Below are 107,845 nucleotides of genomic sequence, written 5' to 3'. Positions count from 1 at the left end.
TTTAAGCAAAAAGATGTAGTTTAACATTTTTTTACTTTTTAGACTGTTAGTAAGTGACGTGTTCTTAGAAAACGGTCATAAAAATAAGCAAAATCTGATGAATACTGGCAGTCATATCTTTTTAACATCAGCCAGTCACAGCCACCTATAACACCAGAATCAAACACTGAATAGTCCTCGGTATCATATCAGATTATAGTTCTGTCACAATACTTCTGCAGTATCATCATAATAATAAAGTTTATTCATATAGCACTTATCAAAACGAGCAATTACAAAGTGCAATTATGCAATTAAGAGAGGCGTATTCCAAAAATCCACCAATCATTGACAGATTTTGGATCATTTTTTTATTCATATTCAGCCAGAATGTTAGACTAATATCAGAGATGTGCAGATAATTCGTGATTTGTAGTTTTTTTACTGCAATTGTTATTTTTCTAATCCAATTTTTATCTGAATTAGAATTATACATTTTTCTTCATCTTATTTTCACGTTTTTTAATATTCAAAATAAATACCATCAAATTCCTACATTAAAAAACAAACAAACACATAAACGAGTGCCATAAACACATAATTAACCTTCAACACTTTCATCTCATCCACAGAATCATTTGACTGTTGTCCAGTTTAAAATCATCAGTAGGAAAACAATCTGATGATTAAATAATTTGTTCATGACAGATGTTTTGACTCCCTGATAAAGGAAATCTACTCAACATGTCTGTTAACTATAAATTATTTAATCTGAATGTTGTTGTACTTTATGTCCACATCTTTCTAAGGACTCAGTTGCATTTTAATCGCGTCAATTCATCCTGTTGTTATGGCAACATGAAGAAATCCGACCAAAACTTCCAACTGCAGTGAAGATGTGAAGTTTTGGAGAAACATTGAATTTTGTCCTGGAAAAAGTGAAGATCTGTGCTGTGTGTGTTGTGATGTGATATGTTTGAGTGTGACTGTGTGTGTTCCCAACTTTCCGATGAGTTCAGGTGCACGTAAATTAGACTCTATACGACTCGGTCCTTCATGACAAACCTCCGTTTACCTCCGTTAATCCTCTGCTGTTAGTAAAAAGTTCTCATTTTTGTAACATTTTGGTTTGTTGGTTGTGTGACTTTCACGTCTTTGTCACAGTTTAAAGGCTTGTTGAAGGAAAAAAAAATACTGTAGCACTGTTTAAAAAACCTGTTCTTGGTGACGTTTGTTGTTTTTCTAGATGCATTTTTTTTTCTTATTCTTGTGAATGATGATGATGATGTTACGTCACTTTGAAATATTTGCAGCAGCAAGTGTGATTTTTACAAACCGTTGAAATGCATTTACACTTTACATATTTATTACATAGAATTTCTCTTTTTAAAGTTGAGGAGTGTATTATTTTCCTGGTTAGCATGTGTGTCTTTGATGAGGTGTGAATGCAAAATATCAAGATGTGTGATAGAAACATATAAAAACTGTCCTTTTTGTATCAGCTCATGGTATCATAACCCTGTTTTCTGTCTTCTGATCACTCCAGTAAACATGTTGGCAGCATGCATCCTTCAGATGAAATCAGACACATCTTTTTTATTCCGTCAATTGTTCACTTTTTAAATTTTGTTCCTTATTAAAAGCTATGCACGTGTAAACAAGCCTGGTGTGAAGGATTTTGTCCGTACAGCCAATATTGTAATTTTTAATTGTTATATTTAAATATATAAAAAGAATTACAATCATAACATCCTGCTCTAAACCCATTAGATATGTACTATATGATAATAAAAAACTTAATGTATTCAACTGAAGCATACATAATTAGACAAAGAAGTAACTTTCCAATATACACTGTTTACAATATTAAAGCATTTTTATTGCAATTTGTTGATAAATCAGTTAACAGAAAATGTATTGGTATGTATTTTGATGATCATTTAATAGTTAAAGTTATTTTTTTTTAATCAAAAATGTAAATTTCCACAGCTTCTAGCCTCTCAAATGTGAATATTATCTGGTTGTCTTAGCTTTTTTTTAATAGTGATTTGAATATATTTGGATTTTAGAGTGTCAGTCAGATAAAACAAGCGATGTGAAGTTTTAATGGACATTTTTCACTATTTTCTGACATTTTATTAAGAATACTTCTTCCACTACAACCTAATAAACTACATGAGGTTTTTTTTTTCTCTTTTGAAAATAGTGCCAGACAGTTAAAGTGTAGTTGGTGGTCTGTCCCTTTAATAGATAAAGCTGTGTGTACTGGCCAAAAAAGGAGTGGCGGTCTGTTAGTGGGACAGTTGCATCATGTTACACAGTCAGGAAGGAATTATATTCACAGTTTGTTAACTGGTCAAATGGTCACACTTTATGGTAGTAATGGTTTAATTCAATTTGAAAATGAATGGAAAAAAAAACTAAGTGGACAAGAATGTTAACTTTTTTATCCAATAATTTATATTTTTGGCATATTCCATATACATAAAAAGAAATGGACCAATAGAAACACAAACTTTACCTTATTTCTCATTTATTTGGCTCTTTTACAATCCTCTAGTCAAGCTTCAGAATAAAAAAGCGGCAAAGACCCAAACATATAAAATTATTGACTAATGTCACTTGATTACTAATCTGTAACCCTTTATTTATTGTTTCCTCCTCCTATGGATTATTTTGTTTGGTACTGAGCACAAAAAAAACTTCTTGCACAATCCCGTTACCAAATGTTTTATTTTATTATGTCACAACTGAATTCCCTGACACTTTGTTTCCTCTTCTTGTCCTTCATACTTGTTTATATGTTACTGCTTTTTGAGTTTGACTGTTGTCAATAAAGTTGAGGGGGGAAAAAAAACAAAAACTGTTCAGAGTTTGTTGACATTTAAACAACATGGGTTTATACTGTGGCACTGAAAACATATGAGAAGTAGTCACATTACAGTTTTTGGCAGAACCTGAATAACTGGCTGGGTATTAAAATGGAAAATGTCACACTATTTGACGCATGCCATATTCTTATATATACAAAGATAATCTCTTATCTATCTCTTATAATATAATCTCTTATAATATCTGATATGGTCAATATCATCATAATTATGGGTAAATGTAACTGTAAACATCATTCTTTACTAATATTAGCTGATACATACCAACCAATACAAAACTGTCACCGTTTCTGGTGTTTTAACTGAGACTGTATGTTTATTATTTATTCATTTAATTATCTTTGCCACCACATGGATCATCTTTGTGATAAGAATAAGAATAAGAAATACTTTATTAATCCAGAGGGAACTTTAAGTGTCACAACAGCAACATCCAGCACACATCACACACAACAATAAAATAGTTAAATAGTAAAATAGAAAAAGTTATGATTATACTTTGTGCAATGATTATATACAAAGTACATAAATAAATATGATTTAAAAAATAAAGTAAGAGTAGAATTATTATCATTATATGGTGTGCAATGTGCAATAGAAACATTATTATTATACATTGTGCAAAGCGATAATTCTGTGGTACAATTCTTAACCAGAGTTATTTGATTGATTTGTTGATAGGGTCTCAATATATAGATGATTTATTGTATAATGTGTATGTTTATTCATGACCTGAAATATAATTGAAAATTATTACACTGACTGTTGGAATGTAATAATACTTTGCCTTAAGTGTATTTATTTTTTTATTATTTATATATTTTTTAAATTTATGTATGTATGTATCTATTTTTGTATATTGTCAATGTAGTTTTTATGAATTTTTGAGACAGAGAGAGAGGGAGAGAGAGAGAGAGAGAGAGAGAGAGAGAGAGAGAGAGAAATAAATAAATAAATAAATAAATAAATAAATAAATGAGAAAGAGTGATGAAGCATTTTTCCTGCATTACCTCTCGGATGTCTCGAATCATTAGTACCGGGGGTCCCTGCTGCCCTCCGGCGGCGGAGAGGCGGAGCTGCAGCCCGGGCTGCGGTACCTCCTCCCGGCCGCCGCCGCTCCGTGTTTGTGTATGTGGAATGCGGGTCAAGCGGAACTCACAGCAAAAACTGCGCTTCATATCAAACTCAAACACCGGCTTGCATCGTCCTGACGTGCTCTGTATGTACCGTCCAATTTATTTTCACCTCTACACGGGTTTTACTCATGTGCATATGTGCCAGAATGTTCTTATCGGGCTATTTGAACGACTTTATGTCTCCAGTATGGTCGCACTAGCAGTCCGCTAGGAAGACGCGACATCGGCATTTAAAATGGCGCCAAAGATTAACCTCCGCCAGTGGCTCGCTGGTGAAGCTGCCGCACGGAGCCCCGCAGCCCAGAGAGCCAAACAACATATTAACTAACTGCTTTCATTTATGTGTTGACGTTAATTTCAGGTAGCTTGACCCCTAACCTTTGACAGATAACTGGTGGTGACTGTGATTTAATAACGAGCACCGGAGACGTTAAGTTAGCAGCAGCGGCTAATGCTAGAAAAACAACTATGGTAACTAACGTAGCTGTAAGCAAACAAGCTAGCCGATGTTGCTAACCACCAACGTCACCTAAAGCCAACGTAAACGTAACGGTAAACGTAAACGTTAAGTTAGCAGCATTGGCTAACGCTAAAAAAACAACAACTATGGCAACTAACTTAACGTTAGCTGTCTTCTCTTATTCAGATACATGCTCATGTTTTTAATAGGTTGGTGTTTTAAAGGTTGACGTGCTTTGTTGTTTGTTAATGTATTGGTCAATAAAGCATGAATACAATGTAGACGTAAACGTTAAGTTATCAGCATCGGTTCAATGCTATGTTAGAAACCAACTATGGTAACTAACGTAGCCGTTAGCAAACAAGCTAGCCGATGTTGCTAACCACCAACGTCAGCCAAATCCAACGTGCACTCACGTTACCACGTTTCTAGAAAAAAACGCGCACAGCTTCCATGTGCCCTTCTAAGATTAGCCGTTTTTGCGTGCCACTTTTGCAAAAACAGCATTCATTAAGCTATCGCAGAGGAGCATTTTTGAAAAATAGCATTCTTTCCACTCGGGATGCCGGGTGTGTGCAGGCCCGCGTGTTGCGTAACGGCGGTGGGAGATTAGCAATCAGGCTAATGTTAGCCAGCTAGAATGTGCAGACTTATTAAAAGTTGCAACGCTGCATGGTCTGCTTTGATGTAAAAAAAACAATATTTGCTTGCTTGTGTGAGCACGTTGCCTTGGTAACCGTAAAGGACAGCTGTGCCAGTCTGCTAGCTAAAGTTAGCTGCTAAGTTAGTTAGCTTCTGCTGGAAAAAGGCGTCACACGAACTAGCCTGCTTATAGCCAGACAGTTAGGTTGGGGTTAACTTAGCAGTTTCCCCCTTGAGATATTTCCACTTGTCTGGAGTTTAGGGTCCTTGTTTGTTTGCGTTTCTGCACGCCACAAGCTGAGCTCGCAGCACTGCAACTTAGGCGTTGTTTCCTGTTTTGTTTTGTGTTGCATGTGGCTTGCAACTTGTTGTCATCGCTGGAACAGTGGCTGGTGTGTAAAGGCAAGTTTATTTGCATAGCACATTTCAAAGACAAGTCAATACAAAGTGCTAGACAAAATGGAAAAGAAACACAATATATTATTTATAAAAGGACATTTAAATACAATTAAAGAGTTATTCGAGAGTTAAGAGAATAGAAAATAAAAATAAGCTGAAAAGGAATAAGACAGATAAAACAGGAGAATAAAAGTTAAAAGAGTGCAGTGCATGAAACGAATCGAAAGTCTCAAATTTGAGCAGCAAACAGAAAAGTCTTCAGCCTTGATTCAAAAGAACTGAGTTGATGAAAACAGACTTTTCTCAGACGAGCTGAGAGGTCTGGACGGTTCATAACATAGCAGCAGATCAGACATGTGTACATCCCTGCGGGGTCGGTGTGCTGTCACATCAGTGAGGGTTCAGGTGGAGGTGTGACGAGTTTCTATGTTCCTGTCACACTGTTGTGCTTTGATTTACCTGTCTGCATCCAAGAGCTGATGTTGTAGTATAGTGGAGTTATTCCAAATATTGAGTGGGGTGTCAATTTCGTTGCTTGGCTAGAAACTATAACATAATTCCAGCTGTGGGATTATATTTATCCTAGTGCACATTTGCCATCTTGTGTCAGCATTTTAGCTGTGATGTGAGCCAACTTTTTCTCTTCTGATAAATATTTTATCACCTCAGCTCAGAGTATCTGCAGATACAGAGCACCTTTTCAATACCAGTGATCCTTTTTTTTTTTTACCAAATTTAAATTATTTATAGTCGTGTCTAAACTCCTGTCTCTGATTTAACATGTCTGTATCCAAGAAATGAAGTCTTTAATTCAGAGTATCTGCAGATACTGAGTACCCTGTTTTGCCCAAATTTAAATTATGTATACCTCTGTTTACCTATGAATACTGTGTTTGGGGCTCATTGCAATTATTTATATGTAAGTAAAATGGGACACTGAAAACAGACTCTATAAACTGAGTTGGTGGGCAGCCTTGATAGTAGAACCACAGAATCTTATACTGACATTGACAGAGAAAGTGTATTTAATGTGGATTGATCAAATCATGGACAATGCTCTATCTGCTTTATACCGTCGTTAACTTTGCCTGTATTGATCTGACGATTCAGATCGGTGCATCCTTAAGTGTGAGTGCATTTGTGAATGAATTCGGAACATGTCGGTGGCTGCGTTTATTTACTGTGGAAAGCAACTTCATGTTTAACAGTGTAATTGTGCAGCTTATAAGTGTCCTCTGCTGTGTTGTCATGTCGTCTAGCCTGCCGTGGTGTAGTTAAACCCACTTTCAAATCCTAACTTTGGACTACAATGTCATATTTGTGTTTGAGTCAGACTTCTAATCATCTTCCCCAAGTGTTCAGAGTTTTATTTTAATTTATTGCAGCTATATATCTCGCAGCTTCTTATAACTTCCCTCTGTAACTTAACCTCCTGTCTGGTTTGTGAAGTGTCCCAACGCCGGAGCTCCGCAGACAGACGACGATGAAGAGAAGCAGGCACCTGAGCAGCAGTGACGACTCTGACAATGGAAGTAAGAAAAATATTGTCTTTGCTGACTCATTCTTACCAGACCCAAATATAGACCCGAATGAGGTCAGTCCAACCCTTCCACCTTCCTCAATTTTACACGTGAAAGTGTAAAGCAGTATTATTATGTCATCAGACCAGAGGAAATGCCCTTCTTCCTTAAAATGCCAGAATATGTTATTACATAAAAGTCATGATTCAATGTCTTTACGTTTTAGTTGTTTTCATGTGGAAATGTTGTATATTTTTGTTAGTGAAGGACTATTAACAGCCGTTACAGTTTAGCTTTCAGTTTCTTTGTCAGAATAGTTGTATTTTTCTGAAAATCTTATCAGTAAATTTATACTTCATGTTCAGGAAGGAAACAAAGAGACAGAAAGAGAAAGAAGGGCGGCAGATGGACAGAGATTAAAGGAAAGAAAAAGGAGATCTACAGTTTGAGAAACAGGAGACAGTGTAGGGACAGGAGACGCGTTTGGACCTTCAGAGACATCATGGCAGGTCAGGCAGACAGGCTCAAAGTCTGACCTCAATAGATGATTTCAGAAACACTTTGCAGCGTTTGTTTCGTCCTTCACTAAATCTCAGATGGGTGGGTTTTACCACATTATGCGAAACACTGGGGTAAGTTGTTAAATACAGAAATCAGAAGAAGATGTGTAGATGATTCCATATAATTGTTTAGATTTTCTGATCATCTAATATGTCAGATATGTCACCTGGTGTTTAAACATTAGTGCTTACTGGAAATTGTGTTGGGGGATGTGCCAATGTCAATCCCCTCCTTCTACTGTAAGTGATTGTATAATAAGCTCAAAGTCAAATTAGTCAATAGTAATGAAATGAAATTGAAAACAGAAAATGTCAGTTGAACCGCTTTGACTATTCAAATGAGCCGTACATTCAGTATATTTGCTTTCTATAGTTTCCCCTGTGGGGAAATCCATAAGTTTTGAAGATGTGAGGATGTTCATCAGAACAGCAGCAGCAGCAGCAGCAGTTCCAGTTGCAGCAGAAACAGACAAAGAAGAAATGTGGAGTCCTTTAACACGCTGTGGTGTTTCTCCTGCAGGTAACTCTACCTGCTGGTCGCAGCATTCATCACAGCCCAGGAGAGGCAACGGGCAGAAACCCTCCGAGGTACGTCTGTCTCCACTCAACACTGAAGGACTGTTAGAATTTAAATAACATACAGAATACAGGTCATAGTTCATAAACAACCTTCTGTTCTCCTCTCAGTGTTATGTTTTTGTTTTTGTTTATTAAATTGAGCTCTTAAATGCTCACCTGCCAGAACATTTGTAAATCATCAATGTATTCTGCCACGCTGGACAGTTCGTGCTCTTATCTACTGTACAGTTTATGAACTTGGCCCCTGCAGGCCACTGTACACTCCCTGTGACCGTGAGCCAATCAAATCAAAGCAAAACAATGACTCTGGTCAAAGTAGGATCCTTATTGGCTGGTTCCTGTTTGGCTGCCTGAAAACAACATGGTGTTTTTTTTCCCCAACATGTGCAAACACTGATATGCAGTATCTTTGATTACTTTATTTTAATTGTTTATGTTGTAAAGATAACAATGAACAGATACAAGTCTTCTTCAGATGAGTCAATACTAAAATTTACACTGTTTTTCTGCATGTTTATAGTTTACATAAGCTCCAGGAAAATAATTATTATTCCAGATGAAATTCCATGGCTTCACATTTCACTTCTAAATATTTGCATAAAAGATTTAGTAAACACACGACAGCTTTTGCAGATAATTTCTCATTTTCTCCGACAGCTTTTCAGACATTTCCTCTCTTCAGCCGGAGTGACCGCAGTAATAATTCACTGTCACTTAGTGTTCACAGTCTGAAGCTTTTCTTGTTCTCATGTGGTTGTTTTGTGGCTTTAGGTTTTCAGGACGGACCTGATCACCGCCATGAAGGTGCACGACTCGTACCAGTTGAACCCCGAGGACTACTACGTCCTCGCCGACCCGTGGAGGCAGGAGTGGGAAAAGGGCGTCCAGGTCCCCGTCAGCCCCCAGTCCATCCCGCAGCCCGTCGCCAGGTAACACAACAGGAAGACGCAGGTTCAATCCTGCTTTTTCCCCTCAGTGAGAAATATAAAATCATCCTGTGCAAAACACCTCCAGGAATTAATTAAGATATTAAGTTTCAGTCGATGCAGAAGAGGCTCATAAAGCTCAGACGTTAGCGCTTTGTCTCATAACAGCTTTTCTTTTATTTGATCTGATTGGCTCCCAGTTAGACAGTTTGTTACCCAGCAAGGACAAACTTGAAGACAAGTCAAATAGCAAAACCTGTATGTGCCCAAGTCGTCCAAATAAGTTGTCTACCAGTGTTGCTGCTGGAGCTTGTGTTCTTATCCATAGAAAAGGGAAATTTTAACTGGTATTTAGACATTTCAGCTGGTATTTTTGCACTAAGGAGTAAGCTGGCAAGTCCTTAAAATCCTTAAAATGTTAAAAGTTACCTGGCACCTTGGACCTTTGTTATAGGGTTGCTACTGACACATGCTGATTTTTTTTTTTTAAATAAATGTCAGAAAATACTGAAAAACGGCTGTTATAATTTCTTGTTTTGTCAGCCGAGGACTCGAGGCAGGACTGGTTTTGTGTGACCAACAGTCCCAAACCTGAAGATGATCAATTAACTGTAATTTATGACAAAGAAAAAGCATTTAATCATCACTTTTGAGAAGCTGAAACCAGCTCATATTTGACATTTTAGTTATTTGTGACTTGTGGAGGATATAGATATAGATAAATCCTTCCTCATGTGTCGTCTCAATCTATACGGTATCATATATGATCTATATGATGATACTATATATATATATATATGGTCAGAAAATAACAAAGCATCCCAACATGTTAAAGAGACTGAAATGTTTCATATCCACTGACAGGATGTGTTTGTTTTGAGAATGAACGGATGGATAATGTGTGCAGTAAATGAACTCTCTGGGCCTCCTGTCTGTGCTCTGCAGGGTGTTGGCAGAGAAAGGGAAGGAGGTCATGTTCGTCAGGCCAAAGAAGTTGATCCGGACGTCAGGCACCGAGGCGCTGGGCTACGTGGACATCCGGACGCTGGCGGAGGGAATGTGCCGCTACGACCTAAACGAGGAAGACGTCGCCTGGCTGCAGATCATCAACGAGGAGTTCGCTGAGATGGGTGAGTCACTACACATTTTGTGAGGTATAATTTAGATTTTATGTCCTTTTAAAGATATTCATTATCAGGACAGACTGTGAAAGTGTTATTCTTTCTGTAAGCTGATTATTGTTTTATTGATCTCCACCTGGAAGTTTTACTTTTGGGAGGTCAGGGTTCGTCTCCGTAGAGATTCTGGATGTTGATCTGAATCTTCAGCAGCATGTTTATTGATTATGACTGTAAACTTGATTCTATTATTGACTAGATGACTGTTTTGCTGTTAACTAAGCCAACGTGCTTCATCAGTGTTCTGTGTAGCTCCTCATACGGGTTCAGTCTGCTGAAGGACTGCAACTAACTATTATTTTCATCATCGATTAATCTAATTTATTACTTGTTCGGTCTATAAAAGCGGATCTTAGGGGGATTTGTTGATATTGATTCTGTAGGACTGTGAGCTTGAAGCTTTGCTGAAAAAAATACAGAGAACTCAGCCAAGTTTTCCTAAACGAGCCCAGCTGATGCATCGGTGTGGGTGGTAATATTTCAGTGTATCACAGATAAACAATATCAACATATATGTTGCCCAATAAGTTACAAAAGTTTGGAGGACAAAAATGTGTGTGTTTGATGTGTTTGATGTAAATTAGAGCCATTGTTTGACAAAAAGAAGTGTCAAGTTTATTTTTTCACTGTAAAATGTGCCACACAATCCAAATTTTGGTCTAAAGATGCGACTAAAGATTATTTTTTATTATTGTTTGATCTGCTGATTATTTCCTCAAGTAACTGATTAGTTGTTTGGTCTTTAAAATGTTAGAAAATAGTGAAAAATGACTGTTATAATTTTCCAGAGTACACAGTGACATCTTTAAATATCTTTTTTTATCTGATCAACAGCCCAAAACCTCAAAAATATTCAGTTTACCGTCATATCTGACAAAGAGAAGAAAAAAAAAATACTCAAAGGATTAATTGATTATCAAAACAGTTGCTGATTAATTTTCTGTTGCTCATCGTCGCAGCTCTGAACAACATGAAGTGATCTCAGTGTTTATCTTTCCCGTCTCGGCTTCCCTGCATCTTCTCCTGCAGCTGGAATCTGTTTACATCAGGAATTTTTTGAGGTTTTCGGTTCCCAACGTTTCAGTTTAGATTAGAGACTCTTATTGTTGTTTTGTTTTTCTTTGCTTGATTTATTTCAGGCTGCGTGTTTTGCTTCGACCACGTCTTTGTTTAGATAGAAACTGTTGGGAGTAAATCTCTCTGCAGCTTTGTTTCTGGTGTCATTCTGGTCAGATGAGTCACAGTTAAACCTGTTATTCAGCGTATTGTCAGAGTCAAAATGTCAGCTGCTTAAGAACGGAGGAACGAGCACTTTGACGGGTTTCCAACAGGTGTTAAAATCCAAACATGATCCCAGTGATTTTATATTGTTTCATGACAGCGAGACGGAGAGACGGAGAGTCTGATCTTAACGTCTTGCTTGTTTAATAACGGCCACAAAGGCAACAAGGAAACATAAAATACATGTTTGTCAGAAACAGCCTGAGAGACTTTTTTCCCTCCCCGTGTCTCCAGCCATGCCGCGGCTGGACGAGATCACCATGGAGCGGGTGATGGAGGAGTTCGAACGACGCTGCCACGAGAACATGACGCACGCCACGGAGACGGAGGAAGGGCTGGGCATCGAGTACGACGAGGACGTGGTGTGCGACGTGTGCCAGTCGCCCGACGGGGAAGACAACAACGAGATGGTGTTCTGCGACAAATGCAACATCTGCGTTCACCAGGTCAGAGGACGACACACACACGGGTCTTAAATGAAAATGAGTCAAATTCAGACAAAATACGTAAATGAAGCTGTTACTGTACAGTTTGAAATCTCTGAATACAGACTAATATGTAAACCTAATATGTAATGTGACTAATATGTAAACCGCCAAACCGTCACAGTCCTACTGCGGAGGGAATAAATTCATGACGAGTCAAAACGAGCCCAAATGGTTCTATAATACATCTATCAAGCAGCCAAAAATGACTGCTGTCACTTATGATGACCAACAAGGCAAAAAGACTGAAAGTATCTGCTGGAGCCTGACAGGAGAGAGAGAGAGAGAGTAACTGTGGGACTGATTTACGCTTCACTGGTGTTATTTCACTTTTACGAGAGAAAAGGCTTCGAGGATGACGACTCTCTTCTCGGATTAATAGTATTTTAGGGAAACTTTCCCCAACAGGACGAGTGAGAAAAAAGTCTTTTTTTCCAAAAGCATCTGTCGGAAAAGCTGAGCTCGTCTCATATTCTGACCAATGGTGCTTTATATTAGAGCATCAGCAATAAACAGACATTTTAGCATGTGTGTGTACAATAAAATGTTACTTTATTATCTCTAATAAGCTCATTAAAATATTAAAAATACTACTAGAAATATCATATCATGACATAATCAAGAACATTATTGACTTCAAATAAGACTGAAACATAAATGAAGAGGCAAACCTGAGTGAAATGAATGAAATCCAATAATATACATGAGTAGATTCAGTCTTATGGTTCATTTGTGAATAATAAAAGACTTGGTGACTAAAAAGGACTTTGATACAGCTTTGTATATTCTTACCCGTTCAGTTACATGTTATATGATAAATCATAGTGTTATTTATAATAAATGATATGAGTTGCTTATGGTTTTAAGCTTATTTACTTGTGCAGCTTGTTGCAAAATAGACTGCTGTGTTTGCAGACAAACGTTGTTGCATCCTGTTTACATTTACACACAGTAAAGATGTTAAAAGTTACAGTAAAAGTGAAATATGTATGTAAAATGCTGCTCAATGAAGAGCACACTTCATTCTAGTATATTTTACCCACATATGACTTAAAGACACTCAGAGTCTAAATTATATCTGGAAAAGCGATGATCTGACGTTTTCTATCATCCTCTGCTGTAGTTTTATCAGACACTCACACACAAACACTCCCTCCCTGAAAAAAGTATAATCTTACATTTTATATCAGCCCGTGCTGTAGTTTATCAGACACTCGCACACAAACGCATCCTCCCGCCTCTCCGCGCGTCCTCGTCCGTCGCTGCCGCCGTATTGATTTCCGCTGGCTGTCTGGAAGCTGAGCCTCCCGTCTGTTTGCTTTTCCTCACCAGGCGTGTTACGGCATCCAGAAGGTCCCGAAGGGCAGCTGGCTGTGCCGGATCTGCGCCCTCGGCATCCTGCCAAAGTGCCAGCTGTGCCCAAAGAAGGGCGGAGCCATGAAGCCCACCCGGAGCGGAACCAAGTGGGTTCACGTCAGCTGTGCCTTGTGGATTCCAGAGGTGAAGATGAATTCAATCTTTTTATAATCCTTTTTTTTTTTTTTTTAAATATATACAGTACTGTGCAAAAGATACTCAGCAGGTCGGTTGTTCCAGCATCTCGGAGACGTCACCACAGTTCTTCTTCTGCTGCTTGTGTCTCTTCACGTTAATCCCAGACTGACTCCATGATGTTGAGATCAGAGCTGTGTGGAGGCTGTGTGTGTTTGGGTTCGTTGTCAGGCTGCAGAGTAAATTCGGGACGATCAGACGCCTCCCTGATGGTGTTGCATTATGGATAATAATCTAAACATCTCAACTTTTGCACAACACTGTATATTGTGTTTATTAGACGTGTCTTTACTTGTTAAGAGTTTTTTCTTGTTCTTGATAAACATTTGTTATCTGCTTTAATGTTGTTTCTGGCTGCAGTTGAATCCATTCATCATGATGGATGATATTTTGAAGTTGCTAAACAACTTGGCTGAATTACAGTTGAGCCAGTAAAAGCTGATTTCATCACAGAAAGAAAACAAGAAACAGTCTTAACATCTTATCTCAACATCTACCACTGGTCACGTGTGGATTTTTAAATCAGTCACCGCCGCCTGCCTGCGCTCACGTTTCATCTAACACGTGTCCCGTTATGTGTCTCCCGTGCAGGTGAGCATCGGGAATCCGGAGAAGATGGAGCCGATCACCAACGTGTCCCACATTCCCAGCAACAGATGGGCTCTGATCTGCTGCCTGTGTAAAGAGAAGACCGGAGCGTGTATACAGGTGAGAGTCACCGCTCGCGTTTAACGAGACGTGAAGAGCGAAGCGCGACCACACCTTGTTGGTAAACCGTAGTGTAACTCAGGCGTAACGCTGCGTCTGATCTCCACAGCCGAGGAAGTGAAACAGAAATGATTTCACAGCTGAGCAGGCCGGAGGAGAAACGACGCAGCTGATCAGTCAGGAGCTCTAATAACACTTTTATCTGTTTAAACGCTTTATTATGTTGTAATAATTTAAACTCCTGTGACTGACAACAAATATCTGATCAGTATTAACAGGTAGAATAAGTGAATTATTACAATAGTGTGGATGTATTATTGATAATAATATACTTCCAGCAAGTCTTCATGTCTTTAGTTGTTACAGTATAAGTCTGATTATATTCATTATTCTTCCTAATGTCAACAAAACCATCAATGAACTGATCTACTAAGTATTATATGTGTATGAAAGCCTGATATATCTCATTCCTCTGTGCTGTAGACCTCTGTCGTTGTCCAGAAACTATTTAAATCACATTAATAAGACACAGCGTTCCTTCATGAGCATCAACACACACACACACACACACACACACACACACACACACACACACACACACACACAGAATACTTTATTCTGACTCAGTCCCACACACACACATCGTCCTGCTGCCAGAAATACTCAAACTACTGGAGCAAACGCACTGTTTCCTCCTGTTTGAGTAATTTCTTATAACAGCAGAGAGTTTTTAACAAACATTACTCAGACTATTTTGTTTGTGACCCATTTTTAAAGGGTTTATATATCAGTAGGAACAAATAGTTTTGGGTCCGAGGGCCACAGACACAGTAGAGACGTCAGAAACTACTGAGACATGATGGTCTTTTCACCGGATTTACTGACAATAACTGTAGAATGTCGTCAGCTTTATCCTTATTTATCTGCTGTCATCTTTACCAGCTGGAATATGTTTTTCCTCTTTCAATCATTGTCAGTCACTAGAAGATGAGGAGCGAGTGAATTTAGAAGAGAAGAACAGATTTATGAAGCTGTCAGTGGAGAAATAAGAGAAACAGGATCAAATGTCTTTCTAAAGGTTTCAATAGCAGTGACAAACGTTTAGCCTTCAGTGCTCATTTATAATACACAACATGGATACAAAAATGATATTTTTCTCATAACCCGACACTGTTTAATGTTGGTATTTGATACCAACCTTCAGGTCTGAGCAGGTTTTCATACTCTGATACAGTCATTTGATATTTTGAACTTTGACACAGTTATTACTCAAAAAGCAGCGGTCCTTTTTTCAACTTAATTTAATTTAGCAGCATTAAAAGTAATAATACTGATTTAACAGTTGAGTCTTGAGTCATTTCTTCAACTTGTTGAATGAGATTATGTCATGTGATGATGTATTTTAAAAGGAATGAACAGTGAAAGTAGTTTCATGTTTGAAATTCTAACTTTGTCGTGTGTGTGCGTCCGTAGTGCTCAGCGAAAAACTGCCGGACTGCCTTCCACGTGACGTGCGGCCTCCACGCCAGCCTTGAAATGAACACCATCCTCACCGAGGACGACGAGGTCAAGTTCAAGTCCTACTGCCCCAAACACTCGGGGCTGGAGGGCGCCGAGTCCAGGGACCGAGACTCCGGGGACGAGGAGGAGGAGCGCGTCAAGGAGAGCGTCAGGGACAAGAAGGGCAAACGGAGAGGAAGGGTGAGAGGGGAGGAAGACGCCGCCTCCTCCTCCTCCTCGTCTTTCTGCGTGGCTCCCCAGCTCGCCGACAGATCCCCCGGCGAACCGCAGACGCTCAGCAGCCGCCAGCAGGAGAAACGAGTCAGCCTCCGCAAGCTGAAGCTGCAGGAGATGGAGGAGGAGTTCTACCAGTTCGTGGAGGTGGAGGAGGTGGCGGGTCACCTGAAGATGCCGCCGGAGGTGGTGGACTTCCTCTACCAGTACTGGAAACTGAAACGCAAAGCCAACTTCAACCAGCCGCTCCTCACGCCCAAGAAGGACGAGGAGGAGAGCCTGGCGCGCCGCGAGCACGAGGTGCTGCTGCGACGCCTGCAGCTCTTCACGCACCTCCGCCAGGACCTGGAGAGGGTAGGTTCCCACTTCCCCCAGAGCGAGACCCCCAGGAGAACAGAGAGGAGCAGACGCAGGAAGGTGGAGGAGAAAAAACCATCAAGAGAAGGATAATTTTCTGATGAAAAACACCAAAAAAACCGTTTAAATAAATCACGTAAATACTGAGTGCAGTGGAACAGTTTGTTTGTAGATAAGATGAGATGAGAATGATTTTATTTATCCCCAAATCAGCAGCACATAAAAACAGCTGACGAGGTGGAAACAGTTAAACTACGGTTATGTAAAACAAATCAATTAAAAACTAAAGCGATTATATAGATAAAACCTCAGAATATCTGACGGTAATGTGTGCAAATACAAAAACAACTCTGTTAAAAAAACATCAGTGAGTGTCTGAGTCATCAAGACTCACGCTGAAGTAGATAATCAATCAGTCGATTGAATCAGAAAATTAGTCAACTCGCTATTCGGTAAATGTTTGTCAAGTCAAAATGGAAAAACTTTTACTGGTTCCAGCTTCTCACATGTGAGAATCTGCAGCTGCTCTTCTGTAATATGTTCATTTACTGGATGTTCTGTGTTGGTTCGACAAAACTGACTATTTTTCACTATTATCTGGCATTTTGTTGTCCATATTTAATATGCAACTAAAAATTGATTGAACAGCTTTATTGATTACAGACTCTGCATACAGTGTCTATAAAAATGCTGCTCAACAGCTTGAGAATAAATAAAACATGTAGAAGTAAAGAAAAACAAAGTGTTGTGGTCATATTAACAAATGCTCATTACACTGTAAGACAGTGCTGAGAAAAGCAGCAAGTTTTCATATTTGACAAGCTGGAATCTGGATGTTGTAGTTCCAATATGGAGGATAATCTGATAACATGTTAATCTTATGCTTGTTTTTTTTAATACTGTGAACTTCCAATACTTTTATTAACACAAAATAGAAGCTACAATTTCATGATTGAAAAGGAGAAGAAAAGTCTGTTATTACCTGATATTACCTGCCTTCCTCATCTGTCTAAACAGCCACTTCTAGTCTGTTTCACTGGCCTGGATGTGTGCTTAAAACTTCTCAATCTTAATTTATTTCTTTCTCTGTGTGGTTTCTCAGTTTTGGCTCCTTCAGTTTAAATGTTGAACACAATCGTCTCCTCCTTTTATTGTTGTAATCTTTATCCTTGTTGTTTTAATCGTGCCAACCTGTTTCTGCTCCTCCTCCTCAGGTGCGTAACCTGACCTACATGGTGACTCGGAGGGAGAAGATGAAGCGCTCGTTGTGGAGAGTTCAGGAGCAGATCTTCCAGCACCAGGTCCGACTGCTCGACCACGAGCTGTTCACCGGTGAGTCAACGGGAGTTCCAACATGACACGACGGCCGTGTGCTGAATTATTTTCATTAAAGCTCCACAAATCAATACTTTCTATATTAACAGAGGATTAAATGATTAGTTTAATGTGAAAGGTGTCGCTCACAGGGACAAACCCACCAACTCTATGAAGCGTCTTAGCGTCTTTTAGCTCCTAGTTTTGGTTTCACGGTGCATAAAACTCACTATAAGCTTCCTGCTCTGCACCAAACAGCAGACAGAGACCAGCAGGTGCAGAAAGTGGAGCATTCAGCAGCTGAAGAGTCAGATATTTTTCTCTGGAGTTGGTGGAAGTCAAACCAGAGCTAAAAAAAAAACCCCAAACACTTCAAATGAATGATGTGTAAATAAACTGTCAGCAGTCGTGTTAGTCATGTCTGTCAGCTTGTTGTGGAGTTTTTCTTCTTCACAGCAGCCAGAATGATCAAATAATGCAGCTCAACCATGATACATATCAACCATTTATATTAGAAAATATTGATATCATAAAGTCAACAAGAAGCTGGAAAACACCCAAATTTTAAGTTGACATTAAACATTTAAACTTGCAATTATGGTCAAAATCATTATTATAATATGAATATCTTTTGATATATAGCGTTATACAACAAATGTATGTAGACTGACACATCTGATGTTTGAAGCTCAGCTGTGTTTCTCTGCAACGAGCTCAATACTCATTTTAGTTTCTAATTACAGTTTGAAACAGCAGCTCACTACATGGAGACATAAAACTTATAAAGAATCTGTAGAGTAATAACAGGATGTTATTACAGTATGATTCCCCTGAAAGTGAATAAAGGATCATTTTAAATGATTGATTAATTTGGTTTGTGTGTGTTGCAGGCGATCCATCTGCCAAGGATCTAGAGAAGCTCTTCTCTCTGGGCTGGTTATCCTCTCAGGGCTCCCAGTCTCGCTCCTCCTGGAGCCATTCTGGACTCAAGACCAAACAAGGGTCTTTAAAGCAGGAAAAAAGGAAAAGCAGCAGCGACAGAAAAGGCCTTTCTGACTCACCGCACACTTACAAGAAGGACAATCTCAGCAAACCACTGGAGACGAAGGATAGTAAAGGCTCCCGCATCAAGGACTCCGAGCCCTCCGAGGCCACGAGCGACGCCAAAATCCAAAACTCTGAGAACCACGAGGAGGTTCAGTACCCAAAGCTTCTGAAGCAAGAAGGCGTTCAGGAAACGGTCGCCGTCAAGCTGCACAAACTCGAGAGCAGGAAAGGTCTGAGGAGGGAGGCCCCGGGGCCCGAGCACGAGGCGCTGGCCAGACGGAAAAGGGAGAACGACCAGGAGCAAGAAGAGCGGAGGAGGAAGAGGAGGAGCGAGGGGACGGAGAGCTTCCCCAGCCAAGTGAAAAACAGGTTCGGGTTGAAACACCTGGAGAAAACGGTGTCCATCAGGCTGGTGGACATCAGAAACTCAGACACCGACGACTACTTCCTAGATGAAGGAATGACCAAAAGACGCCCCGCCTCTCTGGATGCAACGACTAACACTAAACTCAACAGAGCTAACAGGGTCGCAGACGCCGCCGCTGCCGCCAAAGCCAACGGTTGGCTGAGGAAAGCCCACGCCGCCCAGGCGAACGGGTCCGTTGGCGGACACCTTAAAGACTGGGGGAAGTTCAGGATCCCGAAGAGGAGCGAGAAGCCTCCGACGATGAAGGCGCCGGAGCAACGCAAGCCGCTGCTCCGACCGCTGACCAACACGCCGGAGCCGTCGTACCCGAGAACCCGGCTCCGCACGGGGACGGAGAACGACGGGTTCGACTCCAAACCGGGCGACGGCGAGGTGGAGCCCTGCTTGAAGCGGTGCCATTCCCACCAGCTGAGGGGCGACTCGTCCCTCAGCCGGCGATACGGGTCTGACATCATCCGCCGAGGCGTGCTGGCCTCCTGATGGCGCTCCGGTGTCGAGCCGGAGCAACACTTTGAATAAGCTGCACTGTGTTAGTCGGGGAAAGAACGACGGTCGCTCTTTGTACCTTTATTTTTCTTGATAAATCATAAAATGCCTAGATTAAAACAGAGCTGATATTTATTTTTTATTTGTAACATATGTAAAACTGGGAAATATTTTACTTTGTACTTTATTTTGAGCTAGTTTTAATTTTTTTTTTTTTTTTTCCTCAAAAGTAGAACGATGTCAAGTTGCCACTTAAATGCTCGCTCAGATATTTACAAGCAAAAGCATCAAGTAGGGAGACGTGATTGTTGCTCGGGACCATAAGCTTGCAATGTAATTTGTTTTTTTTTTTTTTTTGACTTAGTATTAAAACTCGGCCAGGAGTCAGTTGCACTTAGTCGTAAAAAAAATGCTGAAACACAGAAATCGTCATCCTGAAAATAGGAACTTTTTAATCAAGCTTTTCATCTGACGTCAACAGATAAAAACAGGAAGTTAAACTGCCCCTTTTTATCTCTCGCCAGCTGTCATCATCTTCATCGGTCTGTCTGTCATCAGGCTGCGATTGTTAAACATTTACAACCTGGGAATCCACACAAAAAAAAAAAATTATTAAAAAAAAAAAGGAATTCTGAATGATGTTTTACTTGTCATCAGCACTTAAGTGTAATTGAACTGCGATATTGTATCCATCATGTGCCTAACTTTTATTTGAAGCGTTTGCACTACGAGAGGACGGCACAGGTGTGAGGTATGACTAGAGTTATTTTTACACTGAAAAAAAAAAAAAAGCGTTTTTGTACCCTCGGCCGCTGCTGTACTACTGTTATGCAAAATGAATCTTGTTTTTTTTTTTTGTCTTTTTGTCTGAAAGAGGAATAAAAACTCTGCAGGACTGAAGTCTGTGATCTGTGTCTGATGTTTTGCTTCTTACTGGGAAGGTTGCTGGTTCCAATCTGCAGTAGAGTTTTTAATGATTAAAATGAATGTTTATCTTTTTAGGCACAGAATTAGCAACAGTTTAATGTTGGTAAAATATGTAAGTAGCTGATAGATTTGCTTCACTCACCAGTCAAAAAAACAACAGTAATCTATTGAGTAGCTGGTAAAATTTGAACATTTACTAGACATTTGGCTGGTGGATAAAAAAGTTAATTTTGCACCATTTTTAGGTGTAGAAAAATGTAAAAACTTTTTCAATGTCTTGCTTTGAGAAAGATAGAAAAACATGTTTGTTTTCTTATTTAAGAAAAGAAACCAAAGTCTAAATACAAGCAGAACAAGAACAACAATAACTGTAATAATAAATAATGTCATAAATTAAATCAGGAACAACCAAAACAAACAGTATTGATCTCTAGTATGAATCTGGTCACTACAACGAATCATGGTCAGTTTTAGGTTCGTCTTTGCAAACTTTCCAAGTCACTTTTAAAACTTAAACAATGTTTAAATTTGAGTTCAAGATCCAAATGTTTTTCCAAAAGAACATTTTGAAAAAAATTTGGGGGAAATTTCTAAGTAAATGATGAAAAGTACATACAGGCTGTTAAATATTGTACATGTACCCATTAAAAACGTATAAGTGTAGGTTTAATGTTAAATGTTGGATCCAGCAGATATATAATATATTCCGTATAAAGGTTTTTCTACATTTAAATACATTTAAGGAAAATGTAAAAGTTAATAGAGATAAAATGGTTCCTTTTAATTGAGGAGGAAAGCGTCAAAACAAAAACAAAGCTAAATGCAATTTCGCAATTTTGATGTGAATTCAAATTTCTAATTTATAACAATTTATCTTTAAAAAGGTTTATATTAGTGCTGAACCACATGGACAAAATTAATACAAAAATAATAATCACAGTATTATCTGCATTAATATGTTGTTATGTTTTTACCACAAGTAGTAAAAAGTTTAACTTTTTTTTTTTTTTCAAGAAAAAAACATTTTTAGTAAATGAAACCATTTTAAATTTAATTCAGGTAGAAAAAAGTTAAATTATCTGCACTTTAAGAGTGAGACTGTCTGGAAAAACATCTTCAACAGTCACCAAAATTTAAAAAAAAAAAAGACATACTTAACCCTTAGTAGTAGACAACTATCCAGCTGGTTTAAATACTGAGATTACGATAAGGTTGAAATAGGAATTTTGTTTTTTATTAACAAACCATTAACAGTTAACTTACTTTCCAGAAACAATGTCTCTTACTTTAGATTTCACAGGAGTCATTTCTACAGTAGAAAGTGTTTCCAGTAAATTATCCAGAGTAACAACGTTTTGAGCACCATGAATATTAAATTTACCTCTGCAGTTTTGGGATGAAAGCAGAATCTAAGAGGTTGATGTCACACAACTTTGGCATTTAAAACCCAAAAACTAAGCACAATGAAAAACCAGTTAGACTACGGGGAAAAAATATTGAAGTGAACTGATCCTTTAATGTTTGTGAGTTTCCTTAAATAGAAACAGAAGGAGTCAATTTAACTTGGCAGGAGTCTGTAATGTCGTCTGAGCATAACTCCAGGTCCTGAGTGAATTTTAAAAACTTCCAAGTCTAAAGGGTCAGTTCACCCAAAACGACACAAGAATCTCCCTTACCTCCAGACTAGCGGTATCTAACCATGCAGATGTTTCGGTTTTACGTGTCCAGGTTTTCAGATATCCGTCTCTGAGCACCACAAACCGTTAACTTCCATTCTACTGGGATGGTGGCGAACTTCAGAGGTGAATAAGTCAAAACCTGAGCAAATAAAACAAAGGTTAGATACCACAAGCAGCAACTGAGAACATGTTTGTGACTTGAACTGACCAGTTAATTTAAATGTCAGTTGGATTTCACGGATAAGGCTGCAATTTTCTTATTGCCGACAAATCTGTGCAGAGCCAAACCAACAACGAACTGATCTACTTACAAGTATTTTGTGTATCCAAAGCCTAATATATCTTATTTCTCTGTGTGGTAGACCTCCGTTGTTGTTCAAAAACTATTAAAAACACATCAGTGAGTCACACCGCTGCACTGGGTTACATGTTCCATCATCATGAATAGTATGATGACAGTAATTTGTTTAGAAACGGCTCCAAAGACTAATAGCAGCAATCACATTTTCAATCTCCAGAGAGTTGTTCTGTTTACAGCTTCACTAGCTTGTTGTGCTACATATTAAAACCTCTTGATTTCCTACTGAAGTTCTTTGATAAATTTACATCATGTATGACAAAGAAAAGCATTAATCATGATGGTTGAGAGCCTGAAACCATTACCACTAATAATTGCAGCTTTATACTACATCATAAATTACTCAAAGAACTTCAGTACAAAGTCAAGAGGTTTTACACAAGAAATTACTCTCCGCAGGACTGAAAACTTGATCCGTTATTCGTCTTTGGAGCCATTTCTAAACAAACGAACATGTCCAAACTCTTCATAATGAAGGAACATGTCACCCAGTGCAGCTGTGAGGCTCATTAATGTGTTTTTAATAGATTTTGGACAATAACGGAGGTCTACGGCACAGAGGAATAAGATATATCAGGCTTTGGATACTAACACAATACTTGTTGGTAGATCAGTTTGTTGTAGGTTTGGCTCTGCATGTGAGATTTGTTGGCAATAAGAAATGTAGAAAATCGCAGCCTTATCTTTTATCAATTAAAAACTGGATTTGCAAGCAAGTATAACAGGATCCAAACGTCCCAACACGATTCAGACCCGAGAAACCAGTTAAAAATAAGAAAAGCTTCGCAGAATAGTTGAAATCCTAGAATGTAGAGAAAATGAAATTTTTAAGAACTATTTAACGCTTCAAGGTGTTCTGGATGTGTGTGAAGTAAAATTAAAGATCAGTAATCAATATAAAAATCAATGTTGGACAATAACAAAACTCCAGGAGCGCGCAGGCAGTAGATGCATGTTCGACCACTTTTTATTGCACGATTCAACAGACATGAGATCCTGCACAAAAGTGTTTCAGCACTGCATCGAGAAGGAAAAAAATTTTAAACAAAAACATACAATGTCAGGAAAAAATTGTAAGATATTTACAATAGATGCATCACTATTACCACTTATACATTATGTACATATTAGTCTCTGGTTTACTATGACAGTAGTTACAGAATGAAAAAACCCCTACGCACACGTTACACTTCAGCTCTACAGGGAATTACAGTGCTTACAAAAATAACTGGCTGGACTACATTCGCTCAACACAAATCAAGGTTAGGATGAAAAATCGTTAACGTAGAAAGTCGAAAATACTTGTACGACACTCGCTGCAACACAGGACCGGACGTGTCCCATTCACGGGCCCTGGGAAAAACAAAAACACACACGAAAAGAAAAAAAAAGAAAGAAAAGAAAACAGAATGTGCAGTTGTAAAAAATAAAATTAAAAAAAAAAAAAAAAAAAACAGGCTCCGGTTTTGTCTGTACAACTCAAATCTGGTTTTTGGAATTATTTTACAGAGGAAGAGGAAAGATAGCAGATAGTGGCTTTAAGATAAAAATGGCCTGTTTGGACAGATTCAAGATGAAAAACAGTCCAACTTTTCTTTTCTTTTTTTTTTTAAACAAATATCAAATTTGAAATAAAAAAAAAAAACATAAGTAATATCTGCAGCTTCAATTTTGCTGGGACAAAATCCTAATACACCAAGAGAGAGTCGTGATATTAAAGGAATAGTTTAACTTTTGGGAAATACACTTTCTTACTAAGTTTCAGTTAGCTTAGCTTAGCTTAGCACAAAGACTAGCCCGGCTCTGTCCAAAGTAATAAAATCCGCCTAACAGCAGCTCTTAAATTCACTAATTAAAATGCTTTATCTCGTTTGTTTAATCTGCACAAAAACAAGTATAATGTATAATGACAAGTTGTGGTTTTACGGGATTGTCTGTGTCGAATTATCTCTTGGCGCTGCTGGTTGTAGCTTCACATGTACCGTACAAACATGACAGTTTCGATCTTCTCAAACTAACTCTTGGCAAGAAAGCAAGTTAAGTGCATTTCCCAAAAAAAAAAAAAAAAAAATCATCAACTTATCCTTTCACTCTTCAAAACTGGATTTGATGCAGGACAGCAGCAAAAAAAGAAGAGAGATTTAAATACAACGGATCCATTCAAACGCCGAATCTGAGAAGCGAGCAGATGATCACAGACGGAGCAAAATTGTGGCGTCTCCAAATTTACAAACTTGACGATGAGCTTTTTTTTTTTTTTCCTTCTTCTGTAATCTGTCATTTCACTGAGCCAATGGGAATTTAAGATGGTTTAAAAAGCTCCAAGTACGGTGGCCGTTTTAGGACATTTTAGCTGCAACAGCTCCGCTTTAACGGACTTTCAGGCTCACCGCTTTCAAACATTACGCACCGATTTCAAGTATATTAAAGTTATTTAACTGTATGATTATGATTCAAATATTACCATCAGGGAAAAATGATTAAAGAAAAATAAAATTCTGACGCACAAAATAATTGATTTTCTTCATTTTTTTTAGCACCAAGTTGGTTAAATCAGAGCACCTAATTTTGTCTGTGATGTTGACAGAACGCAGCATTACCATGAAGAAGCTCTTTCTCGTCAACTGATGATGATGATGATGATGAATATTCAAGTCTGACAGCGCACAGCTGAGTCTGACGAGCTGAGAATAAAATGTTCTAAGACGGCTGCCGTACTGGGGGGGGGGGGGGGGGGGGGGGTTTCTCAGCCCTCCTTATAACGCCTCATGTCAAAGTGAGAATATGAAAATAATCTGACAAGCTGTGAGCTGTTAGCCAGTGTTAGCCGTTAGCTTGCGTTAAAGCATTAATTAACAAGCAGGATTCAGTTTTGAGACTAAAAACCTCCTGAGGATTTAAAAAAAAAAAGTTGAGGTCTGTTTTCTTTTAAACCTCAGCTACAGATGAACTACTCAGTGAATTTGTTATTTAAAAAAAAAAAAAAAAAAAAAAAGGAAGGAAAAACCCGGCCGGTGACACTGAAAGGCCTCCCAGATTCCAAACAGCATGATGTGTATATTATACATAAATGTTTGTATCTCAGATGTTCAGATACTTCAGTGGAGAAATATAAACAGCACCGTAAGGTTAGGACTCAAAAAAAAAAAAAATGTTCAAGAGAAATCGCTCATGTTCCTTCATTTATCTGGTTCAGCAGAGCAGAGAGCACCGAACACCTTTAAAACCTCCCAGTAGTGTTTTTATGTCAGACGGCAGTTTAAAAAGCGCTCTCTTTCTTTTAATACTTTCTTTCTGTACTCCCTCGTTCTCTGGACAGGCAGGTAGATAAACGGTTTGTGGCGCCATCATTCAGCATGCTGGTATTTAAAAAAAAAAAAAAAAAAAAAAAAAAAATTGTTCAAATCTAGGAAGCTAAACTGAGCTAAAACAAAATAACAGGTTGTAAAATAGCAAACACATGTACATGTCTACAGTTAAATGTAACCTATGGCTACGAAAAAGAAGTAAAGAGGTCATCTGAGGCCTATCCATAGTGTCTTGGTGTTCAATATTACATCTCGCATATATATACTATATATAAAAATAAAAACAATCCATTTGGCAACCTGTTTGATGTCTTACACTATTCCAGTAATCATAATTTTGGTCTTTGATATACACATATATAGAAATAGCTATAAAACTCTGCTGTTCAAGATCATCTGTGTTGAGTGAGGGGCGGTGACTGAGCCGAGATTCAAGTTAGCGGACGGTGACGTGCCGCCGTCAGCCACGCGCTGCTCAGTTATACTGCCGTCTGGTTCAGTTTCTTTTCTGCAGAAACCAACTGGTTTCTTTTGTTATTCTAAAAAACAAAAAAAAAAACAAAACAAAACAAAAAAACAAAAGACAACAACAGAAATAAAAAAAGGCAGTTTGGTTGGTGGAAGAATGAGAATTGGAATCCGCTAGCCGAAGTTTCCTGACCTGCGCTCGCTCAGCTGCTTTGTGCTTTACCACAGATGGTTTCGCCTCAGTGCAGAAATAAAAAAACAAAAACCTGAAAAATGTTACAAAAGTAAAATATGAAAAGTTTGAGCGGCGAGCTAGAGGCCGTCGCTGAGCACGCGAGAGATCAGCAGCTTTCCCTGATGACTAAGATGTACAGTGCCTTGGTTTTTGTGATCTTGAAGACATTACACGGGGTTTATATTTGTTCATGAACGGGGGGGAAGCAGGTGTCAGAGTCTTTGTTTGGTCTTTTGGCTCTCTGAGGGGGGGGGGGGGGGGGGGGTCAAAGGTCACTGTTAGGCCTCTGCTGCTTTCCTCTTTGAGCCCTTGGTTTTGGCCTCGGCTCCTTCTGCCTTCCTGGAGCCTTTAGGAGGACGGCCGCCGACGGCAGTAGCCGCTGTCACTTTTGTTTCGGAGGTGTCGTCTTGATCCTGGTTGTCTGTTCCCTCCAGCTCGTCGTGCTCCTGGCAGCACGGCTGTCCCGTCGGGGGCCAGGGACGCAGCGCCCCGTCCTGGTGAGCCTTGCAGAAGGAGTTCGGGCAGAGCTGGCAGAAAGCCTCCGAGTTTTTCCCACAGACGTCACAGTGGTGCCAGGGGCAGTCCCAGCGGCCTGCGGGGAGCGACGACGGATGATACAGACACACAATTATTACAAAAATAAACACAAACGAACAAAAAATGCTAATCTGAGGTCAACTCACTATATAACAAGAGAGACAGAAACTGAAGATGTGATGCACCATGCAATAAAATAATATTAAAACATCAAAATTATTATATTTTCAATAAAAAAATAATTTAAAATCTACTATCGCTGTGTGCTGATACTCTGCAGCGTCGTGCTCCCGCCGTCTCTTACCGAAGGGTCTCTTGGTGAGGTTCAGGCAGGACAGGTGATAAGCTTTGGTGCAGGTCTTCTTGTCACAGAGCACCAGCTGCCCTCCGTCCCCGCAGCGGAAACACTCGTCCTCGGACTTCTTCTTTCCCTCAGCTCGCCTCTTTTTATACTTTCTCTTCAACCTTTTCCCTTTTGGGTCGGCTGTTTGGCCGTTTGAGTTCTGTGGAGAGAGAGAGAGACGCCAGGACGGTAACAGTCAGGACATTTCTTAATACTTTATTGTCAAACAACTACTCCACAAGGGGAACTAAAATGTAGAAATTTAGGGGGAAGAGATGCTTTAAAAGTAAACAGTCCCCCTGAATCCACTTGTATCACTATTTCTTTAATATAAAACACATTCATTATCATGTGATATGACTGTAATTAACTTTTTCACTCTCCATGAATATGTCTCACCACTTCTTTACCAGAAAGTCTTACACACTGCTGGAAACACCAACTCAGTCCCATAAAACCACAGAGGTATTAGGTATTAGTTGGTTTAATGTACATTTTTATATAAATTCTGATAAAAAAAGATGCTCACCTTCGGTCGATCACCAAGAAAACCGCTGCAGTTTGGGGCGCCGCAGCGACAGACGGTCTTCTCATTGCCGAGGCAGTCCAGGTTGTAGTTAAACGTCAGCTCAGTCCCTGTAATACACACAATGAACGATGAATGATATATGAATATATGAATGAAATACACAAATCTGCAAACAGAGCAGAACAAAAAGACCCGACGTGAATAAGAAACCTTGAAGCCTTGTTGTCTCACCTGCCGGGATGTCGCAGACGGCGAACAGACCGACCCGCGTGTCGCCGTTCACCGTCCACTTCTGCGTCTCACAGTTGGGCTGACAGCTGTGGTTCATGAAGCGAGAGTAGTTTCCCTTCGGACCAGCGTCGATGATTCGATCCTGAAAAATACAAGAAGGAAAACTAGCATTAACAGCTGATCTCCACGTCTGCGCTGAGCCGCACGTAGCCGCAGTCGTGTTTGTAGTATTGACTACTGTAACGTTACAGCCGTCTGTCGTGTAACATTCCCAATGCAATACTGCTTCATTGATCTAGCTCCCAGTAGAAATGGTACTGCTGCAGAGAAACAGCACCCCGACACACTGCGGAGCGAAAAACAACTCACTCCAGATGTGCACTAACCTTGTCAATCGTGAGCATGTAGAAGTCGGTGATGTTGTTCTCCTGGGCGTACTTGATCCTCGCCCTGCATTCCTCCTCGTCGATCAGCTCTCCGATGTACTCGTTCACAAACTCGCCCTGTTTGAGACACGACATCAGACCAGAGACTTGATATTAGGACCAGAACGATCCCCTCCAGCAGCCGATCCCCAGGGTTTTTCTAACAATCCAGACGCTTTTTAAATGGATCAGTATAAACTGCTTGCAGTAAAACATTACAACAGCTGCCAAAGTGCCTTTTTATAAGAGTTTAAAACATCAGCAGCGTTTCCTAATGTGCAGAATTTAAAGTGACAAACCACAGATGTGCAAAAAAACAAATAAAGAATCCAGAAATAACTGGTGAGACTGTAAAATCCAGTTCTGTTCATCCATAAAACACAACAGAGATGATTTGATCTTCATCTTTCTCTACGCTGATGACAGTAAAAACACCAACAGAGCCATTTTGACCTTTAAACGACGTGAATCTTGTATTTTTTTTCCCCCCTAAAAGCTTCTCTCCTCACCTTCTTGATGTCTCTCAGGGAGACGAGGCCCCAGCCTTTGCCGGCCGTCTTGATGATTTTGGTCTCCGGGTAGAGACGTTTGGTGAAGTCCTGGTTACAGCAGCGCTCGCCGCTGGGACACACCTGAGGGTGACACTCGTACTGCAGCATGCGGTTCAAACACTCGGACTCGAACCCGCACGGCCTCTCGTCCGTCGGCTTGCAGTTACACTTGGGGATCTCGAAAATGTCTGCGGTGTAGACCTGAACCCTCCCGTAAGGTTTGTTGACCTGAAAGAGGAGAAAACTGGGAATTAATGGATAGTGAAGCATTTTAAAGATCGTGCTCGACATCTGTGGAAAGGATAAAAATAACTGAAAGGTTCATCATGTAGTGAAAACTCTTCACAGTTAAGAAGAGTTAAATTCCCACCTTGATAAATTTATATGGAGGTGGTTTTCGGTTGTTCTCCTGCGCTTCCTTGGCCTCTCGTTTCAGTTTTATCTCCTTGAATCGAACTTCAGCCTCTAACAGAGCTGAGGAGAGGAACATGAAGTCTTATTAGATCCGTGAAAACATTCATTCACACGTTAAAGTTCAACGTCCAATGATTACGGGAATGATGAGCATTCCCAGGATGTAGTCCAGATCTTTACCATTCTTAAAGACTTTGCCGATGCCGGTCCTCTGGTGCTTGCTGCCCCGGTCTCCCTCCATGTAGGGAAACACTCGGCCCTGGTGAGTCCAGAAGTAGTCCTTGGAGCCGAAGAAGAAGACCGGAAACTCTCCGATCTCGTGGCGAAGGTGCTGGATGTTGGTGGGGATGTTTCTGGGGTGGTGAATCTCTGCGGGCCACCATCTGATGGGGGGAAACAAGACGAGGTCAAAACCTAGAATATGGCGCTAGAGGAAGTGCACCAGGCTTTGACTGAAGCCAATATGACACAGGGCCTTTCTCAAATTATACCAAGTTCAGATGTGGCAAGTTCGACTCAGGATGTAAAAACCTCTGAGGATGGGAGGACGCCGTGCCATCATTCTCAGGAGCTCAGCTTCAACACAACTACCTGAATTTACTGCGACAAAATCATCTCATTATTCAGTCTGTAATGTAGCTGTAATAAAATCCAAACTGTTGTGTAGCTTAATAAAATACAATGAAATTTAATATAGACTGATCTGTTCATTTTAATACATTTGTTGTGGTGATATGTGTACATATTGAGCATCAGAGGCAGCGCAAACATGAAGCTTCACTTTACATCCAGACAAACTAATGTGGCAGCTACAACTGAGACCAACATTTATCTTCTTAAGAGGAATTATATCATTATCAAAATGCTGCAGAGACATTAAAGCCAGCAGTAAATCACCAAAGAGCTTCACAGATCAGCTCATCAGATCATGACGACAGTCAGTCAGGAGGCTGGTCTCACCCGGCCAGCAGCTCCTCACATGTCCCAAAACATGCAGCAAATTTCCAAACAGGCGTCATTTGGATAAAATATTGACCACATATTGGGAATCTAAAAGGTTTCTCGCTTTTTAATAACAGCTTTTAGCTTGGATCAAAATCTCTGCCATCACTGCCAGTTAGTGCCAAATGCATTCTGGGATTCTTGGCTGCTCCGAGCTTCATCGGCCTTCAGCCAAGCAGTGGTGTAATTTCATCACTCAGTCAGTCACTCAGTTATGGACGTTGGCGTTTATAGGGCTGACCTCGCTGTTGCGGTGCAGCCAAACAGAAGCAGGAGCAGCAAGTAAAGACGCATCTTTCTCTCACCTGTATGTTCCCAGTTTGACCCAGATGATGTCTCTGTATTTGGGTTTCTTCCCAGCTCGGCAGTCGTTGCAGAACCAGCTCCCATCAGGCATAGCGATGTTCAAGCAGTCGGGGTGAAAAGCTGCCGGACAAGACTCACAGCAGAGCAGCTGCCCTCCTGCAACGTAAACGAAAAACCACTTTAGACAAGCATGTAAAACTTAAAGTTACAAGTAAGCAGCATTAAAGCTGACAAGTGAGCTGTAATTTACAGTTGTGCAAGAGCGATAAAAAAAAAAAAAAAAAAACAGCGTAAAAACACAAATGTTTAGTCTGATGAGCAGCCAATAAAGCTGCCGTGTACACACACTCGTTAATCAACTGAAACACTGCTGCTCTGTGTTTCATCAGTCCTGGGGGGGGGGAACCGACGCTGTGTCTCAGAGGCATTTCTGCTGAATTTTTGCATTAATGGCAAAATAAACAAAATCATCCAGCCAGCCAAGACTAAATCGCCGTCTTTCTGGGATTTAGTCATCTCGCACAAAGTCAGAACATTTACTCCCACGTGACAGTACAGCTGTTTCCACAAAACCGGCTGAGATTTTAACTGAAAAAATTGACACTCAGGAACTTCTGTAGTTCAGCGTTTCCTCTGTGATTTTCAGCAGCAGCAGCGGTGTGTGATTAATAGCTCAACACTCACCACCCTGCAGCTCTAGTGCAGGTGGTCGTGCCAAAATGATTTCCTCATTGCATGTTACAGAGATTAAAGAGATATTAATAATGTTTATGCTACACTTTGGTGTTCAAGAGGAACATTTGTAAAAACCTTTTAACATCATGTAATTCTCTTTCTGTGGAACTTCCACATCATATTAAAGCATCATATCATAGTGTTTGATAGAGTTGGACCACTCTGCCTGGAATAAAGACCAATTTCACTAACATAATAAAAAAATAAAACATTAATATCTAGGTGGGGAAAAAAGCTAGTGTGCATTTGAAAACAGCACACTGTCATAATTTTGAGTGTGACTTGTTTATGCTGTTCCTGAGGGTCAGGTATTATTGCCCTCAGTGTTCCTGACTGTCCAAAGCCAGAGAGTAAAGACATCTGGCGTGGATTGGGATCTGACATTCCTTATTGGGAAGCAACTCGGAGTCAACGTGTGCACAAGCAAAGAGACAAAAACAGGAATAAAAGGAAGCGATGTAGATGAAAATTTGAGCAAACCCCATCAACCTTTAAAACTACAGGTGAAGTCTGATTTAACAGCACAAAAGATCAACATTATTACCTGGCTTATTAATTAAGTAGACAAAAAAAAAAATCATCAGTTAAGGAATACTGGTGACTGCCCTCACTGTTGCTAAGAGAGGCGAAGTGTCAAACCTTTGGAGCAGACGAAGCACCAGCTGACGTTGACGTGGCTGTGGTGGCTGTAGCCCTTCTTGGCGTGGAAGTGGTTGGTGCAGATGATGGCGGTGTTGGTGATCATCTCGCTGCCCGCGGCAACGCACTGGTCGCCGACGTGATACGCGACGGGGCAGCGTAGGCAACGCATCAACCTCCCTGCGGCGCGGAGCCAAAGAGACGCCGGGTTAGACAGGTTTATATCAACCGGAGACCCAAGTGACTGAAGATATTTGTCAAACAGGAATGCCCTTGATTTATGTTATTGATTGGTTTGTTCAAAGGTCTAGTCATAGATTATGGATGTTTTTCCTTTCCTATCTGTCTCAAACTAGTAATAGTAACTAGTAACTAGTAAAGATGGTTGAGTACTTCAGTGGTCTCTTGTTTTCATAGTTTGACAGTCAGAAGTTGTCATTAGTCGTTTAAATTGGCTGCCAACCGTCAAAAAGGCAGGTCTTACCCAATATGAAGGGAAACACCAAAAAGGAAGAGAGAGAGAGAGGAGAGAAAGAAGAGAAAGGGAAGTGGTGTTCCTCTGATAGTGAGGGACTCTTCTGTTGAGACCATGATGGGTAATAAATGATCATCTTCATCCCTGAAATACTGTGTGTATTAACTCAAACCAACACTGAGCTCAGTGAGTTGACGAAACAAGAAGAAGAGGACCAGAGTCAGTCAGCCAGACCTTCCACCAAAACAGGGCTTAGCGGTAATTAATTTAATCTCCAAGACCTGATAACTTATTTAACCAGCAGAACCTGTGCCGTTAAAATGCTAACTGCATGAAATCTTGTAATATCATGATGTCACAAGCATCTCAGTCAGAGAAAACAAGAAGATAGTGTCTTTGTAGAGTCCAAAAGTTTCAGAACATAGTTTGTTTTCTCGCTGCAGCCTGAAATCAACATTCATTCATGTAGTTTTTCTTACATTTCATGCTTTTAACTGAGGTTTAAATTATGTTTCATGACCAAAAAAAAACAACAGTACTACTACAGTACTATTCACAGCTTTTCTTGAAAACGATACTACCGCAACATCCTTTTCTCTTTTTCCACTTAAGTATCTGAAACTCCATTCTGAAACTCTTAACATATATCATGATGCCGCTGACTGATAAGGCTGGTGCATTTCCTTGACAGTTATTAAAATGGACAGTTGACAGTTGAAACATGTCTCTCCCACACAGCTTTAAAAACAGCAGTAAAATTCCCTCATCTGGTCTCCAGAAATGAACAATTTAAGTGCAACATCCTGTATATAAATGACGTAAATATGAAAATTCTCAAGACTTCACTGAACTCAAGTATCAGGACAGGTGTGATCCTTTACGACTCACCCTTGGAGGACTTGTGCTTGGTGCGGCAGCCGTAGTGGCAGCTCAGGCAGGTGTGGAGCGGGCAGCGGAAGCCCTTGTTGTCGAACACGGTGAGGGGGCTGAGGCGGACGCACGCTTCGTGGTAAAATTTGCCGCAGTGCGGGACGTGACAGCGACGCACCTCGCCCTCCGACTGCTTACAGGTGAAACACGAGTGAACTCCTGAAAGAAAGACAGTAATTAATTAAGAAAACCTCAGTTACTACGATCATCCCTCCCTGTTCCACTCCAACCACTGACTATCCACAGTAATATATGTTTATTAATAAAGTTATAAATAAAGTTTACTATATGCACATGTGGCTATAAGGGTGCAGAACAGTCGTATCTTTTCCACAATAACATCAGGAGTCACAAGTAATAAACAACATTATCTAGTTTCAGCCACTAAAATAAAAATATTTCTGTAGGGCTGCAACTAACGAGTACTTTCATCATCTATTAATCTGCAGTTTTTTTCTCCTCAATGAATTAATTAATTGTTTTTGCCATACAATGTCAGAAAACAGCGACCAACCAACAACCCAAATATGTTTAAATTACTGTCAGAGGGCTAAAGAAACCAGAAAATATTCACATTTAAGAAGCTGGAATCAGAGAATTTGGGGATTTTCTTTATAAAAAAAATGACTCAAAACAAAGAATCAATTATGAAAATAGTTGGCTTCTGATTGTTTAATTGACTAATCGTTGCAGCTCTAATTTGCTCCAATTCATAAAATCTGAATTTGAATAAACACCTTTGTGATTTTAACTGTTGGCCAGAGAAAAAAGACAATTTTCAGACTTTCAAACAAGATTTTTTTTTTATAGAATTATTCATCAATTAGAGTTTTAAATATCAGTCATTAAAAGTAAGTATTATCCTCACCTGTGCTGCACTCCTGACACAGCAGCTTATCTTCAGGTTTGAGGGACGGACCCAAACAGTTGAGATGAAACATCCCACAACACTGGCCTTCACAGGGCACCAAGTCCTCACCGGCCTGCTCACACACCTGTAGGAAACACACACACACACACACACACACACAGATCGACACACGCAGAGATTTAGACGTTTCAGTGCGTGTGACGAGAATAAAAGATCAGAGGATAACATGGAAATCAGGAGAGTCGTTATGAAAGTGGGAGTGAGCTGTAAATATAACTATATTCCCCAGTTGATTACATAAAGACGGAGAACTGTGTCATCCAGCGTGTTTGTTTATACAAAGAACTTCATCCTGCTCAACAGTATTTTTATTTAGAAGAATGTGAAGCAGCGTTTCTCCAGGAAATGTCCTACTTTTTTTTTCTTTTTTTTTTTTTAAAGGGGAATTTATAGTTTCATTTCAAAATAAGAGCGGACAGACCCACCTGGCAGACAAACTCTTTCTTTCGTTCACCCTTCTTTATCCCGTCCAAACTGTCACTTGGAGAATCAGGACGTCCTTCGCTCCCAGAACCCTGCAGAAAACAATCCTTAACACTTCTGTACACAATTCACACTTCGAAGAACGTAATTACCAAGTCCACTTATTAATTAATCTGCTAATTAACAACTGATATACGTGACTTTATTCCTTGAGGAGTTCAGCTCGCCAAGTACAAAACAGACGAGATTGATTATTACTGCTTAAAGCTTCTCAGTTATTATTTCATACTTGCACATAATTCTTGGGGGAAAAAATTCAAAGGATCCTTTATTTTTTTAATTTTATATGTTTGTTAAATAAAGAATAATTAATTAAACAAAGAATATTTGATATGTATAGTTATCAGCTTTTTAAGCCTTAAATACCAATACAGGCCTCAAAAATCCAGTTTCATTCAGGCTGTAGTGTAATTACAGTTAACACCATCTAACTTGTACTTACTGGCTATTAATACCAGGAAAATAATGATTTAACCTGTTTATCACTGTGTATTATCATTAAATGCACACCAACGCATACTTAAATTGTTTAGGGAAAAAAACAAACTCTACAAAACAAATCTCGGGTGAATCTAAGGTTACTCTCTGTCTAACCTCAGGCTCAGGACACGGGGAGGACCGCCTCTTCTTTGCCTTGGAGGGCGTAACCTGGTTCTCTCCATCCTGTTTCCTTTTCCACCTACGCTTTGGTTTCTCTGCGTCTTGGTCATCTGTTTAAAAACAAAAAAAAAAAAAAAGAAGAGCGATGAGTCAAAGATCAAAGCTGTAGATAATAATCAAGAGGTTTCAAGTGTGACCAGAAATGGTGATCAAATACAGAGTGTGATATGATGGTTTACCAGTAAGGGGAGCTTTTGACTTTTTCAGTCGCTTCTTGGTTTCTTTTACGTCTTTGTCGGTTTTCTTCCTTCTTCTCTGCTTTTTATCTGTTCCCTCTGAAGTTGAGGCCTGAGAGAGTTTGAACAAGAAAATCAAGGTTTTATTCCGAGTGTTTCGTGGACATTTCGGGGGGAATCTTATTGAATCAACCATCTCTTTTTGTAAGGAATTTATTTCTTCAATGTCATTACTTTTACTATGTAATAATAGGTGCAGTTATACTTCTTAAATGACATCACAGCGGAGAGAAAACTCACCTGTTTTTCAGCATTTTTATTTGTTTTACGTCTCTTTTTGGGCTGCTGCTCTTTGTCTGCTGAAGCGTCCGTCAGCGGCCTTTTGGACGTCTTCTTCCGCTCCCTCTTGACTACAAGACAAAAAGTGTTAAAATGGTCTATCGTCTGAGTTAATTATCTGCTGGTTAGAAAAAGGAAATGTTTAAGCTGCTTTTAGAGTAGTTTGAGGATTCAGTGAAAAAACGTCTGTGCTAACTGAGCTAAAGAAAAATATTAAAAAGACCAAAAATAAACTCAGCGTAAGGAATGACGCCATCTCTTTTGTCTGTGTTTTGGAAGGTATTACTTTAAAATTTACTGCGACTGACTCACCTGAGGAATCAGTCCGCTCAGTCTTTCCTCTACATTTTCTTCAGTTTGTCAACAATGACAACAAAAGACTCTTTTCAAGTTACATTAATTTAACAAAGCTGTTTGTATGTTTCTGCAGATTAACTATAAAAAAAGGGTCAAATTATGAGCACTAGTTACAAGTATCAGCATGCAATTGCCATTAAATTGTGTTTTCTAAGTGATTATCTGTCTAAATGGGATTTTAGTGTCATGTGACAACATAAAAAAAAGCAATGCACAACTTTTTCAGAGCATTTTGGATAAGTTCTCTGCTTTCTAAGCGTCACTGCTATCAACACAGACTCTCTCTGCACAGACGACTACAATAAGACAGGAAATTCTAAAATACACTGGCAACATTAACTGATAATTCCACAATAACCCGACCACTTCGCTATTTTACTAGCCACATATGGTCATTTGAAGCAGCATATTCCACAGCTCTGGTAAAAACACAGCAGTCACTGCCAGATTTAAAGTAGCGCTTGGCCAGTGTTGACCTCGCTGCCTGAGGTTCAACTTTCAACCAACCTGGAACTGAAACTGGAAGTGAGACTGGCTCCAAGATATTGTCATTCAAAGAATCGATCTTTGTTTTCCTTTTATTCGCAGGGTCGGAGGCGTTGTCCGTTGGAGGTTTTTTCCTTCTCCTCACGGTCTTTGTGGGTGACTGAGCCTGTTTCGGTCGTCTCTTTTTCTTCGGAGGAACGACTGATTCGGCTGGTATATCTGGTGCAGAAGTGGCGGGATCCTACAAAGAAAACAACACAATGCATTTAAAATGAAGCTATCTAAAGTCATAGGGATTTTTAAGGTTACAAATATGACCAATGTATTTGTTTTGGGACCCTGATAAGATATCTCCATTCCAAAATCCTCTTATTTTCACATCTCAATTTCTTCATTTAATTTACAAATTGTAGTTGACACTCAAAAGTTGACATGTACATTTAGTGACGGGTCAATAACCTGTAATCATGGAAACTACTCAGTGGTGTTTTTGTTGTATTTCAGAGCTTTTCAAGACTTACAATTAATTAGAAATACAATTAACATTCTTAAGTTTCCCGTAGGGTTCCTACACTGGTTTGTAAAGGATGAAAACAAACAAACAGACAAAAAAACTACATATTATTCATGTCACAACCCTTACTAATACATTTCTGTGTGTTTTACCTGTGAGGCTGACTGCAGTTGAAACATTTCTTTGGAAGAAACTGTGTCGTTTATGTCCTTTTTCGATAAGGAATTGTTTAGATGGCTCTTGCCCTCTTTCTGCCATTCTCCCATTTTGAGTTTTGTTCTGGGTACTTGTGTCTTTTTTCCTGCTGAAGTGCTGTCTTGGGACTGAGGGGCTGCCGTGGGCTCACCGGCAGGGCCCGACAGCGTCAAGGGGAGCTCCGGGCTGAGCCGTGACTCCGTCTCCTGATCCGTCTCGCTGCCCGGTTCGGGCACCAACTTTTCCAGGATGTGGGGGTTCAGATGAGGCCCGTCGTCATCGTACAGATATGTGAAGTTTGTCATGCGCTCATCCAGCGACATGCTGAGGGCCTCCTTAGCCTGAATGATGCCCATGTTCCACTGAGCCTGGAGTTTACGGGGCACGGAGGGAGCGGTCTGCGTGACACAACGAGAGAGCAGCTAGTTTATATGAAGAGTCAGAAAAGACACGATACAGTAGTGATGTTTTCAACCAAAGAATGTCTGTTGCTACAAAGAAACAGACATGAATAAAACACTTATTTTCACACTGTGGGCAATACAAAAGATTGTGCACTTGATTAGCTGCATGTGTGCGTGTGCATGAGCAGACTTGGTGGTAAATGCAGCCAGATTGTTACTCGGTTTAGAAAAAGGCGTAAAGATAAGACTAAACTGGCTGATATTATAGTTGGACTTGAAAACAAAACCAATAGAATGCATTTGCAGAAGTGCTGCAACAATTAGTTGCCAACTATTTTGATGATTGATTTACCATTTTGAGTCTTTTTTTTTTTAAGGAGGAAAAAAAAAAAGTTAAAATTCTCTGATTCCAGCTTCTCAAATATGAATATCTTCTGCTTTCTTTAATCCTCTGTGGCAGCAAACTGATATATTTTTGGGTTGTGGACAAAACAAGACATTTGAAGACGTCATCTTGGGATCTAAGTCGACATTTTTCACCATTTTCTGACATTTTATGGACCAAACAACTACTTGATTAATCAAGAATATAATCTACAGATTAATTGATAATGAAAATAATCATTAGTTGCAGCCTTAATTTGCAATCTATATCCTGGCATTTACTTGCAAAACATTGACGGATTTTCTGTTTGGAATAAACTTGATAACATTTCACCATCTAATTGACTAGAGGGAACCTTGTATAAAACATTTTAAGGAAGTTTATGTTTTAATGTTGCAAGGACTTTTGAGCAAAGTCTTTCTGAGCAACAGCACACCACATCCTCTACGCAGGGGCATCACATCGGAGAAGAAACTGATTTACCTTTTTGTGGATGACACGGGAGGCTGGTTGTTTGTTGGCCTGGCTAAGCTCCTGGTATTGATCCTCCCCAGTAAAGGACACAATGTTCTTCTCAAAGATGTAGCCTCTCTCAGGGGCATCTCCAAAATACTGCACATGGTAAAAGAGGCCCGACCTGCTGTTTGCTGCTAAAACAAAGGTCAATAACAATGGTTATAACTAAAGTAGTTAAGAGACCATATTTCTCCACCTATTAACTTAGTGTTTACAACACACTGTTTGAGTCCAAGTCACTCAACCAAGGATGCAGGTGGTAGACAGTGTAAGGGCTAGAAAAGAACCAGTTCATGCAACATATCGTTCGTCCACGTTAGAAAGAAGAAGCATTTATGGCTGAGGTTTCCAAAACTGTTTAACCATTCGACAAGCAGTTCTGATGGAATATAATGGCGCCTTAACTCACCTTTCTGCTTCTGTTTGATGTGATTGTTGAGTTCTGGGTCCATGGTCACAATGCAAGGCCACCAGGGGTATCCTGACACCTTGGTCCAAACCACATCACCGACGGAGAAACGGATCAGCAGCGGAGACACTTCCGTGATCTCCTTTGTCAACTCTGGGATGAGATCAAGCTAGAAAAGAGAAATCAGTTAATCAATAGACAAAAATAGACACTGATTAGGGCTCTGAACACTTGTACCTTCCTAAAACCAATGTCTTTACATACACATATGAATCGCTACAAGTGGTTTACACCTTTAACTATTAGTTAATCATATACATACAATACTTTGTATGGGCAAAGTCTTTACCTTGGGGTTTAAAGACTATTGACTTTGCATGCTTTCAAAGCCTACGTGGAAATCTTGTTTTACATTTAGCATTATATTCCCCCAGGTGTATGACCAAAAATTTGAATGTCAACAGAACAAACATATCTGTCATTATAACAAAGTCAACATTCACTATGTATTCAACTGTCCACAGGAAGCCTTCTACTGTTTGCTCACATTTGTATGTATGGTCCTTTTGTCTTAACACCATCTGTCAGCATAACTGTAACTGTTATTGTGTTGATGTTTGTCTTTAAAGCAACATTGGCACAACATATTGCAGTAAAAGTAGAGATAAAAGAAAAACCTCGTCTGCTGCTGCTCCAGCTCCCTCTACAGTAAATGTGTGGTCAAGTGACTCCACAGGGGTGGCCGAGGGACTGAGGCTTGATTGAGGTTTTGGTTTGTTAGGTCTCCCCCTCCTTTTCTTCACATCCTGTCTCTCAGGTCCAGATATTATACCTTCAGTGGCCGTGGACAGACTGGTCCCGCTGGCACAGCATGGCTCAAACAGTGGCTGCTTGACCACCTGGGGTATCATCACCTTCAGCTCAGGTTCAGGTTCAGTATGCGGAGTGCAATTGTGCTGATGGGTGCCATTCGTAGCGGGGGCTTCAGCGCCCTTAAGCATAGGTGGCTCCGGAGCACAAAGCTTGGGCAGCGCGTCTTGGTCCCCGTTCAGCACACGGGAGGTGAGGTCTTTGAGCCTCTCGTGGTTGTTATGACTGTGGCCAGCCATCTTCTGCAGGACACCGTCTTGTAGTGTGGCGGCCAGCTGGGCAGCAGCTTTGTCCATTAGCAGAGCGGGATCACTGCCCATGTCCCCTCGACCTTTCCGTACACTAAGGGACTCTGGCGGCTGCTTCATGCTTATGGGGTTGGCTGGTTCAGGCATCGAAGGCAGGGAGCTACCTTTGCTGTCCATCCCATCTAACCCCCTCCAGGCTCACTGAGCTACAGGACAGGGAACACACAGAAACTCATTTCACAGGTTCAATCAGAAAACACTGGCTACATCATGCATTCAGTTTTTGGTGCTCATCCCTCTGGCAAATTGTAAAATGGCATTCTGGGATATGAATCCTATGAGCATATCGTTACACATTTCACAAAATGGCACTCATTTGCTCCAGCGGAGCATGAACAGAAAGCTTGGAGGCGACAGAGAAAACTGCACCTGTCACGGAATGTTCTAGCAGCGTAGTTTTGAGTGTTTTTTGGTAAGAAAGTCGACTAGATTGACCATAAGTCTGAAGCAACGATATCTCTGTGCATAGCAACTGAATACTAAAGCCTCAATGAAATCCACCCCAGTACGATGATCTACAACTCATGTGAACGAGGTCAAGCCAAACCCATTCTTTATTACATCCATGCATGCGAACAAAAACCAATGGGCGGGCGGAAAACCTCTTACCGCGACAATTTCCAAGTTGGCTCTCTCCTGGAAAAAAAAGACTAGCTAGCTGCTAGCTGCAGTCTATGGCAAAGCGGTCTGGAGAAGGCAGGAGGCAGAAGGCAGGAGGCCGGCTGCAGGCTCCACCGCATGCAGCGAATGCCCAATGAGTGGGTGGCTCGCTGTGCCGCGTAACCACCGCATCACCGGCTAGAAATGCCGCGGAAATGGAAGCAGCTGACAAGTTGGTGCAACGCTAATGGAGTGCGAATAAATGCTGGAATTAAATGTATCCCTGCTCAGTTAAAAGCTAACGTTACATTATGGGTTAAATTACAAGGTTACGATAGTCATGTTAGTCGTAATATGACGACAAATCGGCAGATATTGTTACAGTAACGCAAGTGTTTTAACAATCGCTCCGAAGTATTAACCTAACATTAAGGTGTCCTGCTGGCCATCGTAATATACCGACTCTAGCTAGCGTTTGCCACATCACATCATGCATGAAACGGGCTCCGACTATAATCTGAAGCGGAAGCCACGATGCGGGAATCTAATGGATCCCAGCCATGGACAGGCGGCCAAACATTATCCCGTACCGAACAACCGCATCTCTGTCAGCGCTACACACAGCCAGCCATTAACCGCATTCCAGCAAATAGACAAAGCCGCCACCCGAAAGCTAAATGCCGTTAACTGACTTGCTACTCAACTGAGATTCACGTTAAATACGCCGATAAATAAATGAGGACACAATTGGACGATTGCGGTTGTTTATTTGAAGTGTTCTGCTATTGTTTCATTGATATACTGAATTTGTAGGCGCCATGACAGCTCGGTTTCAAAAATGCTAGCCGCGCTAGCCGAAGCTAACCAGCGCACCATTGAAACCAATGCAAACTGCTCATACAAGCAGCTAGCATACTAGCAGGTCCCCTCTCACTAAAATGGATGGTCGGCCCGAACAAATGCCGGCTAATATCCCCAGTGCTGACAATAACATGAAAGACAGGTTCTTTCTAGTTACCTGTTGGATCTCCTCTCGGTCGTTAAAGGGAAAAAATGCCCGAAAACATCCCGCAAAGCGAAGGATTTCATTCAAGTCGAGTCGACAGCTTATGGGCAACTCAAACTCTGAGGCCAACCAGCGCGAAAAATACTCACTTCCGATTGGTCGGGAGCCGAGAGGGGATCCAACCGGTCCTTTCAAAAAACCAACCGTAGGAAGTAGCTGACCCCGGTGTGTCCCGTCTGTTTTCACATCACTCAACAGCGTTTAGATTTAGACAGTGGTGGAATAAGTTATCAGAGCCTTTACCTGAGTAAAAGTACCAATACAGCAATGTAAAAATACCCCATTACAAGCAAAAGCCCTGTATGAACAGAAGTACATAAGTATTATGATGTAGTTGGTGTAGCTAAAGTATTGCAGTAAAAGTAGTGGTTTGGTCTCTCTGACTGATATATTATTGTATATGACATAATTAGATTATTCATACTGAAGCATCAGTGTATAAGCAGCATGTTACTGTTGTAGCTGCTGGAGGTGGAGCTAGTTTCAACTACTTTATATAGAGTTAGCTAGTTCAGTCCAGTGGTTCCCATACTAGGGGTCGGGCCCCTCTGAAGGGTTACCAGATAAATCTGAGGGGTCATGAGATGATTGATGGGAGAGGAAGTTCTGATACACACATCTGTTTTCAGTTTTTTGGACTTTTGCTCTAATTTTTGATTTTTGGCGAAATATTGGATCATTTGAACATTTATTGAAATGAAACCATTTGAGAAGTTTAGAGGGAAAAATCACTATTTGGTGGAGCTGTTAACAACTCATAGACATCTGAAATGTGACCCCAACTACGCACTGCTTTTTGTAAGAGGTCAAAAGCATAAAGCGGAAATACTCAAGCAAAGTACAAGTGCCTCAATTTTGCAAAGTACTGTTGGGTTGATTTGCCAAGTTTCCTTTCAAAGATTGGCCTTCTGACCTTTTATCCAGTTATTCAGTGGAAATGCGAATTGATGTTGAGAAAAGGCAGGCTGTATTTTGGCAGAATGTTTATTTTTACTTTCCATATTTTACTGTTTCAACTGTGATTATGATGTTATAAGGGGAAATAGATTCTTACAGGGAAACAAAATGTGCATTTAAATGTAACTTAATAGTTAGATGGTGTATTACTTACAGTCCATTTACATTATTGTTGTGAGAAACAAATACATTTAGTGACTGTAAGCACTAACAATAAAAAGGGATCTCCAAATCCAGTGGTGGAAAGCAACTAAGTACATTTACTCAGGTACTGTACTTAAGTACGATTTTGAGGTACTTGTACCTTACTTGAGTATTTCCATGTGATGCTACTTTATACTTCCACTCCATTGTATTTCAGAGGGAAATATTGTACTTTCTACTCCACTACATTTATTCAACAGCTTTAGTTACTTTTCAGATGAAGATTTGACACAATGGATAATATAACAAGCTTTTAAGATACAACACATTGTTAAAGATGAAACCAGTGGTTTCCAACCTTTTTGGCTTTTGATGTCTTGCAAAAAGCAGTGTGTAGTCGGGGTCACATTTCAGATGTCTATGAGTTGTTAACAGCTCCACCAAATAGTGATTTTTCCCTCTAAACTCCTCACATGGTTGCATTTCAATTAATGTTCAAGTGATCCAATATTTCAGCAAAAATCAAAGATTAAAAAAAAAATCCAAAAACTGAAAACAGATTTGTGATTTGTCAGTATTAATAATCTAATGATGTCATATACAATAAAATATCAGTCAGAAAGACCAAACCACTACTTTTACTGCAATACTTTAACTACATTTTTACTGCTAATACTTATGTACTTTTACTTATGTAGCATGCAGGACTTTTACTTGCTATGGAGTATTTCTACATTGCTATACAGTAATACGTCTTCCACCTCTGCAGGCCGGTCAGAAAGAATAGCCTCTCTTAAACTAGAAGTCAGTCCAGACAGTTTCATATTAGACAACAGTGTATTTACCTGGCCTAATGTAAACGAACTGTCAATACAAATCTTGATTTTGGTTTGGCTACCTGTGATGTACATTTGTGCTGTTTAACTTTCAGGATTTGTTTGCAATGTTCTGGAGGATATGGTGGCCCCTGATCCTCAAGGCCTAATGTTATTGGGCACTAGGCTTATTGTTAAATTTGAATTTTTATGATAGGCTGATAATCTCAGTATCAGCTGTGATCCATAGTAAAGTCATTGCATATTGAAAACACCAGAAAACACAAGTGTTCAGTGAAAATTTTGACCAAACAGAATGATGGCTCTCCCTGCAGGCCCTGATACTTCCTTGTTCCTCATAACTATTGTAATTCAAGCATACGCCTGTATTACCTACAGAGGAATGTAGGGGGCGTAAAATATCCTGAAACTTCCCGGTAAAGATTTGCTGTTGCATTTCAAAATAAAAAGCCTTCCTTGAGAGAATGATATGATGATAGGTCCTGTGTTAAGAAATGTTCCCACTTTGTTTCCCATGATGCTGGCTTCGATTAGGTTCATTGCAGAGATAATGGTTGGGTTTAGGGCAAAGGTTGGGTTCAGGTTAATGTAAGAAATGTACAAATAAACACAACACAGGCATGCTGTAGATCAGAAATTCAAATAATTGTTTTAAAACTAGAACACGCATTTATAAAGAATAGCAACATCCAGAATGTGCAGTTATTAATAATTGTTGTTTAACTGTTGATGTGGGCGGCATTAGAAAACAATTTTTTTATTTAAAATGTTTATTTATCCATGGAAGCTTTCCACCAGTAATGCTGTCTTGCACACCCACACAAATTCACAACTTGAAGTTGCCCTGTACAACCACAGTCCCATTTGATAATAAAAGTACATTGTCTTTATATAGCACTTATCAAAACCAAGGAGGATAAAGTGACTCATTTAAAAAAAAAAGAAAAGTATAGGGGCTCTAAACGTCATCAAATATTTTCAGTTCCTCAGAAGCTCTGAGGCGAAACTTTTCTTTTCCTCAGTCTCAAAGCACTGGGATTATTGTCCACAAGGTCTCTGTTAAAATAGAAAACAGGTTTTTCTTGTTTTGTTTTTTATTCCATTCTGATTCAGATGCATGGAAAGTACTGTTATTGTTTTTGTTGTCACATAATTTCTGTTCAACCGCCACCTATTTGTGAAAAATATACCTATTATGGCCGAATAGGCTAAAGTTGTGGAATTAAAACAGTATTAGAATTCACACATTAAAATTTCATTTCTGGTAGGTTTATTAGACATAATCTCAGCACCATGCACTGTTCAAATAGCATGGTGCAACCACAGTTTTAATGACTCTTCTCCTATGTATAGTATACATACGCCTTTACATATGCCTTGTGTTTATTTTGTTACCTACAGAACATTTGTGAAAAATTATGTAAAACTTTGGATGTACATCACTAAAGTCAAAACCAGCTTTTGACAGGGGGGCAAATATATTTTCTGGAGGGCCAGATTTGGCCTATGGACCACCATTTGCCTACCACTGCTCTATGGACTTAATGAAAATCATCATGGACCCCAACCACCCCAGCTACAGACTCTTTTCACTGCTACCATCAGGCATGCAGTATAGCAGCATCAGAGCCAGATCCAGCGGGTTCAGAGACAGCTTCTATCTGCAAGCCATCAGACTGTTGAACTATGAGACTTTGTGAACACACATACATAACAACTCACACACTTACACAGTCTATCTCTCTCGCTCTTTCTCTCTCTTCCTCTCCTACACTCTTATTCATCCCCCACCAAACACACACACACTCTCTTCCATACTAGACTATATTTATATTTTTATCAGAAGTATTTATCACCCATCATTTATACATTATATGCAATACCGCACCAGTGCACCAATGTGCAATGTAATGTATATTTGTGCATATTTAAATTTATCTCTCTCTTATCTTTTCCTTCTCTCTCTCCTTTTTAATTTTTTTTTTAAATATATAATTGTAAATATTTTATTTTTCTACTCTAAACTCTAACTCTAACTTTCTACTACTAGTTTCCTGAAATGTTGTGTTTTGCACCTCAGGGCCACCATACTAAATTGGAACTAGAGCTCGAAGAAGCCAAACTCCACCACGTTCAATGTTGCCATCGTTGACCCTCTATAAATAAACAAAGTTATATTCAGTCAATGATTGCCATCTGCTGTGTTTCTGTGCACGTGACAATAAAAGCTCTTGAAATTTGAACTCCAACTGACACATACGTGCTTTTATTTTTATTTTATTTTCACAACACGCCGGAAGCTGCGCCGTCTTCCTGGGAGCTTGACGTCACTGGCTGCTTAACAAACACACAACAGTAGATTGACGTCACTCGGGAGCCTGGCCCGGCTAACTGTCATCCGTGAAGAAGGGAAGGACATGACATGGAGCTAAATCTTCCGATGTACAGTTATATATGCGTCTTAGCGTGTAAAAAAGCGTAGAGCCATTTTTGGTATTTATGTTCCCTGTTAGCTGTTCTATCGTTTTTACAGCTTGAACAAACAGTGGCTAGCTAAGCAGCTAGCTAGCTTATAGTTAACTTACTGTAACTGTTAAAGGCAGAAAGCCTCCGCATGGCGTTAATCCTGTTTACGAGGTCTCGGGCACCTTTAATGAAAACGTCCCGGTCGTTAAAGAATGATTTCCAGAAAGGTAAAGGTAAGAATTCATTGTTTTATATTCTGTCTAACTTATTGTTCATTATATTCACGGAGACAAAATAAAGCTAACAATTAGCATCTAGAGGAGTCTTTGCATACGCAGGTGGTCCAGTTTGCAGTGAGCTAGTGGAGGAAGGTGACAGGGTATCAACTTCAAATAATCTGTCATTCTGTATTTTAAGGTACTAATCAGTAACTACTTGTTATCAAAGCTGTGTTGTACGGGAGGTTTAGGGTTACAAACTCTGGAGACGCCGCGTCTTGCCGCTAGTCAGAAATAAACAAGGAGCAGCCCATGATTTTTTGGATTCAGGTTATCTGAGGACAGCTTGGTTTCTGCTGTGACTGGCGAGCGCCCCCTCTTTCCACTGCAGCCTGAGAGGATGCTCGTTGCCATGGCAGACAGGCTCCTCTTTTGTTTTTTTTTTTCAGGAACCCACAAGATATCCATTTCATTTATTTGTTCAGCTCATGGTAATGAACAGCTCCTGGAAGAAATGCGATTCACGAACAAAACACAGCTCAATTTCCTCGCACAGATTCCCATGACCAAAAAATCTTATATTGCCTGACCCTTACTTAAAACATAAACAATAGAAACAGATGGTCTGTCAATTCTACTTATTTAACAACCATTACTTACAGTAACATAAGAAAAAAAGATCAAAGCCATACATAATAATTCGCCATCAGCTGAGACAAGCCATTACCTGTCAGCTTCATACAGTCTCATTAGTCTTTCTCTATTTTTTTGAACTGAAAAATATTTGAATAACCCTTTAAATCTTTCTCTAGACAATTCCACATTTTGACGCCACATACTGAATTACTGATTAAAGTTATATTTCGTTCTCTTGTCCTCTTCCTCAGAGCTAAAAACAAACAGCTTTTGTAAATTCTCTGGCAATATTCTCAGTTTTTTGCCCTGTACATAACTAATAATGTCTGCAAGGCAACCAATTCGTATCTACTTCTCAGCATGATGTGTCGTGGGAAAAATGTGAGATACGACATGAATGAAGCTATATTTTGTCTCTGTTGTGTGCTGTTTCCAGCCTTGTTTTATCTCAATGGTCTGTTTATTGTTGCTGTCGTTTGGATAAGGTGGTGAAACGTTGAGCCACTGAAACAGAATATGCAATGGTGATGTTGCAGTTGCAGAGCACTGTGGAAATTTGTGTTTTTCCAATCGAGGGCTGCTAGTAACATTTGATATTCATTTTAGGTTGATATAGAGTATATATTATATCTCACCTTTTATACCAAACTGAATGTTATACAAAGAGAAGAGATGCTTTGTACCAGATTTAGCTACTAGCTAGTTTCCATCAGTAATCCCTGGGCAGGTAGACACAAACCACAAAGTAGGGCAGCCAGTAACCATTATTTTCATTATCGATTAATCTGTTGATCATTTTCTCGAGTCGTTTGGTCCATAAAATGTCAGAAATGGTGGAAAATGCAATAACTGTTTCCCAGAGGCCATGGTGATGTTGTTAAATGTCTTGTTTTGTCCAAACAATCCAAACATATTGATTTTATTATCACTGACGACTAAAGAAACAAAAGAATAATAACATTTAAGAAGCTGGAACCAGAGAATTTGAGAATTTTCTTCCTAAAAGATGACTCAAAACAATTAATTGATTATCAAAATAGTTGTTGATTAATTTAAAAGTTGGCAACAAAGCAACTAATCGTTGCAGCTTTACCACAAAGGTAACTTTATGTGCACTAGTGCTGCAACTAACGATTATTCTCATCATCGATTAATCTGCTGATTATTTTCTCGATTCAGCGATGAATCATTTTGTCTATAAAATGCCAGAAAACAATGAAAAATGCCTGTTATAATATCCCAGAGTCAAAGTTGATGTCCTCAGATGTCTTGTTTTACCTCATCAACAGTCTGAAACCCAAAAATATTCAGTTTACTACCATGTATGACAGAGAAAAGCTTTAAGTCACCACAATTAAGAAGCTGAAACCAGCAAATTTTAGCACTTTTTCTCAAAAAAAAGATAATTAATTGATTATCAAAATAGTTGCTGATTAACTGACTAATCATTGCAGCTCTAATGTGCACATCACAAGTTGTCAGAGCCTAAAGTATTACAGCCACTTGCACGTTTAGTCTGACCAGCAGCAGGGGAAAAAAACACAGCTATTAATTTTACAACCAGCACTTAAAACCAGCAAATGTTTGGTTGTTAGAAATCAGTATTGACAAGGTTTTTTGGCCCCTCACTAATTAAGGGAGGGAGATTTGATGGTATATAATATATAATAATAACAATAGAAATTTGTCATACGTCAGTCATACTATGTTAGCTGCACTTTTTAATATCTCTGAGTGTATAAAACCATTGTGTTACAAATCATTGAGTACGGCTGTTTGATGGCAATATGATGATGTACCTTGATTTGTTAGGTATTTAATACATTGGAATAGCTAAAAACAGACATATATGGATATTTTACAACAGTTTCCTAATTGATTTATAGGCTGCATCACTATATATAGCCATATTGTGATACACAGTAGAATTACATCTAACAAAAAGAAGACTCGTGCTCTTTTTAGAGGAATGCTCTCATGCTTTTTTGAAATGAATCTCCTCACTGACTGGTCTTGAACCGTCCGTCAGTCAAACCGAGTGTGGTGAAATCATTCAGTCACACATTTGTGATAAGCATGAACTGCAGGAAAGCAGTTATATAACTATGAACATTAAGATGAGATGTTTCTACACCTTTTGTTGTTTAGTTTATAGACGTTATCGCGGGTGTTAACAGGTAGCAATGAAGACATTGAAGAGAGATAAATTATGTCTGTGGTGTAGTTGGTACATTGAGGCTTATAAATAGACGACAGGGTCAGAAAGGGGATTTGTCCGTCTGCGGTGCATGACTGAGATTGTATTCCTGGCTTTAGGCCCAGATTATCAGACAAATTGCGGGGCTTCCACGAGGAAAGGTCAGTGCCTCTTATAACTCCACCTGAGACCGGCTGAGCCTAATTTTCCCTCCCTGTATTCACGTTGGACACGTTGGCTGATATTCTGGTTGAGATTTTACACATAATAAGTGCAATCATATCTTGATTTGTGAATATCCCTTTGCACAGTTATAATAAGCAGTCCTTTCTTACCTTTACTCTAAATTTGACTGTTTTCATGCTTTTAACATGCATCCTTTATTTTACTCTGAATTGTGTGCATAGTAAAAGTACCTTAAATGCCTTCAGTTGTCTCATTGTGTTTGTAGTGTGTTGTGTTAGCATATTTATTCAAGATAAAAAGAGGTAATTTCCTCTCTGATTTCACTGAGAATTAATGAGCCAGCTGTAACAATCAACCTACTATGAAAAAATATGGATAACAAAAGAAAATCCATAGTAAATTCCACAGTAATAGTGATCTCAAAGCTGCACAATGACCCTTCAGTGCCGCTGCAACTGCTGAACATTGACCGGTGTGCAGTTTTTTCAAAGGAGCTTTCGTCAAACAAGGGTCGTAAGGTCAGAAGTAGTAACGATAAGAGCGTTATCTAACACAACATCAATAAACTATAGGAGAATAGTTTCAGCGGTGAGAACATCACGCTACACGTGCAGGGTCGGTGTCAGTGCAGCATTAGTGGCCTGTGAGGTGGCATCTGCAACAAGCCTGGTGGGAGCCGTTTATTTATTTATTTAGAGTGCTTACTCATGCGGTTTGTCGAGCTGAAACCGGTGTCATTCAAACTCCCACACACCGAGACGCCTGAAAACGTGAGATTCGGTCGTCTTCCAAGTAGACGGATAGTTTAATCCGACAGGAATTGACCTAAAAACATCATATTTTATTGGTGCTGTGAAAGGAGATGCTTGACATTTGACAGCCACATACTCAGAAAGCCAAGCGTAACAACATACAGTCTGGACTTCATACATTCTGTCCGATAGACAAGCTTGTTTTGAGGTCATGTCACTTCTGTTTCTAAGGTTGGATTTGTTTACAAGAGGCCGATGTGGACGTAAACAAGGCAGGGAAGTAAACATTCCTACAATGCTCCTAGATTTATGGTTGAGCTCTGCATCTAATGCAAAGAAACATCTGTGGTGGGAGTTGATAAACTAATCATATAGCCTTACCAACAGTTATTATTATAAAACAAAGGATACTTAACATGAGATCCAGTATATTGTAGGATGTTCAGGTAATAACAGAACAAATAAAATGTATGGATCGATGTCTGTATCTGTATTAAAACGCCTGAGACAAAACATAACAACTCCCGTGTCCTCATTCAACCTCATTATACGGGCACTTGAGAGAAATGTCCCCAGGCCCCGGTCTGGTGATATACTGCTCACACACTGCACAAGGAAGTGTTATTGAACTGCTGTTTTAGCACTTTACACTCAAGACAGCTGCAGGGTATGGGTCACACATGAGCAAGCTGTTGCAGGTGGAAGTAGGACACGGCTTTATGAAGGAGACTTCTAAAGATAGATTCTAGTTTAAGAAGGGAAGATCAAGACTAAGTCTAGGCCATGACTAGAGTAAACACTGTGCATTACTTTACAAATGCAACAGGAATACAGATGTTTTTATAGGTTGCCTGGATTGTGGAAGTCAACATCTAAGCCGAGTAAAAGTTTGACTAATCATTTCATAGTTGTTGAACCAGAGGCGGGTTCAGTAGACGCGCTTCATAAAATACAAGATACGGTTTCTTGCTTTAACTAATGCCAATCATTGACTAGTTATTCTTGGGTGGAACATCATCCGAAGATCAGGAACACTGATAATAGAGCTAGACTGATAAATCATATAGGGAGATATATTAGATATCATCTTATTTAGAGCTTTAACGATTAGTTGATTGAAAGAAAATTAACTATTTTGATAATCAAATAATTGTTTGATGGCAAAATTGTGAGAAATTTGCTTGCTCCAGATTCTTAAATACACTTATTTTCTGGTTTCTTTAGTCTTCTATGATGGTAATCTGAATATATTTGGGTTGTGGGCTGTTAGTCGGGACAAAACAAGACATTTGATGACGTCACCTTGAGCTTTTGGAAACAGCCAGACAAACAGACATTTTATAGACCAAACAACTAATTGATTAATTGAGAAAATAATCCTCAGATTAATAAATAATGAAAATGATTGTTAGTTACAGCCCTAATCTTATTGCAGATACAGTATATCAGTGTAAAGTATATGTGGGAGAGAACAGAGAGAGTTGATTTTTCAACAGTAAAATTTTCCTCTCAGTGAGTCTCAGTCACAATTACAGAAAAAAAGTGTATCAATAATCACAGGGATCCATATCCAGTTTTCTGTCCTCACTCTGCCATAATGTAAGAGGTTTATTATTACTGGGGTTTAGTTGGCTTTTGTTTGGTCTCTTTTTAAAGGTTTCATATTACAACGGTTTGTACCAGAAAACCTTTTTGTTTACCAGAATAATTTTGAGGTTTTACTTTTGGTTTTATGCACTTTTGGTTTTATGCACGGGCTCCAAGTTTGTCTCAGTTGCGCTCTGCTGTGCTGCTGCTCTACAGAGAAAGAAAGTGAAAATGAAAGTAATGTTCTCAGAATTTTAATCTCTTAAAAGAAATGTTCAGAATCGCAAGGTTAAGTATTAATGCCACCATGTTACATTATGGTTTTCAAGACTATGTTACCACTATTGTGAGTGTGAGTAAAAGAAACATTGTAGAAAATTCATACTGTATAGCTTTTATATATTAGCTTAGTGCCATAAATTACAGATTAGGGGTAAAAAAAATTCTTGTTTTTACCAAATATCTCTGTTGTGGTTTATGATATACTGTTATTTCATATAGTCATGTGTTTTTTGTGAAGGAAAGCCTGTTCACAAACATCATTTATTCCAATGGGGGAATAAATGCACTAAATACATTATAAGTGTACTGTGATTATAGATGATAGCTGTTGGAAAATGTTTTACTCAACATATCTTTGACTGGAAGAAGCACAAATGTGAAACCAAAACTGTGAAAACCTCAGAGGGGATAAAAACCACAGAGGAAACGCTGTAGCGATGAAGCTGCTTGTTCAGCCCAGTCGAACGCTGTAGGGTTAGGTAATCTACTGTATTTCCAGGCTTTTCTTTCTGTGCCGTTTGTAACCAGCTACATTAGCTGGGCCGCTCAGCCCACAAAGGTGACACTGTTCCAGTAAACTCGTGGCCTCAGTCCTCCTGGCCTGCAGCCACAGCATGTCATGTTCAACCAGGCCTTGCTGGATTCGATCCAGCCGGCCATGTGAGAGCTGGAGGAAAGGGCGTGGCTAGGACATCTGCGCCAAGATGATTGGTTGAAAGTGTCTCACCACTCCGCCTTCTCTGTGCATGCACAATCGCTGACAGCTGCCTCGGTGGTTTGGGAGCCCCTCTGTAGGCCTCACAGAGGGTGTGAATATCCTGCCCTCCAAGACAGAGCAGTGTGAAGATAATACTAGAAGAAGAATACACTTAAATTTGTCTGGTAGATGTCAATTTAAAGAATAAAAATGTTTCTAATAAAAGTAGTAACAGTACCTGAAGTGCGTTAAATAATAAGGAAAAAGCAGATGTAACCACAAGACATACAGACTGACTTTAAAATGATTTTGTTCATTCTGGTTAACTGAATTTCGGCTATCTTGATGAAGTCTCACGCCTTATAAGATCTACATGTTATCATCAGTAAGCACATGTACATCTGTTTTTTGCAGCTTCTGGGTAACAACGCAAAAGTACAAAAAGCATGCTATCATGTTACTAGTCCTTATTTAATTCTGCACGGACATAATGACATTTCCACCGCTAATAGTCTTCCTCCGGTGGCCTCATCTGAGCACTATGCTGCTAGATTTCCATGCTATGTGATGAATGGGTAGAAAGCTAACGTCTAAGATGTCAGCAGAGTTTTGTTAGTATTCTCAGATAAACCATAGAGGAAGCCAACGGGAGTGACTTCACTGTATATTGTGTTATTACATAACCCGTTTAAAGCACAGTCTTTTTTTTTTTTTTTGTCGGGGTCGTAGCTGGGTCAGTAAATCCAGGGATAAAGTTGCCTTAACAGCTGATGTGTAAAAAAATCTGTTCATTTGCTCAACAGCAGTAGTTCATAAAAGTGTGTTGTGTTTGTGTGTGTTTTTGCCCCTGTCTGTTGAATGGCTTATTATCAGTTCACAGCCACTCATGTTTCTTTTTTTTTTTCATTCTTCCTTTCAGGGAAACTAAAAGATGGTTCCTGTTTCAAGTGCACAGCGCTCAGACTCTCCAGTCAAAAGTAAGCTAATCAAATGTGTTTGTGAAGCAGCAGAAAACCACTTACACACCATAATATAAAAACTGAAAGCCTTACATTTCTACTATGTAGTAGTAGTTAATGAATCTTGAAGAAATACCCTCTAGTTTTGAGGTTTTCTTTATTTTTCTTGGCACATATTTCAGTATTTGAGGGGCTGTTGTACATTTTACAACCATTTACCATTTTGCAAAAGGTATTTACCATAATTTTGTTGCGTCCTTGCTATTATAGTGGTTTCATTTTGTAAACTAAGGACTTAAAACCCTATGCACCCAGTGCCAGTAAGGTGTTTCTAGTTATCAGGTTTTATTAATTTCTCATTTTATACTTTTTATATTTTATATTTTAAACCTGAACTTCTTTTATTTTATCCCCATGACAAAGCCTGCACTTTCTGTCCTGAACTTCTTCATCTTGTTGTCTCTTTAGACTTGATGGGCTCCGACTGGGCAACTTGGCTCAGATCTCTTCATTGGGCTCTTCCCTCCACGGGTCAGACGGATATGTGGGCCCCTGCCAGAACCTGGACTCACAGCGGCTCTACTGCGCTTTTGTGTTGGGGGCCTCCCCTTCCCCGTACCCTGCGATCACAGCGGGGCCCCAGTGGACGAGAGCACATCATCAGGACATCCCCGGTGTCAGGTGGATACACACCTCGAGGAGACGATGGGATGATTCAAAGGTGGAGAAGTCACTGCGTTCGTTAAAGGACAAGAAGAAGAAGCTGGAGGAAGGGGGGCCGGTGTACAGCCCGACGCTGGACGCCGAGCCCGTAAGACGGACTCTCCGACAGCGGGTCATAGACGAAATCAAGCACTACTATCATGGCTTCAGGCTGCTGTGGATTGACACCACCATTACTGGGAGAATGCTGTGGAGGGTGCTGAACGGTCACCCTCTGTCCCGCCGTGAGAGGAGACAGGTGAGGCCTGCAGGGAGGCTACAGATTTTTTAAAGTTTTGTTAGGAGACTAGTGTTTTCAGCTTAGGACATTTTTAGTATTTAGAAAAAAAACAACATGGTGGAAACCCGGTAAAATGACTTTTTAGGGGTGAATTTGTATGTGGCGCTCATTCTCATGTTACCAAAGACTGATTCACTACACCTGACAAGTTGATAAACATCCGTCGGATCTGGTTAGCTAACATGACACAGAATATCCAGAGAGAAAAGGAAATAACATTAACCTAGACAACATAAAGTTAGCTCTTGCAGTTTTTGAGAAATTACCTGTATCTGTTTTCCAGACCATTGACGAGCAGCACGGGTTGAAAAGCACAGAGGCTTCCCTCACCCCAGTAAAGTTAGCATGTATAAAACTAGATACTGTATATGTACAATGTCATAATCATAATAGTAGATGCCTGTGCTCACAAGAAGCTGCCAGTACCATTTTATAAATGTTATGTTACCTTTATCAGCTGTCACTAAGTCAGAAACACACACTGAAACCCTAAATGCATGTCACAGTAATGAATATTGATCACAGAGCCTGACAAATGTTTGCACAATTCATTTGACAGCCATAAATGCACAGATCTGTCTAAAATAGTATCCCCCCCACCCTTTTGTTGTGCAAATCTATTCACCATTTTATTAGAATCTCTGGCCAGATTGCAAAACTCAAACGGCTAATGAGGTGAAAAAGAGGTTTCCTTTTGGGAATATTGAACTTTTTCCATGGATTACTAGTTTATGGCACGAAAACAACTCCTCATGTCGATTTTGTCATAAAATCTCTCTTCTGGTTTGTTTTCTACCTCTGTGTGTGATGATGATGTCACTCAAAAACCTGTCTATTAAATGTGAGGTTATATGGCTAATAGTTAAGGTAGTTCTTAAAGGTCAGGAACAGCTCACACATGCATTATTACATTGAGAATCAATTAGCATAAAACAAATAAGTGGTCTTTCCACCATTTTTTTCCTCTCCACATGATGCTGCACTAAATGACTACAAGATTTGAAATTAACACCAGATACTAGTAAATTTTGATTGTCTGGCAAGTATATGTGAACTGCCAGCTTGCTTAAGAGAAACCATGTCAGCAGCTAATAAACTACAGGAAATTTGATCAGTACAATATGGTACAAGTAATGTTAGGTAATAATAGATAAACGTTCAAATCAAATCAGAAATTCCAACCAGTATTTCCAGTGACAGAAAGCCATTTTTCCATTCTGGCTCAGAGTGTACAGCAGGGATCACCAGCATGAGTTAAGAGATCAGGGATGACTGAGCAAGAATTCAAGTCTGACTGCCCAGACATCTTGTTCTATGCTGTTTAATCCACAGCTTCTCAAACCTAATGGGATCGATTATAGAAATTGGCTGAACGCTGAGTGTTTACTCACTAGGCGCTCAGCAGATTGTGATGCTTGATTAAAGCTCTTTAGGAAGTCAAGTCAAGTCAATTTTATTTATATAGCACCAGATCACAACAAAAGTTATCTCAGGGCACTTTTCACATAGAGCAGGTCTAGATTATACTCTATTTTACAGAGACCCAACAATGAGAAAGCACTTGGCGACGGCGGCAAGGAAAAACTCCTTTTAACTGGAAGAAACCTCAAGCAGAACCGGGCTCTGGGTGGGCGGCCATCTGTCTTGACTGGTTGGGTTTAGAGAGAAAGAGGGAGGGGGAAAGGGAAGAGGGAGACACAGAGAAGCATGGCAACCACAATAGTAACAATAATAACATTAATAATAATAGAAATATGAATAATAACGATAGTGGTTGCAGTGGATACCAAGCTGGACTAAGGCCACAGGCACAGGAAGCAGGCAGTCCACAACCGAAGGTCACCTGCAAGACAAGAAAGCACAAAACTCCAGGGAAGATGCCAAGCTAGTAACATGCATTAATGGTACATGAATGTGTACAGATGGAGAGGGAAAGGAGGAGAGAGGAGCTCAGTGCATCATGGGAAGTCCCCCGGCAGTCTAGGCCTATAGCAGCATAACTAAGGGCTGCTCCAAAGTGAGCCTGGTCGGCCCTAACTATAAGCTTTATCAAAAAGGAAAGTTTTTTGCCTTCTATTAAACGTAGAAAGGGTGTCTGCCTCATGAACTGAATCTGGAAGATGGTTCCACAGAAGAGGAGCTCTGCCTCCCATTCTACTTTGGAGATTCTACGTACCACCAGTAAGCCTGTATTCTGGGAGTGCAGTGTTCTAGTGGGGTAATAGGGTACTATGAGGTCTTTAAGATATGACAGTGCCTGACCATTAAGGGCTTTGCAGGTGAGGGGAAGGGTTTTAAATTCTATTCTGGATTTTACAGGAAGCCAATGCAGTGAAGCTAAAATGGGAGAAATATAATCTCCTCTTAGTTCTTGTTAGTACACGTGCAGCTGGATTCTGGACCAGCTGGAGAGTCTTTAGAGACTTGTTAGGGTAGCCTGATAATAAGGAATTGCAATAATCCAGCCTAGAAGTAACAAATGTGTAGACTAGTTTTTCTGCATCTTTTTGAGACTGGATGTGCCTGATTTTTTACAATATTACATAGTTGAAAGAAGGCAGTCCTTGAAATTTGTTTTATGTGGGAGATAAAGGACATATCCTGATAACTCCCAGATTCCTTATGGTGGTACTGGAGGCCAGGGCAATGCCATCCAGAGTAGCTATATCATTAGATAATGTGTTTATAAGGTGTTTAGGGTCTAGCATGATAACTTCAGTTCTGTCTGAGTTAAGTAGCAGAAAATTGCAGGTCATGGAGTTCTTTATATCCTTATGCTGGGAGTTCAGTTAACTGATTGGTTTCATCTGGCTTCATTGATAAATATAATTGGTTGTCATCTGCATAACAATGAAAATGTATATAGTGTTTCCCAATAATATTGCCTAGAGGAAGCATATATAAGGTGAATAGTATTCGTCCAAGCACAGGACCTTGTGGAACTCGGTGTCTGACTTTTGCGTGCATGGAGGATTCATTGTTAACGTGTACAAACTGAAATCGATCTGATAAATAGGACTTAAACCAGCTTAATGCAGTTCCTTTAATTCCAATTAAATGTTCCAGTCTCTGTAATAGGATGTGATGGTCAATGGTGTCAAATACAGGACTAAGATCTAACAAGAGAAGTAAAGAGAAGAATCCTTTGTCCAGTGCAATTAGGTCATTTATAACTTCAACCAGTGCTGTCTCTGTGCTATGATGTGCTCTAAATCCTGACTGAAAATCCTCAAATAAACTATTGTTATGTAGAAACACACAACTGATTGGTGACTGCTTTCTCAAGGATCTTGGAGAGAAAGGGAAGGTTAAATATAGGTCTACAGTTGGCTAAAACACCTGGATTAAGACTAGACTTTTTAAGAAGAGGTTTAATTACAGCTACTTCAAAGGACTGTGGTACATAGCCTGTCAATAAAGACAGATTGATCATATCTAGTAAAGAAGTGCTAACTAAGGGTAAAACTTCTTTAAGCAGCCTAGTTGGGATGGGGTCAAAGATACAGGTTGATGGTTAAGATGAAGAAATCATTGAAGTTAGTTCAGGAAGGTCAGAAGCATTACGTGTTGCCTCTTTCTTTAGCTTTAGCACTTAAAAGTTTCTCATCAATTACTATTCAATTATTAAGTAGAATGTGGGTATAATTGACTTTTAACTGAGTGACCTAATCATATTATAATTAATAATTCACACCAGATGCAGAATAAACACTGTTTAGTTTTAATTTTTAAGTATTTACAGTGAACAACTGTGGAAGCAGAAGTTAAAATTCATTATTTTGCCTCTTGAAGTCATAAAATATATTTGAAAGATGAGTCTTTGATATTCTTTGAAACGATTTACTCCTTGTTCTGAATCTGCCGGTCGTCTGACATTCAGAGAAGCTGTCTGGAATGAGGTCCAGTACCCACTGCAGTAATCTGATGCTGGTTCTCGGCACACAGGTGTCATGTAAGGAAAGGTTTGTGGGTCAGCTCAGATCACACCGTTACCACGTCCCTTGATAGCACAGGATGGTACAGACTTAGTGGATTGGCAAGTTGTGAATGCTCCTCTCTGGCGTGAAGGATTGAGCTGCTGTTGTGGTTGACTCGGCCTCTGCTGCCCTTGTCGGGGAATCTGTCCATGTGCTTTGGCTGAGATACTTGGCCGAATCCAAAATTCACCAACTGCTTTAGCTATTTAACTAACTAGTCAGGTAAGGAAAAAAAACGTAATCAAACTACATCCAAAATTCGCAGCATTTAAGTGGAAACTCACATTAACACCACATTAAAATAAAGAGGTTGATTTCTTCAATTCTGCATCTGATATTGACAAGAAAAATTATCCAAGGATAGCCCCAATCTTATTTTTTTATTTGACTAAACTAAAATAAAGCCTCAATAGAAATATTGAAGTATTTGACTTTAGAATTTGATAAATCTGGACAATGAATAAGTATCCATTAGGGCTGCAATTAAAATTATTTTCATTATCGATTAATCTGTTGATTATATTCTTGATTAATCGATTAGTTGTTTGGTCTAAAATGTTAGAAAATGTTGAAAAGCGTTGATTAGTCTTTCTAAAGACCCAAGTTCATGTCCTCTAATGTCTTCTTTTGTCCCAGCCAACAGTCCATAACCCAATGATATTTAGTTTACTATCATAAAAGACTAAATAAACTATAAAATACTAACATTTGAGAAGCTGGAATCAGAGACTTTGGACATTTTTTCTAGTGCAGGTGTTAGTCTTTCAGACATCAGTACGCAGGCATGTTACAATGTATTTCACAATCCATACTGACACACCCAAAGACAATGGAGACCTTTCATGCTTTGCAAAGGGATGGTGCAATGTGTCTTACAAAACTAGTGAAATGAAGAGCTGAAACGTGCCAGTTTCCTTTTTCAGTTGCTCTTGCTGTAAGGGTACATTTTCCATTCATTGCTTCCACTGACATTTGAGGAGATTCTTAAGTTTATGTTCTCTGTTTGTCATGTGCACAGCAATTATAATGAAGCAGTCATTGCCAATGAAAAAAATTTTAATAAACTGAAGTAGATTTTTTTTTTCATCAATGTGCTCCCAGGTGCATTTACTATATGGTAGACATGTTAAAATTAAATTGTTGTCTTAAAATGTTGTGATTTTTAATTGAACCACCCAAATACAAGATAAGGTTAAAAATGTGATAGCTAATTATCAGTTTCCCAGTGACATTATTGTTTTTACAGTACATAGTGTATAGTGTCACTTGAGAATAATATAAATCTTGTTATTTGGCAAATACATTAAATAAAAAAAATCATACACTGCACTCAAAAACAACAACAACAACAGGGAAATAAAGTCTCACTGCGGTGCTAATAGCTGCTGCTCAGTGCTGATGATGATCACAGTCCCCCCCCCGCCCCATTAAACCCACACCAGCACCCCATCTGCACCTTTTCAAATGCAGCTGACTCCCTTGGAGCGCATGTCCTGAACCCATCTACACCCCATTCATCTAACCTGGACTGGCTTTGCCTCCTTAATCTCCTCCTTTCATATTCACTTACAATACTCAGGCCTCCGTTTAAGGCTCCTTCTATTTTAATCTGTTACCCCCTCCTCCCTTCTTTGATGTGGAACTCTGGGAGATGATATACATGTCAATGGGCCTACGGACAAAGGCCTTTTCACTCGCGCTGGCCTAAATCCTTCACCCTACTGGTCCACTGACATGCAGGTGGAAAGGGCAGAGAAAAGACTCATGTTTTGGCCTTCTCCTCCCAGAGCCATCTCTGTAGATGGCCGGTTGGGGATTGTGTCCCGGGATAGTCAGAAAGCCAACAGTTGGACAGCTGTACAATGAAGTAGACCAGTGTTGGCCTGGTACTTCTATACTCTGAGGATTGTTCAGGGCTGTGCTAAACAAATGTGCTTCCTGTTGGCTCAAGTGGACAGTTTCTGAGCCTTGTGAGGCAGGCAGAATGTTCACTTTGGTCTATAGCACCATGAAAATAATACACCAATGAGTTAGGAGGTTTCTGTTGCTCTGGGGATGTATGGGCATTGGGGTTAAAAGTGCTGACTGTTGAAACTGTTATTAGTGGGATTGAGCAGGGCGATTGTACCAAGAGACAAAGGAAGATGAGGTAAACATTTTCACACGTTTCCCTGCTGGCTTTTCCACCCGCTGCTGCTCTCTCCTGGAGACATTCACAAACTGCAGCCTGGTGTTATTGTACTTACATGAACATGGTTGCATAATAGGTTCTGAAAAACCATCTTCATTGTTTAAAATCCAAACAGAAGCAGACACTGGCTTAGTCAAAATAAATCTCCACAGTTGCAAAGATTTCTTCACAAGGGTTGCAGTTCTTCAAGGACATGGCTGGCAATTTTGTATATTTTTCATATTGTCAACAAATCTCATGTGCAGAGCCAAACCAATAATGAACTGATCTACTTACAAGTACTGTGTGTGTATTCAAAGCCTGATATATCTTATTTCTCTGTGCCTTAGACCTCCATTGTTGTGCTACATATCATAACCTTATAACTTTGTATTGAAGTTCTCTGAGAAATTTACAGTGTAGTACAAATGCATGTGCAGTGGCATCTGCCTTACACAGAACTACTCTCCAGAGACTGAAAATGTGATCGATGTTATTAGTCTTTGAAACCGTTTCTAAACAAACTAACGTTCCCAAACTCTTTGTGATGAAGGAACATGTCACCCAGTGCAGCGGTGTGACACATTGATGTGTTTTTAATAGTTTTTGGACAACAATGGAGGTCTACGGCAGTAAAGGAGTCAATTCTAACAGTTTCCAAAATGTCCTCCCCAGTTTCTCAGAACGTGTGCGGACGTCTTCAGACTTCTTCCCTTCCTGGTGTTCATCATCGTCCCCTTTATGGAGTTCCTGCTTCCTGTAGCCTTGAAACTCTTCCCCAACATGCTGCCGTCCACCTTCGAGACTCAGTCAAAGAAGGTAATCAGAGTTGGGCAAAACTAAAGCTGCATGATATAGACAAGATGCATCAGATCAATTTTTTGGGTAATATTTTGTTAGATGTTGCAGTGGCGAATCAAATTTGTAGTGTAGTTTAAAGTCTACACTTAGTGTCAGTGTGGATTGAGACACAGTGACTCAACACCAGTAAATTGTATCCGTTTATCCTTCGATTGATTTCCCTAAATAATAATTATCTTTGAAAATCAATTTTGCAGTCTCTTATTGCAGTATTAGTGAGAACATATTCAGCAAAACGTGATCTTCATTCATAGCATGAACTTTCACCTTGACCTGCTGTCTCTTGACAAGGTTAATCCTATTTGAGTCTAATCTTTACTATAACAGGATCCTCGACCTCTTGTTCTGCACTGTTAATGCCTGCATAATAATGATAATAATCATTGCTAATGTAATTTTCCAATTATGTTTCCAGTAAATTGGTTTTCCTCAGACTGCATTGATTTTTTTACAATTTACACTGACATATACAGAACTCATGTAAGGTGTAAAACAACGCTGTAGTTACTGTGAACTATTGACTGTAGATTCTAAATATATTTCTTTAATTTCATCACATACTTTATCACATTCTTGAAAATCAGTTTACAGAATGCTCAACAAAATCTTGTTTTTTAATGAAAAAAAGAGGGAAATATTTTTTACACCACAGTGAATTTGTAACCTGTTGTAACAGGAGGAGAGATTGAAAAAGGAACTGAGGGTCAAACTGGAGATGGCCAAGTTCTTGCAGGACACCATCGAGGAGATTGCTCTGCGGAACAAGGCTGCCCAAGGCAATGTGACGGAGGAGTTCTCCACCTTTTTCCAGAAGGTTGGTGTCGGTGTCATTGAGACTGTTCAGTATGAGATGAGGGAACACAGGCTCAGTGCTGCCCTCTGGTGGTTGAATCAATAAATGTCTCAGTTGGTTGGTCTTTAGTAGGATGTACTGTATATTAGTAAAAGAAGCTGAAATGAGGTCATATATGTAAAATATTAAGGTTCATTTTTCATCTATATGTTATGATTTTACACATTTACACACCAATTGGAATCAATTAAGTGAGCACTCCTCACTTTGTTTCCACTATCTGTTCATTTAAAAGCAAAAATGAACTGAAATCACATTTTAAAAAAACAAGGACAGTCTGTTTTACTTACATGATAAAAACAGGACAAGGGGAAGTCCAGCTTCTCTAGATAGATCATTTGTACTGTTACATTTTTGTTAATTACTTTTTCTGGATGGTAGTGACTACAATATCACCAAAATTATGTCAAACAGGGGAGATTTGGGTCTTAATTAGAGGAATATGCTGCAGTGTCACATCCTAATTTAGGTTTTTAAAAAAGATTAGAAAAAAAGTGTCATAACTTGTTCATCTTTGTAGATCCGGGACTCTGGGGAGCGTCCCAGTAATGAGCAGATCATCCGCTTCTCCAAACTGTTTGAGGATGAGCTGACTCTGGACAACCTGACCCGACCTCAACTGGTGGCACTCTGCCGCCTTCTGGAGCTCCAGTCCATCGGGACCAACAACTTCCTCCGTTTCCAGCTCATCATGAAGTTGAGGGCCATCCGTGCCGATGATAAGGTATGAAGCTCTGTGGTAATATTTTTTTTTTTTTTTTTACAGTTCCTGCTGTTGTCTTTTTAAAGGCATACTGTGTAGGATTCTGTGCTGCTGTTGAAAACATTTAAGGGAAACACTGAAGCACATAAAAAAACCAGCGATGTAACCCAGTCGCTAAGTTTTTACAGAGCCCTGACCTCACACCCTGCGTGCTGTTATTGTCTGGGGGCTGCACACCCACTACCCAAAGGTTAACGCCCAGAAACGTCCTGAACACAGCAAGATAATAAGATAATAAGAGAATACAGGCAGAGAGCAGAGTCTCTGTAGATACATACACCGCCACACACTTCCAGTGGGTCATACGTGATGATTGAGTGCATCCATTGTTTTTTAGGAAAATCCTACACAGTATGCCTTTAAAGTATGACATTTAATTTAAATGTAAGTAACTGAATGTGAACTCTGTGCTCTGTTTATGCAGCTGATAGCAGAAGAGGGGGTGGAGAGTCTGAATGTGAACGAGGTGCAGGCTGCCTGTCGTGTCAGAGGGATGAGATCTCTCGGAGTCACAGAAGAGCGACTGAGAGAGCAACTTGTGCAGGTAACAACAACAACAGGAAACGAATGGAAGATATTTTCAAGAAATTACCGGCAGACGTATATACATTTTTCCTCAGTTACAGAAGTTGAACTACTTATTGTCCCATTTTTGTGCATTTTTCTGGGATGTTACACTTACACACTTATAATTCTTTACTGTAATATGACATTGGCTGGGTTTGACCTACTAAATTTGATAGATCCTTTAGTTTCAGCTCATTATTTAACTGTCCAGCTGCAACTTTACTGATTTGGTTCACTCTCAGTGCATCGTTTTCAGAGAAAAAGCTCTAAAAACCCACTGTACACTACCTGCTCAGCACCAAACGGCAAACAGACACAGACTAGCTGGTGAACATAGTGGAGCATTTAGCAGCTGAAAAGCCAGATATTTCCCTCAGGAGTTGGTAGAGAGCAAAAAAAGAGCTAAAAGAGAGTGAATGTTGGACTTACATTCACCAGGTGGACAGAAACATGACTCCAAATGAATGATAAGGTTGCTCCATAACTTCTGGATGTGGAAATAAGCAACTATTTCCTAACATATCAGCTTAAAAGGTGATGATATGTCAGTGTTGTGTTCACTACTTGTTTCTGCTGAAAACTAGTGGCCAAAAAATCAGGTAATGCAGGTTTAAAGTTAAAATGTACATGCAAAACGACGATTTCAACATCTAAAAAGTGATATAATGTTGTATTCTGTGATTCATTTTCACATTTACAGATATTACAGAGACTCAAACTCAAAGTTTAAGGAGAGTTTAAATGGTCTTGATGTTGTCTTGTTATGTCACATATGTATCAGTCATAATCTGTGTCATGTTTCTGTCCTTTGCAGTGGCTGGAGCTGCATCTGAACCAGCAGATTCCCACCTCTCTGCTGCTGCTGTCTCGAGCTATGTACCTGCCCGACACCCTGTCTCCCGCCGACCAGCTGAAGACCACACTGCAGACGCTTCCTGAGATGGTGGTATGTTGGCAGACCGGATCTAGGACAAAAAAAGAATTCAGTCAATTCAGTTCAGTCTTCATTCGGATAGTTCACTGCTCTACTCTGCTCCACTCTCTCTTATACAGACAAAGGAGGCCCAGTTAAAGGTGGCAGAGATGGAGCTCTCTAAAGTGGACAATAAGACCAAACTGGAGACTACACTGCAGGAGGAGGCGGCCATACGCCAGGACAACAAAGACAGAGAGATGGAGAGATTGGCTGATGCTGCAGAAAAGGCTGCAAGGGTAAGTTCCTTTCACATAAATTTGGAGGATTGGTAACTGTAGGTTTAGGGGTTTGAAGCTTTTTGATACAGTGGATTGATTTTTGCCAGAGGGAAGTACAAGTCCATTGTGCTTGATTTGGAACGAAACTGAAATGAAATGAAACCATAATGAAGTTTGGGAACACAAAACGCCACAACACCAAAAACACAAAGGTAAAACCACAAAAATGAACCAGTTAAAGTCATGATATCAAGACTCCAGCAGAATAATTGTAAAATCAAACATTTTCAACAATGAATAACAATGATCGAAAGCAACTAAGTACATTCACTCAAGTACAATCTTGAGATACTCGTACTTTACTTGAGTATTTCCATGTGATGCTACTTTATACTTCTACTCCACTACATTTATTTGACAGCTTTAGTTACTTTTCGGATGCAGATTTGACACAATGGATAATATAACAAGCTTTTAAAATACAACACAATGTTAAAGATGAAACCAGTGGTTTCCAACCTTTTTGGCTTTTGACGTCTTACAAAAAGCAGTGTGTAGTCGGGGTCACATTTCACATGTCTGTGAGTTGTTAACAGCTCCACCAAATAGTGATTTTTCCCTCCAAACTTCTCACATGGTTTCATTTCAATAAATGTTCAAATGATCCAATATTTCACCAAAAATCAGTGATTAGAGAAAAAGTCCAAAAACTGAAAACAGATTTGTGTATCAGAACTTTGTTTTTTCTTCTTTCCTCTCCCATTAATCATCTCACGACCCCTCAGATTTATCTGCTGACCCTTTGGAAGGGCCCGACCCCTAGGTTGGGAACCACTGGACTAAACTAGCTAACTGTATATAAAGTAGTTGAAACTAGCTCCACCTCCAGCAGCTACAACAGTAACATGCTGCTCTAACACTGATGCTTCACTATTAATAATCTAATGATGTCATATATAATAATATATCAGTCAGAGAGACCAAACCACTACTTTTACTGCAATACTTTAACTACATCAAGCTCATAACACTTATATTTTTCATGCAAGACTTTTACCTGTAATGGAGTATTTTTAGGATCTGAATACTTCTTCCACCACTGATGAATACAATGAAGAACTCTTAACAACAGTGTCTCTGTTTGGCCATCACACCTTTATATGCTCAAGTTTAAGGACTTGGTTACACAATGAAGGTGTCATTTCTCCCATTAATACAGAAATGCTGTTCATGCCCAGTTTCTGTACTGAAATATCATCATGTGATGCGCCCTTACTGGATCCTTTGATGCAGTGGAAATTCATTAAGTGGACCTTTAAGACTGGTATTTGATCTGACCTTGATTCCGCCCAGTTGCTCTTTGAGTGCTTGATCAGTTGTCTCATCGCCGTCTTCTACAGGAAGGGGAGTTGGAGCTGGAAGCGGAGAGAGTCAAGCACAGCCAAGCGGATGCAGAGCAGGCGCTGTCTAAGGCTGACAAGGCCGCTCACTCAGAGAAACTGAGGGATACGGCCCCCGTCATCGAGGGAATCAAGGTAATACCTCTATATGGATGTTTTGTGTAATTGGGAAAATGCTGCAAACAGTTTTTTACATTCAGCTGTGTAGTTTGTTGTAAATATTTAAAGTACTCACACTTTTCTACATGCATGTTCTAAGTATTACTATCTTAAAAATTACTAACACAACAAAATGGTATCAGAGATATTTGCTATGTTTTGTTTTGGGGTTTTTTGCATTTGAGGTTATTTATGTGAGATGTTACTGATGTAAAACTATCTACATTTTTTAAAATTTTTAAATGAATTTAGTTATTTCTTCTTACTTGGATCTTTTAATCAAGCTCAGGTATAAGTAAAGTTTTAATTTATTGGTGTTGAAGTTTGATCACAAGCTTTCTGACTTATAAACCTGAGAAATATTGTAATGGAAACAAAAAATATCTCAAAGATTTTTTTTTTAATACTCTGTCTTTAATGCTTTCATCTACCTTTTAGCAGCACAGAGCATGTATGTTGGATATTCTGTCTGTCTGCTTGTTTATTTCCTGAGTATTAATCAGACTCTTTCTTTGCTACCAATCATTTTGTTACTTCTGCATCGTCTGGGCCACACAGTTTGAACAGTGGCAGACATTCCTGCGTTTCCAGGTTAGGTTTTTAATGATGTCTTCTCCCAAAATGATCCTCACCTCCATGCCAGTTTTATCCCTGTGCACATACAGGATCCAGATGTGGGTTAAACAGGACTTGTAATTCATATAATTCTGGCATTTGTTTGAAACCATTGCAGACTGCCATTTGATGTCAGGTTCAATAGGAGTGAGAACATAATCCAAATTACAGGAAATAACCCTGAAATTCAAGGTTTATGTGTATGATGAAATGGAAGTTGACATCAGCCAGCAGATACTCATGCTTGGAAAGCAGAGAAGAAGAAAATGGAGTGAGGGCAAACCACAAATACTCATATTCAGCTTTGTGTGTTCTTTAGTGGGATGAAAAACAGACAAGATAAATTACAGCAAAGAACACAGACAAATCACAGACAAGCTATAAGGACCAGAATCAAATCACATTTTTTGACAAGAATCAGACACAATTTAAGCCTAAAACATAGACGTTTACACTAAAACTGACCCAACATTTCCTTTCTTATCAGAGAAAATCCCGAAAAAAGGTTGAACAAATGCTAAATATGATTTGCAAATTCTTTTTTTGGCCCACGTCTGTATCAACTTCTACCCTTTTCTTTCCTTTGTCGATCCTTCCAGGCAGCGTCAGTGACCGAACCTTTCCTTCCCTAACTAACTAACAAGCTTTGTAGCTCCACAGAGTTCCCTCAGTCATGTGGTAATGTGTCATTGGGGTAATGGGGAGTATCCCAGGGTCCTCCCTAGCTTCCCTCTTTTATCCAGTTTATATGTTTGGGTTGGTCTCTTATGTGGGTTTGTTCAGTATTAAATGCACATGTGGTGCCTGCTAAGACACATTTTATGACCTACTTTTTTTTTTTTTTTTTTTTTAAAGTAAGTAGAGAGTATAATATCATGCATCCACTTCGGAGGGGAAAATATGACCTAAAGCTCATGTGTTCATCATTCAGTATCTAAAACATAGTGAATCCAGTATTTAAAGTTTTTTTTTATTTAATCTGGCATCCAAATCATGTGGAGCAAATCTCTTACATCATATGTTTATATTCCAGGGTGAGGAGATCACCAAAGAAGAGATCGACCTGTTGAGTGATGCCTGCTCGAAGCTGAAGGAGCAGAGGAGGCTGTTTACTCTGGAGAAAGAGGAGCTGGAAGAACTGAAGGATGACGTCCAGGAATACAACGAGGTGACTCTCTCACACTAGTCATTTCAAGAGTCGGGTTTTATTGACGTTCAAATCAAAGGTTTCTGTGTAAGTTTTCCTAAAGGCGCCTTTAGCCCGTGTGACAACGATCCTGTAATATTTATTGACGCCTGTAATAAAATCTTGGTTACAGTCTGTGTCAGGCTGCTCAACATCAGTTTGAAGGTGTCAAATTGGGCGCTGCGGTGACTCGTAGCGCTAAATAGAAAAAAAGTATATGAAAGCAGAGACACGTCGTTAAGGAGAATCTGTGTGTTTTCCCCCTTATGAAATGTCACGCCAGCCACTGTATTCTGTGTCACTTCTTCACTTTTCTGATTGATATTGTGAGAATTTGGTCTCAAATTTCTGACACTGACTAAATGATTTTGCCTCAGGCTGTCTTGTTCAGTAAAGTCCATTGATCTAGTGCGATTTAGGACCACCGTTTTGGATTGACGACCAAAGATTTCACCACCATTTCTCTCACGACTGTCAACTTTCGTTTCAGGCAGCCAACAATCGCACCGTGTAAACGGACCCTTAAATCTCGCTCGTAAAAGTGTTCCAAGTCAGATTCACCAAAGTTTTAACTGCACAAAATGTAATTGCTCATTTCAGCTTGATGAATGCCACCTTTTCCTGATGAAGTGCTTGAGATTTGATCATTAATGTAAACAACGCCTTTTAAAATCGCCATATAAGGCAACTTTTTCTGCTTCGTTTGTGGGCCGTTCCACTCATAATAACCAAAGAGAAGAATTTCAACACCCGCTGTCAGATATCAGCAGACAAAAACAACAAATGTAGGAATGTCAGTAGTTGTATTAGCGACCTGAAGCAATTAGAAAATATTAACACAGCTGCCAATGACATGTCATCAGAGCAGCACCGTACTGTGACAGAAATAAAGAGGGAATGCTTTGACATGAAGTTGGATATAAAAACACTTAAGCAAAGTGGTGCATGACATAGATGCGAGGCAGTCAAGAGAATATGACAGTCATGTACAGTAGATGGACGAGAAAATAAAAACCCAGAATTATATAAATTGCTGTGCCAACAGATGCCAATGAAATCTTCAAATAAAGTTGTATGACCTCAGTAAATTGGTTTTAGTTTCTTTTTCTTTTTTTTTATTGGATTTTTTTAACAAAATTTGGATTTAGACGCCACATTTTTTCAGTTAAAGGCAGTATAATTGAAATCTAAACAAAGGTTTTTCCCATGTGCAGAGTTCTGTGCATCACTCGTTCAACAGGCCAGTTATAAATTTTACTCTGCAATTTTGCATCTTTTCACATGAGAAAGATGGTGAATGCGGTATGTTCCGCTTCAGAACAAGCCAAGCCGAGCTTACGCATGAATGCAGATTATTGTGTGTTTATGTGCTGTGTTTCACTCGTGTGTTTGTGTCTTTTTTTTTTTCTTCCAGGATCTGGAGGAGATAAAGAAGGAGCTTTCTAAGACCGGTCAGGAGAAGGCACTGCAGGAGTCGAAGGCAAGCAAGCGTTTGACTAAGAGAGTGAACCACATGATCGGTCGCATCGACAAGATCATCGGGGAGCTGGAGAAGGACAAGGTCACCCTGGACGGACAAATGGACGGTGGAACCAGCCCACCTGTTGGGTAAGTGTCGAATGTGTGATTTTAGCAGCACACGACTCTCTGTTGAGGCTCAAAATCGTGTACAGCAAGAATAAGTGACCAAAAATCGGGGGGGAGGGGGCATCAGCGCTCTAACCCACGCCTCTGCTTTTTGCTAACGGCTGAGTGGGCGTTTCCATTCGAGCAACCCGGAAAAAAAACACAGATGAAGTCCTCCTTTAAAGTGCCGGCTTTTGTCTTTTTGTTTTAAATAATTTCTCAGCTGGAGTCAGGATGTGTTTAGCTTAGCTTAGCATAAAGACAGGAAGCAGGGGGAAACAGCTAGCCTAACAACAGCTTTAAAGCCATCTTATTTACACAATTTATACGACTCATGAAGGAGGCAGATAAGGATATTTCCCAAAAAGTTGAATCATCGCTTTAAGCAGAAAGCTTTGGCGTCTCTCATGGCTTTGCACCATTCCACAGGCTGTGCTGTGTGTGTCTGTCAAAAGACATTAAAAGACAAGTTCACGATTTTTCAAGTCTGTTTTTAAAACAACAGTCAGGTGCTCATGTGAACATTGAAACAATGAAGTTTTTGCTTTGCTGTAATCATTCCTCCTGTTCATACTGGCCATTAAAAGATCACCTCCAAATACGCTAACAGTGTAAGTGATGGGTGACAAAATCCACAACCCTTGTTTTGATCTCTTTTCAGTATATAATTAACTCTTTGTGTTTCCCTGTTGAGCTGCGGTGGAAGTATAGTAGCAAAAAGACTGTAACCTTGAATTATATCTACTTGATTTGACTAACTGGATGACTGAAGCTTCATATTAGCGTCAGATAAACACTTAAATACATTTTTGCACAGAAGGAGGACTGTGGATTACATTGTAAGCACATTATGAAGGGATCTTCTAATGGTCAGTATGAACAGGAGGAATGATTACAGCAAGATAAAACATGTTTCAATGTTCATTTGGGCTCCTGACTGTCGTTTTAAGACAGACTTGGAAAAACTGATTCTGGACGTGAATGATGCAAAGGCAACTTTTTGACAGAGATGACATCATCAGCACGACTGAAAGAGTTTTGTTGTTTTGTTTATCTGGCGAGGAAGAGTCTCATGATTCAGTTGTTTATCACAGCGCTTCAGGATCTCTCTGAAAACGTTGCCTTCGTATCATCTTCCTCAACTCTCCATGACACACACAACAGTTTATCTTTCAGTCATGTGTTCTATTATACCGTCATCATCCTCATCATTGCCATCTTCATCATCATTACCTTCATTGTAAAATGGTGGTGGAGATTTTATTTTTTTTTTAAAAAAAGGAACAAAAGGTTTCCCAGACTAAAAAAAACACATACTGCATATTATTATTGGCTCATTTGCAATTCCTAATTCATCTAAAATTTTACAGATTATTCTTTACTAAACGTAGCGATGCTACAAGGTAAGCTGAACTGTGGTAAACCGCCATTTGCTTGCTTTGCCAGAATGCTAACATTGCATCATGCTGTCGTCTGTTAGCTGCTGTAAAAAGATCAACTGTTCTGTTCACCTTATTCATAGTTTCCATCTCTGCTCCCTGCACCCAAACAGTTGATGCCTCTAAATGAATGAAATCACATTGATGATAAATATTTTACTAAACTACACTGTCAGGGCTCTGTGACCTTTACTGAGGTTCAACAAATAATATGAATGTTCTAGATAATATTTTTACGTATAAATGCACCCAAAACTAATTTATCCTTCTTGCCCAGAGCAGCAACAAATTAAATATTTATCAGCTCTAAAAACAAATCACAGTCTATTAATACTAAGTGTGCTGCATGAATTAACTTTGAGGCAACTGAAAATTGAACTTTGCCGTCAATAGAAATGAGACAAAATCAGAATGATTGGTGTGATCTGGGAACCTTGAATGGAGCATGTTGCCTCAAGACTTCTCCACCTCATTTTACGTGCCATCAAACCTGGTAACCGTTTCCTGTATGCAGTCTGTTCTACACCTTCAGGGAAAACCTCATCAGCATCGACGAGCTGATCCAGGTCATGAGGCAGATCCAGAACATTCCAGAGCACAAGCTGCAGAGCATCGCCGAGGCCCTCGACGACAACAAGGACGGCAAGATCGACATCGACAACGTCATCAAAGTATGTTTTAGCGGGATGATCCTCTGTGAAGGAAGATAGAGGAGGGATGCTCATGATGTCGTTTTCATTGTGTAGTTTTTGTAAATACTTTCAAATTTGTTCTTTCTGGGTTTTGTTTTCTTGTGAAGGTAAGTGTTTTAATTTTGTGGGTCTTTCTCCTCATTAACACAACATATATTTAATGTGTGAAGTATAATTCCTGCTTTCATTTCATTTAATTGTAGCAATTGTCAAATATCTCCTTTTTTACATCTGTAAATTTAAATTTTACATAAAATAGAGTATTTAATTTGATGAATTTGATGAAGTTATACCATATACCACCTACATTTCTTTCTTTTTTAAGTTGTGAAATCTAATGTGGCCATACAAAGGGTTTCTGAAGCCCCATTCGGACAGGATTAACATTACAGGAGGAGTTAGGGAAGGAAATATTCACTCACTCATTACCTCCGATGAGATTTTAACCATCGTGAAATGACAGGATGTGTAATAGACATGAACATTCTGCAGGACAAAGTCATAAACCGCCCCAAGGGGGTGGGGGGTGGGGGGTGGGGGGGTGCGAGAGAGTTGAAGGAGAGGCAAAGATACTGCGTGAGGTGACTTTGAGTCAAAAATCACACTCCTGCTTTGAGTCATAACTCAGTCAAATCTGAACTCGCAGACATGAAGCACACATTTATCATTCAGTGTGACATTCGCTTCCTGAGGATATCTTTATCTCTGATGTCCATCGCTAATAAAACTCCATAAATCCACTTAGAAATCAGAGAAAAAGAAAAAAAGTTTAAGTTTTCTTCAGTATCACAGTAATCCAGTGATAGTTGTCTACACTGCAAACAGGAAGTGCTAAGAGCTAATTTAGCATACTTTTAATGGCTCTAATTTGCCAAAATTTCAACAAATATAGGAATAGAATACCACCTGTAGCTGATATTTCAACAGCCCATTTGATGAGCTTTTATGAGGCCTTCTGACGCCTTTTCTGTTATCATCTTGATTCCCAAATAGGCCTATATGTTTGTGTTAGCAGGGCAGGTAATGTTAAAATCACCCCTCCCCCTCTAGAGAAATAAATCCAGTCTGAATGGGCCTTTAGAAGGTAACAGCATACAGATGCATGTTATTACCAGGTGTAAATGGTAGAGGTGTAAATGATAGAGATCGCTGCATCGAGTCTAAATCCTTTCCTTGTCCCAGGTGGTGGAACTGATCGACAAAGAGGACATCGACATCTCCACCACTCAGGTGGCCGACATCATGGTGATGCTACAGAAGGAGGAGAAGCTGATAGAGAAAGAAAAGGCCAAAGAGAAGGCGGAGAAAGAACAGGCAGCCACACTCACCAGCTAACTCACACAGAGAGAGAGCACTTAAAAAAAAAATGAGGAGTTTGTGACTGGTACCCGGTCACAGAAAACTGTTAAGACATCAGATCGTTCCGGATAAACTGGTGATGAAGAGTCGGGAGTTAAACAGCCGCCTTCTCAAAACGTCACCAGAAATCAATGAACGGCGATAAAAATTAAGAAAAGAGAAAAAAAAAGAGAAAAAAAGGCTTATCGCCTTTAAACGCACAAAATCAAATCAAAAAGAAACTTAAATTGCTATCATGTTAAGCTCTTCTAGATTGATCATGTAATATATGTTGATATTTGGGTTTGTGTAATTTTACTAAATTATTTATTGACATAGGGAACATAGTGACATGAAACCATGGTTGTTCTCTCAACTTAAGAGTTGGAAAAGGAGAAATTGATCAGAAATTATGTTTTGGAAATATGGATATATTATTAGGAGACACTTTGTTTAAGTTTGAGGTGAACCGTCTTGCCTTTTTAATTTCATTCATGTCATCATCTCAGAGAAATGAAACACATTCATTTCTGGACTTTGCACAGTTACAAAAAAAAAAAAAATCATTGTCATCACTGTCATTCCACTCAGTTTGTTTTCCTCTTTTGATTTTGTTTATCCACCAAACTCCCATTTTGTAAAGTAACTTATTTTTTTTCTAAGTTGTACTTGGACAGGTAGCTTATTGCTGGCTATAGGGTGTTTTAAAAAATGGTGGCAGCAACCAAAGACATAAGACACAAGGTAAAGAATCACGGAAATGTATTCAAAACTGTCATAATTATGTGGTCAGTTTTAAAAAAAAGTCGAATATAAAATTGCACATATTCATTCTAATATTAATACAATCATAGCTTTAGCTTCATTATTCCCTTTAAAAAATTCAAATAAATGGAGGATTCATACTTAAGAAGTGTTGGAGTTTTGTCCAAACAGGGACTGAAGTGAGCAACTTTTACATCAATATTAAAAGTTACTGTACTGTAATTTCATTTTATTTTGTACTAATTAGTCTTTTTTTGTTATGTATCTGAATAGTCTCATTTTTAGCACAGCTCTTCATATATATTCCTGTTATGTTCAGTAGCTCTCTCTTAAAATGCCAAAGTTGCACTGTGGCACATTTAATAACTGATTCTGATTATTCCTAAAAAAAAAAAAAACCCAACAAAACTAAGCAGTAAAAAACTGACTGATGTTTATGAGAAGTGAGGCTCATATATTCAGTATAGGGACACTAAAAACAGTCCGCTAACTAAATATTAGTCAGTTGTTGCTGTGACTATTTAGTTACGTTTAGTTTCTGTGGCAGGAAATAGTCGTCAGTTGTTTGGATGAGTCTGGTCAGAGGGTGAAAAATGGCTGAACAACACGCTCCCTGCTGCTGCCGCGTTAGTGAATGTTTAATAGTATATTTTGTGCACATAAGAAGTATGATAACTGTGGTAATCTTGACCTTTTTCATAGTTGAAACGCGAAGTGGCCTTCTCTTGACGCAGATATTACGGATCATATACTGTTCTATATTTATTTTTTGAGTATTTTTAAGAAGATGATAGTGCTCTGATATTCTTTTCACGGATTCACGTGATGTCGTTTAGTTTAGGACTGAAGAAGTCTGGATGAATTCAGTTGTAGATCAGGTAGTTTGAGTTTTAGGCGCTTACTGAGTCTTCTTCTTCTTCTTTTTCTTTTTTTTTTTCCCCTTCTTTGCATTGTAGCCTTGAATGTGTGTGGAGTGGAAACAGGAAATACTCAGGACGAAGTGATGATTTCAGTTAATATTGACAGTCAACTACTCGGCATGAAATTCATCCTGGTTTGTTTGACTCTGTTCACACTGCAAGCAGCTTAAATATTCCTCACGAGTTTCTAAAGGCGCCATGATTACGTTTTATCCAAACAATAATCCAAAACTCCAAAATATTCACTGAATGTTTGAAATTTTTGCTCAAAGTTTTGCTATTCAATTTGAACATACTGGAAATTTTCCATCGCTTTTAGACGCATCTCATGACCTTCATCGGTGGTTAGAGTTGAACTGAACCATTTCCATGACAACAGAGCAAACTCTGTCAAGGATGGATATTTGACTCAAACGCTCAAAACATCCGGATCTAGTGCTAATAATGTTTTTTCCTAAATATTTTTCAATAATAAACCTTCAAGATCAAATGAATTGATTACCAAAATATCATTGATTCATTTTCTGTTGATTGACTAATCAATGAATTGAGTGCGAGAGGCTACAAATGCTTTGTCTGTGTATTTTTCTAAGCTGTGTTTTCACATTTCTAATGTTAATCCTCTAATTAAACATAAGAAAATAATTTGTGAAATGAGAAATAATTACAGCTTCACTGAATCCAGTAACAGATTCACACTCCATGCTTGTTTTTTCAAATAACAGGCTAATGGAGAAACACTGAAACACAGAATCAAATGCTTAGGTTATCAATAACATTACAGCTGATTAATATCTCAGCTGACATGTTTCTTGACGGCAGTTTCTCAGATTGTTCAGCTTTAGAGGAGCTGAGTAGTTTGTGGTGTTGCTTGCAGTGTGAACCCGCAGTAAAAGGTTGATCCACCTCTATCTGTCGAGTCGAGCTGAATATTGGGTTAGTTTGTTATTCCTCCACAGTAACCAGAGAAGAGCTCAGGTGTAAACGTGGATGACAAAGTGGTACTTGAGATAACGCTGAGTGGACAACGCTCCGTTTTAATCCGTTCCCGGAATCCTGCTGTCGTACACGCGGATGATTAAGAGCACGTTGGTCTTCCATCAAGGCACCGTCTCGGTTCAGACCCAGCGTTTGCCTGACAGAGACGAGGGCTCTGCTTCGCCTGGGACCAGTCAGACTGATGGGCGCAGGGTAAACACTCGCCCCATACATGGGCCAAAGCCAGCCACACTGGGAGGGTTGTGTTTAGGTTGGAGACGGTCTGGCGGGACATGGCATGCGCTCTGCCGCATAAATCAGCAGCCAGTGTAAACACGTCACAAGAACGTTGTGACAACTTCTCGATTACACTCGGCAGGAGAGAGCGGTGTTTGTGTCCCCGCTCCTGACAGGTCGGGCTCAGGGGAGCGCTGTGTACATTAGCAGCACTGCCACTGTTTCTAGGCACAGAGGGGTCAAAGGTCAGAGGAAAATGTACGCCAGAGTATGTATGCAACGCTGATGTAGATCTCTACTCAGGGTTTCAGTTCCAGTCGGTTCAGAAAGGGGTGAAATGAACAGAATTAATCTGACAACAGCGCCGTGTGGGAAAAAAAACTGCCCCCCTTCATTCATTTCAATGAAGCCACTGTGCCGACGAAGACGGCTCTGAAAAAAGGTTGTCGGGCAAAGAAGTGGAACCTGGCTCAGCTTTTGCAGCGTCATGCTTCGTCCAAACACATACGTGCGAGTACACATTCCTGGTAGATTTCCTTTTTAACACTTTACCTGACGATCATAGCAGCTGAGGAGAAAATGATTTATGCAGTAAAATCCTTCCTCGTAGTGTTAAACCTTCAAACTCTCTTGATTTACGACTCAATCTGGTCTTTCTGCATATTCCATCATCTTACTGGTGGCTGAAACTACAAACCAACGCAGCTCCTGGCCCTTTTTAACACAGTGCTGTTTCTGGTCTGAATGCCCAGTAAGACAAATGTAAATGTGGATAATATGAAGAACTATTGATGTTTAAGTCCTGATTAGAGCTGCAATTATCAACTATTTTCACTATCAATAAATTTCCTGATCACTCCCGGTAGTTGATTAATTGTTCAGTCTTCTCTCTGAGTCCTAATGCTGACATTTATAAAGACATTAAACAGAGAAAATCAACAAATTATCACCTTTCCATGGTTGGAGCTGGAGAATATTTGGCATTTTTGCTTGATAAATGACTTGATCAGTTGTTGTTGACTAACTGTTTCAGCTCTAATGCTGTCCAACCAACAGTCCAAAACCAGAAGATATTCATTATAAACTGATATAAGACGGAGAAAAGCAGCAAATCCTCACATTGACGAAGCTGGAAAAAGCAAATATTTGGCTTTTTTTTGCTCGATAAATAGTTGATTAATTATTAATTAACTAATAATTACTAGTTCTGATGCACGATTGGTCACATCTGTCATGTATCGGTTTATTTATCGCAAAGATTAAATTTCAGCCGTACATCGATACTGCACTGATACGGTGTGACAGTCATATTCCTCACAAGCTACCAGGATGTGATTATGATATATGAAAACCTGTCAAACCTTCAAAAACACTCAAGAAATACCGGGAAAAAAAATAATTACATTTTGAAACGGAAAACATGTAGGAACCCTGATATGAATATCAGCTGAATACCACATGCCAGCCACCGAGCAGAGACCTGTAAACAGCTTATATCTCCAAAACACAGACGTCTCTTATTCACTGGAACAATACAAAACCCCCAGAACAGCCATCATACATGTTAGTGGATGATTCTTGGCTGCAGCGCGAGGAGTCGAGCGGAGATCACGGCTCACCGCTGGCAGCAGTGTTGCACTGTGTTGTTTAAGCTGCTGTCTTAAAAAAAAAAAAAAAAAAGACTACCTAGAGGAGGAGGAGGAGGAGGAGGAAGGAAGGAGAGATACAGTTGGCAGCAAAAGCATTTTGACAGCGAGCTTAAATGAGCTGTTTTTCATTGTCAACCAGCTCCGTAGTTGTTGTTTTTTTTTTGCCTTCCTTTTGTCTTTCAGTGACTTTAGTTTGACGGGGAAAAAAAATGTCTGATTTTAGCTCGCTGTTGTCCAGTAGTATTGCCGCTGTGTAAATGCACTATTTCGTTTCGGATGGAGTAAGTGTGCGTTTAACCGTGTGAACTCAGGGTGTGAATGTTGGTGAATCCGATGTGTCGGGAGCGTCGAGTCTCAGCGGGGAGCTGAAGTAGCGTGTTGCGATCTATGATACAAACCGTCCTAAAAAAAAAAGTCAAAAAGTTGTGGATCTTGTATAGTAGAAGAACAAATATTTAAAGCAATAAGTCATTTATGCATCATGAACCTTTTTTTTGAATTTTGTTTTCTCCCAGTTTGAGGAAAGTGTTTAATTTGTTAAATATATATTGTGATATATATATAAATATCATTTAGAAAAAAAGAAGTGAACTCCACATGCTATCAGTAAGACAGAGGATGTTATAACCGCCTCTTTTCTCTGATACCACTCTGATATTCTGCTTATTTTGGGAGTTGATGCACATGTAATTAACATTTTCTTTTTAAGTATTTTGCACCAGCCCTTTTTAAATCACTAGAGGAATGCTACTTTTTGTAGAATATATAAAGAGTTGAGTCTTTCGGTGGAAGCGGGGGGAGTCCTGGTTTAGTTGCAGACTAAAAAGGGCAGCTGGAACCTGACGGGAGGTGAATTCAGGATCTTTTAATGTCAGGGAAACACGGAGTCAAGAGTCTGTCTGCTTCTACAGAGGAGCAGCTCAGACCTCAAGTTCATATAGAAAACTGAATTAGATGTATAAAGCTACATTTAACTGCATCATTTTACACTGAAGATTTGTTCTAAAGAGCAACTTTCATCTTTTAGAAAGGCTTAAAAGCCTCAGTTTGGCCGTCACGATCAGTTTACATCATGTTAAACCCCGAATAAAAATATTCAAAAGTATTCTAGAAAGAAGAAAAAATAGGAATCCAGTGTTGATCTTCTAAAGTTTGATAAGTTAATCAAAAAAAAAAAAATGACCTGTTGCAGTATAATCTTCTAACTGATTATGTTTTTGAAATCATATTAAAAATTCAAGAAAAAAGAAAAAAACAGTAGTCATTGACATAATATCAAATATAGCCTACTGCAGTTTATTTTGAATTAATAATTGCCATGTTATTTATTTATTTATAAATATAATCAGATTTTCCAATGTTCTTTTTTTTTTTTTTTTTTTTTTTTCCATCCAAATGTGGATTCAGGACATGACCGGGTACTGGATTTGATTTGTAGTTGAACTTGAATCTCAAATGTATAAAAAAGCTTCAGTTTTCTTTTTTTTTCTTCTTTTTTTTTTTTTTTTAACACAAATCAAGTGTTTATGTTAAGAAACATCATTTAACAAAAATCAGAAGTGTTGAATAAATTGTGGATGATCCTTGATTCCTTTTTTTTTTGGTTTGATTTCATTCTTGTCTGTTTTACATCATCTCGTGTTTCCCGTCACTCATCATACGTCACTCACCACTTCCACACAGCCATTTCAGATTGTTTGTGTGTTTGTGTGTCATCTCTAAAACCTTCCACACAGCCATTTTCTGTTATTTCTCACCCCCCCCCCCCCCCAAAAAAACCCTCATTCCTCAGTCGTTACCCGGCCTCGCCACACTCGCTGCCACTCCCCACAGAGCCTCTGTCCTCGCCCGCTGGAATGCAACCAGACTTAGTTTTCCCGTGACAATTTTAAGGTTTAAGTGTGTAAGCGGTTATACGAGCGGGCTAAAAGCAGGATACACAAACGTATAAAAGATCAGGGGGGTTTAACCCTTTGCGTGCACTGATCTTCCTGTGCAAAATCAGGAAAAAACAAAATAACTTGTAAGGACTTTATAGTCAGGAGCTTAAAGGTCTTTCCGTTTGGATTCTTTAGAGTCAGTTTATCCATCGTTTGGCTGTTGATATTTTGAACAAAGTCTTTAAACTAAACCTTAAAGGCTGCACTAAGATTTTATGTAAAACCACAATACCCCCGACTCACTGGCCAAGTAAAAAGCAGACTCCCCTTTCCTCTAATAGCTCTGGTTTTTCACGCCAGGGGAAAAACCCCTTTGTGTGTTTGTCATGTGAGTAAATGGATCCTCACTAGTCCCATTTGTGAGCTCAACACTCATGGGCTCTTAGTGTGATGTGAGGTGTCAACTTGATTGTCTCACTAATGTGGTATTTGTAATTTTCTGAAAGCTCTGAGCTCACAAACAGCGACAGAGCTGATGTTTTTTGAAATGTCAGCGCCTGTGAAATTTACTGTTTCAGTTATTAAGTTTGTCGAACGGCCTGTTTTTTGTTCTGAGGATGACACTGAAACGCAGGAAACTGAGTCATTAAGACATTTGTTTGTCACTGAGGAACAACAGCCTCATTAACAGCCTCGTTAAACCACTCGACTTCAGATGTTGAAAATAATGTACAACTTCCATTCGAAGGCAGAATTATAACTCCGTTCAGACACACAGTGTTGTCTATGCCAACCTTTGGGGGGGGAAAAAATCTAAATTAATTTTTGTATCTTCAAAGTGATGCTCTTGAGCTCGGGGGATGTATAACGTCTGCCAGGAAAGATAAAATATTTGCCACGGGCGAAATTTGGGTTTAAAGCCACAGACTGTGTTTTCCAGTTACATAACGAACTAAACCATTGTGTAGACTGCGAAACGTTTACCGTGACTTGCCCGTCACATGCGCATATTTTTGAGATCTGAATCAAAAAAAAAAAACCCCTTGAGTCTGTACGGAATCTGCGCTTACGTCTAATTCGAGAGATTCTCAGACAAGTCTTGGCTTCATCGTCAATAATAGATGTTTGATTATATCGTACATGATGTGCCTCATGGAGGAGGAGATCTTAAGAGGACCACCCTCAGATGGGAGACGAGCAGTGTCCAATGAAAGCTGTGGATTTCTCCCATTGGAATTCATTTGCAATCAAATCTTGTCTTATATCAGTTGTGGCGTTCGTGCACCAACATGTCAACAAGACAACAGTCTGAGATAAAAAGTGTCATAATAGTGCGAGCAGTGCAGCAGTTTTTGAAAGTACTGTAGTCTAATCTAGACTTAAAATGACTCCACTCGTCTCTTCTTCATTCTTTGGTGGATGTTATGTAATGTTTGCTGCACTAGCCTATATACATACCTGCATCCTATTAAAAAGGTGATGATCAGGGAGAGAAATTTGGCATCATACACAGGATTTGTATGTGGAACGAGTATACTTGGGTCCCTGTTAAATTTCAGATATGGTCAGAAAATCCAAACTGTTTCTTGAGCACTTTGTCGAGACAAAACAGGACTCACAAAACAAAAATATTTGCCTCTCTCCACCATTTTTAGGGCACCAGTGTTCGTATGTTTCTTAGTGCAGCCTTAAAATAGCAAATACAACCTTGAAAATGGGAGGTTTTCCCAGTCTAATGACATTACTGCTGAAAATTAAACCCAGTCAGAGTCAAAGAGTTTTGTGGCATAATTTAAACCACCACCAACAGCGGTCTGAAACTGTTGTAGACATGACGTTGCTGAAAGCTGCAGACACCCTGTAACAGGCAGCTAAATGTTCTCCCGCTTTTGTTCCCACTCGCAGTTTCCATCCTACATCACGTCCCCGCAGAGAATTAAAAGATATTTGCACCTCAGTCGGTTGAGTAGGTAGGTGTCAGGAGTTTGTCTGGGCTGCTCGTCAGGATGGTTGAACTGTGTCTGAAACACGCTCGCAGCGTCGGCGTTTCAGGCCCGGCAGCCTCCAACTGAAGAAGCACATTTGATCTCAGGAAGTGTGAGCTGTCTGCTTCAGGGAGTTTCTGGTTTTTTTTTGAGGTATGATATTCTGATGAGGAGGTGTTGATTACAGAGGAGGAGGGGGGGGGGGGAAACCTCAGAGGGTTTGAGTGGCTTCAAAAACACAAAGAGACGATGTTGACAGTTTTGTGTGTGCAGTTTGTATTTGGGTTCATGTAGACAAAGTCCTGGATCCCTTTTTATTTCTGACACTTCAACACATCATCAGTGCATGATGGCAGAGGTCACCTGCCTTTAGGATGTTGTGTGTCTGTGTGAGAACTTGGGTGGCACAGTTGTGTCTCATTCAATATCAGTGATTTAATTTGTGAAAGATTTGACGGTTGGAAATTATTTTTTTTTTACACTAGAAATTGAGTCTTCACCCTGAAACTGAATTGCACTGACGCTGAGGAAAAAGGTCTTTTGAAACTGGATAATTATAGATAATCAATATATTTTAGGTGATCAGGGTCAAACCCTTTCCCACAATAAAGAGCCTAAGGCTGAAATTTACTTGACTATAAAAAAAAAAACTACCCATTGTAACAGAGAGGCACGTCACTGTAGGAAGCTGATGGAAAGAGGATGTAAGAAATATACGTTTATGTTCTGTAAATAGGAAGTATAAAACTAGTGATGTATGTAAGACAAAATATGGGATGTTTGTAAATTTACTGAGACATCTGTTCCTCGTTTTCACAGATAAAATTCTGCAAATCTGAAGAAAACAGATGAGTTTAATGTAAATATGGTTTGGAAAATGAACACAAATGTTTACAAGCAAGAGTTTTATGAACACTGAGGTCATGAGTCCAAAATATTTGGGCTGGCAGTAGTTTGTATTTCCCTGCATGATGATACAGTTGTGGCAAGTAAATATTGGATTATTTTTATGTATTAATTTCCCCCCTTTGGCCTAAAATAACTAACAGGTCTTAAAGGATAATTCAGGAGATACTGTCAACAAATCTCATGAAAAAACCCAAAACCAATAATGAATCGATCCTACTAACAAATGCTGTCTTTGTATCAACAGCCTGTGTATTAATCCGCTGCTGAAAATAGTCCCCAACAAATGCACAATTTACTTTTCTTTGAGTTACGTTTGCTAGAAACTGCAGTGCCTCGCTCTTATAGGAAATTATCCAGTCTTTTAAAAAAAATGAAATGATATATTTGAACCTTTTTTTAAAAAAAAAAAACTTTACATCTTTTCGAGGAACCAGTGGACTTTGGGAAGTTAGAAAGTATTGAGTAACAGACGAACACATTGTTGGTTTTGGAGTTTTCATTTGATTTTGTTGACAAGAACAAAAAGATAAAATTTTGCCAGCCCTATCCTTTATGTTTGTCCCTTTTTTCCTGTCAACAACTAAACTAAAGCCAAAAAATACTATAAAAACGATCTCGTAAAAAACGTGTAATTTTAAATTGTAGGCTGTAAACTGCACCTCTGATCATGACTAAGACCAATAAAAAATACCACAAAAAGATCCAGAACACATGACCTCAGTGACTGTTTACATGCACAATATTCCAGTTTTTATTGTATTTGGGATATTATGTGCACATAGAACATGAGAAACCCGGTTATTCTGATCTGTTTCTACTATCGTCCAGGTTTCTGATCAACCTTCTCGTGGTGCAGGTTGGTTTCTGGCTCTCTGCTGCGTTTACTGCTCTGCACGATTTGGCTTCTCTCTCTGATCGCCAGTAATGGAAAACACAAGAGTGACAATACAGTTTATCTTTTTCATTACATGGTCAAATTGTTTGTTTTACTGACTAAATACTCCATAGATGGAGCCGAGGATGCACCGGCAATACACGACAGAGAATAATCAGAAGCCTGGATAAGATGTTTACATCAGAACGAGGGATACGAGTCGCTATAGCCGTGATAAGAATAACAAAACTGAAGTCACTGCTTCTTATTAAGTCAAAAATACAATTTAAGTGATCGTCAAATAAGATGCTTAATTGTTTTAAACAACAGGAGGATAACGAAGTTGAGTTTTGCCTCTGACTCTATTAAGTAGGCACTTGAAACAGCAGATTTTTAGGTTCTTACTACTATAAAAAAACTATGCTTGTCTTTTGAGGTGCAGTTTAAATGTAAATATGTTAAGGAGGCATCTCCTTGTGCAGCAGTAAGTGAAGATCCTTCACTGAAAGGTCAACTAGTCAGTCTAAGTGCCATCGTTGACAATATCCTGTAGTGAAACCGAAGAAGACAATAAATAAACGTATTGTTCAACATTTTATTGGGTTGCATGCCAGAAAATTGATCCAGATGTTTGACTGTGATAAGTGAGTCTGCGGTGTTTTGTACATTTCACACACTGTTCTGTGTTGGATCTTTGCTGCTGCTGCTGCTGCTGAAAAACAACATCCACAGACTGTCACATCCTGTATATTTCAGTGTCGAGACTCTCCTCACAGCTCCTGTGTTGCTCTTTGTAGATGTAAGGTTTTCTCAAATATGTAAACTGACTGCTTCACTCAGAGACTCTGAAGGAAAAAAAAAAAAAGACACAGCCGGACATGTGTTGCATGCACCGACTCCTCATTTATTTAATGTTAAAACACAAGAAGAAGAAGATGAAGAAGAAGTGGCGACTTGTTTCCACACACAGCTGATGTTCATCTCATCACGGGTGCTTCATGCTGATGTACTGTAGCGTTTTTCTCACCTCTTGAGTTTCCAACAAATGTCTTTATTGTCTCTGGAAGCCCAGTGTTTTATTTGATGATTTAGTGTAACATCAGTGCCTGGGGATCATTTTAATTCTGACTCCTGTTTTTGTTCCCGGTTATAGTTACTGTGCAGGTTGTGGTGCTAAAAAAAAAACAAGTAGTTTTTCAGATCTAACATTCGTTGTAAACGTCTTGTTTGGGATCCCAAAAGGAAACTGTGGCTTTGGTGTACTTTTATGTAAATTTCTAGTTTCCTCTCACATGGTGTTCTACACGGTTGAAGAGCAAGAATAAGGTTTCTGTTGGTTTTAAGGGTTTTAATGTCATTCTGGGAGTTTCACATCATGAAAATAATTATTTCCGAATCAATATTATGTTTTTCAGGACCGTAGATTGATTTTTAAGTCATTTCACGGCTGTTAAAACTGAAGCCGGTTGGAAAACGATGGTTCAAATATAAAATTTTCATATAAAAACAAAGGTTTTGAACAATTTACATTTTAGGCTTTTACAGAATGAGTGAGGCGGAAAATCAGGAGGTTTGAATCTGCTGACAAGACGAGTTTATCTATAAAGCTCTTAATTACAGCTGTAGTCGCATGTTTTCACACCATCCTGCTGACCCTTAACCTTTAGTTAGATCAGCTGACTCACGTGGACTGTTGTTCTCGTGTTTGGGAACTTTTGGGGTTTAAATCTTGCAGTGTGCCGAGCCAAACGTAGCCTTACAACTGTAAAGAGTATCACTCGCTCTGCAGCCTTCAGTGCCTCAGCTTCTGTACTTTCAAGGAAAATAATTATTTACCTGTAAATTTAGTGTCTTTACGTTTCTCTCAGACTTAATATTTAGTTGAATTTCAGTTCGTTTTCTTATTTAAAGCTGCATTCATTTATATTTTTGGCCATGTGGGGGCAGCAGAACTAGCTGAAAACACAACAACCTTATATAGTTGTTATGGTGAATGTGTTAGCTAACAATAGCCTATTTACACATCCAGCAGACACGGAGCAACATTAGCATTCATTTGGAGCCTGAAGTCTGGAGGCTGGAAAAACAAAATAGATTAAAAAGCTTTGAAGAACTGAGGGGAACTAAATAATGTAGAAATAGTATGAAAAAATATTGATTAATGCAGCTTTAAATTTTTTAAAACTCTATGAATAAACTCAATTTTAAGAGGCTGCACACTGCAAGAATTTGACCAGATTTAGTTTGTGTTACAGTATCCACACAAAAAGAAAATTGGCTGAAACCACAATTTGGTGCTAATTGATAGATAATGTATTTAAAATGTCCCTGTGATGCTTTGAAATGGAAAAAAAAACCCTGTTAATTAAGGAAATTTACCCTTAAAAGGTGCAGTGTGAAGAATTTAGTGGCATCTAGCGGAAGTATATATTAACTAGTGTATAATCACCTTAAAATGAGCCCTTTGTATCTACAGAGGGAGCAGGTTGTCTGACACAGAGCCCGCCATGTTTCTACAGTAGCCTAGAATGGACAAACCAAACACTGGCTCTAGTGAGGGCCTTTTGTGTTTCTCGCGAGTGTCGCTGCCATCGTAGATTCTGATACACGCTTGGGGGCTCGATGCCACTAAATCCTACACACTGGTCCTTTAATTCATCATAAGGGCTTCGGCATATATTTAACAAATCTTGCAATAATATTGACTTAAAATGTAATAACTCAATAACGTATGAAGAATGTACATCTTGTCATTATTAATTTGTCACGTCAAGTTATTCTAATGACACTATCTCAATTGTTTAAGTTCTTGTTACATTTTCCAGTTGCTACGTTAGCCGCCACATTGGTTCGAGTTTTATCAGTTAGATTTCTGTGTTTGTGTCTCAAAGCCTTTGAGGTCAAAACCATGTCAAAGATTTCTGGTCACTACTGTTTTTCCATCAGTCGCGACAGTTGAATGTTCAGTCTCATTATAGACTTCTTGCACTGGTTGCACCAGCTGTTCGTAAGTTCAAAATTAGCCTAGTTTTAATGTAAGCGTTTGCTAAGTGGAGATTTAAAAGATAACTAAATTTAAAGAGTTAAAAAGAAAAGGTTTTGGCTCTTCAACAACGCAGTTAACAACAATAATAAGGGAAAATAAGTCATTAAAATAGCAAAAAAACAGTTAGTTCTTATGTAGAAATGAGTTTTTACTATATATTTGCACCTACTGTACTAACTGACAAAACTAACGTTAGCTTGCTAATAGCTAACACGTTCAGATTGAAGAGTAAAAGTAAGCTACATAACTGACCTGACACTTTAAATTTCATAGAAAAAACACACTTGACCTCAAACAATAAAACTTTATGCCAGTAACGTTAGACAAAATGAATAACGTCGGTTAGCTTAACGTCTCACTGTAAACTGCCTGAATACTACAGATTCTAAACGTTCTAAACGTTTCTCCAGGTGTGCAGATAGAAACAAAACAAAGTCAGACCTGCGTCCACAGTTTATTTTATATTTTTATTTTTGTAAGTTATGACGCAGTGCAGTGTTTACTAGCTAAGAGATTTCTTCAAGTTCAGGTTTTAATGGTGTAACTGTAAGGTGACCAGACGTCCTGAAAAATTTGGGACAGTCCTCAATTGCGAGTAGTTGTCCCAAATCCCAAAAATTAGACTAAACCTAAGTTTTTATTACTTGTAGCGTAATAAAACATTAATTACTGACCCACAGACGGGTGCTGTCATGTACGGAGCCGACATGAATTATGGCAGTTGTAGTTTTTTTAGCTGCTTAAAGTAGTGCTGCGAATTGATAAACAGCTACACATAGCAGCGACGCATAGCTACGACGTTGTTGAATTTAATTAAAACATTTACACACTGTTACATACAAGACAGTCATGTTTCTTTTTCCTAATGACTTTATGAGCAAAAATAATACATTTTAGCACTGATTTTGACTTTCATATGTTTTACTGTTCATTGACACTGAATGTAACATACTGGAGGCCACCCCCAACTCCCCTGACCTGAACTTCACCCATCTGGTCTCATGTGGTCGCCCCAGTGTAACCTGAATTAATGAATCAGTAATTTGAAATTACTTATTAGTTACTAAGAACTTAGGAAAGACTTTGCACACAAACTTATGTTCGTGATGGATTTACAAACAGCTGGTGCACAAACAGTGCAGGAGTGATCAATGCAGTCTTCACGTTCGGAAGGTTTTCACAACCAGAAGAGGACGATGTACAAACACTCATTTTACACAATGACATATATATTTGTTATATATTTATTCGTTGTGAAGGGAAAAAAGTAGTCTTGAATATCAACGTTTAATCTTCACAAAGCAAAAACGTAGAGGTTTATGAAATAAACTGAACCCTGTTGGGGTGACACTGTTGACACTGTTGTCTGCTGCAGTATAAACCACACAGTGCTGTCTGTCTGCTCTGCTTTACTAGTCTGATGTACTGAAAACTGCTCCGCTCCTAAACGAAGGAGAACTTGAACACATCTGGACATGTTCAGAAACTGCTGCAATCACGCTGTTATTCATATCGCTTGAAACAAACTGCAATAAAGCTCAACACAGCTTCTCTCTGTGGTTCTGTCGTCTCTATTTATCTGTTACTTCTGTATGTGTCACTAATTTTAAACAGACCTGTAATGATGCTTTGGGCTCATGGTCATCTTTATTGTCTGCTCATTGTATTTTCCACATTTAACGTGTTCATTTAGTCCTTCAATAATACTTTCATGTAAAGTAATTTCTCATTTAGGCAGTATTCTAGAAATTCCCTGACCACTGAATACATGTAGTGGGTTACTTTACTAGTACTACTAGTACTACAACTACTACTACTACATAACTTTATTTTTATAGCACTTTTCAAAACAATAGGTACAAAGTGCTTCACACAGCAAAGGAACACTGAAAGATTCATTAAAATATGATAAAATATTAAATATGACAAAGCAAAACAAACCAACAAAATCAACATGAAAGCACAATAAATATAAAGTGAGCTCGACCCTATACAGAAGCTAATTCTGCATTTCACTGGCGTTTTCAAGTTTTAATGCTTTTTTTAATTGAAATTTTCCCCACAAATATATAAAAAAAAAAAAATATTTGTTGAATACTTTTCATTTGTTGGCATGAAACATTTAATCTTGTCTATCAGCTCAGAGTTTCTCAAGATTTAAGGTTCAGTTTATTCATCCGTAAAATCATGGAAATTACAACAGTAATTAACCAACATTCATTACAAAACATAAGATAGAAATACCCACAAGATAACATAAAATAATGCTGTAAATATGAACTCAAAGCTATAAAAGATGTGTTAAAAAGGAGCCATGAAAGAACCATTAAGAACTGATATTTTAAGTGCCTTGCTCAGGGCTTACTCTGTTGAAAGATCTCATTGAGTTTGATGGTGTTTGCCGTCTGGCCACCAGATGGCAGTGTGTGACAGTGTTTTCATGGTGCAAATGAATAAATGTTCTCACTGTGACTTCTTGTTCATGTGAGTGATGAATGAGGAGGCTGAGGCCGGTCACATAGCAACTCAAAAAGTTAAAAAGGAAACAGTTTGTCCCAAAACACTCGGAGTTTCAGGTTAGGTCAATACTGTCAGGTAAGTGCAGAAAAAGAAACACTAATTGACTTTTGAGCACTTCTCTGTGATTGTGTAATCTTTCTAGTCTCATTGCATTTCCCTCTTGTAGGGCAAAACTCCACCTACCTGGCATCGCAGTAAGGAAAACAAACCATAAAAGTGTTTTCAAAGGCTTTTTGAAACTGAGCTGAATTCAGACTGAGTCCCCTCTATGAGCAGTTTAAACTGGCAAAATGCACTTTGCTCTGCTGATTTAAAAATGTCACAGTTATTCAAGGTATACAGTACAAAGTCCATACAAGTACTTCAATACTTTCTTTAACAAAAAGAAAATGCCACAATGGAAAAAAAGTCTTGCAATCAAAATGTGACTTACATACAGAGGAGTAAACAAGTAGTAGAAGATAAGACTCAAGTATTAAAATTCAGAGAGTTCCAGTTCAAAATGGTTCATATTAAAATGTTAATCCGTCAGTAATGAAAATCCAAACATTTTATACATAATAAATTTAATTAAAATTCACCAAACTAGACATAGAAAGTGTATCGCCTGCCATCTGGATTACTTCCTCCTCTGGAAGTCAGGAAAAGTCTCCTTGGAATTCCTTAAAAGTTGATATTTTACATGACAGACACATTTATAAGCTTATTGTCACGTTAAAATAAGAATCTGTAAAGATAAAGCTTTCACATTTAACACTGTCACTATTTTATTCAGCACCATAGTTACCTGGATGTAAAAAAATGCACACATATCCTTGTCTATCACTATGTATTTTAATGCAGATATGATATTTTCACAACACCATGTGGCCAAAAGTATGTGGACATCCATTTCTATGTGTTTGTTTGGTCCTTGGCTGTTGCCCCTTAGTTCCAATTAAAGAAAATGTACATTTTAGACAATAGTGTGCTTCTAACTTTATGTCAATAGATTTGCCCCTGTGCACAAAGCCAGGTCCATATGCTTTTCTCCAGTTTGGTGTGGAATACTTTTCTACACGGAGCTCTGACCTCAACAACCACCCAACACCTTTGGGTTGAACTGGAACGCAGACTGCGAGCCAGGCCTTATTGCCTATAATAGTTGGATCTCACTAAAGCTTTTTAACATGTCTTCCTACCACATCAATCAACAGGTTACAACTGATCCAGGACTCTGCTGTTAGGCTTTTAACCCTAAAAAGGGAAGAGAGACCACAACATGCCGGTTCTGGCTTCATTACATTGTCTCCTTGTAGCTTTTAGAATTGATATTAAGGTCCTTTTACTGGTTTACAAAAGGTTTAAATGGTTTAACCTCATTTTTAAATACATTCAGTATATTCCTGCATGAGCCCTGAGGTCCTCAGCTGCTCTCTCAACACTGTACTTTAATATTAGGAGATGCAACTTTTTCCATCTATGCCCCTAAACTGTGGAACAGCCTACAAACAGGAAACTTCAGTAGTTTCCTATAGAAACCAGCTAAAAACTACTTTCTTAACTTTAATAATTTAATAATCAAGTTTTTACATTTATTATTATTCATGAATTCTGTATTATCTTTATTATGTTTTTCTCTTGATTCTTAACTTGTTCCTGTATTTTATTAGTGTATTAATCTTGATATTAATCTTTCATTTTCTTCAACTGTATGAATATATGTAAATATAATAAAGCTCGTGTTGCTAAATGGCAACAAATCTTGGCAGCCAGCTTCAAAAATCTGGTGGAAAGCCTGAAACCAGAGGAGAAGAGTCTTTTACCGCGGCAGATTTATGATTTTGGAATGATCCACATATTGATGTAATGAATAATAACATATCGATGGGTGGCCTTGATGGAGGTATGTGCTCTCTGAGTGCCGTCAAGTTCAAAGATTTAAAATTGGAAATACTCAAGTGAAGTGCCACTACTGCAAAAACTGTCCCTTGTATCTGGGAACTTTACAGCTTGGATCTTTGTATACTGCTCAGAGAAGTTTTATGTGCGAGTTAGTGGACGAGCTGCACTGAGGCCTCTCTGTAGGAGAGTGAGAGAGAGAGAGAGAGAGAGAGAGAGAGTCTCCAGGCCTGTCTCCCTTCCAGACCAAACACACATCCATCTCCGTCTCCCGAGCTGCTGTTGACCTCTGATCTGGCGTCGAGTTAACCTTCACTCTGGCGTCTGTAAACAGCCTGGCTCGTCACCGGAGGCCACCCAGCCTCTGCGGTCACTCACAGGAATCAGTATTAGTGGGAGATGATGAACGTCTTGGAGCGCTTCACCGGCGTGCCTCACAGTCACCGAGAGTATATACACATAAGTTTTTAAAGAGGTAATAAAAGTCCTTAAACTCCTGAAAGTGCTGGTGTTTCTTTGCTCTGCTTGAGCTACACGGACAGGGGCGCGATTTTCATTTCAACTTTGTAGGAGACATGAACTGGGACCTGCTCAAACCACTGCAAATCAGATTACTGTGATCTTAAAAGGGATACTTGTCATGTTCTTTATACAATGCTTAACCGCATATATGTAACGCACTGGAACACAACATGACATATTGTTTATTACCAACTGTAATTCTGATTTACATAAAGTACACAAAAAAGGATTTTTATCACTGAGAAATCTGGCTATAGTGCATATAGTGTGCAAATTACTGCCTGTATCCTAAATATCACTATCTAATGAATGCAAACTGCCCCCAAAATAATCTTACAATCTTAGGTTGTGCTGAGCTATTACAAATGCCAACTCCAGATTTGCACAACATGAATATTTTTTCCTGTTCTTTCTTGGAGGAACTCCAAGAAGAAAAGTTTGGGTGGGATAAGGGAGCAGCACCACAACCACAGAGTGTAGTAGGTTGAGACAGGTGTGAATCAAGGCCAAAATGTCCTAAATAGCCTTAAAAGATATGTCTGGTGATTTTCTAGATTTTTCTTACTGTCAACAAATCTCATGTTTGGAGCCAAACCAACAATGAACTGATCTACTTACAAGGTATTGTGTGTGTATCCAAAGCCTGAAATATCTTATTCCTCTGTGCTGTAGACCTCCGCTGTTGTCCAAAAACTATTAAAAGTGAGTCAGTGAGTCACACCACTTCACTGGGTGACACTGGGTTCCTTCACCACAAAGAGTTTGGGCATGTTAGTATGTTTAGAAACGGCTCCAAAGACTAATAAAATTGATTACATTTTCAGTCTCCGGAGAGTAGTTCTATATAAGGTAGACGCTACTGAGCATGTGTGGGAATGTGGTTCTGTTTACAGAGCTTTGCCAGCTTATTGTGCTACGCAACACAACCTCTTGACTTTGTATTGAAGCACTTTTAGAAATTAACAGTGTTGTAACCATACTGTGATGACACCGATGTGTTTTTAATAGTTTTTGGACAACAATGGAGGTCTACGGCACAGAGGAATAAGATATATCAGGCTTTGAATACACAAACAATACCTTGTAAGTAGATCAGTTCATTGTTGGTTTGGCTCCAAACATGAGATTTATTAACAAAAAGAAAAATATAGATACATTCCAGCCAGATACTTTAATATCCCCTTAATGGAGCTATAATTTTCACACTTAAGAAATGAAATTACCCAGTTTGATGCTAATAACTTCTTAAATTTTGGAAAAACGATTGACTTTTGCCTCTAAAGAGAATCTGGACAGTGTCTTGATTATCTTCTATGGATTTACTCTTATTGTATTGTATTTCTGCATATATGTCTGAACCTAAGACACATTTAAGAGGAGTACATGTGGCTTAGCTCTTTTGTATTATCTGCATGTTCTTATCTCTCGACCGCCTATTTCTGCAAGGACTTTCTAGGAAGCTACATGAAAAAAAAAAAGAGACTTTCTGTGATTATTATGAGTTACGACAACGGCAACACATTACCGAAAAGTTTTCACTGACTCTCCTGCATGCAAATCCTCTACATAACAAAACACCCTGAACCTCTGGAGTAACAATGAGTCACCAAAGTGAGTTTTTAATTTAAATGCAGATGATGTTTTCAGGTGACTGAAGGCCAAGCGTTTGGCCGGCTGGTTAGGTTCACAGTTAAGTGCAGACAGAGAGAGAGAGAGAGAAGGAGGGAGACTGCAGCATTGTCTAGCAGATGGTAAGGCCCGATGCAGGTTGCAGTGTTGGCATGTCTGGAAGGGAAGCGGGCAAGCAGCAGGGATGAAATGATAGTTTTTAAACGGGTTTTCCTGGCCGCTGCACAGCTGGCCGTTCCTCAGGGACTCATTAAGTGTTCCAGTGGGTCCTGGTGTCTGGTGGCATCTCCCAGTTCAACTGACAAACACCAGAGAGACAAACGTAAACCCCCCCCCCCCGCCCCCCTCCTGACTGCTACTGCTGCTTCACTGGCAGAAAGACTGCCGTGTGTCAGCGAGTGTATGTGTTGTATTGAACGCTGAGAATAATATTTGTACATGAGAGTGTGTTGTGTACCGAGCGAGTGAAAGGTCTATGTGTTTCTTATGTGTGCGTGCTCTTGAACATCTCTTTGTGAGTTTTTAGACCTGGAGAGTGAGAACATGAATCATGGATGATGACATTTTGACAAATTGTCATGTTGCAGTCTAGGGTCTTGTGTTATTTTTGGGACAACATTTTGACCAATCCTACTGCCAGACAGGAACGCTGATATTGAAAAATTCAGCAAAACTCTGGATTAGGTTCAATGTCAACATTTTTTTTTTAATGTCCGATGCCAATTATTTAAAAATTCTCACGCTCTACAATATCTGTGCATGGCAACCACTAAACACTGACATATCATCACCTTTTCAGTTGATATGCAGAACTTCTTAGTAAACAGTTGCTTATGTACACATCCAGCAGATATGGAGCAACAGCTGCTGAAGCTTTGAGAGCTGAAACTAAACCAAAACAATAAAGTGAAAGACTCAGTAAAGCTTCATACAGCTGAGGTGAACTGCAGGGTTGGTTCAGTATTATGTTAAGAGTGTCCACTTTCCATTATACATAGTCATTTAATCCACTGTTATTATAAAAATACTGACTATAGCCACTTTAAGGTTAGGGAAATATCGTTATTATGGTTTAATATAAAGGTGAACGTTAATTGCAGGCCTGTGATGGGACCTCCACATCCTTACTTTCCATCTTTGCTACATAGAGGACACACTATGTCCTGCGTCGGTACTAAACATCAGCATTGGACGTAAATTGTGAGCTACAAACGTGTCAAATATGAACATAACTCTGAGTTATACTGGGCTGATATGCCAGGTCCTGACCTCTTCAAAAGGACTGTTTGAGGGTTAAGATTTAGTTTGAAGTTTAATGTCTAGAAATGCGTCATGTAGTTGAGGGTTCTTGCTCGTATAGACGCACGAATGTGTTGGTGTGTGTGTGTGTTTTAGACCCTATTTGAGTGAGTAAAAATGTGCATATCTGTGTGTGGGAGGACATACTGTATGTGTGTTTAAAATATGTTCATGAAGGTGTGTGTGTGTGTGTAGATGTGTGCAGGTGCCCAACTTCAGACATGCATATTTGTGTGTGTGTGTGTGTGTGTGTGTGTGTGTGTGTGTGCGTGCGAGCACACAGCAGAGCAGATAAAGCTGTATTGTTCCCACTTAATCATCATCCTCCCTCTACTTGGCAGCTCTCTCACTGAGGGCTTTTTAAGGGCCATCATCAGCATTTTATCACCATTATGGCTAATTCACACCGCTGCACAGAATGAGACGTTTTCTCCCTGCGTGCAGTTATACATCCTGAGTGAATAGAGAAAAAAAAAAAAAAGACAGTCTGGGTCTATAAATATCCTGTCAGTCAGCTGGACGTAGCCGATGCAGGTAAAGTGAGAGACTTAGCATCCTGCTCTGAAACCAGCTCAGTGTTTGTTTAATGAGAACATATTCTTCCACTCTGGACAGTGAAGCAGGATCTGAGACACGCATGTGAAACACTCAACACAAAAGTTTATACCAATAAAAATCTGTTTTTGCAACTTTTGCATTTTTATTGTTATTTTCAAGCTAAAGAAGTCAGTTGAAATTGGCAACTCAATACTTATACATATATAATGCAGGACCAAGGTCTTTCAATGACATACTGTGTGTAATGGATTATGTCTTACAGGCACACACACACACACACACACACACTATATAAGCATTTCATAAGCATTAAATTTGTGATAGTGGTCAAATTCCAAACATTTGGTAGAGCATTCCTAAAATTGGTTGTGCATCATTATTCAAAGATTTGTTAAAACCTTGCTGTATCCCAAAATTAGGAAAAATGCCTCCTAAATTTATTATTGTGCTCAAAGTCCCCAAATTTGGTAAAGGGCTCCTAAAATATATTGTTAATTTATCCAAAATTGGGAATAAGACCTCCTAAATATGTTCATTGTCATACACCAGCACCAGCAAAATCGTTATCTTAATCTTCACATCTGTTTGTGCAAATCCAAAAATGAATTTGCAGCTGCTACAACAAATCGCTCCAAATTTTGTGGTACTATAGGAAGTCTCAAAATTCTATAACAACTATCACTAATTTTGGCATTTGAGAAAGAATACTGTTACAAAACCAATCTTTACCTTTAAATGCTAGAAGAGAAACTTAAATATAAATATATATTTTTCATGTATTTCAAGGCTCTTGATGGTTGGTTGATGCCTCGGGGCTGCCTTGACCTCCTCCTCCTGCAGCGCCGTGGTCTTCGATGAAAAGGATTAGTCATCACCATAATGCTGCATTATGCACAAAAGAAAGAAAGAAGTTGCCATGAACCTGATAAATAGGCTGGACACCCTTATACAAACATTTTAAATGCTCATTTGCCAATTATGTTATAAGTATACAGGATTTAAATATTTACAGAAGTAATGTACATTCCTATACTCAGATACTCAAGGACATGGAAAACATCACCTGCACCACACAGCCAGGCTTACTGTTACAGCTGAGATGGAACAAAATTTTTCCAGCTGCTCTTTTTTTTTTTGGCAAGTGTGTCCAAGGCTGACAAATTGATATTATATGTATATCTGACTCATTGATATTTACAACCAGGGATTGGTGAATTTATGAGAAAAACTCTCATCCATGCAGGTCAAAAATGCAACCCATCTCTATGATTAAGACCGAGCAGCAACTACCACGGCTTAAGGCTGAAACCAATGTGGAAGTACTTTAATGTGACGGTCTCTAGACGCTGGCTCCAGATGATTCAGCCCATTCAAAAAGCATCAACTTGTCTCCAGACGAGTCATTATGGTCTCAGTCTCTACATTCAGGCCCTCTGATAAGTGTGCTGGTGGTCATTTTGGGAATTATTGCTCTGTTAATAAGATTTGATGAGCTTTGATGTCTGCTGTGTGGGCGTTGATTGACAGCTGTGATTGAAAGCTGGCTCCCCTGCTCCGAGACTTGCACTGAATTTGACTATTGTCTCAATTTTTCAGTAAGTTTAATGATACTTGATTACGATACCTGCCCTGTTAGCATAATTTAGCTAAAGTAGCTAACGTTAGCAAGTGTGCAGCGCTCGGTATTTCCAGTAAGCTAATGTTCGCCTCGGTCCAGAGCATGAAAGATGGCGCCAACCATAAACTGCAACTCTGGGCTTCAACCTGGCTCCTTGGCAAAATTTCCACTTGCTTATCTTCTCTTGTAAACTTGAAATATGGAAATTACAATCTGCAATTTACAATCAATTTCTGCACCTACTGCATGGAACAATCTACAGACTGATCTTAAACTTCAAAACATAGTAACCCTGAGTGATTTTAAAACTATGGTGAAATCTATTAAATCCAGATTGTCTGTGTGCAAATGTTTTATCTGATCATTTTAATATTACTTAAATTTATGTGCTTTTTTTATGTTAATTTATGGTTGAAAACTCTGTGTTGCTGGCCAGGTCTCCCTTGTAAAAGATCTTTGATCTCAATGGGACAGACCTGGTTTAATAAAAGCTAAATAAAAAAATAAAAAAATCCAGAACATGATGATGTAACACCTCGCTGATGATGATTAACACTTATCTTTGGCGTTCATTTACAAAAACAATACCAGGCGTTGTTACAGAACAGGTCATAGGAGATATTAAACCATCAAAGCATCACAAGGAAATGTTTGGAATCTTGGTAACAGATCTCTGACAGCAGAGGCAATAAAATCACCAGTATGGTTAGATCATGCAGGAATAGAGCCTTTTATTAACGTTACAGTCATTCACAATATGTGCAAAGTGACTCTGACTCACACAAACACACACTAAAGTCACTGTGGCGGGAAGCTTTATGATTCAAACTCACTGCAGAGTGCAGCTGTCAGAGCTGGTGGTTTTTGGCTTTTGAATGTGAATATTTGAATACTTTGGTGGTGAGAGTCTGTTCTCTATTGAGATAATGACCCACATTCCCTCTTTTGGGAAAATGGCCCAGTGATGAGCCACGGAGAACTCAAACATGTCAAAATGTCTCTCAACCGATGTCACCACACAGTTCCTTTATTTTCACTGAACATCACTCCAGGCGTCCAGAAAATACCACAATGCATTTAGAGTTATAGGCAACTTACTTCTGTTTTGCAATTCCCACAATCATTATACAGTGCATCATTGTATGCAATTAGATTTAGATTTCAATATATATTTTTTTATTTCAACCTTTATTACACTTAACTTACCTACATAGCTCCCTAGATAAGTTTGGAAGGGAACAGTATGTTACAGTAATGCAGCACTAATAAGGACAATAGAAGAAGAAACTTTATTAAAAGTAAATTAAGCTTATACAATAAAATACTTCTCTACATTAACTATCTGCACACAGAGCAGTAATAATGTGAAGAAAAGGGGACACTAGAACCTTAGCAGTAGCATTTTTAGCCCATAACTTATAAACACAACAGTTCCAACATGCATTGTTGGAAACTGACTGTCCTACAACTCATCAGCTAATTGCACACAACTGTGCATGATAAGCTTCTAGCAGGAAGGGTTTTATATCCTCGGATATGAACAGATGTTCCCGAGTAGCTGCTTCCACTGCAGGCCATGATGTCTCTGCTTCTGTGCCTTCAGTTCAATATTTGTCTGCATAAAATAAAACATGTAAGATTCATCCTGGGCAGTCAGTTCCTATATACTCCCAACCTCTCTGAACTGTGATTGGTTGAAGCCACACAGGCCATTTCGACAGACAAGAACATGGATACTGCACTCCATCATCAATCTCTCCCATGAAAGTTTGACCTTTACTTTACGCCTCCTACAGAAAGCACACACTGTTTTCTGCTTCGGCACTGAACGTTGGTACTGAAAGTAAAGAGCGAGCGGTGGAATCGTCTACTATAAACGTAATTCTCAGGGATACGAGGATGTGCTTTTAATGTCATGTTTTTTCATTGCACATGTAGGCTGTGACCAAAATCATCGCCTATTTGCTAACCTTTACTCTGCCAATTTATTTGAGTGTAAAATGTGTAAAATATATTCAAAAATATACAGAAATGTCCTCAAATATTTCAGCAGTGGAATAAAAAAAATCAAGTGTCCCTGGTAGGTTTTTTGTACAGTGCAGTGCTTCTTCTCTAGATGTAAAAATGACCAACACCACTCAATGATGGTGGGAAATGATGATGATTCATAATTGTCCAAAATCTCAATTTACTGCTCATTATAGAGTATTAACTATTAAGTGTTTATGCAGTGAATGAGTAAAGAAAGGTTGATTTCAAACACACTCATAAGGGGATATACTCCAAAATGGACATGGACAACCAATATGCATGTAGTCCTTTTGATACTAACTGGGTGTCTGCATGGGTGGACGTGTTTATACGTGTTTGTTGACACCTACAGTTCATGGTTATGTGGAGTCTTGGTGGGCAGGTGACAAGATTTCCTTAGAGAGTATGATTTGTGGAATAGACGTAGAGTAATACTGCACATTTTCACTCTTAAAACTCATTCTGGAAGCTCCTTGAATGCACCGTTGAAGAAAAAATAAAATAAAAAAAATCGAGGTGTTTGTGCATATTTGTATTAGCCTGCAATGATAATGTTTAAATGTTTACTGTAATGAAGTACGTATCTCAAGAGAGTTTATAGAGAGTTTGAAGTCAGAAGCCAGTTGATTTTTATAGTTGACTGAAATTAAATGAAAGAGGAGGATTCAGCATCAAAAAACAGCATGTGAAGTGGGCACCTTTTTGAAGTTGCAACTGAAGGAGTATTTGCTTTTAATAAAGTTGAGTTTTAAGGGAGCCAAATGTTGAGAAAACCAGATCTTGCAGGTCAAAGTTAAGTTGCAAATCCTCATTTCTGTGATCCCATCTCTCAAGTTTCCATCTCTGGCATTGGGCTGCTTGCAGGTGGGACATAAATGTAAAAACTTATTATAGGGCACATGAGATTTGTAGATAATGAGGTAGAAATGTGCAAAACCACCAACATGGTGTTTTGAAGTGGCATCCAGCAGGCCAGGAAACGTGCCATGACTTCTGCTCTGGTCCCTTCTTTCCTCCGCAGAGTGTCTCACCACATTGCCCATATTTTCTTCTGCGTTAATGCAGATGTGAGAGAGAGCTCGTGTAGCTCCGTCCAGGGCACGCCGGTGTGCATCCTGAAGAAGCTCACACTGCTCTCCAGGTAATCACGGGAGATGTGATAGAGTTTCATACAGAGCTGGAGGACTCAGATTGCTTTCACGACAGCACAGAAAGTTTAAACTCTCACACATACACACACACACACACACACCTCCTCCCTCTCGCCACCTCTCTCTCTCTCTCTGCTTTCCAAACCAAGCCACACTACAGATGTGGTTGGAGCTCTGCTGTGGGAGGGGGAAAATAAAACCAGCTAAATAAGACGGCTTGAAAGAGGAAGAGCGCACAGACGCGCTGCCAAGAGGATATTTCCATCTTTCTTAAAAGCGTCTCTGTTAAATGAAAAACAAATGTGTGATTGATGTGTTCGACTTCGGCGATGACGACAGACGAAAGAGGAGAGACGCCGTCCCCATCTCTAAACGATCGCTTTGAAATTAGAGACCGGCGAGAGGAAAGCAAGAGTGAAAAGTTATATGGAGTAACAGTGGGGTGCAGAAGAATGTGAGGTCGCTTTGATGGTGAAATAGACAAATTTGCTCTAGAGCTTGTGATAAAAATGTATTAGACATAAATAAAAAAAGGTATGAAACTGAGACAAACAGGATTAGTTTACTGAGTCTTAAGAGAGAAGCAGTTGAAGGGCTTTAAATACATAAATATACAAGACCTTGATGGGAATGTGGCTTGTAACAGAGACAACAGGGCCAAAAATAGAGAGAAATAAAGAATCTACAAATTAAACACTTGGCTTTCAAAATAACTTGTGCTCAAACTACTAACGCTAAACTAATTATTAACTTCCTGTGGCAGCGAAAGGCTCCACAACTGTCACTTAAAACTGGCTCTTTGGCCATGAAATCCTTCCTTTGGGATTTCGAATCAAGGCTCCTTTTCTTTACTTGCGGAGTTCGAGAATTCCTGAAACTGTTCTTTGGTCCAAGGCTGTCCATCAAATGTTACAGTAATCTGTTGATCGGGTGTCGAGGCTGCTGGCAGGCAGACAAACACACTAATAAGGATGAAAAATGAAACCTTTTTGACAGAGTTAACAACAAGCCACAGCCCTTTTGGAAAAGGGTGAAAGGATTATCATTGAACAATGGTTTCTTTCGGTTTTATCAAAGACCAGTTGTTGTTAAGGATTACTATGGGGGTCACTTTATCTTTCAAATAAATCACATCTAATTTTAAAACCCACACATGTGCCAAAATCACACAATATAAAAAGGAACACATCATTGACTGAGCTTCTTCTTTTGATTTTAATCATTTAGATGCCTGTAATTGGTGTAAAGGCAGATTTTTGGCATCCATTATCAAAATAATTACTGCTGTGGCACAAGGAAGGGCCTTTCAAGGGTCTTTCAAATCTTTTGAGGTGTCTTAGTGTCTTGAAATGCTTCACCTTAAACATGAAGGACGCCTTGTACAACCAGTCCTCCAACCTTAAAAAACAAAAACTAGTTTGTTTGTTGTGCCTTCTGAAGCCAAAAGCAGCTTTTAGATTATGAGAAATTTGCTCTTCGCTCTCGATGAGGTAGGGCGCAGAGCATAATGCAGACACTTGATGCAGGGGCAAAGCGCAGTGCAGGTATATGTCATCAAAAAGTGTGCAAGGTAGCTATTCACCATGTTTCTAGGCAACAAGGATGCTACTGGGGTATTTGAAAAACATTGCTGCCAATTTCTCCAGATGCCATCAGTTGCAGTCATAGACCTTTTTGTGTACGTTGTATTTAAGTTTATTTCAAACGAAGGTTATGGCAATTGCATTACTTTTCCCGGCGAGATCGTCGTATGTTTTTAATGTTGTGTTATTATGAGCCTTTCTTCCATCACTCTATACCTCCCCTGCTTGCATGTGTCGCTTCTGGCTATGTTGAAAGGTCAGCGACAACCGAGGTCAACGTTGAAATAATCTTAAATTTGAGCGAAGTGCTTGATCGCAATTTCGAGCGGTGTGCCGCGCCAAGGGTAGCACTTCCTCCTAGTTGGGCTCCACCACTCATCCCATAGGAGAACAAAGGCACAGTCAGTGCAGAGCAGTGTTACCGCTGATCATGTGTGGGCATCTTTAAGTGGCGTTCAGACCGTCATTAGCTTTACACAATGCGACGTCATCCAATCCAATCACATACATGCAAAGACACATTTCTGGTGATACTTTGTAACGTGAACACTGTGTTGTTCACCTCACGATCGCCGCAATGAAAGATAAAACAGTTGCCACCACAATAACTTTCTAGCGTCATAAAATCCTGTCTGAGGACTACAAACCACTGTGCTGTGTTTTGATGTCTGATAAACTTTTAAGCTCATTAGTCTGCAGCTCCAACTGGACTTCCTGGATCATATTTCATTGTCTCACCAGTATCTTAAACAACACCAACCATCAACGCAGCCTCTTGCATTGTTTTAATGCACTTATGTTTGGTTTAATTGAATTTTTCAGTTTTGATTAAATTTTAGTCAACTAAAAGTATTTGTTTCAGGTTAAGGAAAGATCATAGTCACAATTAAAATAAACTAACGACTGTTGGTTAAAAGGGGATCTGAATAGCTAGATGTAAATACTTCCTAAATTTCCTTCGGGATTAATAAATTATCTACTTAAAATCAAGTGCTTGTCACATTGTCCATCAGTGTCTGAAACCCCCTCTCTCTGTCTGCCACCTCTCAGCAGCAGCAGGCAGAGATAAAAGAAAGCTTGAGAGAGAAGTTCAAACTCACAAATGAGTGCCACAACATAAATATCTTCATGGAGAGACACTGTGTTGAGTCTGCACAGACATGCGAAAGACAAGAGTTCTTGGACAGAGATGTAGGATGCAGCCAGGAGGACCAGGAGGAGTGCAACTTTTCCAAACAGGTAGATGCACTTTTGCTTTTAGATTTGACCCTATTCGCTTCAAGCATACAGAACCCTTTAGTGTTAGGGTTGAACAATTAGTTGAACAATCTTTAGTTCCATAGTTATTTTTTTAATCATACATATAGAGGAAAAACTAATTTCCAGCGTGCAGATGCATCACCAGAAAGATGTTGATGAATGTTGATGCATAGTCACTCTGTGTTTGAGTGCATGAGTCTCCACCCTCCACCAACTGTTGCAACACCTTTTTCCAGAAGCTGCTCAACGCCCCCCTCTGCAGGCGGGTGAATAAAGGACACACCAACGCTTTTCAAAATATTTCACGGTGTTTTGGAAGGCTGAGGGCCTGGCAGAGCTTCGGCTGGACTACCTGCCACCGCCTTGGCACCCAAACAGACTAGACCTTTTGAGAGCTGAATTTTAGGAGGGGGGGAGGAGGGGGACAGAGGTAGGAGTCCTCCTTCCCTGCCTCTCCCCCCTCCCTCTTCCCACACACACACACACACACACACACACACACACACACACACACACACATGCTGGCGAGGTGAGCCGAAAGATGGTGGGAGGAGGAGAGAGGTGGAGCTCGTCTTGTTGCTACGTTGACCACCTTAACAGCGGACGGAGTTGGGGGCGGGGGCTTCTTCTCTGCCATCCTCAACCCAATTTCAAGACTCAAGATGGAAGAGAGGGAGGAGAAAAGGAGGATGGGAAGGAGATTGGAGGAGGTAGAGGGGTGGGGCTCACCTTGTTTAAAAGGAGGACCCCCCCCCCCCTCCTCCCCAAACCCCCCATCCACTGACACTCCCACAGACACATTCTGGCAGCAGGGAAGACAGGTGGAGCTCCCTCCTTCTCCCTCTTCCCCCTTCTCTCTGTGCAACTGCATTTTCATTTATACGGCCAAGTCCAGTGTGTTTGAAGGGCATCTACACACACACATACACACATACACACACACACACACGCACGCACGCAGCTGTGAAAGGCTGCCAGGTTGCTGCTGCTGTTGATGAGAGGGAGAGAGAAACCTTTAGAGTGACGGATGCAGTCCTGAGCCAGCTCTCATCCCCACCCACCAACACCAGCAACACCAGCAGCAGCAGCAGCAGCAGACTCACTCTTTGTTTACCGCCTTTATCTCGGAGGAGAACAAAAGAATCCAGTTTTCGGTTTAATTTTAGGATTTGATTAGATAAAAGAGAGAGAGAGAGAAAAAATGATGAAACTGAGCAGGGGTGACAACAGAAAACAAAAACAACAAGGCGTATGAACACATCTTTGTTTTTATTGTTTCTACTCTTTTTCGTGTGTATTTGTATCTGTTGTGAAGCACGTTGCACTTCATCTTTTTGGACAAACTATCAAAGTATATATATATATATAAAGTTTTATTATATTATCTTAAAATTTTAGGGCACCGCAGTGTGGCTTTGTGACGTCAAGTGTTGCTGAGGTTTTAAAAAAAGCAGCAGAAAAACAAGGCATAACATGATAAAAATGTTACTAAAAATAATAGAGTGTACACTAAAAATACACACTAAGGGGTTGCATATTTTAACTGACATTAAAAAAAAAAGAATATGTGAAAGATGCAGCTGTTTAGTCTGAAAACAACTTAAGAACAGACCAAACAAACAACGATAAGAATAAAATACATAATATGTCATGTATGTTGATTAATTACCCAAACGATTATCAATCAAGTGCTCGGACGATCTGTTAGATTTCTGGCACGTCAGAAATTTTGGTCGGATGCAGTTTCAGCAGTTCTACAGTCTGATTTCCCACAATTCAGCATAATGTTACCTCAACGTGCTTGCGTGACAACAGAGGTAAACGATAACAAACATGCTGCACACGAGATGTGGACACGTCGAATGGACAGAATCTATGGAGATAGATGGAGGTTAATCGAGCTCTGTGGTGGTTTCTGTATAAAAGAAAGTGGCTAAAAGTAAAGTGACCTTTCTCTTTGTTGACAACAACCTTGAAGATACAGCCATCTTGTTTGAATAGAGACAGAAGAAGAAGAAACCATTCAGGGGTTCAATGTAAACGTTCAGTGTCGTTCGAACGTACAGTCTGAGTGCAGTGTGAGCACAGATTAAAACGTCTAGAAGGAATTAACACAAAGTACATGATACATAAAAAATGCAGTGTCTGCTCGGCTTAATGGCCTTGAATATCTGTAGGAAAAAAAAAGCAACTTGAGTCTGATGAAGAGCAGGTGTGATTGAAATGTGACCTTGGTGCAATAAATTCTAGTGGACATTGGAGTCTTGCAGTGTGCGAGATATTTCTTTGTTTTCTGACTTATCACGTACCTCACAGCACCTGCCCGCCTCGGTCTGGATGTGCATGCAGACTCTTACCTTGAAAATTTGTTGTAAATTCCATGTCAATCCATCCAACACTTGTTGAGATATTTTATTTTGGAGCAAAGTAGTGGACGACCCACTAATATTACCATCCACGGAGCCAGGCTGCTAGTATGGCATTTAAAGACTCTTTAAAGAGCTAAACTACTCATGTATAGTGTTTCCCATGTGACTAATGTAAATATAGAACCATATACATTATATAATATTACTTGTGATGGTATATAATATAATAGTGCAGTTATTTTATGCTACATTTCATATATGCTGTTGTTAAAGCACTTATATTTTGTCCAGAATGTCTCATTACTTCCTTCTTCTATGGTCTGTTTTTTTTGTTTTTTCTTGATGTTTTGTTTGGTTTTGCATGGGTGACCCCTGTCACTCAGTTGATTGGTAATTTTAAAAGGCCCCAGCAGGTAAAAGTCCTGAATATAAACAGCAAATGAACCAATTTAAACCTCTCCTAAGGCTGTAATGGAGTCACATATGCAGAGAAACTCAGTCTTCTATAATATATTCTATAAAATCCAGGTTGGAGTGTTTGAACTTCATTAGTGAACTTTTCTTGTTTTGTTTGACGTTCTGATCTGGATTTATGTATTCCAGAGATGGATGCACTTTATACGTGATGCAAACTGCATTAAAGCAGGATAAAACTCTTTTTTTAAAAATGTAAAATACACCCATCATGTCACCAGCTGAGCTGATAAACATGACTGTGCTACACGCCCGTCACTGACATCAGGATTTCTGGCTACTGAGGTTTACATTTGTCAGTTAGTTAACCTTTTTTTTGCCATTTGGTGACACTAAAAGCTCCCAGATGCATCTTTAATTTATGACCTGTTTGATCTTCAAATAAATCATATCCGTTTTAGGTGTGACCTTGCATATAAAACACACCAAATGAATAAGACTATTTGACAAAAACCAGCAAGTCATAAACTATAAACTCAGTATAACGTCAGTAAGTTGGCGAGCCACTCTAAGGGGTGATATCATAGACTGTACATAAAGATGGATGTAGCGAGTTGTGACATCATCTGTTGATTTCATCGGAGCTGGTTTGAAGCCCAGAGTTGCAGCTTTTGGTCGGCGCCATCTTTTCCATTTGAAGCCAGGACCTTCCCAATAAGGAGCAAAGGATGTTGCCTTTTACGCTCTGGAAACACACTCCGCTACCAGTAAGCTAGCAAACACTAGCTTACTGGGAATACTGAGTGCTGCACACTTGGGCTAACGTTAGCTACTTTATCTAAATTATGCTAAGACTAAAGGTATCGTGATAAAGTAACATTAAACTTACCAAAATATTCAGACAATAATCCGACTCAGGGTGAGTCCTGGAGCCGGGGGGAGCAGCAGGTGAGCCAACTGTCAACCACAGCTGTCAATCAACGCCCAACGCTACTATAAGCCCTCAAATCTTATTAACAGAGCGATAATTTCCAAAATGACCACCAGCACACTTATTAGAGGGTCTGAACTACGAGACCATAATGACTCGTCTAGAGACATCCCGCTTTTTGAGTGGGAGTCAGTCGGAGCATCTCGTGGCCTTCGGCGGCGCTGCTTCCACATTGGCTTCAGCCTTAAGCCGTGGTAGTTGCTGCTCGGCTGATGTGCATTGCAGAAGGGGCAACTTACAATAAAATAATAATAATAAACAACAGATTTGTCTGTTTGAACAATTTAATTGCCTGAAGTCAATTTGGGCAAAATGATGCAGTTAATATTCTTAGAACGTTATTTCAAAAAAATCCAATTAAACTTGGCTTGTTGTGTTACTAATCTCCTCAATATTATTGGTGATTCATCAAAATTAAACTAGTTTACAGGAAGATGGGGGCATTATCATATACTTAAAATTGCCTAACAATGAATGCTGATGTTTTTCTGATGAAAACAGTCTCGAGATGGTATCTTAAGAGTGAGAAACTCACTTAACTCAGATAAACAGTATCTTCAGAGT

General features: G+C 39.3%; 3 protein-coding genes across 16 annotated transcripts; 2 read left to right on the top strand and 1 right to left on the bottom strand.

Moving 5' to 3' along the window:
* The first annotated feature begins 3,983 nt into the window (after positions 1-3,983).
* jade1 (jade family PHD finger 1) lies at positions 3,984-20,561 on the top strand. 8 transcript variants are annotated; one of them, XM_044374120.1, is made up of 13 exons: positions 4,097-4,368; positions 5,496-5,511; positions 6,958-7,040; positions 7,394-7,537; positions 8,109-8,176; positions 8,939-9,096; positions 10,039-10,223; positions 11,787-11,998; positions 13,370-13,537; positions 14,180-14,296; positions 15,770-16,384; positions 17,602-17,719; positions 18,592-20,561. In XM_044374120.1, exons 3-13 carry the CDS (start codon positions 6,992-6,994, stop codon positions 19,653-19,655), a joined length of 2,898 nt encoding a protein of 965 aa, XP_044230055.1. In that variant the 5' UTR covers positions 4,097-4,368; positions 5,496-5,511; positions 6,958-6,991; the 3' UTR covers positions 19,656-20,561. The 8 variants fall into 8 exon arrangements, with proteins under 8 accessions (XP_044230052.1, XP_044230057.1, XP_044230055.1 ...); XM_044374117.1 differs by lacking the exons at positions 4,097-4,368; positions 5,496-5,511 and adding an exon at positions 3,984-4,090; XM_044374119.1 differs by lacking the exon at positions 5,496-5,511.
* A 3,654-nt stretch (positions 20,562-24,215) lies between these two features.
* Positions 24,216-42,660, bottom strand: nsd2 (nuclear receptor binding SET domain protein 2). Of its 2 annotated transcripts, none has more exons than XM_044375807.1 (22): positions 42,405-42,660; positions 40,286-40,932; positions 39,609-39,777; positions 39,167-39,333; positions 37,852-38,292; positions 37,207-37,426; positions 36,304-36,413; positions 36,007-36,115; positions 35,762-35,877; positions 35,110-35,199; positions 34,622-34,748; positions 33,712-33,912; positions 32,349-32,528; positions 30,974-31,130; positions 29,847-30,049; positions 29,623-29,726; positions 29,211-29,480; positions 28,663-28,779; positions 28,277-28,418; positions 28,046-28,152; positions 27,478-27,676; positions 24,216-27,228 (listed from the first exon to the last, which is right to left on the bottom strand). In XM_044375807.1, exons 2-22 carry the CDS (start codon positions 40,901-40,903, stop codon positions 26,915-26,917), a joined length of 4,161 nt encoding a protein of 1,386 aa, XP_044231742.1. In that variant the 5' UTR covers positions 40,904-40,932; positions 42,405-42,660; the 3' UTR covers positions 24,216-26,914. The 2 variants fall into 2 exon arrangements, with proteins under 2 accessions (XP_044231742.1, XP_044231743.1); XM_044375808.1 differs by having other exon boundaries at positions 39,167-39,330; positions 42,405-42,658.
* Positions 42,661-46,729: 4,069 nt separating this feature from the next.
* letm1 (leucine zipper-EF-hand containing transmembrane protein 1) lies at positions 46,730-80,349 on the top strand. 6 transcript variants are annotated; one of them, XM_044374181.1, is made up of 16 exons: positions 46,730-47,088; positions 54,330-54,387; positions 54,838-55,330; positions 62,195-62,338; positions 63,057-63,194; positions 63,754-63,957; positions 64,421-64,540; positions 65,378-65,509; positions 65,617-65,775; positions 67,158-67,292; positions 67,875-67,907; positions 68,965-69,099; positions 70,532-70,725; positions 72,114-72,146; positions 72,697-72,853; positions 74,057-80,349. In XM_044374181.1, exons 1-16 carry the CDS (start codon positions 47,004-47,006, stop codon positions 74,207-74,209), a joined length of 2,373 nt encoding a protein of 790 aa, XP_044230116.1. In that variant the 5' UTR covers positions 46,730-47,003; the 3' UTR covers positions 74,210-80,349. The 6 variants fall into 6 exon arrangements, with proteins under 6 accessions (XP_044230116.1, XP_044230117.1, XP_044230119.1 ...); XM_044374182.1 differs by lacking the exon at positions 67,875-67,907; XM_044374184.1 differs by lacking the exon at positions 72,114-72,146 and having other exon boundaries at positions 72,715-72,853.
* The last annotated feature ends 27,496 nt before the right edge of the window (positions 80,350-107,845 follow it).

Source organism: Thunnus albacares, chromosome 15, assembly GCF_914725855.1.
Source record: "Thunnus albacares chromosome 15, fThuAlb1.1, whole genome shotgun sequence".
In the NCBI taxonomy this organism is placed as follows: Eukaryota; Metazoa; Chordata; class Actinopteri; order Scombriformes; family Scombridae; genus Thunnus; species Thunnus albacares.
This window is presented reverse-complemented; position numbering and strand designations above follow the sequence as displayed.

Excerpts from the sequence above, each read along its gene's own strand:
- nsd2 (XM_044375807.1), bottom strand. The coding sequence starts at position 40,903 with ATGGACAGCAAAGGTAGCTCCCTGCCTTCGATGCCTGAACCAGCCAAC. Across the intron at positions 39,334-39,608 it reads CATCAAACAGAAGCAGAAAG|CAGCAAACAGCAGGTCGGGC; the intron begins GTGAGTTAAGGC and ends CCTTTGTTTTAG. Across the intron at positions 32,529-33,711 it reads CAAGCACAAGTCCTCCAAGG|GGAGGTTGATGCGTTGCCTA; the intron begins GTGAGTCGTAAA and ends TCCGCGCCGCAG.
- jade1 (XM_044374116.1), top strand. The coding sequence starts at position 5,461 with ATGTGGCTTGCAACTTGTTGTCATCGCTGGAACAGTGGCTG. Across the intron at positions 8,177-8,938 it reads ACGGGCAGAAACCCTCCGAG|GTTTTCAGGACGGACCTGAT; the intron begins GTACGTCTGTCT and ends TTGTGGCTTTAG. Across the intron at positions 16,385-17,601 it reads TCCGCCAGGACCTGGAGAGG|GTGCGTAACCTGACCTACAT; the intron begins GTAGGTTCCCAC and ends CCTCCTCCTCAG.
- letm1 (XM_044374181.1), top strand. The coding sequence starts at position 47,004 with ATGGCGTTAATCCTGTTTACGAGGTCTCGGGCACCTTTAATGAAAACG. Across the intron at positions 63,195-63,753 it reads TCTCCACCTTTTTCCAGAAG|ATCCGGGACTCTGGGGAGCG; the intron begins GTTGGTGTCGGT and ends TCATCTTTGTAG. Across the intron at positions 63,958-64,420 it reads CCATCCGTGCCGATGATAAG|CTGATAGCAGAAGAGGGGGT; the intron begins GTATGAAGCTCT and ends CTGTTTATGCAG.